This window comes from Bufo bufo, chromosome 1, assembly GCF_905171765.1.
Source record: "Bufo bufo chromosome 1, aBufBuf1.1, whole genome shotgun sequence".
Classification (NCBI taxonomy): domain Eukaryota; kingdom Metazoa; phylum Chordata; class Amphibia; order Anura; family Bufonidae; genus Bufo; species Bufo bufo.
Window position 1 is genome coordinate 771,277,606 of NC_053389.1, and position 136,662 is coordinate 771,414,267.

At 46.1% G+C, this 136,662-nt stretch overlaps 3 protein-coding genes across 5 annotated transcripts; 2 read left to right on the forward strand and 1 right to left on the reverse strand.

Moving 5' to 3' along the window:
* Positions 1-7,092: 7,092 nt before the first annotated feature.
* CHMP7 (charged multivesicular body protein 7) lies at positions 7,093-34,880 on the reverse strand. 3 transcript variants are annotated; one of them, XM_040414803.1, is made up of 12 exons: positions 34,770-34,880; positions 32,298-32,573; positions 23,590-23,758; positions 22,741-22,926; positions 21,702-21,835; positions 18,126-18,174; positions 16,899-17,018; positions 16,249-16,347; positions 13,277-13,337; positions 12,041-12,190; positions 11,285-11,383; positions 7,093-7,956 (listed from the first exon to the last, which is right to left on the reverse strand). In XM_040414803.1, exons 2-12 carry the CDS (start codon positions 32,546-32,548, stop codon positions 7,919-7,921), a joined length of 1,356 nt encoding a protein of 451 aa, XP_040270737.1. In that variant the 5' UTR covers positions 32,549-32,573; positions 34,770-34,880; the 3' UTR covers positions 7,093-7,918. The 3 variants fall into 3 exon arrangements, with proteins under 3 accessions (XP_040270737.1, XP_040270738.1, XP_040270740.1); XM_040414804.1 differs by having other exon boundaries at positions 34,747-34,855; XM_040414806.1 differs by lacking the exon at positions 11,285-11,383.
* Positions 34,881-34,927: 47 nt separating this feature from the next.
* Positions 34,928-67,222, forward strand: GINS4 (GINS complex subunit 4). The gene is made up of 10 exons (XM_040414807.1): positions 34,928-35,072; positions 36,423-36,537; positions 43,228-43,314; positions 43,399-43,512; positions 45,392-45,489; positions 45,694-45,782; positions 45,859-45,949; positions 48,032-48,504; positions 51,961-51,964; positions 67,212-67,222. Exons 2-8 carry the CDS (start codon positions 36,445-36,447, stop codon positions 48,126-48,128), a joined length of 669 nt encoding a protein of 222 aa, XP_040270741.1. The 5' UTR covers positions 34,928-35,072; positions 36,423-36,444; the 3' UTR covers positions 48,129-48,504; positions 51,961-51,964; positions 67,212-67,222.
* Positions 67,223-89,280: 22,058 nt separating this feature from the next.
* On the forward strand, positions 89,281-93,154 carry LOC120986305 (protein phosphatase 1 regulatory subunit 3C-like). Its single transcript, XM_040414808.1, has 2 exons — positions 89,281-89,442; positions 91,859-93,154. Exon 2 carries the CDS (start codon positions 91,882-91,884, stop codon positions 92,539-92,541), a length of 660 nt encoding a protein of 219 aa, XP_040270742.1. The 5' UTR covers positions 89,281-89,442; positions 91,859-91,881; the 3' UTR covers positions 92,542-93,154.
* Positions 93,155-136,662: the final 43,508 nt, after the last annotated feature.

A 136,662-nucleotide genomic window follows, 5' to 3' on the forward strand; every position in this document is an offset into this window, starting at 1 on the left:
TGAAGTGGCACATTCCATACACATAAAGACACTGTAGCATGTCTATAACCGGGGGAGCAATTCCTCCGCATGCCTCATGTGTATGGAATGTGCCACTTCATTGTGCTGGTAACATTCTTTTGCACCTGTAGCTTCTGTGTCACATGGTCTGTTGTGGGTGCGGCTTCTGTGTCACATGGTCTGTTGTGGGTGCGGCTCACAGCTTTATCCTACCTCACAGTGCATTGGTGACACCACTATGGAGGCCTGTGAGAGTCTGGCTGTGAGTTGGTTTCTAGCACTGATTCAGACCCTGTTCACACACCACGGGCAGTTTAGTGGTAGGACCTCATGCGTGCTGAGACACCGTGATGTGGTGCATGAGGGGCTCCGATATGTTCCTGACTGGAAGATATTGGCAAAGTTCTCAGCTTTTAACATCGGCCTGAGGAATTGGCTAGTATTGGCAGTTGCGTATCATTTTGGTGCATCTTTTGCAGTGAATTGTGTTAATACTAAGAGCAGAGGAGAAGGCGAACTTGCCCACTAGTCACATCTGAACGTGGCTAAGTGATAAGTATCTGAATGGTGGAGATCCAACTGCTGACATCACAAGAATGAGGGCCTTAGGTTCCTCGAGACACATGAGTGCCGCCCAGGGCCGGTGCAAGGATTTTTGTCGCCCTAGGCAAAGATCCATTTTGCCGCCCCCTCATGTCACTCACTCACTGACAGACACACACACTGACAGACAGACACGCACTCAGACACTCACTGAATGACGTACACATACACTCACTGACAGACACACATACACTGACTGACAGACACACATACACTCACTGAATGACGTACACAAACTCACTGACAGACACACATACACTGACTGACAGACACACATACACTGACTGACAGACACACATACACTCACTGAATGACGTACACAAACTCACTGACAGACACACATACACTGACTGACAGACACACATACACTGACTGACAGACACACATACACTCACTGAATGACGTACACAAACTTACTGACAGACACACATACACTGACTGACAGACACACATACACTGACTGACAGACACACATACACTGACTGAATGACGTACACAGAAACTCACTGACAGACATACACCTACCCACTGAAACACACACACACACAGAAACTCACTCACTGGTAGACAAACATACACATACTCACTGACAAACACACAGACACTTACTGACCGACAGACATCCACACTCACTGACATACACTCACTCACTGACATACACACACAGACACTCAATGACAGACACACATACATTTACTGACAGAAAGACAGACATACACTCACTGACATAAATACACAGGCAGACACTCACTCAGTCAAACACTCACCTCCCTGGGGTCCAGTGTGGTGCAGCTCCTCAGTCCTCCTGCGCGCCGTTTAGTATGCCGGTGTCGGAATGACGTCATATTCCGGCATCACAGAGGGCGCGCGAGGGAGGAGTGGGGAGCTGCTAGAACAGCCTCCCTTGCAGCCCGCCTCCTCTCCTCTGGTAATTTACTGGCAGAGCAGGCACCTGCCATCAGGGTAAGCAGATGCCTGCTCTGCCATATTTAAGAAGGATCTTTTTATAGGCGCATCACAGGTATGGGGAGGGGGGTGGGTGTAGGGAATGGGGATAAGGGGAAATGAAGAAAAACTCTTTTTTGTATTGTAATTGTTTTGATATGTTTATTAATAAAGATAATTAATAAAAAAAAAGAGGGACCTCCACCTCCTGTAACGGCGCTGGGAGCGGCTCAAGAGCTGCTCGCCCAGGGCTGCAGCCCCAGTCAGGGGGAGCCCACCAGGGCGCCCCCAGCAGGCCGGCACCCTAGGCAAATGCCTAGTTCGCCTATATGGTTGCGCCAGCCCTGGTGCCGCCACTCCATTCAGCTCTATGGGACTGTTGATAATAGCCGAGCTTTGTGCTCTTTTTTCAGGCAGTCACAGAATTAATGGAGGTACAGTACTCTATGTGTTCACTTGGGGACCTCGTTGTTGTGATTGGGGGGTCCCAGCAGTTGGACGCACACTGATCAGTGTGGACAGGCGATATGTTGTGATAATGAGACAACCCCTTCAATATATCATTGCTAGAGACACCATCACTGTGGCCGCCACTAACCACTAGAATGGAGGTCCCAAACCACACCATTCCTCCTCAACGAACTGCAGTGAGGAAGCGTTTGAATGGAGTGGTGGTCAAGGATGCACGCTGCTAGTCCGTCCAAATCCTATGGCAAAGACAGAGACAACAAAGTACTGCACTCAACTGTCCATCAGTTCCATATACATTAAAGGGATTCTCTGGAAATTATATAAAATGGACGCAAGCAAACTAATCCAGAATGTGAGGGGGGCTGGTTGCCCCCACTTGCTGAACTGCCTGGAGGAATGAGGGGTCGAAACCTCACTACACTACACTACTCTACAATAGATGATAATGACATGATCCTGCCTACGATATGTCATCATGGCTGAGCAGCCTGACAGGAACGCTCACCAATTTGGAGTATATGCAAGTCTCCTCAGCCCCTAGACAGCTCTGCAACTAGAATCAGTTGGTCCTTCTCAGGCTCGGCAGGGATCGTTGGTGCAGGACATTGAAAAGGTAATTTTTTTTTTATATTATATTTTTTTTATTTTAATAACGCCATATCTTGGCAGATCACGGCTGTTTTGGGGCACACTGAACAATAACAGCATGTGTGAAGCATAAACATAACTCATGACACCAGACATCAAAAACAAATGTCTTCTATTAAATAGTGTATGTAGTCTAATTAACGGGTATATGGGTTCCATGGGAGGTGGTGAAATGGATCTGTCCTTTTCCCCAGAAACAGCGCCTCTCCATGGGTGGCGCCCAGTTTTGCAGCTCAAACCATGGGTGACATGTCAACGCTGCAGCCAGTCATTGGCTGCAGTGGCCACGTGACCCACATCAAAATGAATGTAGAGGAAGGAAGACCCAGGACCAGCAGAGCTGGCGGCAGGGGGGGGCGCAATGAACCAGATATGATTTCTAACACAGATCTGGCCACACTGGAGGTGGGGGGTTCTTCAGGAAAGGTCCCCAGGGATGAACAAACCCTTAAAGGGGTTTTCCCACTTTGCTAAATCAGCTTCACCTGCAGCCAGCTCTGCTGGTAACTTCCTGGTTTTCTGCTGCTAAGGCTGGGCGGGCTTAGGCAGCTAGAGTGAAGGCCGGCCACGCCTCCTTATGACATCACTCTGAAAGCTGATTCCTACGCTCGTTCATGTGAAGACTATGACTCATCAGGCTGACTGGCTCCCGGCAGTGTCTGTGAAGCTTATCTCTCCTGGTGTGGATTGCTATCACTCAGCAAGCAATGCTAAATGATCTAAGAGAGTTGCATTTTGATGTCCTGAATACTATCCACACATAAAACTTTCGAAATATATTCAACACTATATCTGTGCATCAAATACTGTAATTTACTACAGCACAAATGCATGACACCTTGTATAAATATGATTTTTGTTTTTTACTCCCCTAAAACAACCACTGAACAGCACAGATGCTGTATTCTTACCATTATAGCTGTACTAACTTGAGTAATAATATTCATATCCAACTTTTCTATATATCAGTGTATTCCCCTCCCCCCATGTCATCTAGATTTCCACTTTTCTCTGTCATACCTTGCTAATCCACTCCCCTGCTATCCCTGTGGATGCTTGCAACACGATTAGCTCTGCTACATTTTATGGTTTTCCATACAATTCATAAACTTGCCCCCAGTTTCCATAAAATTCATATAGTTGCCCCCCAGTGTCCATCCATATAATATAGTTGCCCCCAGTGTCCATCCATATAATACACTGCGTGCAGAATTATTAGGCAAATGAGTATTTTGACCACATCATCCTCTTTATGCATGTTGTCTTACTCCAAGCTGTATAGGCTCGAAAGCCTACTACCAATTAAGCATATTAGGTGATGTGCATCTCTGTAATGAGAAGGGGTGTGGTCTAATGACATCAACACCCTATATCAGGTGTGCATAATTATTAGGCAACTTCCTTTCCTTTGGCAAAATGGGTCAAAAGAAGGACTTGACAGGCTCAGAAAAGTCAAAAATAGTGAGATATCTTGCAGAGGGATGCAGCACTCTTAAAATTGCAAAGCTTCTGAAGCGTGATCATCGAACAATCAAGCGTTTCATTCAAAATAGTCAACAGGGTCGCAAGAAGCGTGTGGAAAAACCAAGGCGCAAAATAACTGCCCATGAACTGAGAAAAGTCAAGCGTGCAGCTGCCAAGATGCCACTTGCCACCAGTTTGGCCATATTTCAGAGCTGCAACATCACTGGAGTGCCCAAAAGCACAAGGTGTGCAATACTCAGAGACATGGCCAAGGTAAGAAAGGCTGAAAGACGACCACCACTGAACAAGACACACAAGCTGAAACGTCAAGACTGGGCCAAGAAATATCTCAAGACTGATTTTTCTAAGGTTTTATGGACTGATGAAATGAGAGTGAGTCTTGATGGGCCAGATGGATGGGCCCGTGGCTGGATTGGTAAAGGGCAGAGAGCTCCAGTCCGACTCAGACGCCAGCAAGGTGGAGGTGGAGAACTGGTTTGGGCTGGTATCATCAAAGATGAGCTTGTGGGGCCTTTTCGGGTTGAGGATGGAGTCAAGCTCAACTCCCAGTCCTACTGCCAGTTTCTGGAAGACACCTTCTTCAAGCAGTGGTACAGGAAGAAGTCTGCATCCTTCAAGAAAAACATGATTTTCATGCAGGACAATGCTCCATCACACGCGTCCAAGTACTCCACAGCGTGGCTGGCAAGAAAGGGTATAAAAGAAGAAAATCTAATGACATGGCCTCCTTGTTCACCTGATCTGAACCCGATTGAGAACCTGTGGTCCATCATCAAATGTGAGATTTACAAGGAGGGAAAACAGTACACCTCTCTGAACAGTGTCTGGGAGGCTGTGGTTGCTGCTGCACGCAATGTTGATGGTGAACAGATCAAAACACTGACAGAATCCATGGATGGCAGGCTTTTGAGTGTCCTTGCAAAGAAAGGTGGCTATATTGGTCACTGATTTGTTTTTTTTTTTTTTTTGAATGTCAGAAATGTATATTTGTGAATGTTGAGATGTTATATTGGTTTCACTGGTAAAAATAAATAATTGAAATGGGTATATATTTGTTTTTTGTTAAGTTGCCTAATAATTATGCACAGTAATAGTCACCTGCACACACAGATATCCCCCTAAAATAGCTAAAACTAAAAACAAACTAAAAACTACTTCCAAAAATATTCAGCTTTGATATTAATGAGTTTTTTGGGTTCATTGAGAACATGGTTGTTGTTCAATAATAAAATTAATCCTCAAAAATACAACTTGCCTAATAATTCTGCACTCCCTGTATAGTTGCCCCCAGTGTGCATCCATATAATATAGTTGCCCCCAGTGTTCATACATATAATATAGTTGCCCCCAGTGTCCCTACATATAATATAGTTGCCCCCAGTGTCCCTACATATAATATAGTTGCCCCCAGTGTCCCTACATATAATATAGTTGCCCCCAGTGTCCCTACATATAATATAGTTGCCCCCAGTGTCCATACATATAATATAGTTGCCCCCAGTGTCCCTACATATAATATAGTTGCCCCCAGTGTCCCTACATATAATATAGTTGCCCCCAGTGTCCATACATATAATATAGTTGCCCCCAGTGTCCATCCATATAATATAGTTGCCCCCAGTGTCCATCCATATAATATAGTTGCCCCCAGTGTCCCTACATATGATATAGTTGCCCCCAGTGTCCCTACATATAATATAGTTGCCCCCAGTGTCCATACATATAATATAGTTGCCCCCTGTCCAAACATATAAAATAGTTGCCCCCAGTGTCCAAACATATAATATAGTTGCCCCCAGTGTCCAAACATATAATATAGTTGCCCCCAGTGTCCAAACATATAATATAGTTGCCCCCAGTGTCCATACATATAATATAGTTGCCCCCAGTGTCCATACATATAATATAGTTGCCCCCAGTGTGCATAGATATAATATAGTTGCCCCCAGTGTCCATACATATAATATAGTTGCCCCCAGTGTCCACCCATATAATATAGTTCCCCAAAGTGTATATAAAAATGCCCCCATTGAATTCACTATGAACCCCCTTTATTGCAGAGTTTTCAATAATCGTTGGTCGATTAGTGGGCCAGTAGATATTATACTTACAGTATCCCGTTCCTCCGACGTCCGTCCGCTCACTCCGCTGACTCGCCCGAACTGTTCGGATGCCCGCACATGCGCAGATCTATCTAAGACGCGGTGGATATACTGCGCATGCGCGGTCGTGCGCGTTCATGTAGTGGAGAGGCCGGCCGATGAATTTCTTAGCCTGTAGTGCGCAGGCGCGGCAAAAGGATGCGGCCGGCGAAAAGAGGCCGTATCCATGGGACACCAGTGTAAACAATCAATTCTACTAGAAGCTGTTTGCTGAAGATTGAAACGTTTTTTTAAAAGACATATATAGGAATAAATGTTCAATGGGGGAAAATAAATCAGGGTAAACCTATTTAATGAAGTGGGACAACCCCTTTAAGGGAGTCTGTTGGCATTTTCCTGAAAACTGCTGACAGCACTCTATAGGTGAGGAAGGAGTAGTGTAAGCATTCCTGAGGTTGTAGTCATGCAGGTATCATGATCCATAGACCCAACTTTTAATAAGCATGACACCACAATGGCAAGTGCCCTGGATGCGGCCCCATTGTGTCGAGTGCCCTGAGCTCTCTGAAGAACAGCTCTAGTGGTCTTCTGATTGCCCGCTATAGTCATCACTCCCAATAGACTGTCGGGGGTGGGGCAGCGTTCAGGGCAGAGGGGGCAAGAGACTGCCTCCTGGGCACTTGTGAATGCATTTCTTGCTAAGTATCATGGTAGGTATGTCTGTTCTGCCCCCCACCCCTACATAGTGTCGTCAGCAGTTGTGAGGAGTCAAAACTACTGACAGTCTTCCATTAAACAAAAACTATACCAATACCTATACCAATACCGATACCGATTTTTATTATATACAATAAATTACATCACAAAACAAAAAACAAGTGCAGGGACAAGGCGACATCCCAGAGGGAGAACACGCTGGTAATATCCCCGCTGTTCCACGAGTAATACAAATCTTTTGTATTTCATGCCGTCTGGTAACTTTTTTGTAGGTTATATTTCCATTAAACAAAGCTACCGTACGTTGCTATAGCAGACACAGCTGAGACATAAGTGGTACTACTTCTGGAAAGACAAGTCAACTCTTTATTGTATATGAGCCCTTTTATCAGACATTTTCAGTTTTTATACAGCAGTCTGAGCGACACATTCCTCTAGAAAACCGTGCAATCTTTGGGCGCCTCAAAGAGGTTTCAATAACACATATATAGTGTCGAAAATACTGTATCTAGATATAGAGAAAAGGGAAACTGAAGCAGCTGCCCACCGTTCCAGCGATCATGTTTTCCACGGCACGCTAGAAAATGAAGGTGATGTCATCGGTTGTTGTGGCTAGCCGCTCCATTTTTTCCATGTCCTAGGGAAGGAGAACAACTTTGGTGGCCCTGCACCTGAACCAACTCTTTTAGGAAGTGACGTCAGAGCGGGGGGGGCGTCATTTTGGTAGCTTTTCCTGTACGGCCCTTGTTATCGCCTATATATGAAACTTGCCTTTGTGAGAATCTAGTCAAAGAACGAGCGGCCCTGGTACACAATGACCCTAGATAATCCATTTTAGTGATTATGATTTTTCAGATTTAACCCTTTAATTCGAAGCATCTCATCAATGAAACATAAATTAACAGGAGTCCCATATGAGGCGACTTTTTCTACAAATCATCCCACGATCATTGGAAAAGTGCACGATGGGTTTGAAGAGCAGCGCCTGGAGAGCAAAACAGGAGGTTAATGAGGAGGAAACAGATATTGGCAATTGACTGATTTCACGAATGAAATGGCACCGACATTTTCCACAGCGCAGTGTACGCAGGATGTATTATTGCGGTACTCACGCATATACTGCTGTACACCCTCATATCCACCAACAGTGATGGCCAGTTCGCAGTGTTCGCCCGCGAACACATGCGGGCTGCCATCTTGACTCACAAGTCCGGCGATGCACAGGTAAGCCCTTACCTGTGCCGGGAGCTGGTCTGAAACAAACGCGGTCACCTTCATCGGAACTGCCTGCTCCCGGTGACCGCATTTGTTTCAGACCGGCTCCCGGCACAGGTAAGGGCTTACTTGTGCCTCGCCGGACTTGTGAGTCAAGATGGCAGCCCGCATGTGTTCGCGGGCGAACACTGCGAACTGGCCATCACTGTCCACCAATAATTCAAAATCCATGGAGACTGGCAGACAAAGCAGATTCTGCTTGAACAATCCATTTTTTGGAGCCACTCATCTCTCCCACATCTGATTGTGGCGGTGGTCGAGCACTGCCACTCCTTTCATAGTCTAAGGGCCTGACTACGGGTGGGTGTCTGATGTAATACTGGTACCACATGTACGGAGGCACAGTGAAGCACAGCAGGACACTAACTATGGATGTGGCCTTCACAAAGCGTATTTTCCCATTTCTGCACTGCACCTACAACTTTATTCTTCCATTGGTGTTGCGATGCATTCACTAGTCTGTTCACATAACATGTTCGTTACAATTACTTTGATACCACATATGTATATTTTGTTTGATCGTTTTATTATTTCACTAGATTTTTTCCTGGTTCAATTTAAACTAAATATTCACTCACCATGGAATTTTACATTGATCACCAGATCAAAAAGCCAATTAAATATGGCCGACACATTTCTGAATGCAAGAGAGAACTTGTCATGTAGAAAATAGCCCCACACCACTACTGTGTAGAAGCTACTATGTACTTGGGCTTTGTTAAAGAGACACTAAACCCAATAAAAAAAAATAACACAAATACAATGAATCTAATCCATAGAGCATACACAGCTACGTCTACACGGTGTTCCCTAAAACTGCTGCCATAAGCGGTCTAGGAGGGATCTTGCAGACAAAGAACACTGTGAACTCCGTGCTCAGTGAATGGGTCAGCGATCCGAAACATACGGCAAAAGATAAGACACCTCGCCCTACTCTTCTGTGTTCTACAAGAAAATTTAGACAAGCCCATTCATAGGCCTCATGCACACGACCGTTGTGCGGCCGTTCCGTGCATTGGGGACCGCAATTGCGGTCCCCAATACACGGGCAACATCCGCGCAGCGGGATGGACCCATTCAACTTGACCTGACATGTCATATTTATTTGCGGTGCGGAACAACGGAAAGAAACACCACGGAAGCACTCCGTAGTGCTTCCGGTGTTCCGTTCCGTGACTCCGTTCCGCATCTCCACATTTGCGGACCTATTCAAGTAAATGGGTCCGCATCCGTGATGCGTGGTGCACACAGCTGGTGGCCGTGGATTGCCAACCCACCGTTAGCGGGCCGCAATACGGCCGTGTGCATGAGGCCATAGTCGCAGGTGCACATCCATAAAGCTAGCATGCTGAAAGCAAACAAAAAAAAGTATGGCAGCACAACATTACTCATACAAACAATAAAACTGGGGAATAGGGATTATTCTGGGTTAAAGTGGGATTATACCTACTATACATGAAAAAAAGAGAAGCTCTTTGCGCATATTTTTGATCAAACGTGTGTCGGGCCCTGTGGTACCCAGACCCGAACTTCTTCACAGAAGTTCAGGTTTGGGTTAGTTGTAGTGTAGATTGTATTATTTTCCCTTATAACATGGTTATAAGGGAAAATAATAGCATTCTGAATACAGAATGCATAGTACAATAGGGCTGGAGGGGTTAAAAAATAAATAAATTATAATTTAACTCACCTTAATCTACTTGTTCGCGCAGCCGGCTTCTCTTCTGTCTTCATCTGTGAGCAATAGGACCTTTGATGACGTCACTGCGTTCATCACATGGTCCATCACATGATCCATCACCATGGTGATGAGCGTAGTGACGTCATCAAAGGTCCTATTGCTCACAGATGAAGACAGAAGAGATGCCGGCTGCGCGAACAAGTGGATTAAGGCGAGTTAAATTTTATTTATTTATTTTTAACCCCTCCAGCCCTATTGTACTATGTATTCTGTATTCAGAATGCTATTATTTTCCCTTATAACCATGTTATAAGGGGAAATAATAATGATCGGGTCCCCATCCCGATCATCACCTAGCAACCGTGGGTGAAAATCGCACCGCATCCGCACTTGCTTGCGATTTTCACGCAACCCCATTCATTTCTATGGGGCCTGCGTTACGTGAAAAACGCACAAAGAGGAGCATGCTGCAATTTTCACGCAACGCACAATTGATGCGTGAAAATCACCGCTCGTGTGCACAGCCCCATAGAAATGAATGGGTCCGGATTCAGTGCGGGTGCAATACGTTCACCTCACGCTTTGCACCCGTGTGAAAGGGGCCTTAGTGTTAGGCTTTTTGATCTTGTGATCAATCTAAAAATCCATGGTGAGTGAAGATTTTGTTTAAATTGAACCAGGAAAAATCAGAAGCCACCATGACGCCTGGTAGATGGGTCCGACACACGCTTGATCAAAAATGTGCGCAAAGAGCTTCCATTTTTTCATGTACAGTAGGTATAATCCCACTTTTATTCAGAATAATCCCTATTCCCCAGTTTTATTGTTTGTATCAGTAATGTTGTGCTGCCATACTCTTTTGTGTTCACGTTTTTGTTGTTCATCTGGGGCCCCCTACTTTTTAGGACTATTTACATTATTTTAGGATATCTAATAAAAGTTACTTTTTATGATGTCCCCACACTCCTTGATTATTTTTTTTGTGTGTGTGAAAAGCCTGAGGAAGGGACTAGTCCAGTCCCGATATACGTAGCTTTCTGCGCTGTTCATATAAGGTAAAGAAAAGGACCATGCACGCAGAGTTTGTATGTTGGTGACTGATGTGAATGATTGCACTCTGTGTACAGCACTGCAGAATATGTTAGCGCCATATGTATAAGCAATAGAAATAAAATACATTATAATAATTAGATTAGAAGACAAATAGGAGCCCAGACTCCCTGGAGTCTCCCCATTCATTTCCAGTTCTACACAGTAAAGTGCTGCAGAATATTGCAGCTGAAGGATCATTACACACGAATAATAAACCATCATCACATACATCTATCACGTTCAGCTACAGCTAATCTATGCTCACTTTGATTACTCTGCCCCACTGAAGGACGTAGTGGAGAACGAGTGAGGGGACCACTAGGGACATCTGGGAGGGCAGACAGCATCCCGCTCATGTCCAGAGCTGGAAGGGAGAGAGAAGTCTGTAGGAAAACACTAGGAGCACAACATGCATATCTCCAGAACAGTAATATCACGTGCATGGGAGGACTGGGATGAAAAAGGCAGCCCTGGCACATAAACCCCCCCAAGACCACATACAATATCGCCACCCCCATATTGTGTAACAACAGATGTGCAATAATGCATACTGCGGTGAATTTTGCTTTGCTTAGTCATGCCTCTCCCCACTCTTTTATATTCCTCTTCTTGTATTGATTGTGTGGTTTACATATATAAGTGGAAGATAGAAACAACTAAGCAAATGGTCAAGGACAGGCACCAAATACCTTTCCAGTAGTGCCAACCACCACAATGCATGCAGTACCACTGGCATCAGCTATTTCCCCATTCCCACCTCTCCCCAATGGGCAGCAGCATTGTCCCCATTCCCACCCCTCTCCAACGGGCAGCAGCACTGTCCCCCTTCCATCAGTCTGCAGGTCATGTGGTGCTCCTGCACACATCATCATCAGCCTATAGATCGGCCAGCAGCTGTGACAAGCAGGTAGACAGCACATCACACTTTTGGTTCAGAAGCTGTGGGGATATGAGCTGCAACGCTGGAACCAGGATACTTATTTTAGCACCAGCACACCAGTAAGAAAAAATATTAGCTCACCTCCGTTATCACCATGATGGCTAAGAGGAGGGTGCTGTGGAGAGGCAATCAATGGACCAGTGGGAACGTCTGGAAGGTCCACCTCCACCTCCACCTCCTCCTTCTGAAGGATCTCATTCAGCTCTCTTTCCAGCTCATCTGTGTCCACATCTGGGATAACACAAGAGTTTTATTAGGAGATTAATTATGAAAAGATCTGCTACAGCTTTCACTATTAGCTTGAGTCAAAATATACATATGATGCAATGGTCCTGTATATAGGACATCAGGAGCCACTGTCCTGTATACAAAACATCAGGTGCCACGGTCCTGCATACAGCACATCAAGTGCCACGGTCCTGTATACAAAACATCAGGTGCCACGGTCCTGTATACAGCACATCAAGTGCCACGGTCCTGTATACAGCACATCGGGAGCCATAGTCCTGCATACAGCACACCGGGAGCCACGGTCCTGCATACAGCACACCGGGAGCCACGGTCCTGCATACAGCACATCGGGAGCCACGGTCCTGCATACAGCACATCGGGAGCCACGGTCCTGCATACAGCACATCGGGAGCCACGGTCCTGCACACAGCACATCGGGAGCCACGGTCCCGCATACAGCACATCAGGAGCCACGGTCCTGCATACAGCACATCGGGAGCCACGGTCCTGCATACAGCACATCGGGAGCCACGGTCCCGCATACAGCACATCGGGAGCCACGGTCCCGCATACAGCACATCGGGAGCCACGGTCCCGCATACAGCACATCGGGAGCCACGGTCCCACATACAGCACTGGAAAAATTCAGTCACAGTTAAAAGGGTTTTTTCCAATACTAGATCATTGTCATACATTCTATAATGAAAAGTTACCCAATTTACTACTTGGGGTTTCAAATTCATCAGCTTTAAGATCTCTGCTAGCAGTCAGTAAATGAAAACATGCCTGTTTACAACTAGAGCCTAAAAAACCTGCCCTGACCATGTCAACTAATACAGGTGCCTGGTTTACAGAGCGTCTGACATTTTTCTGTATTGCAGGAGTAAACCTTTTCCAGCCTGCATGCTTATGTATACGGCAGACCCGGGGGCCACTACTAGGCACCCAGCCCCCTGCTGGGCTGACAGAGGGGGTCTATCCATCTGTCTAACCACTGATGCTCCGAAAACCCCTCCGAGCAAGAAGAAACAACTGCGAAAAAACTCCAACGACCCCTCACAGTATCAAGAGGTGCATGTGACTTACCAAGATCGCTGGTTCCCACTGAGGACAGGGTCTGGTTGACGTCATCCTGCAGGTCGCAGAACTGCAAGACAATAATCCAAACACATTTTCATATTCAATAAAAATGGACTCAAAGTATTTTAAAAATGATAAAACATAAAAAAATATATATATGAAAATCCCTGAGCAGCAGTGATCCCCAAGTACAGGACCCCGGTCTATGATATCACTGCACCCCCAAGACTACAACTATACAGATTAGCACCACTGTCCAATCAGAAACTATATGTATTATGTATAGATACTTATATTAAGGGTCCATTCACACATCCGTTTTTTCTTTCCTGATCTGTTCTGTTTTTTCTGGAACAGATCTGGACCAGATCTGGACCCATTCATTTTCAATGGGTCCTGGAAAAAAACGGACAGCACAATGTGTGCTGTCCGTTTCCGTTGTTCCGTTCCGCATGTCCGAAAAAATATAAAACATGTCCTATTCTTTTCCGCAAAAATCGGATCCTGGACCAATACAAAGTCAATGGATCCGCAAAAAACGGAAGACATTCGTATGTCATTACGTATGTCATCCGTTTTATGCGGATTCCGTTCCTGGAAATTAGGCTTCCTCCCCAGTATTAAATGTGACCAGTGCGGCCCCCCTCCCTCTATATTCATTGGTGGCCAGTGCGGCAGTGCGGATTCCCAGTAAGTTTTCTACAGATCAGATTTTTCACTTCGTGAAAAACTCAGATCCGACAGTATATTCTAACACAGAGGCGTTCCCATGGTGATGGGGACGCTTCTAGTTAGAATATACTGAGAACGGTGTACATGACTGCCCCCTGGCAGCACCCGATCTCTTACAGGGGGCTGTGATCTGCACAATTAACCCCTCAGGTGCTGCGCCTGAGGGGTTAATTGTGCATATCATAGCCCCCTATAAGAGATCAGGGGCTGCCAGGCAGCAGGGGGCAGACCCCCCTCCCTCCCCAGTATTAAATGTGACCAGTGCGGCCTCACCTCTCCCCCCCCCCCCATCATTGGTGGCCAGTGCGGATTCCCAGTATTAATAAATGTGCCCAGTGCGGCCTCACCTCTTCCCCCCCCCCCCCCCCCCATCATTGGTGGCCAGTGCGGATTCCCAGTATTAATAAATGTGCCCAGTGCGGCCTCACCTCTCCCCCCCCCCCCCCATCATTGGTGGCAGCGTAGAGTTCCGATCGGAGTCCCAGTTTAATCGCTGGGGCTCCGATCGGTTACCATGGCAGCCAAGACGCTATTGCAGTCTTGGCTGCCATGGTTACTTAGAAATAAATACAAGCATTATACTTACCTGCGACTGCGAGCTGCGATGTGTGTCCGGCCGGGAGCTCCTCCTACTGGTAAGTGACAGGTCTGTGCTAAAAGCAATGCGCCGCACAGACCTTTCACTTACCAGTAGGAGGAGCGCCCGGCCGGACACACATCGCAGCTCGCAGTCGCAGGTAAGTATAATGCTTGTATTTATTGCTAAGTAACCATGGCAGCCAAGACTGCAATAGCGTCTTGGCTGCCATGGTAACCGATCGGAGCCCCAGCGATTTAAACTGGGACTCCGATCGGAACTCTCCGTTGCCACCAATGATGATGGGGGGGGGGGGGGGGGGGAAGAGGTGAGGCCGCACTGGGCACATTTATTAATACTGGGAACCCGCACTGGCCACCAATGATTGGGGGGGGGGGGGGGGAGAGAGGTGAGGCCGCACTGGGCACATTTATTAATACTGGGAATCCGCACTGGCCACCAATGATGGGGGGAGAGGTGAGGCCGCACTGGTCACATCCGCACTGGCCACCAATGAATATAGAGGGGGGGGGGCCGCACTAGTCACATTTAATACAGGGAAGGGAGGGGGTCTGCCCCCTCCTGCCTGGCAGCACCTGATCTCTCACAGGGGGCTATGATTCGCACAATAATTGTGCGAATCACAGCCCCCTGTAAGAGATCGGGTGCTGCCAGGCAGCAGGGGGCAGTCATGTACACCGTTCTCAGTATATTCTAACTAGAAGCGTCCCCATCACCATGGGAACGCCTCTGTGTTAGAATATACTGTCGGATTTGAGTTTTCACATGTTTCCGTTTTTTGCGGATCCGCAAAAAACGGATGACATACGGAAACATTTTCAGGAACAACGGATCCGCAAAAAACGGACCGAAAATCGGGATGTAGAAAAATACTGACGTGTGAATGTAGCCTAAACCGGATATAGGTTAATGATTTCCTGATATTTAACTCCTCAGATCTCACTTCTTGGCTGCTTTCCACTCTGTGACTACAGGTTAGCTTCAGTGCCTACAGGGAGTTTGGGACACGCCTCCTGACTCCTCATTGGTCCAGCCTGCAGTTGTCTCCCTCTCCCTGCAGTGTGGTCTCCTCTGATTGGCTGCTGTGTATTAAAGGTGTCATCACCCTTCAGCGAATGGCATTTATCAAAGTTACTACAAGGCTCTTACTAATGTATTGGGATTGTCCATATTGCCTCCTTTCCTGGCTGGATTCATTTGTACATCACAATATAATAAAAATACAAATGCAAATTTTAAAAAAAGACCTCTTGGGGGACATATTATGTGAGAAAAATATAGCACATCTCCCTGTGAAATCACAGCGGTGCTACTGATGATGAGAGAACTGTGGGAGGAATGACTGGCAGTGATCATTCCTTCCCATTCACTTTGCATAGGCCGATGCAAATGAGTGCTGATCAACTGTTTTTTTTTTTGTTTGTTTTTTGCTGCACCTTGAAAGAGAGAGAGACGTGACATGCGACCCTCAGACCAAAAAAGGTTGTGCACCCCTGCTCTAGTCCGTTGCTTCAAGCACTATATTTGGGCACTACGGCTGATATTGGACTGTGCGTAGATCTGAGGACTACGGCAGACAACTACCCACGTGGCTTGTACTAAACGTGGACACTTTATATAAAGGCCACATAGGACACCTTCTTCTTACCTCTTGTATCTGATCTACTAAACTCTCTGTTTTCTCCAGACTGACATCCTTCAGTGCTGAGCGCAGAGCAGAGACTCCTGCCTGGTACGCAGACACCACCTAAAAGGAAGAAATAATGGCATTACCACACACACACAAAGTATCGGCCCAATGGAAGTGCCCACCGGCGCCACCTTAGTCACCACTAAAGAGTCACTGGGCGCAGTGTAGTTTATAGAGGCGCATTAAGAGGACCCTTCCCCTCTCCGGACACATCTGTTTTAGCAAACAGTTCAACTGTTATGTTTTTTTAGAATGCTGTGTTGTGCTGGTCCTCTGTTACTACTCCTGGAATTGTAGGAATAAAGTAACATCTGGATCTTACCATTCTTTTGTCAAATCGATAAACACTAATCAGAGTGGAAAGTTTCAGACTCTGAAGGGACACAACCTACTCAGAAGGGGAATGATAGCACTTAGCTGTCAATTTTATTTTAGTTCCAGGAGGAACAACAGAGGAGAAGAAAAAATATATATATATTGTGTTTCTATATAACGTGTATCCTTTGCGTTTTCAGGTGTGCACAGTTTTGGAGTTTCTTGGTAAGACATGTGTGTTATTATATAGTGACGCTCCCCCCGTCATCAATGTGCCGCCACTATCCTGTCACCTTGCGGTCAGTCTCAGCCATTGATATTCTCTCCAGAATGCTCTGCACTGTGTCCAACTTGCTCTGCAGAGCAGATATCCGCTTTTCTGCCACTTTCCTGCGACGAAGGCACCTCAGGGCCTGGGGAACCAAAAAAAGTCAAAGGTAAGAACTGAGTAATATACAATCCACCAGTAAACAGAATTCACTGAGCTTCCTTCTACTACAGAGTCCTAACGATCATCCCACTTAAAGGGGTTGTCCAAGTTTTATTAAAAAACTTGGGCAACCCCTGTAAATGGCCTAAAATAACAAATGAATGGACTCCACCTATGTTTCTTGTGGTTATGCGCTCCGGTCCTCAAAGCTGTGCTTTGTTTTTCTGGCTGCAGCAGTGACGTTCTGTGCACACAGGTCACTGCTGCAGCCAATAAGATGACGTCAGCAGCTCAAAGAAACAGCGAAGAAAACAGACGACTAGCCATTCACTTTTTATTTTAGGCCATTTGTAGGGGTTACCCGCGTTTTTATATATAACTCAGGCAACCCCTTTAAGTAATGGGCCATAGAAGGGTCTTCTTGGAGCCAGTCTCGGAAACCCACCTTAATTACATATACCATACTGAAGTTGCATGGATCGGCCTCTCGGGAACCCAGTCACGTGACACTCCTCTTCTGAAACTCCTGCTTCCGTCCTTCACCAGGTTTCCGGCTTGGACTATGGACGCGACATCACTTCCTCTGCGGACGGGGCCAGAACTTTTCCTCTCCCATTCCCATATGAGGTGCAGGCAGGAGTCTGCGCATGTACCAGGAAGAGGAATAGTTCTCGCTTCATCCACAGCGCAAGTAACTTCCCGTCCAGGCCGGAAACCTGGTAAAGGATGTGACATCAGCTGGATTTTCAGAAGGGAGCGCCACATGACCGGGTTCCCGAGGAGGCCGATCCATGTAACTTTAGACCAGTAAGTAGATTACAAATTTTCTTTCTCAGATTTGTCATGTAAAACTAACCCCCGGGTTCATGAAAAAGCTGAAATGTCTGCATCTGTGATCTGTGCGGCTAGGCCACAAATGATAGAACCTGTCCTATTCCTGCCCGTTTTGCGGACAATAATAGGATTTCTTTTTTGTTTTACAGTGGGTCAGGCGAAAATTGCGGGCATCACATGGATCACAACCATATTTGGCGGATCCACGATTTGAGGACCGTACAACAGATACAGTATTGTGCATGAGGATACTGACCTGTTGCTTATTCCCGGCCTTATTAAAGCTTTTTGCCTCTTCTGTCAGCCTGCAGGAAAAGAAAATTACATTGCACACGTCATGTTTTTTGAAGACTTAACAGTTCAGGATGAATAAAGCAGTGCACACATAGATAGGGAGATATGCCAAGGCTCAACTAATATTCTCAGATTTTTCACTTTCAGTATTATGGCTAGTATGGGGGCCACAAGGAGACATTATACTGTATAGGGCTTATACGGTAAGATGTCTCTGTGTTGCTCCCATACATTATAGTCATGTCCTTGTGGCCCCATTGCCCCACACCACGTAATAAGGCACAGGCATACAGATTTAGAAATGAACGGGTCTGCATTCAATCCGCAAAAAATGAGGATCGGATGCGGAACGAAAATATGTTGGGGTGTTCCCATCACAGACAAATGGGGGCATATCGCTAGGATATGCCCCCATTGTCCGATAGGTGCGGGTCCCACCTCTGGGACCAGCACCTACAACGAGAACGGAGCGGGGAGAGCTGTGGCTGGAGGACCCCGGATTTCCCAGGGTCCGTCCACCACCAAGCGCTGCTCCCATAGAAGTAAATGGGAGCGCACCGCGCGGCCCCTGCTCCTATTCATTTCTATGAGTCAGACAGAAATAGCCAAGCCAGTGCTCTGCTATTTTCGGCAGCCCCATAGTACCCCAATATTAAGGCCCCCTATAGTGCCTCAATTTATATAATGCTCTCTCCCTGTAGTACAATGCCACCATATATAATGCTCTCTCCCTGTAGTACAATGCCACCATATATAATGCTCTCTCCCTGTAGTACAATGCCACCATATATAATGCTCTCTCCCTGTAGTACAATGCCACCATATATAATGCTCTCTCCCTGTAGTACAATGCCACCATATATAATGCTCTCTCCCTGTAGTACAATGCCACCATATATAATGCTCTCTCCCTGTAGTACAATGCCACCATATATAATGCTCTCTCCCTGTAGTACAATGCCCCCATATATAATGCTCTCTCCCTGTAGTACAATGCCACCATATATAATGCTCTCTCCCTGTAGTACAATGCCCCGATATATAATGCTCTCTCCCTGTAGTACAATGCCCCCATATATAATGCTCTCTCCCTGTAGTACAATGCCCCCATATATAATGCTCTCTCCCTGTAGTACAATGCCCCCATATATAATGCTCTCTCCCTGTAGTACAATGCCCCCATATATAATGCTCTCTCCCTGTAGTACAATGCCCCCATATATAATGCTCTCTCCCTGTAGTACAATGCCACCATATATAATGCTCTCTCCCTGTAGTACAATGCCACCATATATAATGCTCTCTCCCTGTAGTACAATGCCACCATATATAATGCTCTCTCCCTGTAGTACAATGCCACCATATATAATGCTCTCTCCCTGTAGTACAATGCCCCCATATATAATGCCCTCTCCCTGTAGTACAATGCCCCCATATATAATGCTCTCTCCCTGTAGTACAATGCCACCATATATAATGCTCTCTCCCTGTAGTACAATGCCACCATATATAATGCTCTCTCCCTGTAGTACAATGCCACCATATATAATGCTCTCTCCCTGTAGTACAATGCCACCATATATAATGCTCTCTCCCTGTAGTACAATGCCCCCATATATAATGCTCTTTCCCTGTAGTACAATGCCACCATATATAATGCTCTCTCCCTGTAGTACAATGCCACCATATATAATGCTCTCTCCCTGTAGTACAATGCCACCATATATAATGCTCTCTCCCTGTAGTACAATGCCACCATATATAATGCTCTCTCCCTGTAGTACAATGCCACCATATATAATGCTCTCTCCCTGTAGTACAATGCCCCCATATATAATGCTCTCTCCCTGTAGTACAATGCCCCCATATATAATGCTCTCTCCCTGTAGTACAATGCCACCATATATAATGCTCTCTCCCTGTAGTACAATGCCACCATATATAATGCTCTCTCCCTGTAGTACAATGCCACCATATATAATGCTCTCTCCCTGTAGTACAATGCCCCCATATATAATGCTCTCTCCCTGTAGTACAATGCCCCCATATATAATGCTCTCTCCCTGTAGTACAATGCCACCATATATAATGCTCTCTCCCTGTAGTACAATGCCACCATATATAATGCTCTCTCCCTGTAGTACAATGCCACCATATATAATGCTCTCTCCCTGTAGTACAATGCCACCATATATAATGCTCTCTCCCTGTAGTACAATGCCACCATATATAATGCTCTCTCCCTGTAGTACAATGCCACCATATATAATGCTCTCTCCCTGTAGTACAATGCCACCATATATAATGCTCTCTCCCTGTAGTACAATGCCCCCAAATATAATGCTCTCTCCCTGTAGTACAATGCCCCCAAATATAATGCCCTCTCCCTGTAGTACAATGCCACCATATATAATGCTCTCTCCCTGTAGTACAATGCCACCATATATAATGCTCTCTCCCTGTAGTACAATGCCACCATATATAATGCTCTCTCCCTGTAGTACAATGCCACCATATATAATGCTCTCCCACCCTCTAGTATAATGATCCCAATATATAATAGTCTCCCCCTCTAGTATAATGCCCCCATATATAATAGTCTCCCCCTCTAGTATAATGATCCCAATATACAATGCTTCCCCCCCAGTAGGATAATGCCCCCACTATATAATGCTCTCCCTCCCACCAGTAGTGCCACACATAGATCTATTTAAAAAACCAAACCTTATACTCACCCGCAGGCTACAAGTTTTCTCTATTTTCAGACCACAGGGCCTTATTTGACGCTTTCTGGCGCTGGTGGTCGCGATGACATCCTGCGACCGGTCACAGGCAGCGCGATGAAGTGGTCACGTGCCTACGTTATCGCGCCTGCCTCTCTGGTGGCTTGGGCCGTGAGAGTGCACATAGTCCAGCACTTTTTGCTGTAGTGTGCAAGCACGACCACCGATGCTGGATCGCAGGGTGGTCATAACCATGGAAACGAGCATTGTATAATGTGATGGAAAAATGAATCCAGCCAGGAAAGGAGGCAATATGGACGATCACAATACATTAGTAAGAGCCTTGTAGTAACTTTCTCTACATGATAAATGCCATTAGGGTGGTTGGTAAAGGATGTGCATGGAGAGGGACTGGAAAATGTGGCAACTTGTGCAATGTGCATAATTAACAAGGAAAAATATGGTATTCTAAAATGACCATAGCTCTTCTGACATTTTATGAAATAACAATACTAGTACTCTGCGCAGTGCACCGTTCCTCTGTTACTCCTCCTGCACATGTGTGAATAAAATTACAACTTGGGGTTACTGACAATACAATCAGTGCTGAATGAAGGAATAGTAGCATCAAGTTTTCAATTTTGTCACGTTTTAGGAGGAATAACAATGGAATGGCACAATGTAGAGGTGCTCCAGAATAGCGAATACAAGTATGTAGTAGAACAGACATGGCAGGAAAGCAGACAGCAGAAGGCTGATACTATAGGTATAATGGGGAGCGGTGTAAGCAGGCGGCCAGAGCTTGTGCTGCTCACCTTGAAGATTCGTCACACGCGCTCTGCAGTCTCTCCGATAGCAGCTTCTCGCTTTTCTGTAAGTCATAAATGCCCAGATCGGTGTCTCTTATGGGGGTCACTTGATTACTTCCTCCCGGGACAAACTTGACGAGCTGTGAGGGAAGAGGGTGGTCTGTATAGGGTTAGGGGCTTAGGAATGGCACGGGAATATTTTCAGTGAGTAAACACAGATAGAAACCGCTTGGGCTGGGGGACATAAGAGCGCTCCACTAGATTCTTTAGGTCTACTCACCATCTATACAGAACAAGGGCTCGTTCACTTTTAAAGGGTATCTGACATTTTATAAAATAGTGACCTGTCAGAAGTTTTGAACAGGTGCTGAGACCCCAACTAACTGCTAATATAAAGGGGCAAGCACTGCACCCCTTTCTTGTTTTATCGGCTCTCCTTGGAGAACAGAGAGATCAGCGTACAGAAGAGTCCAACAGAGCGACTGAAAACAATAGAGCACAGCAGTCCCCTGATCCTTCATTTAGCAATCACTGGGGGTCTCAGCAGCCGGACCCTCACCGATGATAGGTTTACCTTAACTACATTGACATCTTTGTTGTTCTAACTGCACACAATGAACATAATTAGTGTTGCTAGAACTTTGTGTTTCAAGTTCGGCATACAAAGTTCAGGTTCAGAATTATGTTATGGATTTGGCTACCACGGACCATAACTTATGGTCCGTGGTAGCGGAATCCGTGACAGACTTCTTAGATAACCCGAACCTGAACTTTGTATGCCGAACTTGAAACACAAGTTTGCTCATCCCTAGACATAATCCGTAAGAAACAGATCCTATGGAGAGTGACTGGCTCTTTTTCTTCTGGACTTCTATAGCCCACTATGGTGTCAGAATCTTTGCTCCACCAAAGGAAACTTTAGCATTTTGGTGGGCCAGTCTGACCCTGTATGCGGATCATGAGAGCCGCAACAAGAGATCTGTGAGGTCGTACTTACGAGGGTGGATTACCTATAAGTCAACACCTCCTTTCCGCTCCCACTTACCCTCTCACCGTCTCTCTGTAGAAGACAGACCTTCTTGTCTCTCAGAAGCTGCAACAGAACCAACTGAAATGCAGACTTAGTCGGGATCAGATCTTTGCAGAGTCCATGTACATCATCCTCACACAGCAAGGGGACGGTGCAGAGTGGAGAGGACTGGTACTTCTGTAACACCACATCTGCCTGTTCCTGGGGCAGGAAACACAGTGCACAGTATTAGATCACAGTGAACACCATCATCACTCTGCACTGAGAATTATGCGGAACGGTGCTTGGTGAGCAGTGAGAAGGCCGCGACGCTCGCAGGAGCACCGGTACCTTCTCAAACAGCTGATCCCCAAATGCTGTATTCCGCAAATATATCTAAATAGTAAAAAAAGAAGCAAGTTTCTTAATTAAAATTCTCCCGCCATATTATGCCTTCCGCTCTCATCTTTTTACATTTTGCTCACCTGTATTTATGTGCACCAATGATCCTTAGTGACTGTATGGGGATGAAGAGTTTGCATTTGCCGTCCCCTGTTCACACGGGGAGATGTGCTGCCATTAAACCAGCATTTTCAATGCCGTACAAAAGATGTGATCACCCAACAAACCAGCTTTTTCTAATTTGTCGGGTGGCCTGCAGCATATTTACAAGGGGCAATGATCAGGCAAACAAATGTATGTATGAATATTCCCTAAGACATTTAATCCCCAGGACTGCACAGTAAATTTTGCGGTCACAGCTGCCCCTTTCCCAGGACATTTGCACCCATGTAAAGGGAACCTTACTAACTTCTATTGGACTCCGTGCTCACCAGCCTCCCCGCAGCAGTATTGAAAAACTAACCAGCATGCTAGGTGACTAACCTTTATTACTTCAGGAACCACAAATGGCTCATCTGGGTTTAACTGTCCACCTAGGACTGAGCTGATGGTCCAGCGTAGAGGTTTGATGACCAGCTCTCTCACGCCCCAAGAGACCCAGCCGCTGGTGACACCTGCCACAAAATCGGACTCTCTCTGCAGGGAACCTTGCCTGCCAAAAACAAACAGTTTCGTTACGTAATATTGGAAAACGTCCAGCTCTCCTCTCAGCAACTGTTGTGATGCCTTAAAAGGGGTTATTCCCAGAAATTACTGAAAGGCTGTTAAAGAGCCTCTGTTAACATGAACAACCCTATTAACCCAATCATATTGCCTGGCAGAGTTGACCATGCTGAGTAAAATGATATATTTCTTTTTTTCTTTTGTCTAGACTAGGCATGCTCAACCTGCGGCCCTCCAGCTGTTGTAAAACTACAACTCCCACAATGCCCTGCTGTAGGCCAGGCATGCTCAACCTGCGGTCCGCCAGCTGTTGTAAAACTACAACTCCCACAATGCCCTGCTGTAGGCCAGACATGCTCAACCTGCGGCCCTCCAGCTGTTGCAAAATCTACAACTCCCAGCATGCCCAAACAGCCTACAGCAGGGCATTGTGGGAGTTGTAGTTTTACAACAGCCGGAGGGCCGCAGGTTGAGCATGCCTGCTGTAGGGTGTTCGGGCATGCTGGGACTTGTAGATTTTGCAACAGCTGGAGGGCCGCAGGTTGAGCATGCCTGGTCTAGGATGAATAGTTCTGGAGATATATAACTTTTTATATTTGTGCTAATGATCTATTTGATAAACTCAACAAAAGTTGACCCCTAGCACATGTTAAGGTACCTCTACTTGTTAAAACGTAACATTTATTAAATCCATATTAATGTATCTACTGACTAAATAAAAGAATTAAAAGTATCAGCTGTGTCACATCATTTCTTTCTATCTGTATCTGCTATCACACACTGTGAATGACTAGCTAAGGGATAGTGTGAGCCTTTCCAGCGCGCTAACATATAGGCTCACCTGCCTTCTATTCCTGCGCTATGTTCATTTGCTTATAAACCCTTTGTTAGACTTTCATATCTATGTGGACCTGCTGTTTAAAAATAATAACCAAACACTGCCGCCATCTAAGAAAAGGTTTATAAGCAAATGAACATAGCGCAGAGACAGAAGGCAAACGAGCCTATATATTAGCGCGCTGGAAAGGCTCACAATATCCCTTAGCTAGTCATTCACACTGTGAACGCAAACAGTGTGTGATAGCAGATACAGATAGAAAGAAACGACGTGACTAGTCAGTAGATACATTAATATGAATGTAATAAACGTTGCGTTTTAACAAGTAGAAGTAGCACATGGAACAAAAAGGCGTTACTGGTCTGATGGACCATTTGTAAATAATAAGAATGACTTATTTGAAGCACCAAGGGGATGGCTGTAGCTCTTAGAGCACCGCTGTGCCCTGTCTACTTCCCCCTCCCATTTGATTGATAGGGCTAGACATCTAGTCTGTGTTTTCGTGCCGGCGCCGAGAATAGGTTTGTCACGATATCAAAATTTTTATTCGGTTTCAATATCATAAAAAAGTATTGAGATACTAGATACCACATGAAAAAAGAAAACACCAAAAAAGCCGTGTGCATTCCGCATTTTTATGGAACGTGCGGCCGGTAATAGAACAGTCCTATGCTATTTTTGGGGAGGAATCCCATGTTTTTTTATTTTTTTCTGTTACGGCGTTGACCGCATAGAGGATATTTTAAAATATTTTAATAGTTCTAACTTTTTCGGGCGTGGCGACATGTAATAACTAGATTTCACTTCCGTTCATTGGGGGACACATGCTTGACCATGGGTATAGCTGTTGCCGCTAGGAGGCGGACACTTTGCACACAAGTGTAAGCTCCTCCCTCTTCAGCTATATCCTTCCTACAGGGACCAAGCTAAATCAGTTAGTGCAAAAACAGTAGGAGAAGCAAGACACAAGAAAATCACATTATGTGCAGACCCAGAACCACACAGGCCCGAAAAGGCCCAAAAACAAAAGAATGGGTGGGAGCTGTGTCCCTCAATGAACGGATTTTACAGAGTACAAAAATCTAGTTTTCTCATCCATCTCATTGAGGGACCCAGGCCTTGACCATGGGGCGTTACAGAGCAGTCCCTGAGGGTGGGCTTAACTTCAACCCCCCTGCCAATCAGAGAACCGCCATCTGCAAAACTCTACGCCCCAAAGAAGCGTCAGAAGATGCAAAGGTGTGCACTCTGTAAAACATGGAAAAAGTATGCAAAGATGACCGCCTTGCACACCTGAAGGGCCGAAGCCCCGTGATGCACCGCTCAAGAGGCCCTCACTGCCCGAGCCGAATGAGCAGTCACCCGTAAGGGCGGGAACCCGGTCCTTAACGTGGTACACTTCCACAATAGCCAAACAAATGCATCTGGAAATGGAAGTCTTTGACGCTGCCAGTCCTCGTCTCGGCCCCTCTGGAATTACGAACAGAGAATCCGTCCGCCTGAAAGATGCCGTCTGGGACAAATAGATACACACTGCACGCACCAGATCCAGAGTGTGGAGCGACTGTTCTTGAGGATGAGACGGGTCCGGACAAAATTAAGGAAGAATAATCTCCTCATTTAGATGAAATGCTAACACCACCTTCGGCAGGAAGGACCGCACAGGGCGAAGGACTACCTTATCCTGACGGAGGATCAGGAAGGGCGACCGACATGACAGAGCCGTAATTGCAACCAAAAAAGCCACCTTAAACGGAGAAGATTGGAGAGCGTTGAGCACTAGATTAAGATCCCAAGGATCCGACGGAGGACGGAAAGGGGGCGCAGCATGCACCAACCCCTGCAGAAAAGTCCAAACCAAAAAGTCCAAAGTGAAGCTAAATTTCGCTGAAAAAGAATGGAGAGAGCCGACCCTTGCCTTTTGAGGGAGCTGAGAGCCAGCCCCAAGTCCATGCCCGACTGCAGGAAAGCCAAAAGTCGTGTCAAAGAAAAACGAACGGGAGCCAGCTGTTGCCGCTCGCACCAACTAAAGTAGTACTTCCAGTTCCAGTGGTAGATTCTGGAAGACACAGACTTTCTGGCCCAAATCATCGTCTGGACTACCGCATCCGAAAACCCACGAGCTTTCCGCCATGCCGTTAAACGTAGCGACCCTAAATTCGGGTGGAAGATCGGCCCCTGCGACAGCAGGTCGTCCCGGAGCGGAAGACGCCAAGGTTAGTCAGCGAGAAGTGCGACTAGGGACACGTGCCACACCCTGCGCGGCCAATCTGGGGCCACGAGAATGACGGCCAGTCCCTCGGACCTGATCTTCCGGAGAAGACGCGGAATGAGAGGAAGAGGCGGGAACACATAAGGAAACGTGAACCGTCTCCACAGGATCACCAGCGCGTCGCATGCCAGGGCCATGGGGTCCCTGGACCGCGCGACTAAGTCCTCAACCTTATTATTGAAGAGTGAGGCCATGAGATCCACATCCGGCTGACTCCACCTCTCGCAGATGGCCTGAAAGACCTGCCGTGAAGAGCCCACTCGCCAGGATCGAGACGCTCCTGGCTGAGGAAGTCCGCAATCCAGTTGTGGACGCCAGGTATGTGAACTGCCGACAGTGCCGAAACATGAGAATCAGCGCCGTCTCCACCATGACTGCGGGCTCCAGGTGCCGCCCTGGTGATTGATGTACGCCACCGCTGTGGAGTTGTCGGACTGCACCCGCATCGGACAACCCCTGAGATGGTCGGCCCAATGTCGCAGAGAGACCATCCACCATCTGAATGCCCGGCGCACTGGGGCAAGGAGACGCACTGGCCGATCCAAAGAGGCTGGGGAGCGATCCCAGCTGGACAGAATGGCTGGCTGAAGCGTTCTGGTATGGAATTGAGCATAGGGAAGAATCTGCAGACGAAGAGCGGATAGTTTTTCTGGAGGCAAGAACACCTTGGCCTGACAAGTGTCCAGTACCATGCCCAGATAAGTCAAAACCGCTGCGATGTATAAAGACAAGACTTCTGCCTGTTCAGGATCCATCCGAAGTGCTCCAGGGGGTCTAGAACAATGCTCAAGCTGTCCGGTGTCCCCTGGAACAATGGACCCTTCACCGTGATATCGTCTAAGTAAGAGATCGCCACGATCCCCCTGGAATGGAGCAGGGCCATGACTGCCTCCAGAACCTTCGTAAAGACCCTGGGAGCCGTGGCCAAGCCGAACGGGAGGGCCACAAACTGGTAGTAAAATGGACCCACTGCGAACCAGAGAAACCTCTGATGACGGACGCATATGGGCACGTGAAAATAAGCGTCCTTGATGTCTATCGAGGACAGGTACTACCCCGGTTCCATGGATGCAATGACCGACCTCAGTGACTCCATCCGGAATCTGCGGATGCGAAGGAAACGGTTGCGCGCCCTGAGGTCCAGAACGGCGAGGACCGTCCCTTTTTTTTGGGAACCCCTGAAAACGGTCTTGGGCAGGAACCGGAACAATCACACCTTGCTGCAGCAGCGTGCGAATTGCCAGAAAAAAAGAATCTGCGGCTGCGGGAGAGGCTGGAGGAGACGACCGAAAAAAACAGGGATGGAGGGGAGGACTTGAAATCTGCAATGACCTCCCTCACCAATGCATCTGAGACGTGAGCCAGCCAAACATGCCGAAACAGATGAAGCCGGCCGCCCACCCAAATGGAGGGCGCCGGGAGCCGCCCGTCATGCAGCAGGCCTCTTAGGGTTAATGGACTTGGAGCTGTGTTGACGGGAATGCCAGGAAGGCCACGGCTTAAAGGAAGGCTTGCGCTTCTGGCCTGCGGCCGACTTATTGGGCGCTCACTTAGGGCCGGAAAAATCTCCGAAAGGGACGGAAAAAAAAAGCTTCTGCTTTTTTTACTTATTAGACCGCCCCTGTTCTGTGGTAAATGGGTGCTCTTACTACCTGCAGCATCCGAAATGATCTCATCCAGGTGCTTACCAAAAAGTCTGCCACCGGTAAAGGGGAGAGCCGTCAGGGTCCGCTTTTGAAGCATTATCTGCCGCCCAGCATGAGAACCATAGGGTAGGGCGAATAGCCGCCAACAGGGCTGACGAGCGAGTCATAAACCTAGCCGCAACCAAAGATGCTTCACAAATATATGCACTGGCATGCAAGAGCTGCAGGGCCACATCTGCAAGTTCCCCCGAGGGGACTCCCGAGTCGAGACCCTGACGTAAATTACTTGCCCAATCTCCCACAGCCTTGTTCACCCATGTAGAGGCAAACGCCGGCTGCAGCGCTGTGCCCACTGCTTCAAAGGCAGATTTTGCAAACGCTTCCAGCTTATTATCTTTGATATCAGAAAAAGAAGCCCCATTCGCCCTTGGCAAGGTAGCGGGAAACTGGCGGGTCCACTATAGGTGGAGCCGACCATTTCTTAGTCAAATCCTCCGGAAAAGGATATTTAAGCGTTTTGGCAACATAAAAGGTCTATCAGGGAAATTCCACTCCTTGGAGAGAGAGGAATCAAACTTCTGGTGACTGGGGAAACACTTGTGCGAATGACGGCACTTTCTAAAGGAAACACCCGCGCTGGCAGATGACGGTGCAGGATCCTCAACCTGCAATGTCTCAATAACTGCCGTAATTAAATTGTCCACCATGGAGGATAGTTTGGGCGACTGACCCTCCGGTGAGACAACATCCTCATCTGACCCTCGGAACATGCCTCTTCAACTGAGGACACGTCGGAGTGAGACTCTCTAGTAGGAGGAGGAGAGGCCGAGTAAACGGGAGACACCCTTTTGGGGGAGGAAGTTCTGGCCCGTTTTGTGGGGCGGGCGCGATGGGCACGAGCTCCATGATCCCCAGAGTCGGACCGGTCAGAGGACTGCCTTGCCGACAAACGCCCCAATATATCCACAATAGCTTTGTTGGTATTGGAGACATCCTGTACCACTCTCGACAGGGAACACACCCATTCCGGTTCTTCCGTAGGTTGGGCAGCAGGAAGCAATGGGTCCGGAGCAGAGCCACTTGATGGCGGCGCAGCACACGCAAAGCAGAGTGAGTCTGACGGATGGAATGGAAATTTTGTGCGACATGATGCGCAGGCAAAATGACGCACCAAAGGGATCGCCTGCTTCGGGACCTGGGGCATGGGTTCAGACATAATGACACCCCTGTCACCCCAATGAGGCAAATGGTAAGTTTAGGCCCTGTAATAAGGGACAAACAACACTTACCCAGCCTGTGTCCCTCCAAACGCCAGTCAGACCCTCATTTCCCACCAGGAGCCTTAAAAATCCAGTAGTGGGCAGAGCCAACTGTCCCACTGCTCTGCCACTGACATGGGGTGAACACAAGCACCGCCCCCGAAATGCTGCTGGCTCAAGCACCTGTCCATCCTCTCAGGCCACACCCCCTCACTAACAGGGCACTCCCCACGCTCGCCGCAACCACGCCGGTATCCCCGGCCGTCTCAGATACTGGCCAGGGACAATAAGCCATGGGAAAAACCCTGCATGGATAGCCGCACAGAAGCCGGGGCCTCTATTAACAACGGCCCCGGCTGCCCCAGAACCAATGCGCCTGGAAGCGGCGCTCAGGGAAGTAAACTCCGCCCCCTCCTCTCCCGTTGCGCTCCAGAGAACGCCGTCAGCCCGGGAAGCCGCAGCAGACGCGCGGCGTGTACTAAGAAGGCAGCCACTCCCTTGCTGCAGCAGCGTCCCAGGTAAATTAACCCTATAAAGGAGATTGCTGCCCAAGTCCACACGTGGGGAAGAGGGGATACTGGCTGGGGTACTGCAGGGGGTCCCGGAGGGGGGCACTGGAGGTGGTACTGAAGGGGGTTACTGGAGGGAGGGTGGAGGGGAGCACTGCTTCTATTCACCTGTCCGAAATCTTCTGCCCCCCTGGCTCCAGCCGGACCACCACCTTTGGTGTGTGGCCCCTTGGTGAGGGACGCTACACCGGAAACAGAGGGGACTTTCGCTGGGGCGGCCGTGGTGATGCGATTGCTGGCGGGAGACAGAGGTTTTTAAGGAGAGCGGGAACGAGCAGGGGATTTGGGTGACCCCCCTGGTCTCCTGTCTCCTGGTTGGGAGTGCAGGCTGTTTAAGAGACTGCCTGAAGAGACAAAATTAGTAACTAGCAGACCTGCAACGCAGGTAGGTCTGCCTCCTACAGACACTAAGCTAAAACGGATTTAGCTTGGTCCCTGTAGGAAGGGTATAGCTGAAGAGGGAGGAGCTTAACCCTTGTGCTTAGTGTCCGCCTCCTAGCGGCAACAGCTGTACCCATGGTCGAAGCCTGTGTCCCCCAATGAGACGGATGAGAAATGTTTATTTTTTTATTATAGATATTATATATATATATATATATATATATATATATATATATATATATATATATATATATAATGCCATAGTTATAGAAAATATTCTGGTGCTAATGCTACACTTATTTTGTAAATATGAGATTATTGGCAAATACATTTTGTACAAAATTATTGTACAAAATATATATATTTTATATGTAAAATTGGGAAAGGGGGTGATTTTAACTTTTAATATTTTAGTGTTTAGAGATCTATTAAGATGAATAGGACTTTACACTGTGCTTTGTGCAGCAGCAGGGAGCTTAAAGGGTAACGGTCATATTTTTTTATTTGCTAGTTTATTAGAGCTAGGCCTGTATACCTGAGTTAGTCTGTCAATGATTTCTCAAAAGATCTGTCATTACCTTATAACAGCTTTCATTAATGTCCTCTGTCCCTTTCCACTGCTCCCTTAATAGACACTTGCTATGGCTCATCTGTCTCCGGCTAAGAAGACAGAAGGACGGAGGGGCGTACAGTGTTCATTTTAGGACATGGTCAGATATTATTGTCAAGTATCAGAATAATGCCAGTGTGACACCTGACCCCGACACCTGACGTGGGATCGAAGCCGCCTACATTTGTATTAACGGGTTAATTATCTATATTGGTGGCGCAGTGGCCACAGCCCCTCCTCAGTGCTATCTCCTCATTGATGCCCAGCAGCAGCCCCGTCACAGTGGGGAGGGAGGGACTCTCCTGTGCTGCTGCGAGCAGCGCCTGCCATGTTCTCTAACAGATACTAGGCTGTGCAGTAGTTGAGCTCAGTATAGTAAAATAGCAAATCCCGGTATGGGATCGATCCAGGTACAAAAATATCGATTGGGTATCGAAAGTTTGATACCCGATGCAACTCTAGCTGAGACAGCTCAGTAACTCAGTGCCTGCACAGTGGATCTGCTGAGCTCGGAAAGCAGCGCTCATCTGATCCACTAGCCTTGTCCATCAAAAGTGAGGGGGAGTAGAAGAGCACAGCAGCATAGTATAGTCGTGCTCCAAGAGCTACAGCCATCCTCTTGGTGCTCCAAATAGGTCATTAGCACAAATATAAAAAGTTAGATAGATATCGCCAGAACTATTTACCCTACAGAAGAAAATAATGGTTTTATTCAGCATGATCAACCCTACCAGGCAACATGCCTGGTTTAAAAGGATTGATCATGCTGAAAGATGTTTTAAGCTCTTTAAGCTGTTTTAATGTAATTTGCAGTATTTCTAGCCTAAAACTACCCTTTTCATCATTTTGCTTCCATGTGTTTGCTTTCTTGGTGCTTCTGCTAAACTGTACAGTTGGAGAGAATCATCCTCCATCCCCCTTTGACAGCTGACTCTTCATCAGCCAGTCCTCACCTTAGCATTTCCTGGACGACTGTTCCCAGACCTAAAGGAGAAATGCCCTTGCGGGTAAAGCCTTTTTGTAGATGGCACAATGAAATTGTGAGTAGCCCTTGAGCCTTGGCGTGCATTATAATCAGAGGTGTCCAGAAAGCCATTTTACTGTCCCAATCTGCACTGTCCACATCACGAGACTGCTTGAAGGCAGAGAACAAGAAGGACATCCGTTCATCGTCATCCCAGTCCGAGGGAAAAGCCGGGGCCATGGTATCTCTACATCAATGGGTAGACCTGAAATACAGAGGAAATATTACTGCTACTTCTGATCTATGTGGCAGGTAGTTTACACCGTGCTAGCTACATCATATGTCATATAAGAGATAGATAGATAGATAGATAGATAGATAGATAGATAGATAGATAGATAGATAGATAGATAGATAGGGCCGGCATCAGCACTCGGGATACCCAGGCAAGTGCCGGGGCCCAATGCTCCTGTGGGGGCCCACTGCACAGTGGCGTGCCAAGGGAGGGCAGTCTGCCACGGGTGCCAACTCTCAGGGGGGTGCCAGGCCGGCTGCTACAAGCGCTTCCATCAATACAGAAAAAAGCGCTCATTGCTGGAGCGCAGGGGAGATGGTGGTCCTTTCATTCACTAACCGCAGCTCCTTCTCTCCTCCAGACCTGAACCCAGCGGTGACATCATGACGTGTGTCACACTGCTGCTCCGGGCCGGAGGAGAGAAGGAACACAAGGAGAGGAGCTGTGGTTAGTGAATGAAAGGACCGCCAGCTCCCCCGGGCTCCAGCAATGATAGGTATGTGAGGGAGCCACTGGGTGGGTCAATATACTGTGTGGGAGACCACTGGAGGGTCAATATACTGTGTGTGGCTTCATTATATTGTATGGGGGAATGCTGGGGGTCATTATACTGTGTGTGAGCCACAGGGGGACATGTAAATGTAAAATATGTGTTGTTTTTTTTGTATTAGCGGGAGGGGAGGATACACCCTGGGTGCCGAATACCCTAGGCACGCCACTGCGTCTAGTCACTGCAAAATTCTAAAAAGTGAGTAGATGCGCACCCCCTCCCACACGCAACAGAAACTGTCCGGCAGCCACCTGGGTGAACTATCGGCGGCCCGGGGTACTTATACTATCAGCGCAGCCTGCACAGAGAGCAGCACATACAGTCTATATGTTACACACTACTGGCTGCGCACAGTGCAGCGATCGCGATGCTGGAACCTGTCGTGGCTTCATTACACGTCACACCGCGGCTCTCAGCCAATAATAGCTGGCGGCTCTTTGATCTGTAATGAAGCCACAGGCAGTGATGGCCAGTTCGCAGTGTTTGCCGACGAACACATGCGGCTGCCATCTTTATTCCCAAGTCCAGCGATGCAGAGGTAAGTCCTTACCTGTGCCTGCGCCGCGAGCCGCTCTGAAACACATGCGGTCACCGGGAGCAGGCAGTTCCGAGAACAGCCCGATGAAGGCCCCTGGGCACCCGTGGCCGTAACTCAGCCCCTGGGCACCCGTGGCCGTAACTCAGCCCCTGGGCACCCGTGGCCGTAACTCAGCCCCTGGGCACCCGTGGCCGTAACTCAGCCCCTGGGCACCCGTGGCCGTAACTCAGCCCCTGGGCACCCGTGGCCGTAACTCAGCCCCTGGGCACCCGTGGCCGTAACTCAGCCCCTGGGCACCCGTGGCCGTAACTCAGCCCCTGGGCACCCGTGGCCGTAACTCAGCCCCTGGGCACCCGTGGCCGTAACTCAGCCCCTGGGCACCCGTGGCCGTAACTCCGCCCCTGGGCACCCGTGGCCGTAACTCCGCCCCTGGGCACCCGTGGCCGTAACTCCGCCCCTGGGCACTCGTGGCCGTAACTCCGCCCCTGGGCACTCGTGGCCGTAAATCAGCCCGTGGGCTGATAAAGGACTTTTTTCAGGATCTCTACTTGGGACAGACACAAGAGAAGTACTATTTTAATGGGGGGGGGGGGGGTCTAAAACGCCCACAGTAGGTGACAGACTCCATTTAAACCCATTTGATCTTTCATGTATTATGCCCGAAACCGCTCGGCGCTATGTTTTTAACTTGTTTACATCCGGAGATGAAATTAAAGCATTTTACGCTTCCCCTGAGCAGACTACGCTTCAGACAAGGCGTTTGTCCTGGGACTGAGCCCCGTGTTCGCGCACCGCACCGCCTATGGAGGGGAGTGGATTCTATCCCACGTCCTCTGTTATATTTTACGCCTATATCATAATAAATCCTATAAATGATGATGAGACAGATGATCCCCAATAATTATACCTCTAGGTGACAATAACCAGTAGAAGTGAAAGTGGAAGCAAAGTAAACACAGACTGTGTCCTATCTCATACACAGTTCAGCAGTGTCAGTCAGGCAGCACACACTGTAACAGAAACGCAGCACTGAACATAATAACATAGGAAGTAACCTGGAGAACAAAGCACAACTCACGGCACTCAGCTGTCAGACGAGATTTGATCCTCCACGGGCACCGTCCAGCAAATCCATAGAGAGGGAAGCTAGATAGACCGTCACCGTGCGGATGTTCTGTGTGCCTGCGCGTCTCTTGCACGCCACTTGCTGGCCGTTACTCGGTATTGCATCTTAACTAATCCTACGAAGCGCCGGGATTTCTACCAATGTAGAGCTGTTCCTGCGCAGGAGCCTCCGCCCCCTTAGCGACGTCATGCGGCAGGTTGGCGGGAACAAGCGGAGTTAATGAGCTGCAGCCTGCGGAGCTGTGTGACAGTGCCGGTAAGTGCTTGGTCCTGGTGTGTAATGTCTAGCAGGTAGGTGTACAGTATGCAGAGGGCCATATATAAGCAGGCCGGGACTGGTGTTGCTTCCCCCCTCCAAGCAAAATAATTACTGGCTTGGTTTACAGGAGTAGAAGGGGGCGTGGCTTGACACGATGGTGATATGATTTGACACCATTGGTTTGAGTTTGGCCGCGTTATTTATAAACTGCTCTCCTCTAATTTTTAAAATGTAGCATGATGTGTGAACAGGTGTCATGACTGAGCTCTTATGGAGGAGCAAACAACCAGGAAGCCCAGAAGATCCCTCCCTTCCACCTGTTTTACTGTGGCCCCTGAGCTGTGCGGCCCTATGCCATTGCCCAGTTTGTCATACTGGTTTGTACTGTACTAATAGAGGGTGATGGTTCCTGATAACGGAAACTTTCTCCACCTGTCAGAAATCTATCAGATCTTCCTCTCTAGTGATGGCGGGGGGATTAGTGATCATCCTCTCGCCTCTTTTCCGGAAAAAATATGTCAGAGCCCAAGTATGCTCTGATCGATGGGGAGGGATTGATAACATGCACAGCAGCGGGTCATGTACAGTTATAGAGGAGTCTGTGTCCTCCCTGCGGTTCCCCTCCCCTCCTCCACGCCGGCCAACAGGGGTGAGTGCTTTATCCTGGTATAACCCGGGCTGTCCTGCTTGGGGACGTGTTGCCACTAAGACTTCGGCCAGTGAATGGCTGCAGCAGTGCACATGACCACAGATGGGATGTCATGTTCTGAACCTAGGCGCTGGAGCGGTCTCATTTATTTCCTGGCCATCCCTAAAATTGTATTTGGTGGTTAGACAACCCCTTTAAGACTTTTCCTAGCTGTGGGAATCGGGGTTTTGCTGTTGTGATCGGTCGGACCGCCATTGATCTAACCTTTTATCTCCTGTCTAGTGGATTGCTGCTGATTGATGCAGGTTGGAATACCCCTTTAAAGGGTTCACCAGGAATACAGATTTTTCCGCAAGTTCCTGCAGCCTGCCATATCCCGGTCCCAGCACTGTGCACATCCAGCAATCCATGGACCTGGTCACTTGCTCGTCTGTTATGGCCAGATACAGCATGCAGAGGAGCATAAGACCTTGGCCATGTAGCGGTGCAAGAAAACAAGCCTGGGACTGAAACATGGAGGGCCGGAGTGGCGGGGAGCCTCTTCTGTCCACAGGGGTAGGCTGCAGGTACTTGCTGAGAAATCTGTATTCACGGAGAACCACTTTAAGCCAATGTCTTAGTAGCCCACACTACTAGAATGGTGGACTATGCTCCAGCAGGCTCCTCGTGTCTGACTACATTATTTTTCATGTCCTCAGGTGACAGGCGGTGCTGCACATCATGGAAGACGAGCTGGGACTGTCAGACCAGGGCTCGGATGCTGGGAGTGAAGAGGTCCTGACGCCTGCGGAGCTCATCAGCAAGCTGGAGGAGGTGAGCGTGCAGGGAGACTCCTGAAGATGAGGGTTAGGAAGCCAGACAGATGCTCGCCAACCTATCTTGTGGGTTGTTTTTTTTTTAGTATTTCCATGCATCTTAGGGCTGCAACGATTACTCGATACAAAAAAAATCCTCGATGCAAATTTTTTGCATTGAGGATTCGTTTGTGCCATGTGACCACAGAGCGTGAGTTTCGCGCTTGCTATTAAACGCGCTCCATGATCACCTGCCGGCCTGCACCACGCTGCACTGTCCTCCTGACGTACACACATCTTCAGGATGTAGTGCACACTATGACCTGAGATACAGTGTGACGACAGGTCCCAGTGTGGCGCGTGATGAAGATGATCTCTTGAAAGTTAAGTATTTTATTTCACTGGCGCTGGGGACTTGTGGCACTGGGGCGGTGTAGGCCGGTTGCATTGGGGGGGGGGGGGGGGGGGTGTAAGCCGGTGGCATTGGGGGGGGGGGGGGGGCGGGGTGTAAGCCGGTGGCATTGGGGGGGGGGGCGGGTGTAAGCCGTGGCATTGGGGGGGGGCTGTAAGCCGTGGCATTGGGGGGGGGGCTGTAAGCCGTGGCATTGGGGCGGGGGGGGTGTAAGCCGGTGGCATTGGGGCGGGGGGGTGTAAGCCGGTGGCATTGGGGCGGGGGGGTGTAAGCCGGTGGCATTGGGGGGGGGGGTGTAAGCCGTGGCATTTGGGGGGGGGGGGTGTAAGCCGTGGCATTTGGGGGGGGGGGTGTAAGCCGGTGGCATTGGGGGGGGGGGTGTAAGCCGGTGGCATTTGGGGGGGGGGTGTAAGCCGGTGGCATTTGGGGGGGGGGTGTAAGCCGGTGGCATTGGGGGGGGGGTGTAAGCGGTGGCATTGGGGGGGGGTGTAAGCGGTGGCATTGGGGGGGGGGTGTAAGCGGTGGCATTGGGGGGGGGGGTGTAAGCGGTGGCATTGGGGGGGGGGGGTAAGCGGTGGCATTGGGGGGGGGGTGTAAGCGGTGGCATTGGGGGGGGGGGTGTAAGCCGTGGCATTGGGGGGGGGGGGTGTTAGCCGTGGCATTGGGGGGGGGGTGTAAGCCGTGGTGGTGGGGTGTAAGCCGTGGCACTGGTGGTGGGGGGGGAAAGCCGATGGCACTGGGGGTGGAGAGCCTGATGATGGCATTGGGGTGACTGGTGAGTTTTTATAAAGGAAAACGTTCTCTCAATTTTTTCTTATTAGAGTACTAGATTAATAGTTGGATAAATCGGTAGAATACTTGATTACAAAAATAATCGATAGCTGCAGCCCTAATGCATCTGTGTGCATGAAGGAATTCAGCCCCTGTGTAAACATACATGACGTGGACCGCGTGTTAGGACACCAACACATTACACCTACAGGAGCTTTTATGACCTCCTTTTATAAATCCATAGGCATTCATATGGAGTTGGTTCTTCTCTAGTGTTGAGCGAACTTCTGTTTTAAGTTCGGCGTCTAAAGTTCGGCTTCCGGTTAGCGGAGAATCCCGATATGGATTCCGAATTTTGTTGTGGTCCGTGGTAGCGGAATCAATAATCGGCCATTATTGATTCCGCTACCACGGACCACAACGGAATTCGGAATCCATATCGGGATTCTCCGCTAACCGGAAGCCGAACTTTAGACGCCGAACTTAAAACAGAAGTTCGCTCAACACTATTCTTCTCCCTTTGCTCTTCTGGGAAGACTTTCTACAAGATTTTGGAGGGTGTCTGTGGGAGTTTTTGCCCATTCATCCAGAAGAAAATTAGTGAGGTCAGACAGTGATGTTGGAGGAGAAGGCCTAGTTCATCCTAAAGTTTTGAAGTCTGGGCTATGTGCGGCCGGTCAAGTTCTTCTTCACCAATGTAAATGTATACTGAAGAAAATACAAGAGCTTGCACTGAAAATGAATTTACTAACTCCAGGATAACTGGGCCTACCTACAGTAGAGGACACCTCAGAGATGACTCCACTAAGGTCCAAGACTAGGTGTACAATCCTCGCAGTCCTACCTGGAGAGCTTTATCTTGATGTTCCTGATTGCAATGATGTGGTGTCCAAGATCTGGATACAAGGCTGGCACGTGTCTCCTGCTGCTTTCTGTATTCCAGATGGTGCTTTAAACAACAGGTCCCTTTAATTGTATGGAGGCCCTGCTGGCATCTCCCAGATTGAAGTCTTGGCTGCTTTGAGTGACGTCACTGCAGCTACAAGTAGTGGTGCAGAAAAAAAACTGGAGGCAAAGTGTCCTCTTTCATCAGGAATGGGTAGCCTGCCCTCCACTTTGATTTAAAAGAGCACTTTCCTGGGACCAATACTGTTCCCAAGCCACACTGGAAGCTCGTAGCAGAAAAGTTCCATCAGCGTCTGTTCTCATATAACTAACTGTTGTCCACCTACCTAACTTTCCCTGATACAAATACTTTACGTTATTTTGGACACCATAGCATTGCAGCTCGGACAATTGCAAGGCTGGGAGCGGCAGTGCTACAGAAAGGACTGCGGGCGTTGTATACTCATCTTTGAGGCTGTTCTCTCCTATAGATGGGGTCAGTTTTCCTGCAGTTTGCAGTTTCTTTTTTAGTGCAAGCGCTTGTGTTTTCTTCATTACACATTTACATTGACCATCGGTACCTAGAAGAGACGTACATCTACATAGCAGCCGCACAACATTAGTTAAACATAGGTGGCAGTGCCAGTATGTGGGATTCTTCCACCCCAGGCTCCCCTAACCGTGCCTTTATAGACCTTGCTGTGTGCACAGGGGCGCAGTCATGCTGGAACAGAAAAGGGCCTTCCCCAAACTGTTCCCACAAAGATGGAAGCAACAATTCTCCAAAATGTCTTGTTATGCTGAAGCATTAAGATTTCCCTTCACTGGAACTGAGGGGCCGCGGCCGACCCCCTGAAAACATCCCCGTATCATTATCCCTCTTTAACCAAACCTTACAGCGGGCACAATGCAGTCAGGCAGGTAACGTTCTCCACCCAGACTTGTCCATCAGACCAGCAGATAGAGAACTGTGATCCATTACTCCACAGAAGACATGGTAACGGGCTTTACAACCCTCCATCTGACGCTTGTATGCGGCTGATCAGCCTTGGAAACCCATGTCATGAAGCTGCCGGCACAGCACAGGTTTTCTGCTGATGTTAATATCGGAGGAGGTTTGGACTCTGCAGTTATGGAGTCAGCAGAGCGAGGGTGACTTTTATGCTCCTCAGCACTCGGTGACCCCGCTCTGTAGCTTTACGTGGTCTCCACTCACAGCTTAGGGCCACATTCCCACGTCCGCAATTTAGTTCCGCATTTTCATTTCTATGGGGTCACACGATGTGCGGCCCGGCTCTAAAAAATGCGGGCCCGCACTTCCGGGTCCACATTTCCGTTCCCGAAAAAAAAAAATAGAATATGTCCTATTCTTGTCTGCAATTGCGGATAAGAATAGGCATATTCTATTAGTGCCGGCAATGTGCGGTCCGCAAAATGTGGAACGCGCATTGCCGGTGTCCGTGTTTTGCAGATCCGCAAAACACGTTACGGACGTGTGAATGGGGCCTTATGGTGGGAGACATTTCCTGAAGTGACTTGTGGCAGCGGTGACATCCTATTACAGGACCAGGCTGGAGTTGTTTACTATGACCAATAAATGTCTGCAAAGGAGACTGCATGACAAGGTGCTGGATTTTATACACCTGTGGTAATGGCGTGCTGGATTTTATACACCTGTGGTAATGGCGCACTACATGAAATATCTGAATTGGTGATTACAAGGCGTGTCCCAATACTCTTCATCTAGTGTATGTGTTTCCATGGTTACAGACGGATGTGTAGTCTGCGAAGTCATTTCTTGCGAACTACTGTCTGTATACATGTACATGGGAAGTATAGACGTATAACATTTTGTTCAGTCCCTTTCATTGCTGACAAATACATGGGCGACTCGCTGTCTTACAGTAAAGAATGAAGAACAAATCTCTCCCAAATGTACCTGGTCCCCTCTTGTTATAAATATATAGATCATTAGACCAATTCCTTGCACTGGTTTGTGATACACCCATACAGTAGTGAGGTTGCCCGTTTGCCATCTTTTCTCCAAATGTATATTATCTATTCATTCCAGTTGTCATCTACGATCCTGGCACCATGTGTTATACACATGTTGCTTCACCATAAAAAACAAACAAAAACAAAAAAACGTTTTTGCCATGTCATCTTCCTGATGTAAACTGGAAAACCAAGATAGCGAGTACTGCCAGGAGTACAGATATTCTAAATTCCCTACTGGGATTATCTCTACAGCAGGTAGTGGAGGAGCCAACCCGGAAGGAGGCCATTTTAGATTTAGTATTCACAAATGGGAATTTGGTATCTGATATTACTGTAGGGGAAAGCTTGGGATCTAGTGATCACCAGTCAGTGTGGTTTACTATAAGTACAGTGACTGAGTCACACCACACAAAAACAAAAGTTTTAGATTTTAGAAAAACTGACTTTTCTAAAATTTAGATTAGTGGTATACGAGTCCCTATCGGATTGGAACGGTTTCAATGGAGTCCATGAGAAATGGGACTACTTAAAAGTGGCACTATTGAAGGCAACAGAAAATTGCATTAGGCTTGTCAGTAAAAGCATAAAAAAAGGAAGAGACCACTGTGGTACTCAGCAGAAGTGGCCAAAATCATTAAAAACAAAAAGATAGCATTCAGTAACTATAAAAAAAAACGAGGATGACAGGCAAATTTATAAGATTAGGCAGAGAGAGGCCAAACAAGTTATAAGAGCTTCTAAAGCACAGGCAGAAGAGAAATTAGCTCAGACAGGTAAAAAAGGTGATAAGACATTCTTCAGATACATAAATGAAAAAAGGAAACTAAAACAAGGAATTACCAAATTAAAAACTAAAGAAGGAAGGTATATGGAAGAAGATAAAGAACTAGCTGACTGCCTCAATGAATACTTCTGTCCAGTTTTTATGAAGGAAAATGACCTCAGTTAGGAAGGAAGACTAATGAATCTTTTGATGCATGTGTCTTTACAGAGGAAGAGGTTCTAAGTCAGCTGTCTAAAATTAATACAAATAAGTCACAGGGGCCTGATGGGATACACCCAAAGCTATTAAAAAAAGCTCAGCGGTGAACTAGAAAAACCATTAACAGATTTATTTAACCAATCACTGGCAACAGGAGTCGTCCCAGAAGATTGGAAATTAGCAAATGTTGTGCCCATTCACAAGAAAAGTTGTAGGGAGGAATCGGGCAACTATAGGCCAGTAAGCCTGACATCAATAGTGGGGAAATTAATGGAAACCATACTTAAGGAGAGGATTGTGGACCATCTAAAATCCCATGGATTGAAAGATGAAAAACAGCATGGGTTTACTTCAGGGAGATCATGTCAAACTAATCTTATTGATTATTTTTTTTTGATTGGGTGACTAAAATAATAAGTGGAGGAGGTGCAGTAGACATCGCTTATCTGGACCTTAGTAAGGCTTTTGATACTGTTCCACATAGAAGGCTTATCAATAAATTGCAGTCTTTGGGCTTGGACTCCCATATTGTTGAATGGGTTAGGCAGTGGCTGAGGGACAGACAACAGAGGGTTGTAGTCAATGGAGTATATTCAGACCAAGGTCTTGTTACCAGTGGGGTACCTCAGGGATCTGTTCTGGGACCCATATTGTTTAAAGGGTTTTTTACCATCAGAATTTGTGTTATGTAGCTGACTGATAATAGCGATGTGCTAATGTCAGCACTACATAACAGTGTGTTCTTTACATTTGTCCCTGCAGCCGTTACGCTACAATACACACTTTCACAATATGCGAATGAGTCTCTAGGTGCTATGTGGGCGTAGATTCAGCACCTAGAGGCTCGAAAAACGAACCATGTATTCTGCCCCCCCGCCCCGCAAAATGTGGAAGGAAATTGCGGACGTGTTTGGTGGGTAGCACTGAGCTTTAAAGTGTCCCTACACCTCCGGCATGGGGTTCTGCTCTTGCACGCTGGGTGGTGTAGTTTCTGCGGCATTCAAAGCATGCCCGGAGAGTATTGTGCATCGGTCCAATTCTGTTTTGACTTTGTTTACATCAGCGTTCAGCCTTTCTGTTCTCCTACTCCAAAAACGGAAAGGACGGATTCGGCACATAACTGAGCTGAATGGAGCCTACGGACCCCATAGACTATAATGGGGTCCGTTAGGTTTACACTCAGAACATGATTTTGGAGCGAAGACAAAAGTAGTGCATGCACTACTTTTATCTCCGCTTCAAAAATCTTCCTCTAGGTGGAAACCTAACGGACTCCATTGCAGTCTATGGGGTCCATAGGCTCCGTTCAGCTCAGTTATGTGCCGAATCCGTCCTTTCCGTTTTTCCTGCCCCTATAACAGAGTAAGAGAACGGAAAGGGGGTGGGGGTGGGGGGGGGGGGGGGGGAGTAGTAGTATCTGAATGCTGGTAACCTCTTATTCACTAGACCAGGAGTCCTGAGCAGGGGTTTCCTCCTCACTGTGGCTTGACTGAAATGGCGGTCAAACACATATCCGGCTGCTCCATTCCCTGTCCCATCCCTTATGTCTCAATATGATTGTTTCTGGAAGCTCTAGTCAGATACAATTTCTGCAACTTACTGGTCCCGTGGTAGTATTCATTTTAGCAAGTCTAAGCACTGTCCTTTTCCTCCCACCGCAGGCCTGGCTCAATGAGAAGTTTGCTCCCGAGCTCCTTGAGAGTAAATCTGAGATTGTGGAGTGTGTGATGGAGCAGCTGAATCACATGGTAAGCTGGCTGGACCCTTGTTACTACCGCTTACCCACATTACTGCTTTGTCATCGTACTTACAGTACCTGTTTATCTTCCCAGGAACAAAATTTGCAGCGGGCTCGACAGGGTGACCTGAAGATAAGTTTCCATCACATGGAGATAGAGAGGATCAGGTTCATGCTCAGCAGCTACTTGCGCAGTCGCTTGCACAAGGTAAGCGGTTTGGTATAGACAGAGAAATGACACTCCAGGCAAAAGCTAAGTAGAGGCGCCAGCTCACCAGTGTCTCACCTATGTGGTTCCCGTTGATGGGGAGATCCACAAATGTCTTACAGCCTGCCTGTGCGCTCATGGCCTGACCGGTTCGGGTTAGGGGGTGGGGTTCCATAAGGCTTCATTCACGTCTCCGTTAAGGAGATCTGGCTGCTTGTTCTGCTGCAAATGCTGGCTGTTGGCCGGAAAAAAAAAAAGGTTCCATCCAGCATTTTACACATTGTACACGTCCTATTCTTGTCCGCAGACATGGACAAGAAACGGCATTTGTATTATAGTGCCGGCCATGTGCGGTCCGCAAAATGTTGAATGCACATGGCCAGTGTCCGTGTTTTTCGGATCCGCAAAACAGTTGCGGACGTGTGAATGGACCCTTAACAGACTCATTCAGAGGGGGAGATGACCCTGCCCCATGAGAGCTTACAATCTACATGGAGAGGGGAAGAACACAGTAGGTGAAGGGTATAGGCGGGTCTTGTGGCTGTTTGGTGGCAGCATGCTTATTCTAGGTGGTAGGCGTTCCTGAAAAGATGGGTTTTCAGGTTTCTTTTGAAGGTTTGGATGTTGGGGGATGTGCTGGGGCAGCGAGTTCCAGAGTATGGGAGAGGCACGTGAGAAATCTTGTAGTCTATTGTGAGAAGAAGAGATGAGGAGAACAGCGGAGGAGGTCCTGTAAGGATCTGAAATTACATGTGGGGATGTTTTGAGAAAGCTGGCAGAACTATATGGAGGAGACTAGTTGTGGACGGCCTTATATGTAGTTTTTTTTTCTATTTTTAAAGCGAGTTTTGCTGGATAATGGGGAGGCAGTGAAGGGAGAGGCAGAGGAGAAACGAGGGGATTAACCAGGCAGTAGAGCTCAGAATAGATTGTAGGGGAGTGAGACTACAGAGGAGAATGTTACAGTAGTCCAGGTGGGAGATGACGAGGGCATGCACTAGCATTTTAGTTGAATCGGGTAAAGGAGAGAATATGAGATGTTCTTGAGTTGAAAGCAGCAGGTGGAGGTGAGGGTTTATGTGTTGTCTTGAAGGACAGGGTAGAATCCCATGTTACCTCCAGGCAGCGGACCTGTGAGACTGGAGAAAACGTTGTGCTAATAACTGTAACGCACAGGTCAGGTAGGGGGGGCTCAGTGACATGGGGGAAAGATGATGAATTCAGTTTTCTCCCTGCTAAGTTTTAAGTGGAAGGAGGAAAATGAAGATATTGCCGACAGACGAGCTGGGCTTCTCGATAGCAGGGACGTCACATCAGGGCCAGAGAGGTAGATGTGAGTGCCGTCAGCATAAAGGTGGTATTGGAAACCATAGGACTCTGAGCTGTCCGAGGCCAAATGTATTAATGGAGAAAAGTAGGAGACCCATAAGAGAGCCTTGAGGGACACCAACAGAGAGAGGGTGTGATAAGGAGGTGGTGTATGGATGGGAAACGCTAAAGGTTCTGTTGGTGAGGTACGAGGAGATCCAGGAGAGGGCCAGGTCTCTGATGCCGAGGAATGAGAGGATTTGCAACGGGAGAGCGTGATCAACAGTGTCAAAGTCCTCTAAACCAGCTATCCAATGTGTTTGGATGAAAGGCCACTTCTGACTAACCATCACAAGAATGTCCAGTGTGAACACACTTATACTGTTTGTAGTCGTAAACAATTTAGAAACCATTCTGACTGAGATACAGACTCCAGCAGCTGAGAAGGACATTATGGATTTTTTTTGTCCCAACAGTGTAGGGAATTAGCAGTATTCTAAGTATTTATTTCATGCCCCTTGTATTTTTCCTATTTATGGTTGTCTTCCCCCCTCCCCCCCTGTCTTGTTAGATTGAGAAGTTTTTTCCACATGTCCTGGAGAAGGAGAAGTCTAGAGAGGAAGGTGAGCCACCACACCTGTCTCCAGAGGAGTTTGCCTTTGCCAAGGAGTGAGTGTTGCCGATTCCTCATGTTCTTACAGTGATGCATTACCACTTTACAGTAACCTAGAAGATTTCATGCAATTCAACATTCAGTGCCAAAAACAATGAGATTGGAACTGGACCTTTTTGAAATCGATCAGCATGGGCTTTTGGAGAAATATGTCAGACATTGCTATGAACAAACAAGAAAACGCTTTCTTCTCGTTGCAGGTATATGACAAGCACAGAGACTTTACTTAAGAGTGTGGCCCTCCGTCACATGCCCCCAAATCTGCAGACAGTGGACCTGCTGAAATGTGGTAGGTAGTGTCATCAGTATTTATAGAGACATGAGATGACTTCTATACACTGGGTAACATGAACTTCTTCTTGTAGTCCCCAAACCAAACCTGGACTCGTTTGTGTTCCTGAAGGTGAAACAGGCCCAGGAGAGCATCCTAGTGGAACCAGAGACCGATGAGCAGAGGTGAGGAAGAAGTAGGACGTTTTTAATTGAATGTGAAATTTGTGTCTGCAGAAATTTGATCCAAAAACCTACATCTTTGAAGGGGTTGTCCAGGATGTTGACATTGATGGCTTCTCCTCAGAATAGGCCATCGGTATCGGATCAGTGGGGGTTCAGCACCTCCGCTAGTCAGTTGTTTTCTTTTACCTCTGAAGTTACTAGCTTGGTCCATTACACAATGGACAGAGTTGTGTAGTTCTAGTACCGACTTCCAGTAACCGCTGATCAGCAGGGGTGTGGGGCGTCAAACCCCTGCCGATCTGATTTTGATGGCCTATCTTAAGGATAGGCCATCAAAACCTTGGACAACCTCTTTAAGAATTTAAAGGTGTCTTCATAACTTATCAAGTAGTGGCATACCATGCTGTCACTTTATCATTGTGGGGGTCTAGCCTCTGGAACCCGCACTGATCCAATGAATTAAAGGGCCACAGTTTTCTCTCCCTACGGTGGTGCTTCTGATCACTTGGATTTACTGCGAACTGCAGATGGTCCCATTCACTTGAAAGGTGGCCATGATGTGGTTTTGTCCTCTGTGGGATGCTTGGCAGGCTGCTTTGTAAGGATAAGCTGAATTGATTGTTCAAGGGGTTATCTGGGTAAAGATAATGATGACCTACCCTAAGGATAGGTAATCATTATCATATCAGCAAGGGTCTGAGTCCTGGGGTGAGCGGCAACTAGGCCATGTGACTGATGTACGGTGACGACACATGGCCTAGGAAAAGGCTGCAGCGCTCACGGACCACCTGGCCTTTTTAAGAGCTGATTGGCAGGGGTCCTGAGAGTCGGGTCCCCATCAATCTGATATTGATGACCTGACCAAAGGATAGGTCAATAATAGTAATTACTGGATGAGCCCTGTAACTAGGCTTTGATGGTTTTTCTGTAATTTACCACTAACACGTGATTTGTGGTGGCACGACAGCTGTATAGCCCACCAAGCCTCAACCTTTAATCCTCAGTTTAAATTTTCAGTGGAAAAAATGGCCGTGAATTTATATACATGTACTTGATCATTTCTTTAGATCCAACACTAGACCAATCTGACATTGACATGTCTGTCTGATTTTAAATTGTCTAATTCTTTAGCCAATGGTGATGGGATTTCAAGGGACGCCATTTTATTTTTTAAATCTGATATCTTTTTATTGAGTTTTATCAAACGAACAAAATGCAAGGGACGCCATTTTAAAGGGTGACTAAACTTTCAAAACATTTTTGATATGTCATAGCGACAGGGGATCTGAGTGATGACACTCCTACCGATCACTAGAGCGAGGAGAAAGAAGCACTTGCATAGTGTTCTCTCTCCTCGCTGCCCTGCTCTATGCGCCATGCGACTCTTCGCTTGTTCTAGAGATGGTGGGCATCACAGCAGTTAGAACCCCCCCACTGATCTGAACCATTGTGCCGCTATGACATAAAAATGTTTTTTTAAGCCCATAATGCATCTTAGGGCTCATGCACACGAACATATGTACTTTATGGTCTGCAAAAAACGGATCCGCAAAAAATACGGATGACATCCGTGTGTATTCAATGTTTTGCTGGCCCCTAATAGGACATGTTCTATCTGTATTTATTTTATTTTTTTCGGAACAGAAATACGGAACCTGAATACACACGGAGTAACTTCCTTTTTTATAAAATACGTTCATTTCATGTGCATGAGCCCTTAAATTATGTAAAAAATACCACTGTATACTGCAGTGATTACCCTCATTCCTAGTGTTTACTACATCACAGCTTTCCTCCGTTGATATAATTTTTCTCTCCACCATGTTGCTGTATAATATCATTAACACTACCAATAGCGGAGTTAAAAAAGCCATCATGTCAATGGGAAAAATTATGTACAACAGGCATGCTCAACCTGCGGCCCTCCAGCTGTAGCAAAACGACAACTCCCAGCATTCCCGGGCAGTCTACAGCTATCAGCCGGGCATGGTGGGAGTTGTAGTTTTACAACAGCTGGCGGACCGGAGGTTGAGCATGCCTGATCTACAATAATGCCTCTAAAACCTTTTTATGTTTCAACAGTGAATACACCATAGACATGGAGGTCGGCTCTCAGCACCTTATCCGATATCGCACAATATCCCCCCTCGTGGCCTCAGGCGCTGTGAATCTCATCTGACCAGTTCTCAATCAAGCATCAATAAGAACAAACATTGCATAGTGCAATACTAAGTGTGACCAGTAGTGGGCAGGTGTGGTATACTGAATGGTGCTACCATCAGTGGAATGCAGAGCTTTCCATGTGCTGCGTTCTGCAGATACAGCTTACCCCGTGTGCTATATTTCTACTATTTGCATTTGTTACACCTGAGACAGTCTTTTTCAATGTACATGGCACCACTACCGTTCTACTTAAAGCTGGAATATGGGGGGCATTGCATCGATTTAATGGCGACTTTACAGACTGAATGAAATAGTCCTAGTACAGCTGTAATCCCAGTGTGCTGGGCCATGGCTTGTGAAATGAAACTGTGCTAAAGGTTGGATGAAGTCTAGTCTGGATGACTGAATTTGTATAAAAGGTGAAGAAATAAAATATATTTTTACATTTTGTGCATGTGTTGGTCACGTGGTTTGTTTCCCCTTGAAGCCAAAGATTGATTTACTGTCATTCCCCTCGTCTGTGACAACGTGCTGGGTCGTCCAATCGGAGAGTGATATGTAAGGCTATTTTCACACTTGCGGTATTGAGTTCCAACATAGGATCTCAGTACCAGAGAAAAACTCTTCTGTTTTGTCCCCATTCATTGTCAATGGGGACAAAATGGAACAGAACAGAGTGCACCAGAATGCATTCCGTTTGGTTGCATTCCCATACCAGAGAGCAAACCGCAGCATGCTGTGGTCTTCTTTCCGTCATGGGATGCGGAGCAAAATAGAACGGAATGCATTCTGGTGCACTCCATTCTGTTCCGTTCCACCCCACAATGCAAGTCAATGGGGACGGATCCGTTTTTCTCAGACACAATAGAAAACTGATCTGTTCCCCATTGACTTTCAATGGTGCTCATGACTGATCAGTCATTGCTATGTTAAAGATAATACACTGCTCAAAAAAATAAAGAACACAAAAATAACACATCCTAGATAAGAATTAATTAAATATTCTTCAGAAATACTTTGTTCTTTACATAGTTCAATGTGCTGACAACAAAATCACACAAAAATAAAAAAATGGAAATCAAATTTTTCAACCCATGGAGGTCTGGATTTGGAGTCACACTCAAAATTTAAGTGAAAAAACACACTACAGGCAGATCCAACTTTGATGTAATGTCCTTAAAACAAGTCAAAATGAGGCCTCCACGTGCCTGTATGACCTCCCTACAACGCCTGTGCATGCTCCTGATGAGGTGGCGGACGGTCTCCTGAGGGATCTCCTCCCAGACCTGGACTAAAGCATCTGCCAACTCCTGGACAGTTTGTGGTGCAACGTGACGTTGGTGGATAGAGCAAGACATGATGTCCCAGATGTGCTCAATTGGATTCAGGTCTGGGGAACGGGCGGGCCAGTCCATAGCATCAATGCCTTCGTCTTGCAGGAACTGCTGACACACTCCAGCCACATGAGGTCTAGCATTGTCTTGCATTAGGAGGAACCCAGGGCCAACCGCACCAGCATATGGTCTCACAAGGGGTCTGAGGATCTCATCTCGGTACCTAATGGCAGTCATGCTACCTCTGGCGAGCACACGGAGGGCTGTGCGGCCCTCCAAAGAAATGCCACCCCACACCATTACTGATCCAATGCCAAACCGGTCATGTTGCAGGCAGCAGAACGTTCTCCACGGCGTCTCCAGACTCTGTCACATGTGCTCAGTGTGAACCTGCTTTCATCTGTGAAGAGCACATGGCGCCAGTGGCGAATTTGCCAATCTTGGTGTTCTCTGGCAAATGCCAAACGTCCTGCACGGCGTTGGGCTGTAAGCACAACCCCCACCTGTGGACGTCGGGCCCTCATATCACCCTCATGGAGTCTGTTTATGACCGTTTCAGCAGACACATGCACATTTGTGGCCTGCTGGGGGTCATTTTGCAGGGCTCTGGCAGTGCTCCTCCTGTTCCTCCTTGCACAAAGGCGGAGGTAGCGGTCCTGCTGCTGGGTTGTTGCCCTCCTATGGCCTCCTCCACATCTCCTGATGTACTGGCCTGTCTCCTGGTAGCGTCTCCAAGCTCTGGACACTACGCTGACAGACACAGCAAACTTCTTGCCACAGCTCGCATTGATGTGCCATCCTGGATAAGCTGCACTACCTGAGCCACTTGTGTGGGTTGTAGACTCCGTCTCATGCTACCCCTAGAGTGAAAGCACCGCCAGCATTCAAAAGTGACCAAAACAGCCAGGAAGCATAGGAACTGATAAGTTGTCAGGTCACCACCTGCAGAACCACTCCTTTATTGGGGGTGTCTTGCCAATTGCCTATAATTTCCACCTGTTGTCTATCCCATTTGCACAACAGCATGTGGAATTGATTGTCACTCCGTGTTGCTTCCTAAGTGGACAGTTTGATTTCACAGAAGTGTGATTGACTTGGAGTTACATGGTGTTGTTTAAGTGTTCCCTTTATATTTTTGAGCAGTATATAAACGGATCCGGTTGTAACGGATGCAGACGGTTGCATTATCAGTAACGGAACCGTTTTTGTTAAGCCCTGCCGGATCAGGCAAAAATGCTAGTGTGAAAGTAGCCTTAGGAGATCTCTGGAAATGACGGAGTGACTGCAGTGTATATGCCAGATATGAATGTAAGGGTGTTCCCTCCCAGAAAAAACCCTTGGCTGCTCCAATCCCCAGTGCACAAGTCTTTGCTTCTGCATTTGGATTGTATGCCCTGGAGATGCATCATGTCAGTGGTCTGTAAATGGGTTACATGAGAGGAACACGTCTCCCCTGCCAACATGAGCATCAGACGTATTAACTGAATAAATGTAGTGAAAAGGAAAAAGTGAACAAATATCTAAAAAGAATAAGATTAACTGGGCACTCTCAGGATATCTGGACCATTTGAAATTTATTAGCATATAATATCATAAAATATTAATAAATAACAGTATATACCGGCGGTGATAATAGAGGACCATCTATCTATAACTATACCATAATACACAACATGCAGTATAACATTATAAACACATGGAAAATAGATATCTAAAATGTGGTAAAATTCGAGGAATAAAATGGAATAATCGATAATGAAATAATCGTATGAATATTCGTATGGGAAAGTCACGTAGCGATAAAACAGTGTCCTCTGATGTTGTCCCATTCGATATAATAACAGGGGTATCCAAAGATTCTACAATCCCAATACGCAATCAATGCACAGTCTCTTGGACTAGCAGTCACAAGAGTTTTAAATAGCTGGATAAAATCGAACGGTCTTACCGTCTCCCTTGATAAGTCGACAAAGATGATATTATGGTCCTCTGAGTATGTAGACCGATAGTTCGTCATACATTCGCACACTGGCAATTGTTTGGCACGTGTATTCAGGCCTTCTCCATGGAATCGGGCCTTACAAGTTCTATTCCGAATAAACCATTCGTGTGACAGACGATTCCTTCTTTGTGACAATCCAGTCAATTCTCCAGCTTCCCAAGTAGTTCAAAATTTGGGGTCCTGTCTAGGCTAGACTTGTTTCGGGGTATCGCATTACCCCTTCCTCAGTAGCTATCAGTCCCCCAAACAATCCTTTCTTATATAGTGGATGAACTATTCCCAAAACCTGGATCAAGTATTCCAAAAACCTGGAGTGGATCAACTGTTTGGTCCACTCTATCTCTTTGCATCTATTTCCATTTATCAAAATCCTCACAATATTCAATTACTAATATCACTTTACTATATAAATATACACATATGCTAAATTAATCTTAAGATATATTATAATAATGACATTCAAAATTTAAAATCACAATAAAACAGAAGCCTGCTCTAATTTGGCTTTGCAGCTGAGTATGTAAAAACCCTTTCATCCCCATATGGATATAAGTCTGGTGGTTCCAATGGAACAAAAAACGCATCTGACACCATGCGGTTTCCATGCGTTTCTGAACACCTTGGACACCTTTTTATAATCCTTCTGTACTCATTATAGTGTCCAGGAACAAAATCTAAGGGAAATATATTCTAAAAACTGTATGTGATCACCACCTGACTAATTAATCGGTGGGCCATACATACTTTGATGATCTACCTTGAGGGAGGAAACTGTCTTACTCAAAAATCTTCATAAAATGTTTCCCCAGTGATATTCGAACTACTCCAGATAATGCAGTATTGAGTGGAAAAGACAAAAAAAAATGCTTCTCTCCTAACCTATACGTACCTGTATTGGACAACCCCATATTGCTCATACTATAATATAATCAAATAATGCAGAATATATCTTGCCCAGAGCATGCAAAAAATACCCTAAGTTCAGTCTGGAGAGACAGTCTCCATCCAGGACAGGAAACTGGAACTTTCGTGGAGAGCTCTTAAGGAGGGCCTCTGCCCCTATACCACCAGTTCCTGTTTCCTGTCCTATGGATAGGACGTTTTTTTGTGGAGAGCTAGATTTAGGCTGCAGGAGCCCCTGAGACACATCTTGATAGGGTGCGGCGTAAGTCTACACTAGGAGCCGCCTGCAAAATTTGAGGCCTTTCCTTCTGGGTCCTGGATGCTTTATCGGGCCGGTGTTCTTGGGCAGTCCCAGCATTACCACGCCGGATCCTCCTGGCGGTGTTCAGGAGGTCTGGGGCCTTTCTCTGCCTGCCCCCCTGCCTGGGTAGCTTACAGAGGTGGGTGGGGGGGGCAGGGTTAGAGTTTGTCCTGCGTGCGAACCGGAAGTTGCACGGCGCAACATCCTGTATTTGGAACGCACGTGGAAAGAGCATTCCGGAAGAAGGGGAGGGACATCTACTGAGCCACATGGGAGCACCGGCAGGGACCCGACTTAGGGTATTTAAAACCCTTCAGCACGCGGTCAGAAGATGCCCAGCCACCCTACAAGCATCGGTGGATCCCTTATGGAAGACGCTCTATCCCTGTTTACTATCATGGAGGATGAGAGTAGTCAGCATGCTGATGTCCAGGAGGTTAATAAACAAAATGTCCAGCTCACTATGTATCCTTTATCCTCCGTGCATGGAATGAACAAGATAAGTTCTCAAGATATAAACAGCAGAAAAAAGTTCCAGCACTATTGAAGATTCTGTTGCTTTGCCTTTATTTTCGGTAACAAATTACATCATGTGGACACCATCTCACATCCCTGCACATTGACACGTTTCGAACTATTCCGTTCCTAGTTTTAACTGTATGCACTACCTGACCCTCAGATAATAGATCTATTTAAACCCGAGGGTCAGGCAGTGCACACAGTTACGGCTAAGAATGGTATAGTTCGAAACGCGTCAATGTGCGGGGGTGTGAGATGGTGTCCACATGATGTAATTTGTTACCAAAAAGCAACAGACAAAGCAACAGAATCTTCAATAGTGCTGGAACTTTTTTCTGCTGTTGATGTCCAGGAGGGTCATGACGCCAGACCGGTACTCCTGGTGGGGTAAGGGGGTCAATCCCCAACTTTTATTTTCCTCTGTCAGGTTCTAATAGGGGCTTGTTCTCTTATTTTATTTTTAGAATATCAGAGGGCCCTAGGAAAGCTACCACAAAGACCAGAGGGAAAGTGTGCTGTATGCAAGAAAAAACTTATTTAAAGTTATTATGTCAGCATTGTGTGGATAAGGTGGGGTAGAAGATGAATCCACATCTCTGCTTCAGAGCATTAAAGGGACACTGACAGGCCCTATAAACATATTTAGTTATTCCTATGCAGTCATAGATCTATAAGTGTATTCCAATGATAAGAGTACCCCCTGTCCGCATTGTAAACCATGTAAAAACAACTTTATATTGATCTGTCAATCACATTTCTTTATGCCCAAGGGGTGTTTTTTCTCCTACTTTCGTGCCCAGCCGCGCCTCAACTGTCGATTCCTAGCGCCGCCCAGCTCATTATTATTCACTGCGCTGGGCGGCTCTTACATTCCCCGATCCTGTCAGTTGCCGCGCATGCCCGATAGATACTTATGGGCATCGGCCTCAATCGGACCATCTGCGCATGCGCCGGCACCCTCCCAAGCCTGTAATTGAATCCAGCGCTCTTTTCTCGGGCGCTGGATTCAATTACAGGCTTGGGAAGGTGCATGCGCAGATAGTCCGATTGAGGCCGATGCCCATAAGTATCTATCGGGCATGCGCGGCAACTGACAGGATCGGGGAATGTAAGAGCCGCCCAGCGCAGTGAATAATAATGAGCTGGGCGGCGCTAGGAATCGACAGTTGAGGCGCGGCTGGGCACGAAGGTAGGAGAAAAAACGCCCCTTGGGCATAAAGAAATGTGATTGACAGATCAATATAAAGTTGTTTTTACATGGTTTACAATGCGGACAGGGGGTACTCTTATATCATTGGAATACACTAATAGATCTATGACTGCATAGGAATAACTAAATATGTTTATAGGGCCTGTCGGTGTCCCTTTAAGGATATTGTCAAATCTTAAGTTTCTGATTCAATGAAAATGTTGAAGTGCCTCCCTTCCTCAGCCTCGGGCAAACAGAGTTACTCTAGCATGGTATCTGATTCGGATTCTTCAGATGAGAATGAGCAAAGAGAAATCCTAGAAGTTTCAAACTCTTCTTCGGATGAAGAAACCACGGGTAGACCTTTATTTTCCCCTGAGGATACGGAATCTCTGCTGAAGGCTATTAGAGCCACTATGAAAGTGGATAAATCTAAAGAACAGAAGTCAGTCCAAGATATAATGTTTGGTGATCTGGGGCACAAAAGATCAAGAGTTTTTCCATAACATTTTTAATTAAAAAAGAATGGAAAAAACCTGACATTTTTTTTATTCCCAAAAATGTAAAAAGAAAATACCCTTTGGATGAGGCTGAGTCGTCCTGCTGGGATAGGCCTCCAAAATTGGACGCCACAATCGCCAAGATGTCTAAAAAAAATCTGCTTTGCCATTTGAGGATCTCGGTACTTTAAAGGATCCTATGGATAGATGAGCAGAAGTTTACCCTAAAAAAAGCATGGGAAGCCTCTACCCAGGCATTTAAACCGAATATTGCCACTACCTCTACTGTCAGTTAAAGTTATGGCTACAAGAACTGGAGTCCCATATCCAGAATAAAATCTCCAGAGACCAATTACTAGGAGTGTTTCCTACCATCCTTAAAGCAGTGGACTTCATCTCCGATGCTTCTGCAGATGCATTAAAATTAAATGTGAGGTCAGCAGCTCTTTCTAATTCTGCAAGAAGAGCTATTTGGCTTATAAGGGTTGGTCTGGTGACACGGGTTCAAAGAATAAACTTCGCTCTGTTCTGTGCCAAGGAGATGACCTCTTTGGACCGGTTTTGGATGACCTTTTAGAGAAGGACTTTGATAACAAAAAGTGGTTTCCTGTCTCCAGACCTCCCAAAAAACAGTTTTTTCGCAGAAACAAAAAAAATTTCAGTAGAGACAAAAGACAGAATTTTCTACAAGAAAACAGAAGTAGTAATTCCTCTATAATTCTCAGTGCACTTCAGGGCCCAAGGCTGGTTAACCATGACGGTTTCTGTCCTGTGGGGGGAAGACGTTCTCTCTTTTCTTGGGCTTGGGAAAAATCTCGTCAAGCCCATGGATTATTGGTATTATAAAAGACTGGTTCCATCTAGAGTTTGTCTCTCCCCCACCGTAAAGATTAAAAATTACAAATTGTATTCAAAATTCTACAAGAAACCTAGCACTAAAACAAGATTTTTTTTTCCCCTTCTAAAGAAATAGTTTCCGGTACCTGTTCCGGACTCTGAGAAGGGGAGGGGGTTTTATTTGTACCTTTTCCTTGTACCCAAGCCAGACGGATCATTCAGAATGATTATAAACCTGATAGACTTAAAACAATTCCTAAAATTCAAAAAATTCAGAATGGAATCTGTACAGTCTGCAATAAAACATCTATTCAAAGACAGTGTCATGGCCAACATAGACATAAAATATGCCTTTTATCACATCCCAATTCATGCAGATTTCCAAAAATATCTCAGAGTGGAAGTTTTCATGGAAGGCCAAGTTCATCATTTGCAATACAGAGCACTTCTGTTTGGAATATCTCAAGCCCCCAGACTCTTTAGAAAGTTGATGGCAGAGGTTATGGCCCACATAAGGGGCAACTTTTAGTGGTGGCAGAATCCAAAATTCTTTTAACCTCTCATCTTCTAGAAATATTAGAAATTTAGACAAAACTAGGATGGCAGGTAAACTGGGGAAAGTCAAAACTGACCCCTTCCCAAAGTTGTGTATTTCTAGGACTGATTCTGGATTCAGTGAACCTATGTTGTATCCTTCCTCAGCACAAGATATTCCGATTAAGAGAAGATGTGCGGTCCCTGGTAGCCTCAAAAGATCGAACCATCAGACAGGGAAGGGCAGTATTGGGCAGAATGACCTCCACGTTACCCGCGGTCAATTGGGCCCTGTTTCACTCCAGAACACATCTGTGGCAGATTCTAAAAAAGTGGCAGGGATCACTATCCCCATTGGATGCCCCGCTTCCTCTCACCCCTCAGGTGATACAATCCTTAACCTGGTGTCTGGAACCTTCAAATCTGTCTCAGGGCCTCTCTTGGGATCTACAGGAACAGAAAATCATCAACACAGATGCCAGTCCGACCGGGTGGGGGGCCTATTGTCAGTGGGGGGTTCGACAGGGGGTATGGAGCTCAATGGAGAGTCAGGACTCCCAGAATATGAGAGAGCTTAGAGCGGTTCTATTTGCCTTAGGGCTCGTCCACACAAACGTTTTTTGTGTTCCGTATACGGAACCATTCATTTCAATGGTTCCGCAAAAAAAAAAAAACGGAATGTACTCCGTATGCATTCTATTTCTGTTTTTCTGTTCCGTTCAAAGATAGAACATGTCCTATTATTGCCCGCAAATCACGTTCCGTGGCTCCATTCAAGTCAATGAGTCCGCAAAAAAAAAAGAAAACATACGGAATGTGCTCCGTATGTCTTTCGTATCCGTTCCGTTTTTGCGGAACCATACATTGAAAATGTTATGCCCAGCCCAATTTTTTATATGTAATTACTGTATATGCCGAACGGAAAAACGGAATGGAACCGGAAACACTGGAAAAAAAAAACGGGAAAACGGATCCGGGAAAAACGGCCCGCAAAACACTGAAAAAAGACATACGGTTGTGTGAACAAGCCCTTAAGAGAATTCCTACCCATAATACAAGGAAAGGGAATAAAGATCTTCTCAGACAGCGCCACGGTAGTATCCTACCTAAACAGGCAAGGAGGGAGCAAATCAAAAAATCTTATATCCTTAGCCGCAGACATTTGTTCCCTGATTATTCCTTATGTTCCTTTCATCAAAGCAGTACACTTAAAGGGAACAGAAAACAAGGTGGCAGACTAAGGAGAAACCTTCTAGATCAAGGAGAATGGGGTTTAAACCAAGAAGTCTTCAGCCAGATAATTCAGCTCTGGGGCCATCCTCAAACAGACCTCTTTGCAACCAGGCAGAACAAAAAATGCAACCTATTCTTTTCCCTAAATCCGGAAGATTCTCCGGCAGGGATAGACGCCTTCTCCCTTCTGTGGCCGAATAAACTTCTGTATGCCTTTTCTCCTCTAAGACTTCTTCCGAGAGTATTACAGAAGCTGAGGCAGGAACAGACTAGGCTCATTTTGATCGTCTCCTTCTGGCCAAGGAGAACATGGTTCACTAGTTGAGAAAGCTTTCTCTAACAGATCCCTGGATTCTTCCGGACAGGCAGGATCTGTTGTTTCAGGGTCCTGTCTTCCATCCGGAAGTAAGAAACCTTTCTCTAATAGCCTGGTATTTGAAGGGGAAATCCTAGAACGCAGAGGTCTATCTAAGGAAGTTGTATCTACTCTATTATCATGTAGAAAAAAGTAACCTCTACCATTTACCTCAGATTATGGAAGACATTCTTAAACTTCTCTAAAAACCTGGTAGCTCGTTTGAGTTCTCCTCCTATGTCTGAAATTTTAGATTTTTAAAAAAAAAGGTCTCGATAAGAACCTAAGACTCTTAAGGTGCAAGTTTCTGACCTTAGTGCTTTTTTTATTTCCCTATTGCCAATCATCCATGGATTAGGAGATTCTTTAAAGCAATTAGTAGGAATAAACCTGTGATCAGATCCTCAGTTCCCCCGTGGGAACTTAATCTAGTTTTGTCTAGAAAGATGGAGCCTGCTTTCGAACTACTGCAGGATTTATCTATTACTACTTTGTCTTTTAAAACCGCGTTTCTGGTAGTGATTACCTCTGCCAGGCGCGTGGGTGAGATCTCTGCCTTTTCAGCCTCTCCTCCTTATACTAACATCCTGGAGGACAGAGTGCTCATTAAACCAGATCCTTCTTTTCTACCTAAAGTGGTCTCCCTGTTTCATAAGACCCAAGACATTGTTCTTCCATTCTTGTGTCAGTCCCCAAAGAACGAGGAAGAGAGGAGGCTCCATTGTCTAGACGTTAAAAGATGCCTGTCTGATCACTTGAAAGTTACTGGTCAATGGAGAAAATCCTCTAGACTTTTTGTACAATTTGGAGGAAGAAACAGAGGTTATAAAGTTTCTTCTAGAACACTATCTAGATGGATAGTGGGGGCTGCTACTTGGAAGTCTCCATGTACTTTATTTCGTCACTATAGATTAGATTTAGACTCTAAGAACTGGCTATCTTTCGGCAGAAAAGTAGCCCCCCCCCCCAAGCTAGTTACTATTCCAGTCGTCTCTCAAGGGTGCTGTCATGGGCGTAAGGGAAATTTAAGATTACACTCACCGGTAATCACTTTTCCATCAGCCCATGATAGCACCTGGGATTTTCAGCCTGTATATATATATATATATATATATATATATATATATAAAAAATTAATAAATTCATATAATATATTTTTTTTAAAGTTTGTGTTAGGCTACTTTCACACCTGGTATCTGCACAGACGGATCCGCACCTATAATGCAAACGCTTGTATCCGTTCAGAACGGATCCGTTTGCATTACCATGAAAAAAATGTAAAAAAAAAATATATATATATATTTTTTTGTTTTGTTTTGTTCATGATAATGCAAACGCTTTGACTTACATTGAAAGTCAATGGGAGGCGGATCCGTTTTCAATTGCACCAGATTGTGTCAGTAAAAACGGATCCGTCCCCATTGACTTCCATTGTAAGTCAGGACGGATCCATTTGGCTCTGCATCGCCAGGCGGACACCAAAACACTGCAAGCAGCGTTTTGGTGTCCGCCTCCAGAGCGGAATGGAGGCTGAACGGAGCCAAACTGATGCATTCTGAACGGATCCTTATCCATTCAGAATGCTTTGGGCCTGGACTGATCCGTTTTGAGCCGTTTGTGAGAGCCTTGAAACGGATCTCACAGGCGGACCCAGAAATGGCAGTGTGAAAGTAGCCTAAGATGTGTTTTAGGACAAGTTCTAGCAATTAACTGGTGGTATAGGGGCAGAGCCCCTCCTTAAGAGCTCTCCACGAATGTTCCTGTCCTGGATGGAGTCTCTTTCAAGGGTGCTGTCATGGGCTCATGGAAAAGTGATTACCGGTGAGTGTAATCTTAAATTTCCAGATTGTATTAATATCCTGTGAAATAATCATTTATGAATGTGTTGTTTTTTCCCCCCCTCACTTATTGCTCATATCTCCCTTTCTGGGCTGTGGTCACATGACCATGTCCATGCAGCTTGCTTATATTTCCTGTGATGTTATGTCCATGGGCGGGGCAGTGATAGGGGAGTGTCTACGTAACTAGCTGGGTGGGAGGAGCTATAAACTAGCTGGGTGTTGTTGGGGCGGTACTGGAGGTGTGGCAAAGGAAGGAGAAGTGCATCATGGGTTTGGTTGGATACAGCAACAGGAAGTGATGGAAACCAGAGTGATTGATTTACATGGTGAATTTGGGTACAAACTGAATTAAAAAAAAATAGGGAAGATGTACATGAGGTAAGCAACTACATAAGCATGTCTGTGAAGCACCATAGTCATCCCAGTAAAAGTCTTTCTGGAGGATCTGTCAGCAGGATCAAATTTATTAAACTAGTTATATTGCTTAGTCGGGTTGATTCTGCTGGTTAAACCATTACCTGTATGGTAAAAATCTATTGCCGAATTGATCCTATAATTGGCAGATGAGCAGTAATCCTCTCAGCACTGGAGAGCCAAAGGAGATGTACTGCGCAGGATTACAGGGCCAGAGCACAGTGATGACGTCTGGCCCTGTCAGACTGAAACCGGAGGAGCTGAGGTTCATTTAAGGCCTCGGTCTAACCCATTGGTGCACTGAAGCCCTAATGTGCATATAGAATAAAAGTATCAGGAACCAGGGAACGGATTTTCACCATTTACAGTTGTGAGAAAATAGAATTCTATGATTTTACACATCAGGACAGAATTTAAAAAAATCTGGTGAATCCAACCTCGCACATGACAAATTACATGTGTCGTTATTTAACAAAAACTAGCCCAAAATAAAAAAAAATCCATATGTGAAAAACCATAGTGCAATAATCATTTTGAAGTAATCCTTTTCTCTGACTTTGTCTTTCACATTGTTCTGTAGGAACCTTGGCTCCGTCTTCTTTACAACCTGGCTGTATTTAATTGAAGTTTGTGGATATTGGTTTCTGCACAGCGTTCTTAACCCTTTCAGCCTGGGAGGTTTGTTAGTTTTTTGCATTTTGGTTTTTCTCACTCCCTGCTTTTACAGAGCCATGACTTTTTTTTTTTTTTTCTGTTTACAGAGCTTTTTTTTTTGCGGGACAAGTTGCACTTTCTACTACTTAGGCTACTTTCACACTGGCGTTTCTGGGTCCGCTTGTGAGATCCGTTCAGGGCTCTCACAAGCGGCCCAAAACGGATCAGTTTAGCCCCAAAGCATTCTGAATGGATAAGGATCCGCTCAGAATGCATCAGTTTGCCTCCGTTCAGCCTCCATTCTGCTCTGGAGGCTGCTTGCAGCGTTTTGATGTCCGCCTGACGATGCGGATCCAAACTGATCCGTCTTGACTTACAATGGTAAGACAATGCGGACGGATCCGTTTTCACTGACACAATATGGTGCAATTGAAAACGGATCTGCCTCCCATTGACTTTCAGTGTAAGTCAAAACGGATCAGTTTGCATTATCATTTTTGTTCATGGTAATGCAAACGGATCCATTCTGAACGAATACAATCATTTGCATTATAGGTGTGGATCCGTCTGTGCAGATACCAGACGGATCCGCACCTAACGCAGGTGTGAAAGTAGCCTAACATTTAATTTTGCATATGATGCAGTAGGGAGCTTGAAAAAAAAATCCAAATGGGGTAAAATTGGAAAAAAACGCAATTCCGCAACAGTTTCATGGGTTTTGTTTTTAGGCTGTTCCCTATGCAGTAAAACTGACCTGTTACTTTCAGTATGATTATGGTAATACCACACTTATAGTTATAGTATATATAGTTTGTCTTGCGTTTTAATACCTAAAAAAAATAAAAAACGTAATTTTTTTTTCCGTTGCCATATTCTGACCCCTATAAATGTATTACTTTTTTTTACTATTTTTGTAGTTCTGTGTACGGAGCTATGTTGAGGGCACATTTTTTGCTGGGCGGTCCGTACTTTTCACTGATACTATTGTAATATGTCACTTTGTGCCTTTTTGATCACTTTTTATTTAATTTTATGCGGGAGGTGAAGCAACCAAAAAACAGCAAATTGCCCATTTTGCCTTTTTTTTTCCCGCAGTTTGCCATATGGGATAAAAAATTTTTTATATTGTAATAGTATGGGCGCTGCCTATTGATGGTCAGGAGGTGTCTGCTGTGGTTCATACTAATAATATCCCACAGGTCGGGAAAATTAAATACCTAGGAATTCACATTTCGCCAAGGAGCGCAGAATTTGAGGAGCTTAATCTGGCTCCCCTGTTGTCGAGATTCAGATTGAAGGTCAAGGAGTGGTGTAAACTATTTCTTTCAGTAGTGGGCAGAGTAAACCTCATTAAGATGATAATGATGCCGCAGTTGTTGTATGTACTTCACAATGCCTCGGTCTGGTTGCCTATGGATAGGTTCCACAAAATGAATGCGATATTTAGAGATTTGATATGGAGAGGAGGCCAACCCAGAATCAAATTGGAGACGTTGCAGTATCCTAAAACAAAGGGATGATTGGCGGTACCAAACCCATGGATTTATTATCTTGCAGCACAGTGTCAGCATCTTAAGGGGTGGTTGGATTATAGGTTGGTGGATATGTCTAGTCAGATTTTACTATACCAAATAGGTAAGAGGGACTTAATGTGGTTTTTGGAGGGTGCGTGGTTAAAAAATTTGGAGCCTAATTCACCTTTGATAGGGCTTATTTCCAAAGTGTGGAACAAGGTTAAAAAGCTAAGGGGAATTGGGGGAGTTAGTGAGGTTTCTCCGATTTGGGATAATATTCGGCTCCCTGAATTTATTCCTTTGTCAAGTACTCTGAATTGGGAGGATAAAGGGATCCTTAGATTGAGAGATTTATTAGATAACGGTATATTTAGATCCTTTACGGATTTGCAGGAAAGATATCAGATCCCGCGCACGCGCTTCTACCAATACCTCCAAATCCGTCATGCGTATGACACTATGATTAAAAAAGGTACTAGCATATCTAAACTAGATGAAGCCCAAAAGTTGATTCTCTCAGAGGGGGGGGGGGGGGGGGGGGGGGGGGGGGAGAGGGTTAATTTCTAGGCTGTATTCCCTATTATTGGATAAGTTCCTGGATTCTTATCCGTTGACCCGGATGAAAAAGTGGGAAAATGATGTGGGGGCGGGGGGGTTCTCCCATGATCAGTGAGAGGAAATTTTGGAGGCGAATCCGCTGTCCTCACTGAGCGAACAGGGAAAGCTGTCTCAACTTTTTATTATACACAGGGTGTATAAAACACCAATATTTTTTAAAAGGATTGGAGTCAGAACTGACGTAAAATGTCCAAGATGTTCTTTTGAGCCAGCGGATTGGTCTCATATGCTGTGGAAATGTCCGGTTATAGTTCGATATTGGGAAGATATTTTAGAGTTAATACATAACAAAATGTCAGTGGGAATCGATAGGGACCCCAAAATATGTATATTAGGTTAAGTATCTGAGCTAGGAACAGACGTATGCAAGAAAGTGGGAAGACTGTTGTACGTGGCTAGGAAGCGGATAGCCTTGCATTGGATACAAACGGGTCCTCCGACAATGGGGGAGTTTAGGACCAATATTAACAATATGTTGATAAAAGAAAAGGCTATTTTTCTTAAAAGAGGGTGCCCTCAAAAGTTCGACAACCTATGGGGCGATTGGGTATCAAATAGTGTGATTATGCTGTAAAGTGTAAGGTGGTGTCTTGTTGCCGGAGTGAATAGGGGTTGGGTATGGGGAAGGGGGATAGTTGGTGGGAGGGGGGTGAGTTCCTAAGATTCTGTACATTTCCTTTTTTCCAAAGAATATATTAATGTAATGTACTATGAGTCATGCTGATATACAGAATAAAGCACGACATGCTTCAAGACATATGGTACACATGGCATGTATTTGTCAAAATATTATGTGATATCTTTGCCATACAATAAAAATGATCTGATTAAAAAAGAAATAATAATAATTGTATGGGCGTTTTTTGCACTCTGCTATGGCCATGGTATTTTTGTTTGTTTTTTGTATTGTTTATGTATTTTGATTTTGGGTAAATGGGGGGGGGGTGACTTGATTTTTTTAGATAAAAAAAAAATATGTATAGTTGCAATAGGGAACTTTAACAAGCAATCATCAGATTGCTATATCCATAGACTCCAATGCATTAGCATTGGAGTCTATGAAGATTTTACTATGTTCCTATGGAGCCCTGCCACAAACGGGGGCTCCATAAAAACTAATGTGCGGCAGCCTCGTATTAATCATGAATATAGAGGCTGCCACACACACTCCGGATTCCCCGATCCTTGCTAGGGGGAGCCAGTACAAACCCAGAAGCATGCGCTTCCAGGTTTTTGCACTCCAGCACCTAAGGGGTTAAAAGTAAGTGATTGACAATATACATTAGTCCTGGGCACCTTACGAGCGGGCGCCTTCCAGGACCGTACATGTATGGCGCTAGTCAGGAAGGGTTTAAAGTGCCGCCACAGTATTTCAGTTGGGTTAAGATCTGGACTCTGGACCACTGAAGCACCTTTTATTTTCTTTTTTCACTGTAAATTTCCTGGTGTGCTTGGGATCATTGTCCTGTTTCGGCCAAGCTTTAGCTGTTGGATAGATGTCCATACATCTGACATGGTCAACACACTGGCTGCAAAACAAGCCCAAATCATCACCCCTCCACCACCATGCTTGACAGTTGGGATAAAGTGTTTAGTTTGCGCCAAACGTGGTGCTGTACATTTTGGCCAAGCATCTCCACTTTAGTCTAATCTTCCCTAAGAACACTGGCGTTTTAGACGCCGGTCTTTATAACCCCTGTATCTGGCGGTGGATTCGCTGCAGTTATGAAGAGGTGCCGTCCTCTACATAACTTCGGCGCATTCAGCGCCAGTCTAAATGTACGACAGCTTCCGAGCTGTCTTAGATTTAGACCTTTTTCTGCGCTTAAAACAGACGTAGAAAATGATGAACTAGACGGACCTTCCCCGCCCACTTTTTTAGACCTGGCGCGAGCGGAGAAAAGTCACAGATTGTGACGCGGCTAACCGTTGCACCGCAATCTGCGGATAATAAATGTCCCCCATTGTCCCAGAAGTTTTGTGGTTTGTTCAGATGCAACTTTGCAGTCAACTTTTTGATATGTCATAGGGACGTATAAAAAGTTTAGATAGGTAGGGGTCTGAGTGCTGTTGTCGCAAACCGACATTTCTGATGTGATGTCCTAATTTTTCTGAAATTGAGTGAACCGGCTCGGGAGGTCACAACACAGACACATGAAAAAGTGGTCTCTTTATTGAAATGAGCAGTGCACATATTTATACACAGACCAACACAATAGAAACTGTCCTATTGTACACAAGCTTCGAGTTTCTATGTTTGTTTTTGTGATAAGAAAAAGAATGGTCAGCATAGGGGGAGTAGGGGCCCATTGTGGAATTTGTATTGCTGCCTTCTAAGGCTAAATCCCCCTCTTGTGTAATCGCAGGTTAAACATAGATATAAGATGAATAAGTATACAGAAAATGGACGCCACATTACTGAGACCCCCACTTATCTCTAGAAAGGGGAGAGAAGCACCCTCTTAGCGCATTCTTTCTCCTTACTTTAAGCCATAAATCAGTGTTCTTTTTTTTTTTTTGAAAGAAGAGGCCCTTCTACTGGTAGCACTTTCAGACAAGCCATACTTGTTCAGTCTGTTCAGTTCTAATTGTACGGTCATAAACTTGAACATTTAACATGCCGAGGCCTGAAGCATGGTCTGACCTTGGGGTAATTTGCTGGGACATCCACTCCGGGGAAGATTGTCAGCTGTCTTATATCAGTTCTGAATAAAATCTCTCTCACTGGATTGAAGGTTGATGGACTTCAGATTGTTTGGAAATTGCCTTAGAACCCTTCCGAGATTGGTGGACGTCAACTGCTTCTCTAAGATCCTTGCTGATGTCTTTACTCCTTACACACACCTGAATGCTCCAGACCAGCAAACTGCCAAAACCTCTGCTTTTATAGAAGAGCTCACAACTTGCTGATGATCAATTAATTAAGGGCATTTAATTGGCAGCACCCGCCATACATTTCTATGGAAGCTAAGGGTGTATTTGTTTATACACAGCTTCTACATTTTGGCCTAGTTCCTGTTAGCCCCTTAATGGCCGCCAATACATGTTTTCCCTTTCATCCTCCATGACGGCATACCGTGAGAGATGACCCGCCTCCATCCAGGTAGGGACAGGAAGAATCCGGCTCCTCCTCAGTGTCTTCCTGTCCCCCCCCAAGGTGGGATAAATGAAGGCTCCCAAGTCTGCCGGCAGTATATGCCTATCAGAATCGTACTGACCATATAATACACTATACTACAGGGATCAGCAACCTTTGGCACTCCAGCTGTTGTGGAACTACAAGTCCCAGCATGCACAATTCACTTCTGTGGGAGTTCAGAGAACAGCCAAGCAAGTGTGCATGATGGGAGATGTAGTTGCACAACACCTGGAGTGCTGGAGGTTGAGGCAGGCCTGCACTGACGTCGGTACCTCGCCACCTTCTATATGTGGTGTCGATGGAAGACCGAAGGAGTCTGCTTCCTCTGTAACCACTTACATGCCACAGGTGCTATTTTCCACGGCATGTAATGTGTTAAATTGGCCAGATCAGCGATTCTGTAGGAGTAGGAGTTTGGCCCTCATGGGAGACCCATGCAGTACCTAGACGGGCTGTAAAAAAGCTGAGTTACAACCTAAGGCCCCTTAGTGACCGAAGTAAAAAGTCATATTGGTGGACACAAAGGTGTTAAAAAAAACGACTGTTTTATGTCGGTTGCTCCAATGCAGACCTGTTTGTGTCCGAAGTTACAGACCACAAGAAAGCCCTGTGTGTTGTCCCATCCTGCAGGCAAGTTACTATGACCGCTCTTGCTTTTACATGTGCCCCTGGTTGCAAAAGTGTGCATACCCAAGAGTGAATGAACAGAGATATGAACCCTTTTTGCAGTGCTGTGATGTTACCTCTTGCATTTTTTGCATCATGAGTTTGCCCCATGGCGGCAACTATCAGCATGCCGTAGCATTGCCGTTTATCCTGTTTAACGGGGCCATCTCCAAAAAGTAAGGCAATTTTTTATGTTTCTTAACACTTTAAATCAGGACCAGACTACTGGAGATCCTGGAGGCCAAAAAAAAAAAACTCTGACTCTGCAAATATATATATTTTTTTTACTATCTTACTTGAAATGACCTTTCTTTAGAATTGAGTCTTATTACTGTGTCAGTGGTTATATGATGCTAGGTCCCCCAGGGGGTTGAGGAAGGACAGCTGGTTTTCGCAAAGGGTGTTGGTGTGCAATGACTGAAACCTGCATGCAGTGTATGGAGTGGGGGGTGTAAATGACTGGCCACAGTTAGGTATGATCTATGATAGCAATGTGGTTCGGGTAGTAACAGGTCACTCTGCAGCCAGTTGGACGGCATATTGAAGTATAGACCTGAGGAATGTGAATGTCCTTGAGTTCACAGGCATGTAATATGTCGACGGGCCTTGCATCAGCTGGACTCTGTAACCTCCACTACCAGCGGCAGCTGTCGGGCTCCGGTCTCATTCTTTCCATTTACCTCTGGACCTGAAATGAACCGATTGCATCAGATGGCTGTCTGAGGACTGTGCATATGCTCATACGTTACTAACAAGTAAGAAGGCTGCCACCCCAATAGCTATGCATGACCTTCCATTTTCTTACAGTTGGCACATTCTGATGGCATGCTGTCCTGTCCATAGGAGTATTAAAAAATCAGAACTTTTCCATTAAAGCGGTTTTCCATGGGGAAAAAAAACCTAGTAGGAGTCCAGCTATCAATCGTTTAGCCACTTCATTGCTTGTCCAGACACTGTACGTGTACCTGGTACTGCTACTTCTCCCCAATCAAGTCAATGGAGATGATGACCTGCAAGCCCGTGGCACAGCCTAGCACATCCTTGGGGGTCAACCTCCACCGATCAGACACCGGTGGTCCATCCATGTCTTAAAAGAGCATATAGTAGTTTCTCAGTTTGCATCTACAAGCACTTTTTTGTTGTTTGGGGGACTCCCAAGTAGGGTTGAGCGATATACTGGTATACTGCCCGATATTGCGTAGTTTGGTGACGTCATAGGAGCGGTCACGTGCGTTGACCGCTTCTAAATCTGCCCCAGGCTCCTCCTCGCTCCTATATTCAAGTCTCTGCCCACAGAGGTATGATGTCGGAATCAGATATCGACCGAGCACAGGAGCGAGGCGGGCAATGTCAGTCAGCAGTCAATGTCTAAGCCAAGGTGGGGGGATGAGGAGTGAGAGACCCTAACGGCCGGGTGTCATAAATAAAGGTTGTACACCCGGGCCTGTGACTCTTGTGGCCCACTGCCTGCCCAGTGGCCAGCCCATATAGTATATAATGTCCCCTTGTTGCCCCCATACAGTATAATCTTTCCTTGTGGCCCACTGCCCCATACACTAATATCTCCTTGTAGCCCCAAGTGTTTTTTTCTTCTAAATGAGTATTTATCGCGATATACAGTACAGACCAAAAGTTTGGACACACCTTCTCATTCAAAGAGTTTTCTTTATTTTCATGACTATGAAGGCATCAAAACTATGAATTAATACATGTGGAATTATATACATAACAAACAAGTGTGAAACAACTGAAAATATCTCATATTCTAGGTTCTTCAAAGTAGCCACCTTTTGCTTTGATTACTGCTTTGCACACTCTTGGCATTCTCTTGATGAGCTTCAAGAGGTAGTCCCCTGAAATGGTTTTCACTTCACAGGTGTGCCCTGTCAGGTTTAATAAGTGGGATTTCTTGCCTTATAAATGGGGTTGGGACCATCAGTTGCGTTGAGGAGAAGTCAGGTGGATACACAGCTGATAGTCCTACTGAATAGACTGTTAGCTGCTTTTTTCTTGCCATAATACAAATTCTAACAGTCTATTCAGTAGGACTATCAGCTGTGTATCCACCTGACTTCTCCTTAACGCAACTGATGGTCCCAACCCCATTTATAAGGCAAGAAATCCCACTTATTAAACCTGACAGGGCACACCTGTGAAGTGAAAACCATTTCAGGGGACTACCTCTTGAAGCTCATCAAGAGAATGCCAAGAGTGTGCAAAGCAGTAATCAAAGCAAAAGGTGGCTACTTTGAAGAACCTAGAATATGAGATATTTTCAGTTGTTTCACACTTGTTTGTTATGCATATAATTCCACATGTATTAATTCATAGTTTTGATGCCTTCATAGTCATGAAAATAAAGAAAACTCTTTGAATGAGAAGGTGTGTCCAAACTTTTGGTCTGTACTGTATATTGTTATTGCGATACATTTCTTAATATCGTTATTGTAGGAATATTTTTGATATCGCCCAACCCTACTCCCAAGATACAATGGTGCATTAAAAAATTGTGAACCCTATAGAATTTTCTATATTTCTCCATCAATTTGACCTAAAACTACATCAGATTTTCACATAAGTCCTAAAAGTAGATGAAGATAACCAAATCAAACAAACGGGTCCAAAATATTAGACCTGGTCATTTATTTATTGAGGAAAATGATCCAGTATGTAGGGAGAATGGTGCTGCCAGGAACCTCTGGTGGCAGTTTATCTCCCTGAAAACAAAAAGGATTGGACATGTTGAAATCCATCTACCTGATCCATATCAAATTCAAAATCTGACGTTGGGGGTAAATTGGAAGGCCCTCTTAGGCCCCTTTCACACGGGCGAGTTTTCCGCGCGGGTGCAATGCGTGAGTTGAACGCATTGCACCCGCACTGAATCCCGACCCATTCATTTCTATGGGGCTGTGCACATCAGCGGTGATTTTCACCGGAAGTCCATGAACGGTGATTTTCACGCATCATTTGTGCTTGCGTGAATATCGCAGCAAGCTCTATTTTGTGCGTTTTTCACGCAATGCTGGCCCCATAGAAGTGAATGGGGCTGCGTGAAAATCGCAAGCATCCGCAAGCAAGTGCAGATGTGGTGCGATTTTCACTCACGGTTGCTAGGAGATGATCGGGGTGGGGACCCAATCTTTATTATTTTCCCTTATAACATGGTTATAAGGGAAAATAATAGCATTCTGAATACAGAATGCATAGTACAATAGGGCTGGAGGGGTTAAAAAAAATTATAATAATTTAACTCACCTTAATCCACTTGTTCGCGCAGCCGGCATCTCTTCTGTCTCCTCCTTTGAGCAATAGGACCTTTGATGCCTTCACTGCGCTCATCACATGGTCCATCACATGATCTTTTACCATGGTGATGGATCATGTGACGGACCATGTGATGAGCGTAGTGACGTCATCAAAGGTCCTATTCCTCACAGATGAAGACAGAAGAGATGCCGGCTGCGCGAACAAGTGGATTAAGGTGAGTTGAAAAAATAATAATTTTTTAACCCCTCCAGCCCCATTTTACTTAGCATTCTGTATTCAGAATGCTATTATTTTCCCTTATAACCATGTTATAAGGGAAAAAAATAATGATCGGGTCCCCATCCCGATCGTCTCCTAGCAACCGTGCATGAAAATCGCACCGCATCCGCACTTGCTTGTGGATGCTTGCGATTTTCACGCAGCCCCATTCAATTCTATGGGGCCTGCGTTGCGTGAAAAACGCACAAAATAGAGCTTGCTGCGATATTCACGCAAGCACAAATGATGCGTGAAAATCACCGTTCATGGACTTCCGGTTCCGGCGCCGACATGTGAAGGAGTCAGGCATAAGAGCTCGTAGCGATAGAAATCCAAAACGCTCACATTGCCTGTGCACCGTCGGGAACCGGACAAGCAACGATATCCAGATACCAACCTTAGCGTATGGATCGATTCCTGACCAGCATGGGCAAGAAAACAAGAGGCAGAGCGACTTCTCCCGCACGGCCAGATGATCAGGCCCCTCCAATAATGGCGCCTAACACACACGAGGTGGAGGTGAATGCAGTGCCGCCGGTAAAAGTCACCGATTGCCCGGGGGTAAAAGTAGCAGAGGTGCAGTCACACCGGATCGATTATAAAGAACTAGCGGTGGAGGTGGCCAGTGCCACGCAACTAGCCCCGGATCTGCGGGAAACACTGGCGACATTCTAATATTCTAATGTACCGAATATTAGAATATATAATTTAGCGTGTCTCCTTAGGCATTGTCTGGATTAGATACATGGGACCCATCACTACTCTAATTTTGAGCTGGAGACCCAGCTATCCCACCCATGGCCGCTAGTTAATCTATTACATACGAGGAGACAGACTCTGTCACCGTGTCTGAAACATTAAATTATAATACGTGACACGATGGTAGTATGGAAGGAAGCGCGTAAGTTAGCGAAGAAATCATTCTTAGCTTCTAGAGTTATAAATTTGTGGCAGCATCCAGAATGAATTCCCACAAGGGGACACAAATAAAATGTTCAAGGTTTTGAGAACAAAGGGTATCACGACCTTACTTGACCTTCTCCATAGCTCGGAAAAAAGATACCTTACCTTTTCAGAGTTTTGTCATAAATATAACCTGGATGGGTCACACATTCTTCCCTTCCACCAAGTGTACCTTTTCTGCAAAGAGAGGTTGGGCGATGTCACGAGCGAGTGTGTTGGTAACTCCTTGATATTCTCACCGGGGGCTACTAGCTCCAAACTCTCTATATCCCACATATATCAGGTGATGCGGGAATCGGGCAATAAAACATCAGCGCAGGCTCTTTTTAAAAAATGGGAGAGGAAGCTCAATATAACAATAACGGCTGAAAAAGTTCTGCTGGGGTGGCTTATAGCGTGGAGAGAGTCACACCTCCGGCTAATACACTCTGCTATTTACGCCTTGACTTTTCCCAGGAAGGCAGACAATCCAGCTTTCCTTACTGTCTGCCCGAAATGTGGACTAGATAGAGCAGACTTATCACATTGTATATGGCAATGCCCGCAGGTACAGCAATTTTGAGAGCAGGTCAAGTGTTGGATTAAAGACACCTGGGGGTATAGCATGGGACTAGTCCCTGAAACTTTGCTCTTTCATGTTTTTGAAGAGTCACCCCCCCCTCCCCCAATAAAAGTAGATGCGGCCCTGGTGGTATCATTGCAGTGGTGGCTGAGGCCAGAGGTACCTCGGCTCCAAGAGGTAAAGACGCAGATGACACACTTTATGTACATCGATAAAATGAACACGGAATTAAAAAAGGATAAAAAAAAAACTAAATGGTTTTTCCAAAGGTGGATGACCTTTATTGTTAATCACTTTGCCCAAGAGGAGATAAAAAAATATTATGCAATCATTGAAATACACGGAATGGTACAGCCTAGCGGCGCTCAAGGGTTCATTGGGGAAGTTGTCTGGTGAGTAGTCTAGGGGGGTGGAGGAGAGACGAAACAGAATAAGATGACGTTCAACCTGATACAATTAATGACTCAATAAAACAAGAATAGTTAGCGAATAAGAAATGAATTACAGTAGGTGATTGTTGCAGTTGTGACTCTGTTGGGAGGGATGGGGGGGAATGTTCTTATTAAAAATAAGAAAACTCTGTATCACCAATGTACTAATTCTGTAACCAAAAGCTTATATTTTTATGCTGGTGAAACGAATAAAACAAATTTATACAAAAAAAATCACCGCTCATGTGAACAGCCCCATAGAAATGAATGGGTCAGGATTCAGTGCGGGTGCAATGCGTTCAACTCACGCATCGCATCCACGTGGAAAGGGGCCTTAGATGGTCAGTTGGTCCAGCTCAAAATAACAGGTTCATCCGACATTTATGGAATGGTTATGACCAGCTTAGGTGTCTCCATAGTAACAGACAACAAGCAAGCTCTGTGTAGTCAGATCCCGCAGTCATACTGCCAAACATACGCTACCACAAAGTATGGGACAAATTCGACTGCAGGATTATACTACACAGAATTTGTTTGCAGTCATTACCATGAAGACCCATAATCCGGAGAACAGCTGTAGAAACAAAACCACGGGAAATTTTTAAATGAAACCTATTGCAAAGTTGCTTCATTTTAGATGTAGTGGGACGAAGGAAAAAAGGTTGCAAAGGTGGCCATAGGCTTTAATGCACCCTGGATAGAAGTAGTTATTTTTTTATATTAAATTTTTCTTTATTGTTTTCTAGGAAGGAGGACAATAACATATGCAGGTACAAAAACATCAATATCTGCATAAATGTATTACAAATTCTACCACAGCAGAAAAATACATAAAACTAAAACATTAAGATGTCAAATACATATGATAAACAGAGAAACAGAAAACAAAAAGGAAAAATAATACTAGTGGATTTGACACGGACGTGTGAATGAGGCTTTATTTTGGGTGACTGGCCTGACATATTATAGGGGTCTGAATTCATTTTAAGGGTCTGGCCCAAGATCTAAATTTTAGTGGTTGGTCTGGGGTCTGAATTCATTTTAGGGATGGTCTCAGGATCTATTAAGTAACCCCTATAAATTTTCTGTAGCATACCCTCCATGTGTAAACATGCCCTAAAGCCACTAGTGCAGTATTACAGAAGAAAGGATTTCTAGGCTCAAAATGGCTATTTAGACTTGATATCACATGTAAGGGTAAGGCCCCGTTCACACATGAATTTGGTCGGCCACTGAAAAAAAGGCCAGTAAAAATGCACGCACTTTTTTGCATGTCACATACCTTTTTTATGACTGGTGTTTTTCCCTTTTGCGCATTTCAATGGCGATTTTGGAATTTTTTGGGAAAGACACCTAAAAAAAGCACAGAAAACACAAAGATTTTTTGTTTTTGTGTGACATTTCTATGGTTTCTCCCAACTAATAGCATGCAGGCTACCTAACTCCTGAATGGTGAATTTACTTGACGTAGAGCCCCATATCTCAGGCTCACGTGGCAGATTTCTCATCCCGTAGCCAGAGAATGCGCAATGAATGAGCGGCTCCTTCCTTTTGTCAGATAATTACTGAATGGGAGGCCAAGCTCAGAATTGTAGTTGTAGCAATGACCTGAGCAGACCCTTACGCAGGCATCCACAATACACAGCTAATGGTGTGCCCGGCCTCTATGGTATCCTGGCATCTGCAAGCTTTTAGAAGGCTTATACATTTAGCTAAGGGCCCGGCACAATTGTGATTAATAGGGATCAATGGCTATTAGGAAAGCAGGCGACATGGGATAAGCTATGCACCAGCAGCGGCCATTCATGTGCAAAGCACCATGTTATTGACAATGCGGCACAAAGACAACGGAGACGTCTCCTAGCTTGTAGAGTATAGGCCCGAGAATCTGTAAAACACATGAAGCAATAGTGGAGGACATAAAAAGGTACGGGGAGACGTTGCTGCTGGTTTCTGCAGCAGACGTGACGCCATGTTTGTAGATCTGGCCCCATTTGACCGCTTTGCATTATCCCTACAGTTACACACAGCATGTGCTAAATCCTGTGCTCCTCAGGCTTCCCTGAACAGCTGTGTCAATAGGAGCCGGCCATTGTCACAGACTGGAGAGGGCAATAAATAATCGCAGGGGTGGGAAATGAAAGTTGAGAAGAACACAGTGACCAACTCTATTTCTACCAACCAAATAACTACTGCAGCACCCTGGGAAAACTTCAAGCATTTTACTCATTCTCAAAATTTAAGGTTGACCAGAAATGGAGAAGGTGCTGTGAGAGACTGCAAGAGGAGGAAAAACAGTAGTTTTTCATTTTTATTCGGTATTCTTGGAAAGATAATTTAGCATGGAAGAGCTGAAGGAAAAAAGCAAGATGGATGCAATCATGGGAACCTCTGAGAAGATGGTTATCGAGAAGCCTGAAGACCCAAATACAAGACATTCTGTAGAAACCTTACTCATATGGTCACCAGAAATCAACACAGCCTTCATGACATTTAAAGGGGGATGACCCAAGAACAACGTGTATCGCCTATCCACAGGGTATAAAAATGCATGATCTCTGGGATTTTATCTGCTGGGACCCCCACCAGTTACCAGAATGGGGGGTCCCCGAGGCCCCTGTGTGAATGGAGCAAAGTGTGCACGTGTGACCACCATGCCACTCACTTCCATGGGACTGCTGGATATTGCTGAGCACCATACTGCGCAGTCCCACAGAAGTGGAGTGGTGGACAGACATGCGCACTAAAGCTACATTCACACAGTGGAGTCGGAGACCCCCGTTCTTGGGATTGGTGGTGGTCTTAGAGGACAAACTCACAGAAATAATGCACAGGATAGACAAAAATGTTGGAAGATCCCCTTTAATAACTAGGACATAGGTACCATTAATGCACTTCTGTAGTTACCAAGGCTCTGCTAAAGGTTGGTCCTATTCCTAATGACCATGGATGGTGTACACTGGCACATGCAACGAAGATCTGGAACTGACCCAAACGTTTTAGTCTTTTCCTCCTACATGAAAGTAGATAACAAAAAGCACAAGGTCCTCCTGTCCCTGGATAGAGGGTGTAGTCCTGTCAACTAGCACTAGATATGACTTTCATCCAGGTAATACTGAGTTAAAAGGGATTTTCTCAGTACGGGCAGTATCAGTATACATCACAGTTTTCTATTAAAATAAAGCAGGAGGCAGTTTCTGCTGCTTTTTATTTGCAAATTAGAGTGAAAGCAACTGCATCTATGTCGTTTGCATTGGTGATAGCTCCATGCAAGACAATTATACAGTATCTTTACACTGCAGTAAACAATGAATCGGTGGGGGGCAATGGACGCAGCAGTTGACCTATGGCTATAATCTGCACACGTTGTTTACAAGTCTTCCCGAACTGGAATACAATGGACACTTAAGGCATCATATACATGGCCTTCCTGCTGTCCAGAGCTGTAGAAACTCTATACGGTACCTCATTTAAGGTCCCATATTCTCTTGCAATAAGGCTTCCAATGGACCAAATGGAAAACACGTAGAGCACACGTCCGTGAAACACTGATGTGTGGGTGAGGCTTAAATCAGATCCCAGACCCTCAAAAGTAATTCAGACCCCAGACCACCCCAGAAAATTAAAACCTCAGGCCAGACACCTAAAATTAATCAGACCTCAGACTAGACCTTCAAAATTTATTCACATTCTAAACCAAACCCTAAAATTAAGATCCCAGACTACACCTGATTATCTCAGGCTCTCAAAATTAATTTAGACCGTAGACCACCACCTAAAATGAATCAGACCTCAGACCAGACCTGTACAATTCATTCAGAGTCAGACCCCAGACCACCCTCTAAAATTAAGACCTCAGGCCAGACAACTAAAATTAATCAGATGTCAGACCATATCCATAAAATTAATTTAGACCCCAGATCACTAAAAGGCCTCATGCACATGGCCGCGGCCATTTTCCAGCCAGCCAACTGCAAATCCGCAAAATACAGATAATGGCCATGTTTATCCTGCACTTTTACAGGTCCCTATTATAGAAATGTCTATTCATGGCCGCAAAATGGACAAGAATAGAACACATTCTATCATTTGTGGAAAGGCCGCACATATTCGGACAGCACATGGAAGACCCTTAAAAATTAACCAGGTTAAGATCCGCCGTGTGCGCACTAGGCATAACCTGAGGGACCGGACGATTGCGGAGGCGGGGCTGAGGTGAGGAAGGCAGCGCTGGGCACCAGACGGAGGTGGCTGCAGCCGGGCACCCTGTATGAAGCGACGTCCCCTTGGGCACCTTAGGTAGGTGAATGACAGGTTATAAAAACCTGTTTTATGTGCTAATAGAGCCACAGGCACATTTAACAAGGACAGTTTCGGATTCAGGTCATTAGTAGGGACCTGGCCATATGTTTAGGTTATAGGCCTCAAATGTCATGACAGAATCCCTTTAAGGAACATGTAATTTAAAAAGGAGTGCGCAAAATTCTGCATGACACTCTAGATTGTTTTCAATGTTTGTCTAAAGTGCACACGTACTGCCCAGTGCACCAACTGGATTATAAATGAGAGATAAGTAAAAACTACATGAGATCCCCAGCCTACTGTGATATGTCTGCGAGGGGCCTGAAGGACACCGACGCCGCTCTGCTTGTCAGTCTGAGCTCCTTAGGCCATCGAGTCAGTAAATAGCTCCATTAATGGAGGATATCAAGTTCTACCATTTATGCGGAAGCAGTAGATTGCAAGCTCCTGTGCTACAAGTGTAGGCTGTATTATTTCCAATAACTAAGCCACGTACCCCAAAAAGGGCTTTGCCTTGAAGGGGTTTATTCATGGACGGTTCACCTATGTCTGTGCACCCTGGTGCCGTCTGTGAAGCTTCTTTGGCAGGAGATAGATGTAGGACAGCTGCCAGTTATCCTGACCGGTCCGGACAGGATAACCCTGTAGTAAAATGGTCGTTATTTTTACCATCGCTGACCCTTCCATTGCCCTCTAGGGTTAATTTACTGCCACTTTCGTTATGCACACAGTTTAGCATTTGCTGTAATTAGCCTTGCTGGTTGAGCCTGTAGGTGACTTGTGGGATCAGACCTCCGCCCGTGTTGGTAGGTACTAGATAGTCCATGTGTAAAATGATCTGATCATCACAGTTGTAGATCTCAAATCACAATGCAGATAGAACATAGTGTTCATTATATCATCTTCATATCTATCAGCCTTAGGCCTCATGCACACGACCGCTGTGTTCCGTTCCGCAAAATGGGGTTCCGTGATCCGTTTCCGTGTGTCTTCCTTTATTTTTGGAGGATCACCAGACATGAAGGAAAGTAAAAAAAAAATCTAAGACAGGTTTGCCATGCAAATGATAGGAAAAAAACGGACGCGGATGACAATCTTGTGTGCCTCCGTGTTTTTTTTGTGGCCCATTGACTTGAATGGGTCCGCAAACCGTTTTCCGCGAAAAAAAATAGGATAGGTTATATTTTTTTGACGGACTGGAACCACGGATCACGGACGCGGATGACAAACGGTGCATTAGCCGAGTTTTCAACGGACCCATTGAAAGTCAATGGGTCCGCAAAAAATCACGAAAAACGGAACAACGGACACGGAATAAAACAACGGTCGTGTGCATGAGGCCTTACATGTCCTCTGATACTTTGTCCATTGCCCAACACCCAAGTAGTCAGAAAAGAGCTCCTACAAGTCCTCCCTCCCCTTCTCTAGTGGTAAAGTATCCTACACTCCCCTCCCCTTGTGCTCCTGAGTAGTCACAGCAGGACCTTCATCCTTCTACCAGTGATCACAGCAGGGGCCTCCATCCACCCCCTTCCTGCAGCCCCCTGCCAGTAATCACAGCAAGGTCTCCCCTCCCTCCTTGCGAACCCCCCATATTCCCATGATGTGACCTCTGCCAGCAGGACGCTATCTACTAGCAGCTCTCTATCTAGCTTTCTGCATTGGTCAGAGTCAGGATCCAGATCCGTTTTTTTGGCACCAGGTGTTGCACAATGGACCAGATTTACCTATGTGTCTGGGCCAAATCTGTGTCTAAAAAATTGGTGCAATTTGGTACCACCAAGATTTGGCACATCTAAGGTTTCTACACTTTGATCTGTGAGGGGTGGGACCTCACATGAAAAAAGCGTAAAATTCTGGTGTAAAAACCTGTGTTAATCTAAGCCAACCAATAGCTGGTATAGAGTCAGAGAAAAGTGTCTGTTCCTGCTCCACATGTATCATCCGGCCTGAGGCACTATGATAAATCTGGTTTAGGTCTAGACAGCCGAAACTGGTTAGACTTAAAGGGAACCTGTCATGTGGATATTTGATTATAATCTAACTAATTATATACAATCATTAACTACTAAAAAGTACCTTAGATGTATTCACTTACTGGCGTGACAGATGGTTACTTCATAATATACACACAAAGATGCCACATGCTTCATGCTAATGAGCTGATTGGAGTCCGGCGTGATGTCATTGAGTCCAGCGTATATTTAATTCAGAGCTATAGCCACTCCCCTGCCCACCTGCTGCTGATTCATATGGAAAAAAAACAGCAGCAGGTGGGCGGGGAGAGTCAGGAGCTCATGAATATTCATGACTCATCATTATCAGCTGGAGCTTTTCAATACAAGATTGACTAGGTCAATTAAAGAAAGTGACCCAGCATTGTGCTAAGAGAATCAATCACTTAATTATGTTGCCCTTAGTTAGGACACCATAAAACTGGTGACAGGTTCCCTTTAAAGGTTTTTTTTAGGAGTAAAATATACTGATGGGTCATCAACATCTGATCTGTGGGGGTCTGACACCTGGCTTGTCTTGGTTCCTGCAGGCTTTAGCATTAAAACTCTGGCAGGCAAACTCGTCTCTGCTACATCTGTTGCTCTCTGGCTCTGCTGTACTTACAGGCTAACTGTATAACTTTGCTTTTGCCGTATGCTGCAACTTCTCTCTTGGTAGTCTGTCTTTTAAGTAGTACCAGGGAACTCTACTTCCTGGCTTCTGAGGTTTCAGGCTGTGGCCTCCATATCCAGCAGAGCTGAAGGTGCTCTAGCTGGCTTGGGCATGTCCAGCAGGGATGTGGCCCCGCACAACCTCCCTTAGCAGGGGGTAAGCAGGAACTAACTCTAACTAGACCTCCACCCTTCCTGCAGCAAGTGGGACACGCCCACCACACCACAGGGGGGGGGGGTGGTGGGTGGGATTAGAATGGAAAAGCAGGCTCCACTCTATGTCACTATAGCTCTGCCTTGTTTGCTGCCACCTGCTGGTGAACCAGGCACATTTCACGTGAACATAACAGTTGCAAAATAAAAAAATGCACAGTGTTTGGACCTGGAATAAATACACATGATGACATGAGGTTAACCAATAAAGACAGTAGCGAGGTGCAAAGGTGGTAATGCCACTCTGGGGCGTTACCTTAGCTGCATTAAAGTGAGCTGCGGTACCAAGCATGGCCACTATACACTGTACGGCACTGTGCTTGGTGAGCTGAGAAAAGACCACAGTGCTCACGGGAGCGCCGGTACCTTCTCAAACAGCTGATCGACGGCGGTCCTGGGTGTTGGACCCTACCGATCAGATACTGATGACCTATCCAGAGGATGGGTCGTCAGTATCAAAATCACAGAAAACGCCTTTAATCCACACCCTCCGCTCCCCCACTACTTCATAGCTTGATTCCAAGTCTAAAAACAAAGTCAAGTTGCTCATAAACTTTATATTGTACTAATTGTGGAGGGATAGGACAAAAGTCCTGTAAGTGGTGAGGGGCAGATTACATGGATCGGACTTGATTTCCCAACACATCCCTAAAGCTAGTTTCACATCTGCGGCAGCTGTTCCAGCAGAGAACAGCCTGCCAGAATTCTCCAGATCTGGCACTGCCGGATGCAACCAGAATGCCTGTCGGCCCCATTAACTATAATAGGGTCTGGCGGAGATCTGGTAAAAATGTAGAGAATTGGCTGGACAGAAATCACTGCACACTGCGGTTTGTGTCCAGATACCCGACATTCTCTGCTGGAACTGGCGGCCGTATCACAATGCCACAGATATAAAAGTAGCCTCAGACAACTGGTCAGATTCAGATATGGGAAATCTGTCACCATCTTGATCTCTTTGTCATGTCCCTCAAACCATTCCTGGACCATTTTTGCAGTGTGACCAGGGCCCCTGCCATTAGTGAATAGGTCCCCAGAGCATCACACTGCTTCCACTGGCTTTATCTTCTTCTTCTTCATTATAGTGCATCCTGGTGCCATCTCTTCCCCAGGTAAGAGAAGGGCACGCACCCGGCCATCCACATGATGTAAACGTGATTCATTAGACCAGACCTCCTCCTTCCATTGCTCCATGGTCCAGTTTTGAGGCTCACATACCCATTGTGTATTACCCCAGATCAGGGTAAAGGCAAAAGGGTTGATTGTTATATTATTATTATTCGATTCATTGAAATGTTCTGATCTGTTGTATTTGCCTACTTAATAGTACTGTATGGATAAGTCAGGGTTATTAACCTTGACTCAGCCCCTTTAGGTTGCTAGGAGAAGGAACTGGGTCCGTGCCTAGTCAGTCAAAAGTCTAGTGGCAATGTCACGGATGTGGTGTCAGTGGGAAACAGGAACAGGCCTGGAAACTAGGGTAAAGGAGAAGGTCACCTCCTAGAACAACCCTAATCCAAGTCCTGACTACCTATCAGTATGAACTGACCTCGATGGTAGGAAAGTTCATACACAGGAACCTAGAGCCCTAACACACCCTGTAGGGCCCTGGTATAGTGACAGGATTAGAGACAACCTATTCCTCTACCAGGAGGATGAACAGGAGTCTCCCTCAGGCCTAGATACAAAAGACAGAGAAATACTGTACAACAAACAAAATACATATAGGGAAGACTACACTTAACTTCACGTGGAGCAAAGGCAGCGCCAGGAACTCAACCGAGATCCAACAACCAGCTAGCCCAGAGTCCAGAAACTGAAGCTATAAACCGCACTCCCAGAAGGAGTAAGCAGTAATAAATATGGGAAGTTAAATGACCAAATCAACAACACCTGCAAGAGGTGTGGTCATTACCAAAACAACACAGACACAAATGATCCACAAGGAATCAGTCAGATTAACCCACGTGTTGCCAGTCTCTCTGATCTCCTGTCACCTGTCACGGGAGTGTCCGTGGTAGGTGAGGAACAGAGAGAACCTACATGTGCTGGCTCCTCAGGATTAAGCCTGATTCCCAGAGAACCATCATATCTGAGACAACTAAAGCTAAGAACACAGCTTTATCCAAAGTGCTATAGAAAACGAGAAGGACGATTAGAAGGTCCAGAACCTACAAGAACATGCACTGGAGTCAGTCAGCAAGGTATTGTGCACCTTTAAGGCTGATAGAGACATTGCCAACTTTAGAGGGAATATTGTAGCACACCCTTCCAAGCTCCAGAACGTTTGTCCAGTCGTATCTTAATTCTGTACCCCTCAGTCCAGGAAAGAACATCTACCAAGAACCTCATAAGTTTCTGCAGAGAGACTTTAGAAAGACTGAGAGAAGGACTAGCAGAAACCCCATCATTGCTGCTATCCTTATATCATGCTTGAGGAAGTATTGCACTGTGTTGTAGTCCTTGGAACTGTGCCTTGATACTGTTAGATGTACTACTCCATGCAGATGTTGTCAGATTCAAACCTAGGACCCCAGCACTGCAAGGCACCAGTGCTAACCACTGAGCCAACTGTGCTGCTCGTTGAGTCCATCACCATTCGGTGGCCATTACATCATTATTCACACTCCTGCCTCATACTCTGCCAAGACACTTACCACCAGGGGTACTCCAACCACCACCAGGCTGGAGCCCCAATACAAGAGTGTGCCCTGAAGGAAGAAAGGGTGTGCCCTCCTCTCAGTGCATGGTCCTAGGAGGGCATTGGTGTGAGGATTGCCACTACGATCCATGTGTATACTCAGTGTTTCTAGCATCACTACCACTCCCATCCTCCACTTGTTTTTCCTGGATTGCCGCTGCAATTGTAGGCACTTTCATCATTGGACAGGGGTCCTTATTTATGGACACCCTGACTGGTCAGTGACTACACAGCCCTATAGAGAGCAAGCTGTGATTTCCTGTGTGATCTCACAACTTTCATCATAACCAGCAGTTTGTGGCACATGAGCTCTTCTGTGGGATCGGACCAGATGGGCTAGATTTCACCCCCCTATGCCCTTCAAAGTGCCCCTGTTGGCAGTTCAATGACTGACCTCCCTTGGAACACTTTTGGTAGGTACTAGTCACGTAGGAACAACCCACAAGGCCTGCTGTTTTGAAGATGAGCTAAGGGCTCTTTCACACTTGCGTTCTTGTCTTCCGGCATAGAGTTCCGTCGTCGGGGCTCTATGCCGGAAGAATCCTGATCAGGATTATCCTAATGCATTCTGAATGGAGAGAAATCCGTTCAGGATGCATCAGGATGTCTTCAGTTCCGGAACGGAACGTTTTTTGGCCGGAGAAAATACCGCAGCATGCTGCGCTTTTTGCTCCGGCCAAAAATCCGGAACACTTGCCGCAAGGCCGGATCCGGAATTAATGCCCATTGAAAGGCATTGATCCGGATCCGGCCTTAAGCTAAACGTCGTTTCGGCGCATTACCGGATCCGACGTTTAGCTTTTTCAGAGTGGTTACCATGGCTGCCAAGACGCTAAAGTCCTGGCAGCCATGGTAAAGTGTAGCGGGGAGCGGGGGAGCAGCATACTTACCGTCCGTGCGGCTCCCGGGCGCTCCAGAGTGACGTCAGGGCGCCCCAAGCGCATGGATCATGTGATCACATGGATCACGTCATCCATGCGCATGGGGCGCTCTGACGTCACTCTGGAGCGCCCCGGGAGCCGCACGGACTGTAAGTATACCGCTCCCCCGCTCCCCGCTCCTACTATGGCAACCAGGACTTTAATAGCGTCCTGGCTGCCATAGTAACACTGAACGCATTTGGAAGACGGTTCCGTCTTCAAATGCTTTCAGTACACTTGCGTTTTTCCGGATCCGGCGTGTAATTCCGGCAAGTGGAGTACACGCCGGATCCGGACAACGCAAGTGTGAAAGAGGCCTTACCCAGTCGTCTACTCTAGTGCTGGACTCTTTATAGGGACTGTTTGGTACTGTTTATAAGGATGGAGTTATAGTGGCTCTAAATGCTTTTTATAGGAGTACTTTATTGGCACACTCTAATGCAGTTTATAGGGTGTGGGGATTCACTGAAGTTCTTGGTTCAAAACATCAGCGTTTATTCACACTTGAAAGCAAAACAAAAACGCAAGTTGCTTGGGGATTGTTCACACACATGAAAAGTTCATATAAAAAACAGTCACCTTTTCTCCTGGGTGTAACTTCACACCCTGTTGGAAGTTCTGCTTTGTCAAGTCCACAGGCAGGCGTTAGGCAAAACCCGGCCTGGAACATGGGGAGTAGTCACCCACCCAGCACTTTGACTACTCCCAGTATGAGCCGCCCCGGATCAGCTATTACAGCCATACTAAGTATCAAGGTGTCAAACAGCAACTGCTGCTGACACACAAAAACTGTCTCTTACCCCACCGAGGCCAGGAACCTCGGTGACACTTACCTTGGTACTATGCCACCGCTGCTGGAGGTGGGTCCCGGGTGGGGAGTTCTAGAGTTTGCCTGCCCTCCTCCCAAAAGAACCCCCCTTGCGATTCTTGGTGGCCTTATAGCGTTCCACCATTTCCAGGGAATTTCCAGGAGATACCTGGTGATTGAGTACTGGAGAGGGGGTGGCAGCGCCCTCCAGAATATGTCAGCCAATAGTCTATCCAGCATAGCCGTGGGACTCAGCACATCAGGCTGTAGCCACTTTTGCAAAAGGGGGAGTAATTGATAATACTGGGGTCTCGCGGGCTCAGCCTGCTTAAACCCCCACTGATGTACTCGCTGGGCCCGGACCAACACATTCACCCTCAGTCTTGCCAAAATCTCACCCTTTACCTTCGGTAGTCGGCCGGTTGATCGTCCGGCAAGTCGAAATACACCCGCTGGGACTCTGATGCCAGGAAAGGAGCGACAACCTCAGCCCACTGGTCTCGGGGCAGCTTTTCCCTGGTGGCCACTTTCTCGTACATCGGCAGGTAGGTTTCAATGTCGTCTGCGGGAGTCATCTTAGGGATCGCTGCACCGACTGCTTTCCGGGCACCGTGGACGCTTGGGGTTGCTCCTGCTGTCTGCAAAGCTATCACGTGTTGTAGCAGCAACTGGTTGGTCTCTTGCTGCTTCTTATTAGCCTCCCGTTGGTGCAGGTTGGTCTCTCGCTGCTGCAAATTAGCCTCCATGAAGGCCTTCACAACAGCCTCCATTTTGTCGTGGGGCATGGGTTTAAATACAGCTGGTTTGATGTACGACATACAACTGTGCCCAAAAATGCAAACCCAAAAATATATCAGCCTTCACGCCAGCCTCACTGTGCTTGCCATCATCCTTCACCAAATGTGGGGATTCGCTCTGGTAGTTAGGATTAGCGGGTGCAGCACAGAGGCAAAGTACAAGTTCTTGGTTCAAAACATCAGCGTTTATTCACATGTGAAAGCAAAACAAAAACGCAATGCTTGGCAATCGTTCACACACAGAAAAAGTTCATATACAAAACAGTCACCTTTTCTCCTGGGTGTTACTTCACACCCTGTTGGAAGTTCTGCTTTGTCAAGTCCACAGGCAGGTGTTAGGCGGCCTGTTCGCCCTCACAGGGGTCTGAGCCCTCCAGCCCGGCTCAAGCCGCGGATCCCAGCGCACAGCCCTCCTGAGCTCCACTGTCAGACGGAGGTAATCCTCCCCACCTGGCAGTGCTGGCTGGTTTTTATGCCTGGCAAAACACGGCCTGGAACATGGGGAATAGTCACCCACCGAGCACTTTGACTACTCCCAGTAAGAGCCGTCCCGGATCAGCTATTACAGCCATACTAAGTATCAAGGTGTCAAACAGCAACTGCTGCTGACACATAAAAACCGGCTCTTACTCCACCGAGGCCAGAAACCTCGGTGACACCTACCTATCATCCACGATGATTCCTTGTACCTTCTTACAAGGGGCACTACATATGTGGGCACTCTAGTAGTGGTCATATGGGCACTGTATAACTGGGCACTCTAGTATTGGTTATAGGAGCACTGTATATTTGGGCACTTTAGTACTGGTTATAGGGGCACTGCAAATGTGGGCACTCTAGTACTGGTCATATGGGCACTGGGCAGTGTATATATTGGCACCCTAGTACTGTTTATATAGACACTGTATATAGTGGTTAGTACTGGTTATATGGGCACTGTATATATGGGCACCATAGTACTGTATATATAGGTACTGTACATATACTGGTACTCTAGTGCTCATTAAAGAGAGGCTGTATAGGGTGGTATTCTAGTACTGGTTATGTGGGCACTGTATAAGATGGTACTCTTCTGCTGTTTATATGGGCACTGTATATATGGGCACTCTTGTATAGGTTATAGGAGCACTCTAGTACTGGTTATAGGAGCACTATATATATGGGCACTCTTGTATAGGTTATATGAGCACTCTAGTACTGGCTATATGGGCACTGTATATATGGGCACTCTAGTACTGGTTATAGGAGCACTGTATATGTGGGCACTCTAGTACTGGTTCTATGGGCACTGTATAATTGGACACTGTAGTACTGGTTCTATGAACACTATGGCCTCTTTAACACGAGCGTGACGGATAGTGATGGACGGACATCTGCCGGGACGGTTCACAAACGCGATCAAATGTTCGCGAACCGCAAGTTCGCGGCGGGTCCCATTCATTTAAATGGCAGGCGAACCTGAAAAACCTTCAGCTCATATTTGCAGCCAAGAAATAATTACTGGAAGTGCACAAATAGTCCCACAACATGGACAGTGACATACCAGATGTATTATTCGAATTTGCGATCTCCATTCATAAAATGCGAAATATCGGCAATATAATTTTCGCGTACACGCATGCGCAAATGCATTATAAAGAAAGTATATTGGTATATAACACCCCGCTTCAATCAGGTTTTTTGGGGGGACACTGTATCACACCAGTAGAAATTATTTGTCCCAATAACGCTTGTCCCTCTATATACCTGCAGTATCGCAGCAGAACCGCACACAACTGCCGCACAATACAAATGCACTATAATATACTTTCTAATATAGAAAGTATATTATAACATTGTACAAGGAAGGCAATCCATTAGAATATACATAAAGATAAAACGTCACCTTTAATAATGTTACTATGAGGGTCCATTCACACGTCCGTAAGTGTTTTGCGGATCCGCAAAACACGGACACCGGCAATGTGCATTCCGCAATTTGTAGACCGCACATCGCCGGCACTATAATAGAAAATGCCTAATCTTATCTGCAATTGCGGACAAGAATAGGACATGTTCTATTTTTTTTGCGGAAACGGAAGCACAGATGCGGAAGTGCGGATCCGCAAATGCGCATGCGGACAGCACATTCCGGCCCCATTTAAAATGAATGGGTCTGCACCCGTTCCGCAAAATTGCGGAATAGATGCGGACCCATTTTGCGGATGTGTAAATGGAAAAGATATCCCTAAAAATGAAAATAAATTAAATTATTAAAGTTAAGCAAAAAGCATAGATGTGGTAAGGTAATAACAAGTGCTCGGCGGCACCAAATCAGGTGCTCGGCGGCACTAAATCAGAAACCATATGTCCTACCACAATCCGGGGGGTTCCAGTGCACATCCATGAATCCCGGAGGGAAAGCCAAAACCATCTATCCCTGGGCTAGATGATGATGTGGTATTGAAGGACAGGGTGGGCAAAGAACTGTCCCTGATATTGCCCTACAGGGGGTGCTATTCTGGCCCTGATAGCCTAACCACAGACCACCCGCCCTGATAAGAGCGACCCCGTCCGGAACCTTACCCTATATAAAAATGGCCCTAGTAAGACCCTAGCCCCTAGCCCCCTGACTTTCAGGTGATCACTATATAGATCTATGTGTTTTTGACTCATTATAAAAGTATATTATAAGTATATCGCACCCCTCTGTGTATCACACATATCGATAGCACACTTATACCAGTCCTTAAAAGGACTTTTGTGGCCCTATTATCTAGCGTTTGGTGTCCCTAACAGCCTGTCCCTGCGCCACACAGCAACCTCTCCCTACACTGGCAAAACACTGAATGTAAAATGGCGGCAGGATCAGGTTTATTTATAAGGTAGGGGGTACGTCCATGTGCTGAAACATCTCAATTGGCTGTCCTGTACCACCTGATGGATGTGTCATGGGTCAAAGTTCTTCACAATGTAAAAGAATATGGCGGGCGCGAATATCTCCATATGTTCGGCGAATATGTCCGGATGCGTTCAGTGAAACTCGCACCAAAAGTTCAGTCAGTTTTGTCTGCGATTGTGTTAAGTTTTTTTCCGCACGAGTGCAATGCGTTTTTCACACACGTGATAAGAACAACATCTCCCAGCAACCATCAGTGAAAAACACATTGTACCCGCACCTGTTTCCGGATACAATGCGTTTTTCACTGAAGCCCCATTCACTTCTATGGGGCCAGAATATAAAACATGCTGCGTTTTTCACGCAACGCAGAACTGATGCGTGAAAACCAACGCTCATGTACACAGACCCATTGAAATAAATGGGTCAGGATTCAGTACGGGTGCTGTGCGTTCATGTCACGCATTGCACCCGCACGGAAAACTCACTCGTGTGAAAGGGGCCTACCGTATATATGGTGGCACTTTAAGGACTTTTTCACACGAGCGTGACGGCTTATCTCCGGATGCGTTCAGGATGCATTCACTGAAACTCGTACCATTTTGCAAGCAAGTTCAGTCAGTTTTGTCTGTGATTGCGTTCAGTTGTTTCGGGGTTTTTTTCACGCGGGTGCAATGCGTTTTGATGCGTTTTTAATGCGCGTGATAAAAAACTGAAGGTTTGCAAACATCTCTTAGTAACCATAAGTGAAAAACGCATTGCGGGTGCTATGCGTTCACGTCACGTATTGGACCCGCACGGAAAACTCGCTCGTGTGAAAGGGGCCTAGGGCGGGTGCAATGTGTGACGTGAACGCATAGCACCCGCACCGAATCCTGACCCTATGCATTTCAATGGGTCTGTGTACATGAGCGTTTTTTTTTTTCCACGCATCAGTTCTGCGTTGTAGCATGTTCTATATTCTGAGTTTTTCATGCAGCCCTGGCCCCATGGTGCGAGTTTCACTGAACGCATCCGGAGCCGATCCGTCACGCTCGTGTGAACGAGGCCTTATACTGGTTATAGGGGCACCGTAAAGTAGGAACTCTAGCACTGGTTATAGGGGCACCGTAAAGTAGGAACTCTAGCACTGGTTATAGGGGCACCGTAAAGTAGGAACCCTGGCACTGGTTATAGGGGCACCGTGAAGTAGGAACTCTAGCACTGGTTATAGGGGCACCGTAAAGTAGGAACCCTGGCACTGGTTATAGGGGCACCGTAAAGTAGGAACTCTAGCACTGGTTATAGGGGCACCGTAAAGTAGGAACTCTAGCACTGGTTATAGGGGCACCGTAAAGTAGGAACCCTGGCACTGGTTATAGGGGCACCGTGAAGTAGGAACTCTAGCACTGGTTATAGGGGCACCGTAAAGTAGGAACTCTAGCACTGGTTATAGGGGCACCGTAAAGTAGGAACCCTGGCACTGGTTATAGGGGCACCGTGAAGTAGGAACTCTAGCACTGGTTATAGGGGCACCGTAAAGTAGGAACTCTGGCACTGGTTATAGGGGCACCTCTTGTACTAGGTTACTGCTGTAATCATGAAACTTCAGCAGTAGTTGTTAATGGCGAATCCTTGTGGAAAGCCACCCCACCTGAGGTGTCGCCTCCTCCCACTCTGTCTGAGATTACTGCCCCCCCTCGCAGATCGCACCCGGCGGACACGTGCAGATCACACTGATGACGCAGAACCGCAGCGTGAACGCTCAGCGCTCCCAGGTGGTTCAGTACCGCTAACCCCGCCCCCTACACGGACAGTCCCGTTTCTATTGGTCGCTGAAATAACGAGTCCTTTGTGATCACGTGACACCACGGAGAGGCTTTAGTCTGTTATCTGGAGCACAGCTGGTCACTTGGCGCAGGGCGCCGGTGGGAGAAGACGCGGACGTATTGCTCTGTTCTGGGATAGCAGCCCTGTGCACCACCTGGCCACCGGCTCTCCTCTCCTCTCCTCTCTTCTCTAACAATAGGTGAGCAGCTTGTGTTCTGTCTTATGTCTTTAACTTATTGACAAGAATAGTGTCTACTACAGGCTGCTGCTATATTAGGATTTATTTTTATCCCCCCCCCCACTTCCGAAAAAAGTGCCCTATTGTGCAAGTGACTTACAGGTGGCTAGTACTTATACGTCACCCCATATGATCTGCAATTTGGTGCCCATATTGTTCCTCTGATAAAAATTGTAACCTGTGGCTTTAATGTGATGCATTGACTATGGCACCCAGGTATGTCCCGCTGACTAGGCAATGCATCTAAAGGGATCTAGTACAAGCCTCGATGGCCTCCTGTCTGATAGAAATGGTGTCCATAGACTTGTAGAGCAATGCTTTTCTGATGGGAGTCGGAGTGATTATGGGGAATACAGCTCTTCCTCCAGTATTCCAACACAGGCTGTTTATCCCCGACCTACTGGACTGACTTATTTTACTTGCGTATATAGTGCTGACCTATTCCGCAGCGCTTTAGACGTTAACAAGTGTTGAAGTTCCCTATTGGTATGTTTTTCGGAGTGTAGGAGGAAATCGGAGTACTCGGAGGGAATCCAGGCAAACACGGGGAGAACATACAAACTCCATGCAAGTGTTGTCCTACGTAGGATTTTCTCCTGGGACCCCAGGCGTGCATGGCACCAATACTAACCGCTGAGGGACCCCAGGCGTGCATGGCACCAATACTAACCGCTGAGGGACCCCAGGCGTGCATGGCACCAATACTAACCGCTGAGCCACCGTGCTCTTTGTATAGCGCTAATATTTTCCTCAGTGTTACAGACCAATGAGACATTACAGTAATTGATAATTAAAGGGGTTGGTCTATCTACAATATTCATGGCATATCCTAGCGATATACCATCAGTGTCAGATAGAAGCAGGTCCCACCTATCTCCAGAACCAGGTCCCTAAAGTGAAGGGGAGCGCACCAGGCATGCACAGTGTGCCCTTCATTCATCACTATGGGTGCACTCTTGGCTGTTTATAGAAGTCCCATAGGTGTGCATGAAGTGTGCTGCGCAAGCGTGGCCGCCTGTCCTTTCATCGCTGCTAGATGGGGTTAAATAGTCAGGACGATGCTCTATTCTTGGAAATCCCATAGCTGATTAATAGTGGGGGGTTGCATACTGCTGTGTTCACTTTGTGGGTCGGGGGCTGGGTTGCCAACCAGAATTTATTTTTTTATTTTTTCTGGACAACCTATCCCAATCACAGACAAATTGGAAAACCATAATGAACGGTAAAGGCTATAAGTAATACAGGTCTATAGCTCAATATACTGATGAGAACTAATTACCAGCATTTACGGTCAGCTGTAAAGTGATTACCACCCAAAATCTAGTCAAGTACCTAACTAGCCTATTCCTACTTTTATCTATGTCCCTGTTACGCCAGAAATCTAACTTTTATAATATGCTAATTAGCCTCTAGGAGCGGGGGGGGGGGGGGGGGGGGGGGCGCGCAATCAGGACTTGGTGGGAGAACGGAGTCTTTGGGTTTGGGAGCAGGAACAACCCCCCCCCCATCCTTGCTCCTAGAGGCTAATTAGCAGATTATAAAAGTTACATTTCTGGCATAACCGGGGCACAGAATAGGCTAGTTAGGTTTAGCTGACATAGACCAATAAAGCTATATTGTCCACCAGCTGGTATCTGTAGTGCTGCTGAGTGCAATGGGTGTGGTGGTGGATACTGATGGATGAAATGATCGGAGGATTAATATCAAACTGGGTGAATGGAGAAGGATTAGATTAGGGATGTGATGGGTCACACACAAAAAAAAGTGGTTTTAGGCTAGGTCTACATGACGACATGTGTCGCGCAACAATTTTCATAATGGTAGTCTATGGTGTCCCACTGCGATATGCGACATGCTGCAACACCATAGACTATAATTATAAAAATTGTTGTGCGACAAAATGTCGCGCAACAAATGTCGTTGTGTAGACCTAGCCTTAGGGAGCATCTAACATTGTGGGTGTCGGGAGTTAAACAGATTATCCAGGATTATTCCAGAGAACTGGTGCAGCTGCGAGGAAGTCTTGGAGACGGGCGTGAGAGGTTTGGATTATGGTGGTTTGACGTAAATCATTGGCAGAACATGGGCGGGGTGGGAGATTGAGATGATGTAGGGGGTACAGCACTGTGGAGAGCTTTGTGGGTTAGAATTCAAAGTATAAATTGAATCCTGTACTGTATGGGCAATGAGTGGCACAGGGTGAAGGCATCATTGTATTGAATGGGTGTCCTGAGCCTCATATTCCTCCTTACGGCAGTTGGAAAGGAGCTATGATACAAGCCCCCTTTTACTGTATGTGGGCGACAAAACCGTGCATGATGCGTGATTTCTGCATTTTACATGCGTCATTAACATGTCTGTTCATCTCTTGTCCTAGGTTTTCTCACTTCTGCCTACACAATGCCTGGCGACTTCTCCATGTGCTTGTGTCTCAGCCCCCCTCCTCCACACCACTTGCGTCTCCCTACAACAAAGTCATGTTTGGTTCCAACTTCTCGCCCTTCAGACCCACGTAAAAAGGGTGTAGTCTTTGCCGACGCTCTTGGACTGGCCCTGACCACAGTACGTCACTTCTCTCGTCCGCTCTTCGAAGAAGATTCACTGGTGCTCGCCTTGGCTTCATTGAGAGCTCTGCGCCCACTTTCCACCTCTACATACACTTTGGACTTTCTGCCCCCAACTCAAGACTATTCCAGTTTCCGGGCTAGGCTCACCCAGCAGCAGGTTTGTCTGGAGCAATGTGCTGTCCAGGGAGCAGCCGTGGCCGGTACGGTACGTGTGCACAATATTGGGTATGAGAAACGAGTAATTCTTCGGGTCAGCTACGATAACTGGAAAAGTCACTACGACCTGCCATGCTCTTTCCTACGTGATCCCTATGGAGGAGGGGAGACGGACACCTTCTCCTTCAGACTTCCGCTTCCTCTGGGCACCAAGCGGGCTGAGTTTTGTATTTGTTTTTGGTGCCAGGGCACAGAATATTGGGATAATAACGGAGGGGAGAATTATGCTTTGAAGAAGACAGAACGCCGGAGCTATACACATGGTATCTATTGGTAAAATGGGTCTAATGGAACCTAAAAGTACTGGTCCGCTGGAGAAAAAAAGTTGTCATTGTACAGCCTTCCTTTTGTAGATCAAAAGGTCGTCTGGAAACCTTTCCAGATATGGCTGTGGAGTAGATGCTAGGCTGCTACTATCTGAGTCTACCGACGTGGTTGCCTGGCAGTATTGTGCTATTTATATGCTTGTCTTGCTTGCTCGGGGCTTTGTTCACATCCAGGAATCCAACAAGCCTCTAAAGTCACTTTGCGTAGCCCGACTCCATTCTTCTGGGCTGTGCTCCTAAACTACAAGGGTGTCAAAAACTTGCTATATATGGAACTTCTCAACAGCAGTGGTGGTTGGCTGGTCCTTGACCACCAAGGTATAGGTGAAGGATGTATTGACCATGTCGGTCCTAAACACTGATCACTGGGGTGAAATGTTTGGCTACCACCTGATTTGATTCCTGTACTGTTCTCATTGCAATGGGTGGAAGATCTTTTGTCCTGTAGGTCTTCCAGCTTCTGTAAGATCACGTGTTTGAACTGCAATAAAAATGTCTCTGGGCAAGAAATGTTTTAATGCTGGTTTTACTGCAGATACAATAAAATTTGACATATCTTTGCAAGTTTGTGGTCTGGTCTGTTTTTTTTTTTTTGCTTCATCCAACCTTTCTCCAATAAGAAAAAAAAATTAATTTATGTTTTCTTTTATAAAAATTCACCCCCCCCCCCCCCCCCCTTCCCCCATGCCATCAGTCCTCTGTCCCATCAGCTCCCCCTAGTGCCACTATCTCTGCTCTTAGCCGTCAGTGCCAGTGAAATACTTGCCTATCCTGTAGGGGTGCCGCTCCACAGATCTTCCATCATCTTCATGCGCTACACTGTCAGGGCATAGTGCGCGCTTATGTGCTGACGATGTCTCTGGATCTAGTGTGGTGTGTGCCGGCGGGTTACCACGGAGTGCGAGTAATGGCAAGTGCTTCACTTGCGCTCCATGGTCACATGACACAAATTAATCCTTGATGCAAAAAATTTCCATTGAGGGTTTTTCTCTGTTACTTGATTTACTTAAGTACTCGTTGCAGCCTAACTGTCAGTGGTAATTTGCGCATCAGCTGTCGCACTTCCACTCCAGCAGGGGCTAGAAGTGGAAGAGCAGAGTGCTTGGTGCTGGAACCAGGACAGCTGTGGCAGGTAAGGGTGTGTTTTATTTTTACCCCTGCACCCTGTCTGGCAATTGCTCACCTCTACCAGGCCTGGATCTGCAAGGCACCAGCCATGTGTTTGACTTCAATGAGACCACGATCTGCAAGATGTGGCCAAAAACCGGACATGTCCTATCTTCTGCGGTGTGGAGGCACGGACCTGGAAGGGCATCTGAGTCCCTGCCTCCACACCGCAAACAGACATGGCCCTTCTTTGGTTGTGGATTGTGGACTCATTGAAGTCAGTTTGTCCACAATGTGATGTGGGGTGCACACGTCCAGTGCATGTGCTTTGTGTATCCGCGGTCTGAAAATCGGGAACGGTTGTGTGAATGCGTCCTTATTCAATTCTCTCTATATAAAACACCTTTTAAAATCTGCTCGGTGTAAATGCGTTTGCCAGCCCGTGCCATCTTTTATGCAGACCCTTAAATCCTAATTTGACAGTATGCAAATGAGCGATCGGTCGCCTGCAGTAATAATGGCTCCCTGGCAATGAGAGTCTGTAAACTTGCTATATTGGCCCCCGATCCTGGTAGAAAACTTCTGTGTAAATGAGCGCATACCCCCAAATTTGGCTTTGTGAATGCAACCTTTCTGCTTTCGTGATATTTTTTTTGGAGTGCACTGATGGCTTAGCAATAAAGGCGTGAAGGACAGGTCATTGTAAACTTCCAGTACAGTCATCAGAAATCTGATCCCAGCAAAGCAGCAACTGGACAGTTAAATCAGGTAATGCCCCAAGGGGACCCTTCCCCCTCCCCCCATGACTGTGTCCAGTATGATGGAATCCCGCTAGTTTCTATCAGCGGCTCCAAAGCAGTCTTGATGAGTCTATGGGTTTTGTCAGTTTCGGCTGAGTTCACACTTCAGTTGTTTGATCAGTCATTTCCATCGGTGACCTGGAGCCAAAACCAGGAGTAAGGCCTACAGAGAAGGCATAAGGGAAAGATCTTTTTGGCTCCCAATCACTGATGGCAATAACTGAAGTGTTAGAGTGAATTTTTGTGCTTTTGGTACTAAAAACGGCAATAACCATATTGTGCACTGGTGTTGGGGTATAGTCAGTGTAGATTTTGGCAAGTATTCAGGAACAGTGTTTTTTCACTGACCCATTGACTTGAATGGGTCTGCGAATCATTGTCCGTGAAAAAAATAGGACAGGTCATATTTTTTTGACGGACTGGAAACACTGATCACGGATGACAAACGGTGCATTATCAGAGTTTTCAACGGACCCATTGAAAGTCAATGGGTCCGCAGAAAATCACGGAAAACAGAACAACGGACACGGAACACAACAACTGTCGTGTGCATGAGGCCCTTACACTGTAGAGTGTGAGGGTTGTTCAAGAGCGGAGTATCCCCTAAGGGCGCATTCACATGAACGTGGTTTGGTTCCGCATCCAAGCTGCATTTTTTTGCGGCTCGGATGCGGACCCATTCACTTCAACGGGGTCGCAAAAGATGCGGATAGCAGTCCGTGTGCGGTCCGCATCCGTTGCTCCGTTCCTGTGGCCCTACAAAATGATAGATAAAGTCCTATTCTTGTCTGTTTTCTGGACAAGGATAGGCATTTCTAGAATGGGCCGCCCGTTCCGTTCTGCAAATTGCGGAAGGCATACAGGCAGCATCTGTGTTTTGTAGACCTCAAAACACAGCACGTTCGTGTGCATGAGCCCTAATGTGGAGATCAGTAAACTCCAGCAGTCCAACTTTTCTGAAACTACAACTCTCAGAATCCTCCTTTTACTTCTTTGGGCGTTACAAGAACAGCTGAGTATGTATGCATGCTGGGAGTTGTAGTTTCACAGCAGCTGAGCCCCTGCCCTAATGGTTGTGTTGCAGGTTTCCTCATTGACTACAATGGGAACAACAGCAGCTTTAAAACTGTCTGGGTTGTACGTCTAAGGCACCATTCAGACGACAGTATGGGCGCCGTGCCCATGTTATGGACCGCAAACAGCGGGTCCGCAATACACGGGCACCTGCCGTGTGAACTCTGTGCGGACCCATTGACTTGAATGGGTCCGCGATCCGCGACATACGGCAAAATATAGGACATGTTCTATCTTTTGCGGTGCGCAGGCACGGATCAGAAGCCCACGGAAGCGCTTCATAGCGTTTCCATGGGCTTCTGATCTGTGCCTCCGCTGCACGAAAGATACGACATGTCCTATATTTTACCGTGTTACAGATCGCAGACCCATTCAAGTCAATGGGTCTGCACCGCAGCACAGAGTTCACACGGCAGGTGCCCATGTATTGCAGACCCGCTGTTTGCGGTCCATAACACGGGCACGGCGGCCATACAGTCACCTGAATGAGGCTACACTGTGAAAAGTATCACACAACCCAAGATCACTATGTAGCAGTGCAGCCTCAAAACATAATAGAAACTAATGGGTTTTCAGCATGATTTGAGACCAGAATCGCAAAAACACCCAATACTGCTAGATTTTCTATGGTTACACGATGCCATGTAGCCCCAGGTGTAAAGTCATGGGAGGGGGATTTGTCAAAAATGACATAAAGGAAAACTGGCTTAGTTTCCCAAAGCAACCAATCAGATTCCACCTTTCATTTTTAACAGCTCGTTTGGAAGATGAAAGGATCAATCTGATTGTTTGCTATGGGCAACTAAGCCAGTTTTCCTTTGCACCAGATTTCAGAAATCTCCCCCATAGTTTGCTATTTTTTTCTATCTTTGGGCCTCACGCACAACCATATCCGCTTTGTGGTCTGAAAAACATTGATGACGTCCGTGTTGTGTGTCTTTTGTTTTTTTTTTGTGGACCCATTGACTTCAGTGGGTCCGTGGTCCGCATTTTGCAGCCAAGAATAGGACATGTTCTATCACTTTGCGGAATGGACACACGGATGGGGACATAGTTTATTTTATTTATTTTCGTTTTTGCAGCTCAACAGAAATGAATGGGTCTGTGTGCAATCCTCAAAAATGCTTATTGGACACCAATACAAAATGTGGTCTTGTGCATGTGCAGCGGGCTATTGCCAGCGCCTGGGGTATCCCTATAGAGCAAGTAATCGTGATGCCAGTTGCAGTTAAGCAACGAGGACATGGAGTCCCCTTTGTAGATGGTAGTGTTGGTACCCAGGGTAGGATTGCCAAGGTGTTGTAGAGTGGCCTACAGTGTCTCTGAAAATGTTCTATACACGTGTCATGGTGATCCTACCTGGATATCCTTGGATCCCAGACATGGTGTCGTCCAAAGCAAGTGCAAAAGGGATAAATAACTTGGATGATGAAGAAATAATTGAGTCGAGACTTTGTAGTAACGTTGAACACAGCTTTACTTGGCATAAACGGTAATCCAAACAGTTTCCAAACTTTATCTTGGTCATCAGCAGGTATTGGCTTAACTTTGGCAGGCAAACACTTCTGTAATAATCTCAGCTCTGCTATATTTGTAGCTTTCTCAGCACTGCTATGCTGGCTGGAGTAAATAGGAACTTTCCCTCTTCTGCTGGAACTTAGCTGTCTGTAGTATGTCTCTTACTTTAATAATAGGAACGTCTTCCTGGCATCAAGCATACTTAGCTTGGGGTTAAGGCAATGCAAGCCCAGGAGGGGACAAGCAACCATGTAGACTTCAGAGGCAGGGCCTCTGGGCCTAGAAGAGCAGACGGTGCTCTGCTAGCCAACACACAACCTTTCTCCAGGAGGGGGTAGACTAGACTGCTCACTAACTAAACTATCTCCTCCCTCTCTAGAGAGAGCTGGAAGGTAACTAGAAGGAGACACTAACACTGCCAATGTTGCTGCCACCTGCTGCTACATTACACTTTAACATCAGAAACAAAATACACTTTGCAGGAGATGGCAATAAATATATATGATGACATAGGATTCACCCATAAAGATAGTGGGGGTACAAAGGAGGTGGTAATGCCCACTCTGGGTCATTACTCATGAGGCCTTACAAAACCGCTGGTCAGTCTGCTTTCTAGTTTAGCTTGTAAGCAGGATATGCAGCCAGAGGAAAATCCAGTATCCTAATGGGCGGGCTTTTACTCGTACAGTGCCCCCTATTGGTCTTTTACATGTTTTACCAACAAAACTGGATCCTCACAGTAGGTCATCATATTCTGTTGTATAACTTTCAGTAGCGTGTTACCTAAAATGTAAAAGAGAATCTATTAAATTAAACCAGAATTTCAAGGGGTTGTCCCATTACAAGCACTTATGCGCCGATAATTGTCTGATCAGCGGTAGTCAGACCACCGCTGCTCTGCCGGAAATAGCTGAGCACTTGTACTTGGCTATCTCCTGCAGTCCCATAGAGCTCCATTTAAACAGAGAACACTGAGGTCCCATTCTCATCGCCAGCAGATGGACCCCCGATGATCAGACACACATCCCTTATCCTGTAGATAAGGGATTAGCATACCTCCCCATGCTAATCCCCCTTCAGCTCAGGTGCGGGCGCTCCTAGCAGACATGATGTGGTCACATATCGTGCTGATGGGCTGTGTAGGAGGAGCGGGAATCAGTGTGCTCCTCCTACATAGCCCAGCAAAGCAATATGTGACCACATCATGCTTGCTGGGGAGCGCAGGATGTGCCCGATCATCGGGGGAACGCCTAGGTGAGTATTTTTTTATTTTTATTAACAGAGGTGGTCACAATGTGGGCATAACTACTGAAAGGGGGTCACAATGTGGGCATTACTACTAAAAGGGGGAGCACAATGTGGGTATAACTACTGAAAGGTGGTCATAATATGGACATAACTACTGTGAGGGGGCACAATATGGGCATTACTACTGTGAAGGTGGCACAATGTGGACATAACTACTAAAAGGTGGTCACAATATGGGCATAACTACTGAAAGGGGGCACAATATGGGCATTACTACTGTGAAGGGGGCACAATGTGGACATAACTACTAAAAGATGGTCACAATGTGGGCATAACTATTTTGAGGGGGCACCATGTGGGAATAACTACTGAGAGGGGGCAAAATGTGGGCTTTACTAGTGTGAAGGGACACAATGTGGGCATAACTACTGTGAGGGGGCACCATGTGGGCATTACTACTGAGAGGGGGCAAAATGTGGGCATTACTAGTGTGAAGGGGGCACAATGTGGGCATAACTACTGAGAGGGGGAAAAATGTGGGCTTTACTAGTGTGACGGGGCACAATGAGGGCATAATTACTGTGAGGGGGCACAATATAGAAATGACTTCTGGGTGGCGGCACTAAGGGGGCTGGGCGAGATTAGGTGTGCATAGGTATGCACTGGGTGGAGTTGGAGGTGTGGCTTATTATTATAAAATTTGCCGTGGCACGCTGCTGCTATTGATCCTCTTTGTTATTTTAAAAAAGTTGGACGGTACGGATACATTTTTGTAACTTGTGAGCCCCACTGGGGACTTAGTGATGCTAATGTCTGTAAAACGCTGCAGAATATGTCAGCGAGATATAAGTGCGTAAAAAAAAAAAAAGGACAACCCTCTTAAAGAGACATTTCTGGAACTTGTAAATAGTGTGATTTGCAGGCTATGTCTCTTTTTTTTCCAACATGGTAAAATAGTGTAAGGTTTCCTACAGCCATAATGGATCTGGAAGCCTAAGGTTCCATTCACACGTCCGTAGTTCTGGGTCAGCATCCGTTCCGCATTTCAATGTGGCCGCACCTGTAGTTCTGTTCTGTGGCCCCGCAAAAAATATAGGCATTTCTATCATAGGGCCGGCCATGTGCAGTCCTCAAAATGCGGAACGCACACGACCGGTATACGTGTTTTACTGATCGCAAAACACTTGCGGATGTCTGAATGGATCCTAACTGTGGGGCAAATAACCGTAATGAACAGCTTCATGAGGGATCAATGACGCTGTTACCTCAGGCCATGACACACGTGTTCAGGGATATCTGCCTGCCTTAAGGATGCCGGTAAGGGGTCTTTAAAAAAAAGTAGTGGGGGTCCTTTTAAATGTGGCGCTCAGTTCAGAAATCTATCATAATTGAATTGCCGTAAAATTGTAAGTCACTTTTACTTGGGCCTAGGCGCAGTAGCGATCATTCATCCCCATACAGAGGAGATAATTGCCTGCCCATTGGCCCATATAAAAGGGCCTTTACGACCATGCGTCACCCAACTGTTATGTTCAGCACGTGTACATCAAGAAAATCAACGAAAAAAAGAGAAGATAAATTTCAAAGGATGCAGCCCTGAGGCATGGGACAGTGAGAGGACACTGAAGGGTCTTGGTGGGGAACATCCTGTCCTAACCAACAATACAATGGTGGTGACTGGACAGACCTGTCTTATCAGAATACAGTAGATCTATGGTTGCACTAAGGTCCTTCGTCCTTCTGGGTCTCTACTTACAGGATCCTCATCTCTTGGTCAAAGCGAAGAGCAGGACCTGTCCTGCATTACATAGACAAATGGACACTGTGTAATTCTTCTTTTCACCTTTGGGAGCGCTACAGGGAAGTTGAACACTTAGAGGCCTTTTTTATGATGTGTCTGCAGCCACTACGTGCCATCTATCCCCCATTGGCGGCTTTGCTAAAAAGAAATTTGTAAATGTGTGGTATATGTTTTTCTTACTGGATCGCTCTGCATAAAGTGAAGAAAAAAAAAAACGTAAACCACCAGCAGATATCTGCATGAAGACATGAAGACACGTAAAACCTAGAAAAGCTGCACTCCCCCTGTGTCCAGGTGTTATGTGTCAGCAAGAGGGAAGTGGAACCAAAGATCAGAAGACAGTTGGGGAAAGTTTTTATGCCTGAAAAGGGATAAGTCTTAGGGCTCATGCACATGGCCGTTGCCCCTCCATTGCCGCATTGCGTCGTGCATACAGCGGGTCCGCAATACACAGGGCACCGGCCGTGTGCATTCCGCATCACGGATGCGGACCCATTCACTTGAATGAGTCCGGAAATCCGAAGATGTTGTGCGGAACGGAACCCACGGAAGCACTACAGAGTGCTTCCGTGGGGTGTTGTTCCGTGCCTCCGCACCGCAAAAAGATAGAACTTACTCTATCTTTTTGCAGAACGGACGGATCGCGGACCCATTCAAGTGAATGGGTCCGCGATTCGCATGCGGCTGCCCCGCAGTCGGTGCCCGTGCATTGCGACAGCCATTTGCGGTCCACAGCACGGGCACGGGCAGCACATGGTTGTGTAGAAGGCTGCCAACTAAAGTAACTTTACAGAGCCAGACCACAACCTGTGTACCAGCCCCATAACTGAGGATTGTAAGAGGGGAGCAGCCTGATATCAGTACAAGCACTAGACTGAAGTCCAAGGCACCTGGTGTAAGGACTGTTAAACTGTATCCTGTAGAAGAACACTGACTGCTGCGCATTGCTGGGTTGTCCCTGAGCCCTGATTATTGTTTCTAGAGACTGTTCACATATATAATTTTATTGGGCATGCAAGTTGTGTGCCGGTGCACCTGAATCATATACAGTAATTATTCTGTTAAGAACTGAAAATTACACCACCTACCGTATTGTTGTCACTACCTACCTGCAAAATTACAGGTGGGCTAATGAACACTCTTTTGACCTCTATCGGTAAAATGGGGGCCTATGAGTCAATGTAACAAGCTTTTACTCTGGGGGACACATGGCGGCACACTCCCTGAAAGCTATTTTATTGGGTTACGGAGTTATATGTATATTGTTATAAGGGTTTTGGGGTTCTCTCTGTTTCTACCCCCATCCCCATTTTCTTAGGGTGGGTTCACATCACATTTTTCCCATCCTTTTAACGTGTAGAAAAAACGTATACGTTAAATGGATGCCTCAGACTGATGCCATACAGTGGGCATCCATTCACTATATATAAACAAAAAAAAAAGTGTACTTTTTCTTTACCATGGTAAAAGTATCTTTTCTTTTGTGGTGTGCTGCGTTTTTGTATGCTTTTTTTTTGTAACGTATACGTCAAACAGAGGCATAAAACGTGATGTAAACCCAGCCTTATATGTATGTGGAGCCATTTATTGCAGGTATTGAAGCTGAGGAGATGGGGTCACCTTGAGGTGAGCTGCACGGAGGTAGGAGCCTGTTGCCCTAATCTGCCCCTGGTCGCTAGAGGTTTTTTTTAGATGTTTGGGCCACAGCGGGAAAAAGTGATGCTGTGATTTGTTGTCATTCGAGATGAGCGAAGTTTTGGAAAATTCAATTCAGCTGATTCGCCGAACTTTGCAAAAAAATTAGCTTTGTGACAAATTACTTCGTCACAAAGTGCATTTTGTGGAGGGTGCAATGAGGGTGTGAGTCCCCAAAATTTAGAACACGCACAGTGTGACCTGAAGTCTGGGGCCGGGCTGAGGCAGTGTGGGTCATATTCTCAATCTCCTCCCTCAACCCTACCGTGAAACAGATATTCTCGTCTCTGCAGAGTTTCACAGAATTTTTTTAGGTTCCTCACTTTACTCTCATCCTCTCCTTCCTGGTGTCTCAACAACTCATCCTGCTGCCCCCCCAATACTGGGCTAGAGCCATACAGATAGTCCCCCATTCCCCATAATATTATTCCCCCTGTATATTATAATGGCCTCTCTTTGTTATTAACCTAATGGCCCCTTCTTTATTATTAATATAATGGCCCCCTCTTTATTATTAATATAATGTCCTCAGTGGTCCTCCTCTTTCTGCTCCTCCCCCACCCCCATAGTGCCCCCAGTGCCTCTGCAATTAGGGTAGGGTACATTTAAAAAAATAATTAATACTTACCTCTCTCCATCACAGCTTGTGGCGTCCCGGCGCAGGCGGTCACGAACGCCTCACTATGCCTTCCCGTGCCACGTCATTGCGTCATCTTGCGAGATCTGACGCAGGAGGTCACAGTGAGGTAATCGATTCGTGACTGAGTCCTGCATCGCTCTACTGCCTTATGGGCTTCAGGCCTAGTGGCCTGAAGCCTATAAGGCATAACAGAGGGGACGGGAGCCATAGGCTCCCGTGGCCCTCATTGAAATTTCAGCTGCCTGCAATTTGGCGCCCGGGGCAACGGCTCCCCCGACCCCCCCACGCTACGCCCCTGCGCTGCCATGAGCCCTTAATGTCAGGTTTCCCCACAGATTACAGATGGTTTCTAGGGATGACTGATATAATAAGGGCTCTTCACCTCCACGGTCTTCAGTGGGAGAAATATAAGAAGTGGAGAAATATAAGAAGTGGAGACTGATCGAGGCCCTATGCTTGTTCTAGTTGTTTTCAATCCACAAGTAGTACCGAGGGGAACACAGGCTGTAGCTCCCCTACTGTAACTCCTAGAGGGAGAGGCTACTGACAGACAATCATCGCTCCGGAAGCTGGGAATGATTCTCAGCCCAGTGATCTCCATTACCACTGGATCGGAGTATTCCTATGTCCTGCCACAACAAAGCCTGGAGGATCCGAACCAGGAATTGAGTGATCTTGGTCAGCATTTTCACCCTGTCTGGGAGACTAACCACTGGAGATCGTCAGAGGGCCACCCATGGAATTCCTGTAGGAGATCCAGCTGCCAAAGATACCCCAGCCTGCGGGATAAGATCTAAGGATCCAAAAGATGACAAGCCAGTGGCCTTGGGTACTGACCTGGTCTGAAGCTTCTCCTAACAAGAACAGGAAAATACAGGAGCCCTAAGAGCATCAGGAGGGTAGCAAGATTGGGACTGGCCCCTGTTTGCGTATGTTTGTTGTTGGGCCCTGCACAGCCTCTTATCTACAAGGACTCCCTGTCATTTAAGCCCAAGTTGTGCTTGTTATGCTATTCCTACCCTTTCTCAAGTTATTGCCAACACCTTGCCTGAGATGATCCTGCAACGTTTGAAGCATCCAAACCCAAGGAATAGACTAAAACTAACCTGAGCTTTTTGTGTCCCCCATTTGTGTTTCCAAAACTCTTGGGTGGTAGAGCTACAAGTGGGGATCCATGGTCCCAAGTTCAGCAATGTTCAAGTTTGTATCCACCAAAAAGTGGTGGTGTGCCTAAGATTTGTGATACCAGGACTCTTGGTCAAGAGCCGCAGACCCAGGTAGTGGCCCTAATGAAGTGTTGTGTCACTGTGTACTCCCTCAAGTTGTTGCTCCCTGGGTATTAGTGCAGTGGAAAGGTAGTATTGAAGAATATGGCCAGAAGTAAATGTATAAAAGTCTCTTTTACTAAATTCAATGTAGAACGTCAAACACATTCATTAGCAGACGATTTTCAGTGCAAATTTTTCTGGCACCAGTACGGATAAGGAGGTAGGTTGGATAGTGACAATTTTAGCACTGGTCTCCTGGTCACCTTCCAGCAGTGTCTTCAATGCTGGTGGTAGCAGTTATCTCTGCTGTCCAGAGTCTTAAGACTTTACGTGAAGAAAATTGGAGTAATTCTCTCTGGAGCAGGAGCTCTGCAAAGGCCTTCCTCTCCCTTCTGTCTCTGTACAAGAACTCCCCCATTTGGCAGGAAGCAGGACCAGCCAGGGTGATCAACCTTATTCCTTGCCAACCTTTGCCAACCATTCCTTGCTGGGAACTATGGCCAAGTAAATTGTAGTACCCCCAGGTCTGGGGTTGTACACAGGTGTTTTTGTATCGGCCACCCAGCCACATCCACACATCACGTGAACTCCATTGAGTGTGATCATGACACCCTGCATTTTGGCTGCGTCTAATGACACAGTATCCCGGTACCATATACGGTGCATTTGAAAAGTCTTCAAACTCTTTCACTTTTTCACATTTTGTTGTTATGGCCCTGTACTCAAATTAAAAAAATAAAGTTTTCCCCATCAATCTGTACTCAATACCCCATAATGACAAAGTGAAAACATAATATTAGAATTTTTTGCAAATTTATTAAAAAGGAAAATTTCACCGGGACATACCGGTGGGGGGGATCTGTGGATGACACATATATAGCATCTTATGCTATGTGTCATCCACAGATCCCCTCCATAAGTGTCCCTGTAGTGAATGACCCTCAATACACGCTGGGGGCCGGCATCTGCTTTTATAATGACAGCGGGGCCCGTGCAGTGACTGTATTCTACTACACGGGCCCCGCTCACTGTATGATCCTATGTTTAATAGTTACCGTAATTGTAATTGTATGTAATCAGGAGCGCTGTGTATTGCCGGTACTTACAACTAGAAGCGGTAGGTAGCAGAGAGGAGGGAGGAGGGAGAAGGGAGAAGGCAGGCCGGGAGGACGGGCGCTGGCAGCGTGAGTCATACGTCATGCGTCTACGCCGCCTGCTTCATTCATTCATAAAGTGGGCGGCGCAGCCGCATGACGTATGACTCACGCTGCCAGCTTCCGTCCTCCCGGCCTGCCTCCTCCCTCCTCCCTCCTCTCTGCTACCTACCGCTTCTAGTTGTAAGTACCGGCAATACACAGTGCTCCTGATTACATACAATTACAATTACGGTAACTATTAGACATAGGATCATACAGTGAGCGGGGCCCGTGTAGTAGAATACAGTCACTGCACGGGCCCCGCTGTCATTATAAAAGCAGATGCCGGCCCCCAGTCCCGCCTCCCTCACAGCTGATACACCCGCCGCACGGCATCGCAGCGGGTGTATCATTGAAAACCCGACAAAATCGGCAGCATTCGCCGTATAAGACGCACTGCTATTTTCCCCCCACTTTTGGGGGGAAAAAAGTGCGTCTTATACGGCGAAAAATACGGTAAGTATTCAGATCCTTTACTATGACACTAGAAATTTAGGTCTGGGGGCCTCCCATTTCTCAGTGCTCTGGACCTCAGACTGGAAGATTCACCTTCCAACAAGACAATGACCCTAAGCACACAGCCAAGACAACATAGGAGTCATTTAGGGAAAACTCTGTTTATGTCCTTGAGTGACCCAGCAAAAGTGGTGCTGGGAGTCAGACCCCCACCGATCAGATCATGACGATAGGCCATCAATGTTAACCTCCCAGAAAGCCCCTTTAACTACAGCAAATGAATCCTGCAGAACGCGCATCTTCAGCTTTTACACATTTACAGTATATTGAATTGTTATAGGATTATACATTTGTAGGGTTGTAGTAAAACATTTTCTGCAATATTTGACATGCAGGAACTTCATGATTTCATGTCAGCAACCTTTTCCTCAGAGGAAAATCTGACCTCCTTTATTGAAAATTGGATAATTTGCCTGAGCTACAAACAGATTTAATCTCATTTTCAGCCAGGATGAACTCTTACCTGGGATTAAAGAGCAGAAGAGCTGGTATGGGATGAAGGGCTGGAATCCTGAGAATACGGAAGACGTTCTTCTGAACAGTTGTCTCATTGGGTCTTGCCACTGGCCATTTTGTTCATCAGGTTAACATAATTAGGCAGCGCATAATTAATCACAAATGTAAAAAGGGGTCGTCTCGTTTTGAAAACCAAATTTATTAGGAAATTCTAATTTAGCTAAAGCAAAGAATGGCTACAAAGAGCGTCTTTCACTTAGAGTCTTCATGCGTTACACAGAGAGCCCATTGATTTCAATGAGAGCCAGGGGTGGACCCTACAGGATATTTTCATGGTGACCCAAGCCCACTGCCGCTGGCCGGGTACAGACTGCAGGGGGAACTATAGGGGTTATTATTAGCGGAAGTCCAAGCGATATGATTTAGGTAGGGTTGGCTTGGTTTTGTGGGCCACATCTCACCTCTTAAGGCCCTGCTTCATATCTTCATTAGAGACAATTGGATGGTGAGGAGGACAGAACATGGTAGCTATTGATGGCCACCACAGAGGGACAGCTTCTGGGGAGGTATTTTGTGCTGCACTGTGGTATTTGGTTATGTGGGATGGTATTCTGTGTTGCACTATGGTATTACTGGCCCTGCCAAGTTGTATTGGTCCCAACTACTTGTAGCTCCCCACATTCTGTCAATTTGGATCCACCTACAACATTGCTGGCTGCTTACCCAAGAGAATACTGGCAACTGCTGGGGGAAAGGGGGGGGGGGGGGGGGGCAACAATTAATCCTTTAATATGGTATAAATGGGACCAGATAAGTGCTAGCTTTTGAGAAATTCTGCATTATTGGATAGCCATTGAAAATAGTATAAAATATAGTTGAGAGGCTAAAGCTTGAGAACCTCAAGGAAGGCAACCCAAAATAAAATGCTAACCTAAAATGATCTTGTATTACTGCGGTCTTCTGTTTCTGGATTATCAAGATGGCAGATAATAGGAATACCATTGTGGAAAGGATAAAAGTAGCTGCAAGGTCCCTACCTAGATAAAAGTCATATGACATCTATTCACTGCGTGTGGACACAATGCCAAGTTAGTGCCATACATTGCCAAAATACCTACCGCCTTGAGTGCTATACTCTACCCGTATAATGTCCTATAAAGCTGGCTTAAAGGGGCATGCCCATCTGGGACATTAATAGCATATCGCTAGGATATGCCATCGTTGTCAGATAGGTGCGGATCCCACCTTTGGGACTTGTCCTTACTCCAGAATGAGGCCCCCAAAGTGATGAGAGAGCAGCTGGGTATGCACGACTAATCTCAGTTTCCCACTATGGGGCTTCTGAAAATAGCCGAGTGCACTCATTTGATTATTTTCGAAAGTTCCATAGAAGTGAATGGAGGGCAAGCCACGGACCACTCTGGAGATAGGAGCAGGTCGAAGAGGTGGGACCCGCAGCTATCTGACATTGATAGCATGTCCTAGCGATATGCCATCAGTATCCCAGATGAGACTACCCCTTGAAGTCAAATATTACCCGCATAAAGTCATATTTTGCATATATACAGCTGTACAATGTTCAGTGAGTGCCATACTTTGCTTGCAGGTGATCCAGCCACCAGTGGCTTGGCACAATGCAGTGAAGTCTTGCCCCACTTTTGAGATAGGAAGGGATGGGACTCGAACCTGTCGGACATTTATGGCATACCCTATCAATGGCAATACCCATTTAATATGAGGGAAGACAATAAGTGGGGCTTAATAATAGGAGTTTGCACTAAGAGGGTATACGACAATCAGGATCGGACTGGCCCACCAGAGTATCAGGCAATCCTCCGGTGGGCCCAGGCTCTGATATCATGGTGGGCTCCAAACGTCCAGGAGCCAGTCACTTGCCACTAGGGTCTATTTCTTTAAATTTAAAACCTGTTAGACATTATTGATAATATAGGGGTTGGGCCTTGAGAATAATTTCCTCCGGTGAGTCCAAGGAACCCCAGTCTGTCAGTGGGCACAATGGTAGTGGGCAGGATTGGATTTGTATGGACAGGGATTGGTTTTGCATAAAAAATGTTGCCGTGTCTTGAGATGTGTGCCACAGGATTGTCCCTCTTTGCGTTCTTTCAACAGGAGGTATGATTATGTATAGCATGCAAGTCTATGAGGGCCTAAGAGAACTGGCAGCTCTACCAGTACCAGACACAGCACATGGCAGGAACCACGCTGTGCGCCCATCATTCCCGGTATAGGTGTGGACCCCACCATTGGACCACCACCTGTCAGACTGAATGGCATATCCTATGTTGTGGAGTTTGTCCTCTGTTAATATCTAGCATGTGTTAAGTGTACGCAGGACACTGGGGTCTGTAATCCTGTAATGAATAAAACCCATTTATCTCATTATAGAGCATCTTGGTTATGTAACCGGTGTCAACGCATGTGGCAGCGCCGGATCCCTCTTTAATTACCTTCATTAACTGCTTATTACAGCAGCATCCTCCGCTCGCTTTCCTTCGCTCTAGTCTTTCCCTTAACACAAATCACATTGTCTTGGTTAATCTGGGTCACAAAGTTTAGAGGGATCATGATGGACTGGATGAAAGCTGATGGTAAATGATCCACTTTGAAATGAACAGAATCCATCGTTAAAGTCAACTAAAACTAAACTAAAAAAAAATGAAGTATAAAACTCCCTTAAAGGGTTAAATTAGTGGGTGAGGAGAGTCCTGCTGTGAGCACAACTTTTTTTTTTTTTCAAACTGTTTTTATTAAGTTTTCAAATATTTAAAGAATAAACATACAAACAAAGGCAGTGTCGCACTGCTACCATTGGTATCCATTCTTACAAGTGCAAAGTAATTTACCAGTGTGAGCACAACTTTTACTCCTGTCGTGACAGTTTGTTACAGTGTATCAGCGCAGGTAAAATGTAGCAGTCAGGAGCCCAAGCTGTTTAGCTCATAGAGGATTGCCTAGACTGGACACAAATGTAGCAAACCCTCAAATGTGAGAATCACAAAAACAGACAATAATAGGACACGTTCTATTTTTTTGCAGAACGGAAATGCGGACATATGGATACTGAATGCACACGGAGTAATTTCAGTTTTTTTGTAGCCCCATTGAAATGAATGGTTCTGCATTTGGGGCGTAAAAAACCCCAAAACGGAACAGACATGAGCAAAAAATACATTCATGTGCATTAGCCCTTAGAAAAATAAAAATAAAATTCCCCCAGAGGAGCACTGCATGGACTATACTACTCCTTATGCCTACTAGATGCTCTCTGCAAGGAAAAATAGTGCCACAAATACAGGGTAGCCCACGAAAAAGTAACCCACCTCTAGTGATAGTATGACAAGATGAACGAGCAAGTGGGTTGTTTTTTTTTTTTATTACCCACAATCAGTGATTTTGACAGTATGTTAGAAAACTGCATTGCACTTCAGTCAGGACAACCCCTTTCTATATGATATGTCCCATGTGGGATTATTGACATCATAGAGGGGGGTTCCCTAAAGGTGCAACACAGCAAGTCTCAAAATCTGTAATAGGGTCTCCACATACCATGTGCCATTATAAGTCAGAGTGTGACTGATACTTATGCATTCCTTGGGACACTAAGGCCTCATGCACACAACCGTTGTGTGCATCCCTGGCCGTTGTGCCGTTTTCCGTTTTTTTTTTTGCGGACCCATTGACTTTCAATAGGTCCCTGAAAAAATCAGAAAATGCACCGTTTTGCAGCCGCATCCGTGATCCGTGTTTCCTGTCCGTCAAAAAAATAGGACCTGTCCTATTTTTTTGACGGACAACGGTTCACGGACCCATTCAAGTCAATGGGTCCGTGAAAGAACACGGATGCACACAAGATTGGCATCCACTTCCGTGATCCGTGGCCATAGGTTACTTTTTATACAGACGGATCCGAAGATCCGTCTGCATAAAAGCTTTTTCAGAGATGAGTTTTCACTTCGTGAAAACTCAAAACCGACAGTATATTCTAACACAGAGGCGTTCCCATAGTGATGGGGACGCTTCTAGTTAGAATATACTACGAACTGTGTACATGACTGCCCCCTGCTGCCTGGCAGCACCCGATCTCTTACAGGGGGCTGTGATCAGCACAATTAACCCCTTCAGGTGCGGCACCTGAAGGGGTTAATTGTACTATCATATCCCCCTGTAAGAGATCAGGGCTGCCAGGCAGCAGGGGGCAGACCCTCCCCCCCTCCCCAGTTTGAATATCATTGGTGGCCAGTGTGCCGCCCCCCCCCCTATTGTAATATCATTGGTGGCCAGTGTGCGGCCTCCCCCCCCCCGGCCCCCCCTCTGTTGTATTAATATCATTGGTGGCCAGTGTGCGGCCTCCCCTCCCCCGCCCCCCCTCCGTCGGCCCCCCCCCTCTATTGTAATTTCATTGGTGGCCAGTGTGCGGCCTCCCCTCTCCCCCCCTCCCGCCCGATCATTGGTGGCAGCGGAGATTCCGATCGGAGTCCCAGTTTAATCGCTCTGGGGCTCCGATCGGTAACCATGGCAACCAGGCCGCTACTTCAGGCCTGGTTGCCATGGTTACTTAGCAATATTACAATATTAGAAGCATCATACTTACCTGCTGGCTGCTGCGATGTGTGTCCGGCCGGGAGCTCCTCCTACTGGTAAGTGACAGGTCTGTGCGGCGCATTGATCTCTCACTTACCAGTAGGAGGAGCTCCCGGCCGGACACACATCGCAGCAGCCAGCAGGTAAGTATGATGCTTCTAATATTGTAATATTGCTAAGTAACCATGGCAACCAGGCCTGCAGTAGCGTCCTGGTTGCCATGGTTACTGATCGGAGCCCCAGAGCGATTAAACTGGGACTCCGATCGGAATCTCCGCTGCCACCAATGATCGGGCACGGGGGGGGGGGGGGAGGCCGCACACTGGCCACCAATGAAATTACAATAGAGGGGGGGAGGGGGGCGGGGGAGGGGAGGCCGCACACTGGCCACCAATGATATTAATACAATAGCGGGGGGGAGGCCGCACACTGGCCACCAATGATATTACAATAGGGGGGGGGCGGGGGGGGCGCACACTGGCCACCAATGATATTCAAACTGGGGAGGGAGGGGGGTCTGCCCCCTGCTGCCTGGCAGCCCCTGATCTCTTACAGGGGGCTATGATACGCACAATTAACCCCTTCAGGTGCGGCACCTGAAGTGTTAATTGTGCGGATCACAGCCCCCTGTAAAAGATCGGGTGCTGCCAGGCAGCAGGGGGCAGTCATGTACACAGTTTGTAGTATATTCTAACTAGAAGCGTCCCCATCACTATGGGAACGCCTCTGTGTTAGAATATACTGTCGGATATGAGGTTCACGATGTAACTCATATCCGACAGTATATTCTAACATAGAGGCGTTCCCATGGTGATGGGGACGCTTCAAGTTAAAATATACCATCGGATTGGAGAAAACTCCGATCCTATGGTATATTAACTCCTGACTTTACATTGAAAGTCAATAGGGGACGGATCCGTTTGAAATTGCACCATATTGTGTCAATGTCAAACGGATCCGTCCCCATTGACTTGCATTGTAATTCAGGACGGATCCGTTTGGCTCCGCACAGCCAGGCGGACACCAAAACGACAGTTTTTTCATGTCCGTGGATCCTCCAAAAATCAAGGAAGACCCACGGACGAAAAAACGGTCACGGATCACGGACCTACGGACCCCGTTTTTGCGGACCGTAAAAAAAAAAGGTCGTGTGCATGAGGCCTAAGAGTGAAGACCAAGGAGGGCGTACCACAATGAAGGACTCATCGTGGTCCTTTGTTACATGGTGACTAATTCATATGGACGTCCTGTAAGGGTCTATTCACCATAGGTCAGAGCTCTTGGCATGTACAATGGTCCTTGAAACTCTGTGAACACTTCAGAATTTTCTATAATTCTGCATAAATTTGGCCTTAAAATACATAAGATTTTCACACAAGTCCTAAAAGTAGATAAAGATAACTAAATAAAACAAATGAGCCAAAAAAAATTTGCCTTAGTCATTTATTTATTGATAAAAATGATCCATTATTACATGTCTGTGAGTGACAGGAGTATGTGAACCTTTGCTTTCAGTATCTGGGGTGACCCCATTGTGCAGCAACAACTGCAACAAACTAATCCTATCCGATAATTGTTGATTAGTCCTGCACATTGGCCTGGAGGAATTTTAGCCAATTCTTCCGTACAAAACACCTTCAGCTCAGTTATGTTGATGGATTTCCCCCCTTGAACTGCTCGCTTCAGGACCTTCAACAACATTTTTATTGGACTAAGGTCAGGACTTTGACTTGTCCATTTCAAAACTTTAACTTTATTCTTCTTTAACCATTCTTTGGTAGAACGACTTGTGTGCTGCATGACCCACCTTCTGTTGAGATTCAGCTCACGCACATGGACAGATGTTCTGACATTTTCCTTTCGAAATTGTTCTATCAATGATGGCAAGCCGTCCTGGCCTAGATGAAGCAAAACAGGCCCGAACCATGCTACTACCACCACTATGTTTCACAGATGGGATGAGGTTTCTATGCTGGAAAGGATTTTTTTCCTTTTTCCAAACATAATGCTGCTTATTTAAACCAGAAAGTTCCATTTGGTCTCATCCATCCACAAACATTGTTCCAATAGCCTCCTGGCTTGTCCAGGTGATCTTTAGTAAACTGCAGATGAGGAGCAATGTTCTTTTTGGAGACCAGTGGCTTTCTTTTTGCAACCCTGCAATGCACACTATTGTTGTTCAGTGTCCTCCTGATAATGTAAGAAAGGCCTATAGTTGCGTAGTGGTTAACTTGGGTTCCTTTGTGATCTCATAGACTATTACACGCCTTGCTCTTGACCTGATCTTTGTTGGTTGACCACTCCTTGGGAGAGTAACAATGGTCCTGAATGTCCTCCATTTGTACACAATTTGTCCGACTGTGGATTGGTTGGGCCCAAACTCTTTGCAGAGGTTTTTGTAACCTTTTCCAGCCTAATGAGCATCAACAACTCTTCTTCTAAGGTTTGTTGTTGCCACAGTACACATCCAAAAACATATGTTGTAAAGATCAGACTTTGATAGATCCATGTTTTTTAAATAAAACAGGTCGCCCACTCAATCCTGATTGTCACCCCATTGATTGAAAACACCTGACTTTAATTTCACCTTCAAATTATCTGCTAATCCTAAAGGTTCACACAATTTTACCACTCACATGCATGTGATATTGGATCATTTAACTCAATGAATAAATGACCAGGTCTAATATTTTTTTTTTTACTCATCTTACGTAGTTTTGGGTCAAGCACCAATGTACACTTGGAAAGCTCTCAGCATATATGTCATAAGTAACCATTCAACTAATGCAAGCCAGAGTGTGCCTTTGGCTTCTGTCAGGCTCATGTACATTTTTATTTTTTTCTGTATAGAAAAGCGTAGTAGACTATTCAATTCTATGCAGACACATTCTACAAAATATACCACATGGGTGCCTATATAACATATGCTACTGTACAGGGAGTGCAGAATTATTAGGCAAGTTGTATTTTTGAGGATTAATTTTATTATTGAACAACAACCATGTTCTCAATGAACCCAAAAAACTCATTAATATCAAAGCTGAATATTTTTGGAAGTAGTTTTTAGTTTGTTTTTAGTTTTAGCTATTTTAGCGGGATATCTGTGTGTGCAGGTGACTATTACTGTGCATAATTATTAGGCAACTTAACAAAAAACAAATATATACCCATTTCAATGATTTATTTTTACCAGTGAAACCAATATAACATCTCAACATTCACAAATATACATTTCTGACATTCAAAAACAAAACAAAAACAAATCAGTGACCAATATAGCCACCTTTCTTTGCAAGGACACTCAAAAGCCTGCCATCCATGGATTCTGTCAGTGTTTTGATCTGTTCACCATCAACATTGCGTGCAGCAGCAACCACAGCCTCCCAGACACTGTTCAGAGAGGTGTACTGTTTTCCCTCCTTGTAAATCTCACATTTGATGATGGACCACAGGTTCTCAATGGGGTTCAGATCAGGTGAACAAGGAGGCCATGTCATTAGATTTTCTTCTTTTATACCCTTTCTTGCCAGCCACGCTGTGGAGTACTTGGACGCGTGTGATGGAGCATTGTCCTGCATGAAAATCATGTTTTTCTTGAAGGATGCAGACTTCTTCCTGTACCACTGCTTGAAGAAGGTGTCTTCCAGAAACTGGCAGTAGGACTGGGAGTTGAGCTTGACTCCATCCTCAACCCGAAAAGGCCCCACAAGCTCATCTTTGATGATACCAGCCCAAACCAGTACTCCACCTCCACCTTGCTGGCGTCTGAGTCGGACTGGAGCTCTCTGCCCTTTACCAATCCAGCCACGGGCCCATCCATCTGGCCCATCAAGACTCACTCTCATTTCATCAGTCCATAAAACCTTAGAAAAATCAGTCTTGATATTTCTTGGCCCAGTCTTGACGTTTCAGCTTGTGTGTCTTGTTCAGTGGTGGTCGTCTTTCAGCCTTTCTTACCTTGGCCATGTCTCTGAGTATTGCACACCTTGTGCTTTTGGGCACTCCAGTGATGTTGCAGCTCTGAAATATGGCCAAACTGGTGGCAAGTGGCATCTTGGCAGCTGCACGCTTGACTTTTCTCAGTTCATGGGCAGTTATTTTGCGCCTTGGTTTTTCCACACGCTTCTTGCGACCCTGTTGACTATTTTGAATGAAACGCTTGATTGTTCGATGATCACGCTTCAGAAGCTTTGCAATTTTAAGAGTGCTGCATCCCTCTGCAAGATATCTCACTATTTTTGACTTTTCTGAGCCTGTCAAGTCCTTCTTTTGACCCATTTTGCCAAAGGAAAGGAAGTTGCCTAATAATTATCCACACCTGATATAGGGTGTTGATATCATTAGACCACACCCCTTCTCATTACAGAGATGCACATCACCTAATATGCTTAATTGGTAGTAGGCTTTCGAGCCTATACAGCTTGGAGTAAGACAACATGCATAAAGAGGATGATGTGGTCAAAATACTCATTTGCCTAATAATTCTGCATGCAGTGTATGTCTAGTATAGTGCCATACATCATCTGAAGTATATATCGGGATGTACTATATGCATCTGAAGCTACATTCACAAGACTGGATTTTCAGTCCACATCTGATCCACATGTTTTGTGGATCACACATTGACCCATTCTAGGGGCCGCAAAAAATGCGGACAGCACACGGGTATTTTGCAGACAAGAATAGGCATTTTTACAATGAGGCCTGCGAAAAGTGTGGGATGCACATGAACTGCATTCGTATTTTGCAGGATACTGATGCGATTGTGTAAATGTGACAGTTGTAATATGATCAGAGAGCCAGGGGTAGGATGTAGCTGATTCTTTCCAGTTTAGCAGAAATCACACCTAATTTGCCAAACTGGGAAGAAGTAGTGCCCCAATCCGAATCAGTATATAGAATTGCAGTATAGGGTTCCACTAAGACAGAGCTGTATATCTCACTAGGAACAGGAGGGCATGTGCCTAGGGTGGAACCTAGCAAGAGGGGATGGAGAACAAGAGAGTACGTTTAAAAAAAAAAATACTCTTTCCCCAGCTCCAGTTCACGTCGCCTGCGGGGATGGGGGGGGTTAGGGTAGAGACATCAACAGTGCCATAGTGTGAGCAGCACGGCCAGCACCAGGCTAGAAACTACATTTGACTCCGAATGAACATGAAGGGGTGAGGGACTCGTCAGATGAGCGAAGAGAGACCCATAGAGATGTGACTTTCCTTAAGAACACACCCATGGACTGCATTCTGAAGAATGGGGCCCCCAAGTGAATGGAGAGCAAGCCAGGCTATGGGGTTCCTGAAAATAGCTGAGCACTGGCTCAGTGTTAGTGATGCCATACCAAGCTCAGTACATAAATACAGCTCCAGAACCAAGCTCAGTACATAAATACAGCTCCAGAACCAAGTTCAGTACATAAATACAGCTCCAGAACCAAGCTTAGTACATAAAAACAGCTCCAGAACCAAGCTCAGTACATAAAAACAGCTCCAGAACCAAGCTCAGTACATAAATACAGCTCCAGAACCAAGTTCAGTACATAAATACAGCTCCAGAACCAAGCTTAGTACATAAAAACAGCTCCAGAACCAAGCTCAGTACATAAAAACAGCTCCAGAACCAAGCTCAGTACATAAATACAGCTCTAGAACCAAGCTCAGTACATAAATACAGCTCCAGAACCAAGCTCAGTACATAAATACATCTCTAGAACCAAGCTCAGTACATAAATACAGCTCCAGAACCAAGCTCAGTACATAAATACAGCTCTAGAACCAAGTTCAGTACATAAATACAGCTCCAGAACCAAGCTCAGTACATAAATACAGCTCCAGAACCAAGCTCAGTACATAAATACAGCTCCAGAACCAAGCTCAGTACATAAATACAGCTCTATAACAAAGCGCAGCACATAAATACAGCTCTAGAACCAAGCTCAGCACATAAATACAGCTCTAGAACCAAGCTCAGTACATAAATACAGCTCTAGAACCAAGTGCAGTACATAAATACAGCTCCAGAACCAAGCTCAGTACATAAATACATCTCTAGAACCAAGCTCAGTACATAAATACAGCTCCAGAACCAAGCTCAGTATATACAAAAAGCTCCAGAACCAAGCTCAGTACATAAATACAGCTCCAGAACCAAGCTCAGTACATAAATACATCTCTAGAACCAAGCTCAGTACATAAATACAGCTCCAGAACCAAGCTCAGTACATAAATACATCTCTAGAACCAAGCTCAGTACATAAATACAGCTCCAGAACCAAGCTCAGTACATAAATACAGCTCTAGAACCAAGTTCAGTACATAAATACAGCTCTAGAACCAAGCTCAGCACCTAAATACAGCTCTAGAACCAAGCTCAGCACCTAAATACAGCTCTAGAACCAAGCTCAGTACATAAATACAGCTCTAGAACCAAGCTCAGTACATAAATACAGCTCTAGAACCAAGCTCAGTACATACATACATACATACAGCTCCAGAACCAAGCTCAGTGCATAAATACAGCTCCAGAACCAAGTTAAGCACATAAATACAGCTCTAGAACCAAGCTCAGTACTTAAATACAGCTCTAGAACCAAGCTCAGTACTTAAATACAGCTCTAGAACCAAGCTCAGTACATAAATACAGCTCTAGAACCAAGCTCAGTACATAAATACAGCTCCAGAACCAAGCTCATTACATGAATACAGCTCCAGAACCAAGCTCAGTACATAAATACAGCTCCAGAACCAAGCTCAGTACATAAATACAGCTCCAGAACCAAGCTCAGTACTTAAATACAGCTCTAGAACCAAGCTCAGTACATAAATACAGCTCTAGAACCAAGCTCAGTACATAAATACAGCTCCAGAACCAAGCTCAGTGCATAAATACAGCTCCAGAACCAAGCTCAGTACATAAATACAGCTCTAGAACCAAGCTCAGTACTTAAATACAGCTCTAGAACCAAGCTCAGTACTTAAATACAGCTCTAGAACCAAGCTCAGTACATAAATACAGCTCTAGAACCAAGCTCAGTACATAAATACAGCTCCAGAACCAAGCTCATTACATGAATACAGCTCCAGAACTAAGCACATTACATGAATACAGCAACAGAACCAAGCTCATTACATGAATACAGCACGGATCTGCAAAACATGGATGCCGGCAATGTGCGTTCCGCATTTTCCGGACCGCACATCGCCGGCACTCTCATAGAAAATGCCTTTTCTTGTCCGCAATTGCGGACAAGAATACGACATGTTCTATTTTTTTGCGGAACGGAAGTGCGGATCCGGAAATGCCGATGCAGACAGTACATTCCGGCCCCATTGAAAATGAATGGATCCGCACCTGTTCCACAAAATTGCAGAACGGATGCGGACCCATTTTGCAGACATGTGAATGGACCCTTACAGAGATCGCCTTGACGTGTCGCAGACGGGCCCAAATAATTTTGTACAAAATGTATTTGCCCAGAATCTCTCATTTACATAATAAGCGTAGCATTAGCATTAGAATACTTTTTTGTACTTTATTTGGTTTTCAGAGAGCTCTTGCCTTGCATTTTGTACTTTGTGTTTTCAGCCACAGCAACGTGCACCTGCGCATTGGGATGTGCTGACTGACCCCCTTGTTTTCTTTTTTTTCTTTGCAGCATCAGAACCAAGCCCATTATCTAAATCTAGTGCCAGAACCAAACTCATTACAAAAATACAGTGCCAGAAGCTTTCTTGTGCATCACCTTTAGAAGAGGCTTCCTTCTGGGAGGACACCGTGCAGACTAATTTGATGCAGTGTGCGGCTTATGGTCTGAGCACTGACGGGCGGACCCCCCACCCCAGTTCCCTCTGCAGCAATGCTGGCAGCACTCATACAACCTCTGGACATGACGCTGAGCACGTGCACTCAACTTCCTTGGTCGACCATGGCGAGACCTGTTCAGAGTGGAAACCGTCTTGTTAAACCGTTGTATGGTCACCATATGGCCACCGTGCTGCAGCTCAGTGTCAAGTTGTCAGCAATCTTCCTATAGCCTCGGCCATCTTTATGTAGAGTAACAATTCTTTTATTCAGATCCTCAGAGAGTTCTTTGCCATGTTGAACTTCCAGTAACTAGTATGAGAGAGCGTTAATACCAAATTTAGTACACCTGCTCCCCATTCACACCTGAGACCTTGTAACACTAACGAGTCACATGACACCGGGGAGGAAAAAAGGCCAATTAGGCACAATTTGGCCATTTTCACTTAGGCCCCTTGCAGACAAGCATTCCAAGCATTATTCCAGTGTTATCCAATACATTCCAGAACTGTAAGGCCTCATGCACACGACCGTTCAGTTTTTTGCGGTCCGCAAACCGCAGATCCGCAATTTGCGGAACGGGCGGCCCATTGTAGAAATGACTATTCTTGTCCGCAAAACGGACAAGAATAGGACATGTTATATTTTTTTTGCGGGGCCACGGAACGGAGCAACGGATGCGGACAGCACACGGAGTGCTGTCCGCATCTTTTGCGGCCCCATTGAAGTGAATGGGTCCGCACCCGAGCCGCAAAAACTGCGGCTCGGATGCGGACCCGAACAACGGTCGTGTGCATGAGGCCTAAGGGTTACATAGCATCATAAATCAATATAATGCTATGTGACCCCCGGCAGCGCTGGGAGTTCAGGCCAAGTGCTGCGATGTGGACTCGCTGCGGGAGGAACGCTCGTATGCAAGGGGCCTAAGGGGGGTACTCACTTTTGTTGTCAGCGGTTTAGACATTAATGGCTGTGTGTTGAGTTATTTTGAGGACACACCATATTTACACTGTTATACAAGCCGTACACTGACTACTGTACATTGTATCAGAGTGTCCGATCTTCAGTGTTGTCCCAGGGAAAGATAGAATAAAATATTTAAGAATAAGAAGAAGAATAAAAATCCCTTTATTGTCCCTCAGTGGGGAAATTTTGGCATAACAGCAGCAATCATATTCATGACAGGAGCAAAAATAAGAGTAATTAGAAATTAAAGCGTAAAATACAAGAAAAACTCCGATAATGTTCCTTCGTGCACCTAGGATGCAGCAGTCTGTCACTGAAGGATCTCTCCAGCTCCACAACAGCTTCGCGCATGGGGTGGGAGACATTGTCTAACAGTGATCGTAATTTTGCTAGAGTTCTTCTGTCACCCACCTCCTGCACTGGATCAAGGGGACAACCTAGGACAGAGCTGGCCTTCTTAATGAGCTTATCTAATCTCTGTCTCTCAGCCACAGATAAGCTGCTCCCCCAACAAACCACACCATAGAATATGGCTGATGCCACTACTGAGTCAAAGAAGGTCTTTAGGAGCGTCCCCTGCACTCCAAAGGACCTCAGTCTACTCAACAGATAGAGTCTGCTCTGACCTTTTTTGAAAAGAGCATCAATGTTATGGCTCCAGTCCAGTTTGTTGTTCAGGTGAACACCCAGGTACTTATAAGAATCCACCACCTCAATGTCCGTTCCCTGTATGTTCACCGGGACCAAAGCAGAGGGCCCGTGTCTGCAGAAATCTACCACCAGCTTCTTGGTTTTGCCCGTGTTGATCTGGAGCTGGTTCCGCTGACTCCAGTCCACAAAATCCTGTGTCCCCTGTCTGTACTCACCTGTGATAAGGCCGACTATGGCAGAGTCATCAGAGAACTTCTGTAGGTGGCAGCCTGAGGAGTTAATGGAGAAGTCTGTAGTGTAGAGGGTGAAGAGGAACGGTGCCAGCACAGTTCCCTGTGGTGCCCCCGTACTGCAGAACAGCTTGTCAGAGACACAACCCTGAGATTTAACAAACTGTGGGCGTTCTGTGAGGTAGGGCAATGTCGTGATATGGCCGGTGCAGATGTAAGAGAAGGAGGTCTTTTGTCAGCTAAATAATAAACAATGCTATAGTAGAATTCAAAGAGCCCCCACGGTCCTCTACAAGAGGGAGTTAGACGAGATCTTGTTGGAGCCACAAGATCAAGGCATTATCAGTCTGAAAATGATGGAGGGATTGATGGTGGAATTTCCCATCAAGCCAACACTGTACTTACTCCCAAAGGTCCACAAAAAATTGGGCACCTAGGCTGCAAAAAAGTGTCACACATGTGGTATCGCCGTACTCAGAAGAAGTAGGGCAATGTGTTTTGGGGTGTATTTTTACATATACCCATGCTGGGTGAGAGAAATATCGCTGTACAAGTCAACTTTTCCCATTTTTTTTATACACAGTTGTCATTTTAGAGAGATATTTCTCTCACCCAGCATGGGTACATGTAAAAATACACCCCAAAACACATTGCCCAACTTCTCCTGAGTACGGCGATACCACATGTGTGACACTGTTTTGCAGCCTAGGTGCGCAAAGGGGCCCAAATTCCAATGAGTACCTTTTAGGAGGGCATTTTTAGGCATTTGGATTCCAGACTTCTTCTCACGCTTTAGGGACCCTAAAATGCCAGGGCAGTATAAATACCCCACAAGTGACCCCATTTTGGAAAGAAGACACCCCAAGGTATTCCGTGAGGGGCATGGCGAGTTCATAGAAGTTTATTTTTTTTGGCACAAGTTAGCGGAAATAGATTATTATTTTTTTTTTTCTCACAAAGTCTCCCTTTCTGCTAACTTGTGACAAAAAAAAAAAAATCTTCTATGAACTCGCCATGCCCCTCAAAAGTGATCTTTTTATAGCTCTGCAGCGATTTTACGGTGTTTTTGCAGTGATCAGAAAAAAAAATTCTGTCACTGCGGTGGGGCGGACTGAACGCAAGTGTGCGTACAAGATCAGGCCTGATCGGGCGAACACTGCGTTTTTTGTAGAGCCTATAGAACATGTCCTATTCTTGTCCGCAATTGCGGACAAGAAAAGGCATTTTCTATATAGTTCTGGCAATGTGCGGATCCGCAAAATGCGGAAAGCACATTGCTGGTGTCCGTGTTTTGCGGATCCGCGGTGTCCGTGTTTTGCGGATCAGCGTCTAATATACTTTTTTGGGGTTAAAAAAATCGCATCTACAGCCTGCCAGCGAACGATCGGCGCTGGGCAGGCTGTAGATGTACTTGTTTACCTCCGATTCCTGTGAACGCGCGCTCCTGTGTGCGCGCGTTCACAGGAAATCTGTCCTCTCGCGAGAGGACGCGCCGGCCCGTCCAGGAGGAATAACAGGGCCGCCGCCATGACGCAATCCTGCGTACGGCGGTCCTCAGCTGGTTAAGGACCGCATCTTCCTACAGCTCCAGGGAACAGCAATGGGGGCGTCATGTGCACCCTCATATGCTAATTTGTTCCTGGGGCTGTGGGAAAGAGAGATTGTCCATAATACTCCAGGGTATGATGCCGCACTTCTATGGTCCAGGTATATAGACGATGTATTCTTCTTGTGGCAGGACTCTGAGCCTGCCCTAGAGGACTTCCTGGCTAGATTGAATGTCAATGATCGTAACATCAAACTGACTTGGAAATATAGCCAGACTAAGGTTGAGTTCTTGGATATTATGATGGATTTATATCCACTAATCTTTTCAGAAAAACTACTGCTGTCAATTCCCTTCTCCGCGTTTCCTCCTCGCATCATCCGAAAACTATACAGGCGATACCAATGGGGCAATTTTTAAGAACACGTAGGATTTTCTCCAGTGACAAACACTTCGAACAACAGGCGTCCCTCCTGACACAACGATTTTTGGAGAGAGGTTACCAACCAAATATGATTCGGCAGGGTTATGAAAGAGCAAAAAATACCACGAGAGATTCCTTGTTGGTAAGCAAAGTTAGACGAAAAGATAGAAGAGATTCAGGGGTTAGATTTATTACTCCATTTAACAACAAATGGCAATTTATCCAAAACATCTCACTCAAGCATTGGCCGGTCCTTTAAACTGATGGGGATCTGGCAGCTTGCTTGACCCCTTATCCCCAGATTACATGGAGGAGATCGCGTAATTTACGTGATCTCCTGACTAGTAGTCATTATGTAGTACAAACAGAAGGAAGTATTTTTGGTAGTAGGGGTCCTAGATGGGGATCATTTTCGTGCGGATCATGTGTGGCATGCAAATATATGGTTCGTTCCACTGCTTTCTGTGATTCCTCAGGAAGAAAAAACTTTAAAATTGTCCATAATATTACATGTAACACAGAGGCAGTGGTATACCAGATTACATGCCCGTGTAACCTTATTTATATTGGGATGACCACTAGGGCCCTTAAGGTCCGGGTGTTAGAACATATAAGTAAGATCTATGCAGCCTCTGAGGTACCTGAGAAAGATCTTGATACATTGCAAGCAGTTCCACAGCATTTCTGTAGGTATCATGCGTCGGACCCACGGGGTCTAAAAGTTAGAGGCACAGACAAAATTTTCTTGGGGTCCAGGGGCGGGAACATTAAACAAGCCCTGCTCCGTAGAGAAACTAGATGGATAGTTATCCTGGACACCGTAGCCTCGTACGGTCTCAATGAGTCCAATCGCTTCTCCTCCTTCCTATAAGAATAGCTCGAATTTTAACTGCAGGGTATAGTATTTTTAAGATGTATTATTTTTTATTCTTTACTAATAATTTTGCTTCTTTCTTTTTTTGAGACTATCATTCTATTTCCTTACGTGGGATAAGGTGGAAATGGATTCAATAAGTGGCCATGGGAAGATGACTCGAAGAAGATCTGGAATCGATAAGAACACATATATGTGGACGTATGATAATAATGATTGCCTAGACGGGATGGGTCTCTTCACCCATTTTTCTTTGGGGGATTGTAGTTTTACCCTCGGATATAGAATCATCTAGGGAGAGACCTACTTGTACATATTAGTAGGTCACCGTCATATAGACATGATGGATGGTGACTTGTGGGTCAATCATGACTTTTATAGGGGATGGGTCATGAGTGCCACAGGTGACTGCATGAGTAAATATTTGGTTGAGGTTTTGTCCTAGTTCCCATTAGGGACCGGCCACTACCCCAACTGTCTGACACATGCAGGATCACCTCTGGAACTCGTGTCCCACATTTGACTCTGTATGCATTTTATATTATTATGTACTGAGCTCACTTGCTTGGGTCCATGAGACCCGGTATATTATGAATTATATTATGAATTATGCAATGCCTTTTAATATGGATTACGTTATATACGGTTCAATCATTATTTTATTAAATCGTATAATTGAATAATGTATAAATACATCCAATGAGTATACAAAACAGAAAAGTGCAAGGTCAAGAATTGAACATACCAATAAGTCTGAGGTAGTATTACATTCAATAATTAGTCTTACGGAACACAATTTCTAGAATTAGAAGAGCTTACACGGCATTTATTCTCTAACTTCCAGACTAATAACCACATAAGACCGGGGAGACATCACAAGACGTGACAGACCAAAACAAGACTTATACAAAAGGAAGGGGGGGGGGGGGGGGGGGGGAGTGTATAGGATAGGATAGGAGATTCTACTTAGTGTAGTGTTTAGGAGCTATTATCGGGGACAATACCTGTTGTCAACCAATCATGGAAAGATGTGGAGGTACGAAATTGATTCCATGGGTCCCAAGTCCCCCAAAAGGCTGTAGCAGATCCTGAGTCCCTAGCGCCTAGTTCTTCCATATGAACTAGTGAATCCAGGGCGTTAGACCAGGTCACTCTCAAAAGACTCTCTGTAGACCTCCATTGACGGGGAATTATCTGTCTCATAGCTAGGATAAATAATCGGAGGGCTCCCTTCTTAATCTGTGAGATCCGCCCTGAGAACATGGATAGAAGAGCTAACGCAGGTGAGGGTGTAATAGTCGCTTTGTACAAGAAATTATATAAGTCAAAGATCTCCTGCCACAGTGGGGCTACACCCGGGCAGTCCCACCAAATATGAGTCATGGATCCCCTTGCATTAAGACATCTCCAACATGCATCAGATACCTGAGGATAAAATTGGTGTAATCGCACTGGGGTCCTATACCATCTGCTAAGGATTTTATAGTTGAGTTCCTGTAAATTACAAGACACCGTTAATTTGTGAGTGAAGAGGAGAGATCTGGACCATTGGTCTACAGAGAAGGTGGCTCCCAGTTCCGATTCCCAATCAGACATGAATTTGAGTTTAGTTCCCTGGGTATCTGTGGAAGAGTCCTCTTTCTCCCCAGAGTTCAACATGGCATATAAATGAGAAATAGCATGATCAGGAGCTGACCTCGCTGTGCACATCTTTTCAAATTCAGTTAAGGGGGGACATGACCGCGATCCAGGTATCAGGGATTTAATGAAGCTTCGCAACTGAAAGTAGAGGAGCCAACGCCCAGGGCCTGCAGGAATAATGTGGGAAAGATCCTCCAAAGGGAGTAAACCATTCTGTTTATAAATGTCTATTAATTTGATTGGTTGTCTATTATGGTCTCCTAAAGCTGGGAGTTGACTCAAGCCTGTGGGGAGATCTGTATGACCCGTGAGTGTCGTGAGAGGACCAGGAGAATGTATAAGGCCAAGTTTAACCGCAAATTTAGCCCAGGACCTAGCCAAGGAATATAGAAGCATCGGGGATTGCGAACTATATAATGAATTCAAGGAGGTAGGGGACAACCAAAAGATTCCAGTGGCTAAATGTGGAGCCATTTCATGCTCAATTTCTACCCATAGTTTAGTAGAGCGGTTGTGACATAGATCAAGCACACAATTCATGATTGTCGCTTTATAGTATGAGCTAAAATTTGGTAGTCCCGTACCCCCCCGAGCTTTAGAACGAGATATTAAGCTATAACTTAGTCTAGCTCTAGGTGCTTTCCATACAAAAACCGATACCATTCTCCTGATCTTAGCAAAATAGGTTAAAGGGATTTTACATGGGATCGTCTGAAACAAGTATAGAAGACGCGGTAAAATGTCCATTTTCACCACATTAATCCTCCCAAACCAAGAAATCTGGAGTGAAGTCCATTTATGGAAACTGGATTCAATAGCTCTAAGCAAAGGTAGATAGTTAAGTTTAAAAACATGTGTCAAGTTGGCTGGGATATGTACTCCTAAATATTTAATATGTTGGGAGGTCCACTTAAAGGAGAAAGAGTCCCTTAAGGAATCTGCTTCCCGTTGGGGCATGTTTATGTTCAAAATCTCTGATTTCTGCACATTGACTTTAAAGTTACTAAGGCGTCCAAAAAGATCAAATTCACGAAGAATCGAGGGCAGGCCAATCCTGGGAGAAGTTAAGTAAATAAGCAGGTCGTCTGCGAACAGGGACAGTTTGTGCTCTTTATTGCCCAGCCTGAGACCCGAAATGGAAGGGTTTGCCCGAAGAGCATTAGCCAGGGATTCCATCACAAGGGTGTATAAAAAGGGGGACAAGGGGCACCCTTGACGTGTTCCATTCCGGATCTCAAAAGGGGCAGAAAGAAGTCCATTAACACGAACACAGGCTGAAGGGGAGGAATAAAGAGCTAATATCCTATAGATCATTTTGTCTCCTAGGCCAACGTGGCGTAGGGTCTCCTCTAAGAACCGCCAGCTCACCCTATCAAACGCCTTCTCAGCATCTACAGCGAGAAGGCATAGTGGGATTTTGGTTTGTTGTGCTCTCGCTATCAGCCCTAGCGTTTTAAGTGTATTATCTCGGGCTTCTCGTCTAGGTACAAATCCTACTTGCTCTTTGTGTATACAACCTGGAATGTGGGGATGGAGCCTCAGGGCCAGAAGCTTGGCATACATTTTGAGGTCCACGTTGAGCAAGGAGATAGGCCTGTAATTAGAGCATGACGCTGGGTCCCTGCCTGGTTTGGGGATGACTGTGATATGTGCCTGGAGTGCCTGTCGTGTAAATGGACAATCTGGTGCGATGGAATTAAAGGTATCAACCAATAGGGGTGTAAGATCTTCTCGGAAAATATTATAGAACCGTGAGGTCAATCCATCAGGGCCTGGGGATTTCCCATTCTTCAGGTTCTTGATCACTGACTCTAGCTCAGGGAGGGTGAAATCATCTTCCAACGTGGCTGTATCCTCGTCAGATATAGGCGTAGGGCCAAATTGGGTTATGTATTCACGAGTTTCATCACTAAGGGGTTCTCGTGAGAGAGCGGATGCTGGTAAATTATATAAGGATGCATAATAGGATTGAAATTCCGCTGTGATATCTACTGGGTTGTGTACAGAGCTTCCAGTACCTGTATTGATTGATGGCACGTGAGTCAGAGCAGTTCGGGGATGTAAGGCCCTAGCTAGCCAACTTCCACATTTATTACCATACTCAAAGAACCCGTGTCTAATTTTATCCCTAAAACATAATGATTTTTGGTCTAGGATCTGCAATATTTGATGTTGAACTAGAGAAATGTCTGATTTTAAGGTGTCAGTAGGGGAATTTTTGTTTAGGTTTTCTTTTATGGCAAGGTCAGATAGAAGAGATTTCAATTTATGGGAGCGTTCCTTCTTCAGTCTGGAGCCATGTGAAATAAACACCCCTCTAAGCACGCATTTGAGGGCCTCCCATTTAATAGGGGGGGCGGTCAAATCCGTTAGATGATCATTAGTAAAGTTGGTAATAGCCTTCCTGATGTCTGCTAGGCAGGCTACATCTGATAGCAGGTTATCATTCAGTCTCCATGAGAAGGGCCGGGTGTAAGAAGGTTGGGAGGAAATAATGCCACACACCGGTGCATGATCAGACCACAGGCGAGTGTCAATAGAGCATTTAGGCCCAGAGTCCAGCAGTTGTTGAGATATAAAGATGTGGTCGAGTCTACCATAGCTATTATGGATTGGAGAGTGGAAGCTATAATCCCTGACACCTGGATGCAAAATGCGCCATAGATCCACCAGGCGAAGTGCCATGAGCTCGGATTTAAAACTGCGCAGAGAACTCGGGGAGATCGAGGACTTACCAGATGAGGAATCCAGCAGTGGGTCCATCACCAGGTTAAAATCGCCTCCAAGTATGATCGGGGAACCATCTGCAAATTTGGATAGTTTTTTCAGGATCTTGGATCCAAAAGTTGTTTGTCCCTGGTTAGGAAAATAGACATTAGCTATAGTTATAACAGAATGATCCACAGAGAGCTTAATGAAAACAAACCTGCCCTTTAGGTCTATCTCAGAGGATAAAACTGTATAGCTAAATGATTTGTGGAGTCCTATAGAGACTCCCCCTGATCTGCTAGTGGGATTAGGACCATGAAACCAATTCTGATAATAACGGTTGGCATATTTGGGAACGGCGCCTGCTTTAAAGTGAGTCTCCTGTATCATAGCAATCATAACTCTCTTCTTATGGAGGTTGTATAGGATCTGACTCCGTTTCTCGGGTTTATTGAAACCCCTGACATTAAAAGTGCAAAACGATATGGGTGCCATTTTGAGGAATATTAGTGAGAGGGAAGCATAATCTCCTATATTCTGTCAGTACTATCTGCAATGTAGTAAGAGTATGGGGGAGGACACATGAGGGAGGGAAGACAACAAGGGGAACAATTAAACACAGAGCAGTGCATATATAAAGCATATAAATCTTATTTGGAAGAACCAACATCGTCGGTTTCAAGGGTGCTAGGTGACGACTGAGGTCTTTCGCAGCGGTGTGTGCTGCGGTCCCTAAGTGGGGTGGGGAGAAAGCAAGGACCAACCGTCTCCTTACTGGACTCCAACTTATAATAACGCAGAAATAACATTTGCTGAATATATAACAGGACAGGTGTGTGTATAGGTCTAAGAGACCCATACATAAGAAAATGATATGCACATAATTTCTATAACAGTATAGAACAATAAAGGCAACAGGAGGGTGTGAATCCCCTCAGGTGGGTGAGCGAGAATGTCCCAACAGTCAATCGTTAGGGTTAGGCTCACGTCTAGGGGTCCTCTTCTGCTTAGGTGAGGTCGTCTGCCATCTTTCCCTCTGTGGGATGGGAATGGGTTGCTTCGGACTAGGCCAATCCGGCAACTCCATCAGCGGGATATCAAACGCTGCACAGAGGTTGGCGAGGTCATCAAGGGATCTGAAAACAGCTGACCTCCCTTCTTTAGTAGCTGACAATTGAAATGGATATCCCCATCTGTAAGGAATGTCCTTGGCTTTGAGTGCTGTCAGTAACGGTTTCAGTGCTTTGCGTAGCTGCAGGGTACGCCTGGCTAGATCCTGTAGAATGATGACTTCTTTATCAGCATGCATGATTTTGCTTGCAGATCTGGCAGCTTTCAAGATGGCCTCTTTATCTTTAAAGAAATGTATACGGCATATGACATCTCTGGGGCGATTAGGATCGCTTAGTTTAGGACCAAGGGCTCTGTGGATACGATCTATTTCAAGAGATTGTCCTGGTTCTCTGGACATCAATGTATTGAAGAAGGAAGTGGCCCATTTCTCAAGATCTTGTGGTAAAATATCTTCAGGAAGGCCCCTAATGCGTAGGTTATTCCTCCTATTTCTATTTTCAATATCGTCTAGATGTGTGATGATATCTTGGATCTGAGCAGAGTGTGTCTGGATGACTTGTTGGTGTGACTCCAGGACCCCCAGTACTTGCTCCTGCATGGATTCTGCCTCCTCCACCCTCTGACCCACCTGCTTTAAATCCTGCTGCAAGGCCTCCATATCTCTTTTATGAGAAGTTTCCAGCCTGGAAAATAAGGCATCTATTTCATGCCTGGTGGGGAGGGATTTGAGGTGAACCTTCCAGTCCCAGTCCTCATCTTCTCTCTGTGGGGTTATGGATGCCCCTGACCCCAAGATCGAGGTCTGGGAGCAGCGGCCCCTAGAAGAATGTCCCTGAGGTGCTGCTGGGGACGACCCTGTGTATGGCGGGGATGAAGCCGCCGACGAGCCGGAGCTTGCTGCCGCAGCATAGGATGCCGGCGAACCGGTAGGTGTACCCCCCAGCTGCTGTGGTGACTCTGGGGCTTGTGGGCCTGAGTCTTCATGGTGCGTGGGGGACGCCGCTCTGACCTGTCTCGCCGCCATCTTGGGAGAATTGTCTTCCCCTCGGTCAGCGTCTGTCTGGCTGGAGGGAACGAAGAAGCGGGAAATCGCTCCCGTTTTGCGGCGTGTCGGAGCGGGCGTCGATGAGGGTCTCCTCCTGCGACCTGTCATGTGGTCAGCGAAGCGGGTGGTGTCCTGTCAGGCTGTAAAGTTGGAGTCGGTCGGGAGCCGAGGTAAAGCACGTCTTACCCGGCCATTGGTTAGCTCCGCCCCCCGGATTACGTTATATAAATCACAATTTTTATGTATAATTCTTAATTTTTTTTATTTTTTATTATCTTTCTTTAATTCTTATTATGTGTTACACTATCACTTCTGTATCTTAAGTGTTGATCAGTATAACAAAATCATGTAATATAATGTATAACTAAATTATGTGTAATAATGAATTAATTTTTTCAATACACTTGTGATGCCCTGATTGGATACAGCAATCATGTTGATATATGCACTGTCACTTCTAGATAACTTTTAGATGGATAGATTGCATAATAAGTTTTGCTATTTCTATTCCCTTATATACTGATAAGTATGGTGATTTCAATACGTTCTGGTTAGTTGGCCTTATTTAATAGTGTAAAATGTGGGCCTAATATGGATTATTGTTATACAGTGGCATTGAGTATGCTGTATCGGCAACCCCTGAGATGTAGCTATAGCTGTTATGCCAATAGGAGTCGTTCCACCAATGGCCTGGAGTTTGCGGGTGACATGCGTTCCACTGGGTCGCGATTCCACGCATGCGCTGCCCGGCTCCATCTCGACTTGCTCCATTACGTCACTAGACGCTGCGCATGCGCAGTGCGTTGGCGTGGACGCGCTGGGAGATGGAGCCGTACATCATGGTGGTGTCGCGCCCACTGGGTTGCAGCTCAGGTGTCCGCAATTCAGGTACTTTACCCACTAATGTTACCAGTATATATACCCTGCTATTTCATATTCTCATACCTCCTGACGAAGCCGCTGAGGTGAAACGCGCGTCGAGGTCTTGCGCTTAGGGCTATTATTATGTCTTTGGGCTTGGTCATGTCTTCAGGTACGTGTAACGGTCGCGCACACACACACACAGGGGGGAGGGAAGTGACCACTGCGCTCCACCCTTACCCCTGGCCCTGCCTACTTGCCTCGCGAGTCCTAATGACAGGGGACAACTGGACGGCAATCCCTAACTTGGAGTAAGTGCAGGGATGACAGACAGACAAACAACAGGACGTGAACGGACCGAGTCAATACCAGGAAAGCTGCAAAGTACAAATGGAGCAAGCAGAGAATTGTCAGGAGAAGCCGGGTCATAAATACCAGGAGAGCAGAGAAGTACAAGAGGAGTCCTAAGAGAGTAGTCAGGTGGGAGCCGAGGTCACAATACCAGGACGGAAGCGCAGTACAGGAGGAGCAGGCAAAAGGATGGTCAGGGAACAGGATCAGGATCAGGTAAGTATTCAGCAGTCCAACAAATAGCCAGGAACCTAGAAATTAACAGGCAACCTGTAGCCAGCAGGCTGCCTGTATTTATAGTGGGGAGTGAGGGTCATGTGACGTGGCCAGCGTCACATGACCGACAGACCAACCAGTCGAGCACCGAGTGATCAGCTCGGCGCTCAAGGCAGACTAGGAGCAGGGAGCCACCCAGCTAGTAAAGCCACCCTGGGAATGAGGTCAAACACAGAACCTCATTCCAAAAGCTAAGCAACAGTTCTGCGGGCAATGGGGGACCGAGTGCACCTTCGGAACCCCGTGACAGTACCCCCCCTTTTACGAGGGGCCACCGGACCCAAGACTTCAGGCGATGGCTTTTCAGGGTGTTCTAAATGAAATTTACGAACAAGTCTAGGAGCATGAACCTCCCTGGCAGGTACCCAAGATCTCTCTTCAGGTCCATACCCCTTCCAGTGAATCAGGTACTGCAAGGAATTACGCACCTTCCTGACATCCACTATTTTAGACACCACATACTCGACAGCATCATTAACAAGAACCGGCGGAGGCGAGGCTTTTGATGGTACTACCGGTTCAAAATATTTTTTAAGCAGAGATTTATGGAACACATTATGAATGTGGAATGACTCAGGCAGCTCCAACCTAAAAGATACCGGGTTAATCACTTCCGTGATCTTATATGGTCCAATAAAACGAGGAGCAAATTTTTTAGAAGTTACCTTGAGAGATAGATTCTTGGAGGACAACCATACTTTATCCCCAACCTGAAAGTTTACCCCCCTTGAACGTCTCCTATCGGCCTTGAGTTTTTGAGAACATTGAGCCTTTTCTAGGTTCGATTGAACCCGGGCCCAAACTGTGCACAGTTCGGAGGAGAGTTTATCCGCTTCAGGGTTAGAGGAGGAGACGGACGACCCAGAATGAAAACGGGGATGAAAACCATGGTTACAAAAGAAAGGGGAGACCCCAGCAGAAGAATTGACACGGTTATTCAAAGCAAATTCAGCCAACGGAAGGAATTTGACCCATAATTGCTGGTCATCAGCAACATACAACCTCAAGAATTGTTCCACAGACTGATTAAGGCGTTCAGTCTGCCCATTACTCTCAGGATGGTAGGCGGAAGAAAAAGACAATGAAATTTTACATCTTTGACAGAAGGCCCTCCAGAATTTGGACACAAACTGCACACCCCTGTCAGAAACAATATTTTCCGGGATGCCATGTAAACGAACAATCTCTCTCACAAAAATAGACGCCAGGGTTTTAGCATTTGGAAGTTTAGACAGGGGAATGAAATGAACCATCTTGCTAAACCTATCGACCACTACCCAAACCACAGTCTTACCCTCCGCCAGCGGTAGGTCAGTTATAAAGTCCATCGAGATATGGGACCAGGGTCTACTGGGAATGGGTAGGGGTCGTAGGTTACCAGCAGGGCGAGTCCTAGGTGTCTTGGACCTGGCACAAACCTCACAGGCTGACACGCAGGACTTGACATCCCTAGTTAGAGTGGGCCACCAATAAGATCTAGAAACCAGATCCTTAGTGCCCTCAACACCCGGATGTCCACAAAAGGCAGAATCGTGACACTCACTTAACAGCTGGAGACGAAATTGTACTGGAACAAACAACTTATCTGTTGGGGTGAATACCGGTGCCAGATGTTGTTCAGACCTAATGCGAGCCGAGATATCCTGGGTAACAGCTGCTAAGAAGATTTTTGCTGGTAGGATGGATTCAGGTGGTACCTCAGTAGGTTGAAAAGCCTGGAAGCTCCGAGATAATGCGTCCGCCTTCACATTTTTACTTCCCGGCCTGAACGTGATGGAAAAATCAAAACGAGTAAAAAACAGAGCCCATCTGGCTTGACGGGGATTCAACCTCTTAGCAGACTCGAGAAACATAAGGTTTTTATGGTCAGTGACAACAGTTACACAATGTCTTGCCCCCTCCAGGAAATGCCTCCACTCCTCAAATGCCCATTTAATGGCCAGCAGCTCCCTATTCCCTATGTCGTAGTTTCTCTCCGTGGGAGAGAATTTCCTGGAGAAGAAGGCACATGGTCTCAGATTAGTGAGGCTAGCAGGACCTTGTGAAAGGACTGCTCCTACGCCGTCCTCGGACGCATCCACCTCCACAATAAAAGGTTTCTCCTGATCAGGCTGGATCAGAATGGGAGCGCTACTAAATGCCTTTTTTAATTTTTCAAATGAAGAAATGGCCTCAGTAGACCAATTCTCTAAATCCGCCACCCTTTCTTAGTAAGGTCGGTCAACGGTTTAGCAATTACGGAAAAATTCATAATAAATTTACGATAGTAATTGGCGAAACCTAAGAACCGTTGTAAGGCCTTTAAGGATGAAGGTCTTACCCATTCCTTAATTGCTAGTACCTTACCAGGATCCATCTTTAAGGCGTGAGGAGTCAGAACATGCCCTAGAAACAGAATCTCCTGTACACCAAAGACACATTTCTCTTGTTTAGCGGATAGCTGATTCTCCCTCAACACCTCTAATACTTGTTTAACATGAGACACATGGGATTCGAAGTCAGGAGAGAATATCAAAATGTCGTCAAGATAGACAATAACAAATTTACCTAAGTACTCCCTAAGAATGTCATTCATGAAGTTTTGGAACACAGCTGGGGCATTGCTGAGTCCAAAAGGCATCACTTGATATTCAAAGTGTCCTACCGGAGTATTGAACGCCGTCTTCCATTCGTCTCCCTCCTTGATTCGGATTAGATTGTATGCCCCTTTCAGGTCAATCTTGGAAAACCAGGTTGCCCTCAGAACCTGGTTAAATAAATCCGGAATCAATAGGAGGGAGTATCTATTCTGGACAGTGATTTTATTTAATCTCCGGTAATCGATACATGGCCTAAGACCACCATCTTTTTTCTTAACGAAGAAAAACCCCGCCCCCTTAGGAGAGACAGAAGGTCTAATATGCCCTTTACCAAGGCTCTCCTCAATATAATCTTCCATGGCCTTGCGTTCGGGCATAGAAAGATTATAAATTCGTCCTTTAGGAAACTTGGCCCCCTCTACTAGCTCTATGGTACAATCATAAGGTCTATGGGGGGTAGAACCTCCGGGGTTGGTGATGAGAATACATCAGAATATTGTCTAACAACAGAGGGTAAAGTATCAGACTTTACTGAGACCCCAGCCTGTACCACGGACAAGCACGAGTCACACTTAGGCCCCCATCTCACCAACTCCCCATTGGACCAATCTATAGTGGGGTTATGTAGTCGGAGCCAAGGCAACCCTAGTACCACCTCAGCAGGTAGGTTCTCCAGGACCAGAAGCGAACATCTCTCCGAGTGGCACACACCCACGGTCAGAGAAATCTCCGATGTACATAAGCTCACCGTACCACCAATAAGAGGAGTAGCATCAATAGCCATGACATGGATAGGAGTTGGTAAGGCAAACATAGGAATACCCAATCTTACAGCATCCTCAGAGTCAATAAAGCTAGCCGCTGAGCCAGAATCAATAAAGGCCTTACCCGGCCATTTATCTACTCCCAGAGAAATCGTAATGGGTACCGAAAGCTTACATTTAGAAAATTCAGGGTGTACCTGGTCTTTAGGTTGCCTTGTCTTAGGAGACTTGACAGAGAGGACCTTCTTAGGACACTGGTTGATCCAATGGTCAGGATCTCCACAGTAAAAGCATTCTCCACGTCTGCGGCGAAGATTCCCTCGGGTCATGCCAACCTGCATGGGTTCCTCGGTGGAGACCTCAGCATTGTCTTTGGGATAGGCCTCTGGCTGGACCACCATCTGGGAAGAGAACTGTTGTTCCTGTCGTCTCTCTCTAACCCGTCGGTCAAGTCGGACAACAAGGGTCATCATCTCCTCTAAGGTCTCTGGAAGTTGATAACTGACCAGAAGATCCTTTAATTTATCAGACAGACCTGACCTGAACTGACTCTTCAGGGCCGGCTCGTTCCATCCTGAGGGGACACACCACCTTCTGAATTGGGTGCAATAATCCTCCGCTGGTAAATTGCCCTGAACCAGTGCCTTTAGAGCCGTCTCGGCTACTAGAGCCCTGTCTGGTTCATCATAGAGGTTACCCAAGGCCTGAAAGAACCCCTCCACAGAATATAAACAACTGGTGCCAGCAGGTAAAAAGAACGCCCAGTCCTGGGGATCACCCTGTAATCAGGAAATGATAATGCCCACGCATTGACTCTCGGGGCCAGAGGACACGGGGCGCAAACGGAAGTAAAGTTTGCAACTCTCCTTAAAAGAGAGAAACTTCCTCCGGTCTCCAGAAAAGGGTTCTGGGAGCTTAATCTGGGGCTCAAAATGCGGACTGGAGGCCTGAGGAGTGGAAGAACCTTGCCCTAACTCAAAAGAACTGAGTTTTTCCCCTAACTCCTGCACCCTCTGCGTCAGATTAGAGACATGGTCAGTCAGGGTCACCAGAGGATTCATAATACAGTGGTTATTGGGCCTGTTAATCTGTAACGGTCGCGTACACACACACACACAGGGGGGAGGGAAGTGACCACTGCGCTCCACCCTTACCCCTGGCCCTGCCTACTTGCCTCGCGAGTCCTAATGACAGGGGACAACTGGACGGCAATCCCTAACTTGGAGTAAGTGCAGGGATGACAGACAGACAACAACAGGACGTGAACGGACCGAGTCAATACCAGGAAAGCTGCAAAGTACAAATGGAGCAAGCAGAGAATTGTCAGGAGAAGCCAGGGTCATAAATACCAGGAGAGCAGAGAAGTACAAGAGGAGTCCTAAGAGAGTAGTCAGGTGGGAGCCGAGGTCACAATACCAGGACGGAAGCGCAGTACAGGAGGAGCAGGCAAAAGGATGGTCAGGGAACAGGATCAGGATCAGGTAAGTATTCAGCAGTCCAACAAATAGCCAGGAACCTAGAAATTAACAGGCAACCTGTAGCCAGCAGGCTGCCTGTATTTATAGTGGGGAGTGAGGGTCATGTGACGTGGCCAGCGTCACATGACCGACAGACCAACCAGTCGAGCACCGAGTGATCAGCTCGGCGCTCAAGGCAGACTAGGAGCAGGGAGCCACCCAGCTAGTAAAGCCGCCCTGGGAATGAGGTCAAACACAGAACCTCATTCCAAAAGCTAAGCAACAGTTCTGCGGGCAATGGGGGACCGAGTGCACCTTCGGAACCCCGTGACAGTACGTCCCGGGTCAGGTGTGTCTAATAAGACACTATTATATACACTGAATCAAAAGAAATGGACAGCACTGTGCTTACTTTAAAGTCCGGGTGCACGGTCAATAGGTCGGATCCTTACAGACATATAATAACGAGACCGGCACTCCGTAATTTCTTTGCAGAGTAGAAAACTTCTTTATTCGTCACCCATACGTGACGCGCGTTTCGGCACAAATGTGTGCCTTTATCATACAACAGGTGATAGTAGCTCCAATTTCCTTTGGCAAAATGGGTCAAAAGAAGGACTTGACAGGCTCAGAAAAGTCAAAAATAGTGAGATATCTTGCAGAGGGATGCAGCACTCTTAAAATTGCAAAGCTTCTGAAGCGTGATCATCGAACAATCAAGCGTTTCATTCAAAATAGTCAACAGGGTTGCAAGAAGCGTGTGGAAAAACCAAGGCGCAAAATAACTGCCCATGAACTGAGAAAAGTCAAGCGTGCAGCTGCCAAGATGCCACTTGCCACCAGTTTGGCCATATTTCAGAGCTGCAACATCACTGGAGTGCCCAAAAGCACAAGGTGTGCAATACTCAG

Excerpts from the sequence above, each read along its gene's own strand:
- LOC120986305 (XM_040414808.1), top strand. The coding sequence starts at position 91,882 with ATGCCTGGCGACTTCTCCATGTGCTTGTGTCTCAGCCCCCCTCCTCCA.
- CHMP7 (XM_040414803.1), bottom strand. The coding sequence starts at position 32,548 with ATGGCCCCGGCTTTTCCCTCGGACTGGGATGACGATGAACGGATGTCC. Across the intron at positions 23,759-32,297 it reads GTCGTCCAGGAAATGCTAAG|GCAAGGTTCCCTGCAGAGAG; the intron begins GTGAGGACTGGC and ends TGTTTTTGGCAG. Across the intron at positions 17,019-18,125 it reads AGGCCGGGAATAAGCAACAG|GCCCTGAGGTGCCTTCGTCG; the intron begins GTCAGTATCCTC and ends TTGGTTCCCCAG.
- GINS4 (XM_040414807.1), top strand. The coding sequence starts at position 36,445 with ATGGAAGACGAGCTGGGACTGTCAGACCAGGGCTCGGATGCTGGGAGT. Across the intron at positions 45,490-45,693 it reads GAGTTTGCCTTTGCCAAGGA|GTATATGACAAGCACAGAGA; the intron begins GTGAGTGTTGCC and ends TTCTCGTTGCAG. Across the intron at positions 45,783-45,858 it reads AGTGGACCTGCTGAAATGTG|TCCCCAAACCAAACCTGGAC; the intron begins GTAGGTAGTGTC and ends TTCTTCTTGTAG.